This window comes from Pezoporus wallicus, unplaced genomic scaffold (assembly GCF_028554395.1).
Source record: "Pezoporus wallicus isolate ANWC-B61680 ecotype Strahan unplaced genomic scaffold, APGP_CSIRO_Pwel_v1 contig_6488, whole genome shotgun sequence".
In the NCBI taxonomy this organism is placed as follows: Eukaryota; Metazoa; Chordata; class Aves; order Psittaciformes; family Psittacidae; genus Pezoporus; species Pezoporus wallicus.
Window position 1 is genome coordinate 444,191 of NW_026641738.1, and position 144,179 is coordinate 588,369.

The 144,179-nt window shown below is 40.8% G+C and overlaps 1 protein-coding gene and 1 long non-coding RNA gene across 6 annotated transcripts; one reads left to right on the forward strand and one right to left on the reverse strand.

The window, feature by feature from the left end:
• Positions 1-1,576: 1,576 nt before the first annotated feature.
• Positions 1,577-45,625, reverse strand: RNASEH2B (ribonuclease H2 subunit B). Of its 5 annotated transcripts, XR_008974317.1 has the most exons (12): positions 45,540-45,625; positions 32,313-32,384; positions 29,271-29,378; positions 26,984-27,060; positions 24,230-24,350; positions 18,486-18,550; positions 17,168-17,273; positions 14,089-14,167; positions 13,119-13,161; positions 9,321-9,433; positions 8,043-8,123; positions 6,002-6,125 (listed from the first exon to the last, which is right to left on the reverse strand). XR_008974317.1 is itself a non-coding variant. In XM_057425067.1 (11 exons), the coding sequence occupies exons 1-11, from the start codon at positions 45,601-45,603 to the stop codon at positions 6,018-6,020; spliced, it is 924 nt and encodes a 307-aa protein (XP_057281050.1). In that variant the 5' UTR covers positions 45,604-45,625; the 3' UTR covers positions 5,392-6,017. The 5 variants fall into 5 exon arrangements, 4 of the variants coding, with proteins under 4 accessions (XP_057281053.1, XP_057281054.1, XP_057281050.1 ...); XM_057425067.1 differs by lacking the exon at positions 9,321-9,433 and having other exon boundaries at positions 5,392-6,125; XM_057425071.1 differs by lacking the exons at positions 6,002-6,125; positions 8,043-8,123; positions 9,321-9,433 and adding an exon at positions 1,578-2,147.
• Positions 45,626-46,529: 904 nt separating this feature from the next.
• LOC130607716 (uncharacterized) lies at positions 46,530-55,942 on the forward strand. The gene is made up of 3 exons (XR_008974314.1): positions 46,530-46,667; positions 47,115-47,246; positions 55,786-55,942. It is a non-coding gene; the product is annotated as an uncharacterized LOC130607716 (long non-coding RNA).
• The last annotated feature ends 88,237 nt before the right edge of the window (positions 55,943-144,179 follow it).

Sequence of the window (144,179 nt, forward strand, 5' to 3'; positions counted from 1 at the left end):
AGGTCCTCAAGGATTAGCCTAATTGCTTCACTGAATCTGTCTTAACGAACTTTCACATTTGTATCTATCTCAGAATTCATTATTTCCTTCAATTCAGTCTATGAATAACTGACTACCTTGTGGAGGCTAACAGCATTAGTAATCTGATTGCACTACATTTTGATTTGTATTTCTCTGAGAAATTAACAAAGTAATAATCAACAGATTATTCCAAAGGTATTTATTTATTTCTTGTACACAAATTAAAGTTCTTAGAAAAAATAGAACCACGCTTTACTGAAATATATTACCTTATACATCAAGGTTTTTTTAAAATGTAAGATAGAAAAATAGAAATTTCATCTTGGACCCATATAATATTCTTGCAGTATTGCCTAGAAAACTATTACATATTTTTTCCTTGAAAAGCGATATCACACACTGCTTAACCAGACAAGCATGAAATTAGCAAAAAGAATTCAGTGCAAGTGTCTAAAATAAGCATTCAGAATATATTTCCCTTTATACGTGATTTCTGAAGGGTTAACAGTTCAGGTTTTTCCTATTCTGAAACTGAGTTGCTCAGAATCAGACAAAAAGAAAGCTGAATAAGCTATTGCCTCTTTGTCTTGGAATTTAGCTTTCAGCAATGCTCTTCTTGGAGCTCTTGTTTGACTTGAATTTAGGCAGAATTTGCCAGAGTGGAAGTAAAATTGTTTTTTTTTTCTTTTCCTTCTTATGCTTCAAATATATTCAAGCTCTACAGAACATTCTGGCTATTTGCTGTAGGTGTCTGCAAACTGGGGTCATAGTTAAAACTTACAGAAATAAACACTCGTTATGTTAAAAATCCTGCCAATTACTACTTTTTAAAAGTATTGCAGCAAAGAGGTAATATTAATGGTAGTTTGATAAACAGGTATCTAACTTAAAAACATCAGACTGCATCTGATACAGATCACATGAGGGTTCATTAGCATCATTTTCTGTACGTCAGCTCAGGTTGGCAATTTGGTTGAAATCGCTCCACAGGAAGTGTCTCTTACATGAGTAGAGAAAATAATAATTTGGTCTATTTTTTTTTTTACCTAGAGGATTACCCAGGTTTTGGTTTAGTTCTTAACACAAGATGTAAATGTTATTTTATACATGGTTTTAAGGTTTCAATCTGTTAGAACAAAAGAAGTAAAATAAGAATGCGGCTTCTCCATCTGTACTTCTGAACACACATGCTGCCTCAAGCTTTATAAGAGTCAGACTGTCCACTCAACCACAGCTAGGTAGCATCTTTTGGACAGTAAGTCAGACTTGACCTACTGTTTGGACAAAACCATGTAAATCAAGCTCAGTGAAATTATTTCAAAAAATGTAAATGTCCTAAAAATTAGAGTTAACTTTTTAAATTTTGGATGATTCTATGTCTGAACATTGGACTTCTTCTGAATTTATTAGATTTTGGGAAAGAAAGGAGAAAATTGCATACAACTGCGTATTTTGCTATGCAGCTTCTAAAACTTACGGCCACTAAAATCATATGCTCTGACAAAAAAAAAAAGAATACAAAAAAAAAAAATATCATACAAAATCGAGTAAATATTTAAGACTTGCTCAAGGATGCTGTTGTCTGACCTTGAAAATTCTTAGGCAGGTGCTTAATTTTAAGCATGTGAGTCATTGTGCCAAGAGAGGTTTTATGGTGAACACTAATGCACAAATATTAGACTGGCTCTTCCACTTCAAGATAAGCACGGACGTAAGTGCTTTGCTGGATATGGATCAGGATGCTCAGCACCTAACAGGACTTTAGGCGCTGATCCAGCAAAGCACTTATCCACACGAACAACACTGCGGACTTTAACATCACTGCTCATGTGCTTAACATTAGGCATGCTCCTAAGTGCTTTCCTGGAAGGGCCCAATAGACCAATAGTGTATAAGCTATAAAATCTGAAGCAGTGTATGTTTAACACACCGCATATTTAACAATGTTAATCTGCTGAGATTTGCTTTTTCTTGGAACAGGGCTTGTCTAACTTCAAGCATTTATTTTCAGAAAGTGTGTAAAAAATGCTTTAAAAGCTGCTCTGAGATTATGGCAAGTTAAAATAATATTAGCGAGTCTCCTTATGCTCCTTTCATTTCTTCTTTGCATGTCTTCGCCCAGGCATCTAAAAAGGGAAGAGAAAACCCTAGTCATAAACATTAATCTATTCAAATGAGCATCCATGCATTTAGTTTCCCTGTAAAAAACAGAAGGTCAGATGCAACTGAACACCTAAAAACAAGCAGCTCTTCCAGGTTTCAGATCTGAATGCAAATTCTGCCAAGTGTGTCACCTTTTCCACTGAAAATATTAAAATCACCAATCGTCACTTCTACAAATAGAACTAAGTTTATTACTTAAGACTGAAAATGATGTGCAAGTTCAACCCTTACATATCCCTAAGTCAGTGCTGGTATTTCCATATGAAGTTTTCCATGCCCACTGGTGTCAATCCATTTGCAGTGTGAAGTCTAAAAAGTGGAAATGTAAGAGCTGCTTAATCCCAAACCAACAATTATAAAAGCATCATAACTCATCAGATATTTACATGAACATGGAGAGATATCATGTAAATCCAGAAAAAGAAATAAAGTAAGACCACATTTCTATAATGGTGCTGGCATATTGTTTCATACTAAGCTAACCAAGGAAGAAACAGCAAAGCAGCACTTCTTAATGACCTACTGCTACTGCTGGCCAGGCACAATAACTGTATTTAAATCCTTGTGGTAGGAAATATTGCTTTATGTATTTGGCACCATATGCTCTTCATAACTTCTTACTGCTACATGTTGAGGAAGTTTCGAAGTTACTAAATGTATTTCATTCTTTCCTAAAGGGAAAAGAGTTTTTGTTTTCATCTGAAAGCTCTAATGGCTTTTGGAAATGGCTTATTTTTTTTGTCATACACAAATTCCCGGTCAACCAAAAGCACAGTCACTAATAAAATTACAGTTGTTGTAAGTTACAGCATAGCTGACAGCTGAAGTCAAGATGTGACACACTAAAGCATAACGCACCTATGCACAGAGAAAGAACTCTAGACTTAGTCCCTGAGCGCAGCGGCAGATGTGAAAGCCATGTACAGAGAAAGAAAAAAAAGAATTGGTACCCCAGATAGAAGTCAGCACAAAGGCCTCCCATCCCTATCAGAACTGTCTTCCTGTCCTACATTCTGACTAGAGAATGAGTCAATTCTGACTAGTCAATGAGAAGATGCATTTCCAAAGTATGTTTCACGAAACTTTTCAACTATTATAAACCCAACCCCTAAAACTAGCAGATTTAAACATCCAGAAGAGATTCTATCATATACACATCCTACTCACAGTTCCTGTTTCTAGTGTAATTCTCTCCCACTCTTGGTTTTCCACTCAAACATCCATCCCATGCCTGCCTGCTTTCTCAACGTCTTCTAGTGCCCAGAATTGGCCTGCCATTAACAGATACGTAATTCCTTTCCTCTCATTTATCAAAATGCTCCTAGGATGCTGTTTACTACAAAAAGCTTCACACAGTATGCACCTGGTTGTCTTCTTTTTCCCCTCCATAACATTATCCTGCACTTCTGAGTGGTGGTTTTCAAAAGTTGTCATCATTGGTGTATCCCTTCTCCTACTGATATGAAGTTGGGACAGTTTCTTTGACTGTCAAATAAATTGCTGGGTTAAGCTGAATGTTTTTCAAAATCTAACCCTTCCAGTTCATGACTGCAATTGCTCGTTCTGGGCTCACCAAATGCTAGTTCTTTCTAATCATAGCAAAGACCCATCAGATAAACCAGTATGTGCGGCTACAGGGCGGGTCTTCTCTTACAGCCTAGACCAATTCCAAAGGCGGTGCACATAGAAATTGTCAAATGCAGTGACACCTACTATTAACTTTTAAAATTGTCTGACAGTTAAAGGAGAAAAGGGGGAAACTTTACCGATAGAGCTGGTGAAATTCTGCTGAAGACAGCTGAACAACAAGGCAGCGTGGAGTAGCAGGAATTTCTCTATGGCTTCACACAGCAATTCCTGGGGGTTTTGTGTTCCTTACCTCTTCCCACACCCTAATATTGTTTCAGAAAGTTGACATTCATGACTTTTATTAAATAAATTTTATTAAAGCACCAAATGACTTAGGAGAATGATTCTAACTGAAAAAATCAATAAAGTCTCTGCATCTCACTCACACACTTCTCAAACTACATTCAAATGCTAATACTACAGGCTGATTTCCAGAGGTAAGGAAGACTTACAATACCTCAAAATGCCTGAAAAGCTTCCCCCCCCCCCCCCAAAGAACTTCATTTTGGGTCTAGATAACCCACTTCAGACAAACACTTTTAAAACTAGGAACATTAACTCTATGCTTTTGGGAGGCCATCCACATCTGTCAGATAAATCTCTGTAATTTGAGATAATAATTCCATAGACTTCCAAATATTTTCTTTTATCTGGAATTCCAACCATACTGACTTCATTTACAAGCTATATCCAAAACTGAAATAGCCACTGGTCTGAAAAGCACACAAACTCCAACAATGGCAAAACTGCACAGAATATCCAGCAAGGCTTCTCATTCTTTTCTGGTTGAAAGAAAATGCCATAGTGCTCTTTAACCTAACAGACAACACTGCAAACCTATAGTTGTGAATGCAGCAAGTAATCTGAAGTGGAAAAGCAGTGCAGTTACTAAAGAACTAAAGAAACTATTAGCTACTCTGAAACTCCCTATTATCAAGGGAAACAGGCAGATGCTCTACTGAGCTGATGTAGTAAAGAATGAAATAGTTTGTCTTTTTAAAACACACGCTGTAATTGACCCACAGTAATGACTCAGTGCAACAACTGGTGGACGAAACGATGAGTTTTCTGCAGAACTGGCTAGACCTATACTAACAATCCCAGTGATTCCATACTCTTCGATTCTGTGAATCAGAGAACTTGCAAATTAGCAGACAGCTATCCTTCTGAATATATAAGAAAAAATCTGCAATGTGGAAAGAATACACTCAAAAGTGAGTAGTGTGTTTTAAGTACAAGTCCTACCTTGTGCAAAACTTCATAAAACTAAACCTTATCTAAGGCACTCATACTTAAGCTTTAGAATCCAGATCCAAATAAGCTTGTTTAAGAAAACAAGTTTTGTCTTTAAATACATCTTTTCTTAATTATTTTTGTAAGAACCTACTGATCTTGGAACTGAACATAAAAATACCCCTGTATTGCTATGTGTTAAGAGATTTATCATGTAAGCCCAAAGTGATGCTGTAATTCTTTAAGGATTAAAATTTATACACAGGAAAATACCAAAACCCCTTAATAAATGTCTGGAAGCACAATCTAAATCTCAAAATGTACATCAAATACAACAAGCACAAATTTGTTACACAAAGCACTTTATTGCATTACACGTTGATTGACATTTATTGCAATTTGGTTTTAGCATATTCAAACCACCCAGAATCCCAATACAGACACTGTTTTTGCCTCCATAAATTGCCACCAATGACAATGCTTACATCAGCACTTAGATCTGGGTCAACATAAAAATCTAATGATGACATCCTACTCTGGTGCTATACTAGGTAAAAATCTCTATAAAATCCCCAAAAATAATGTTCCTTATGAATGAATAAAACTCCTTAAAAACTCAAAGGAGGGCATGTTTCCAGCCTGGAATGGAGTGCAATGGAGAAAACTCTGTGGTAGCCTTGACTGAGCTTGCTCTAGAACAAGCTGCAGTACAGTATCCTTAAACCTTGCTTCGTGGTTCACAGGACCATGCTGCAAATGCAGCAAGTCTATCTTCCTGACTCAAGTTAGAATATCTGCATGGCACTGCTTTGCACAGCTGAGGCATAACAGCTCTGTCCCACGCTCTCTCACAAACTCCACCATGTACACAGACATGCCCTGCACATACTATACTAACAAAAAACCCAAGGAGACATCTTTAGCTTAACATAAAAATAAGCACTGTAAAAAACTCTTTCAAGAACAAGCCCTTATTTTGATGCTTTAGGTTTGGAGCTGAAGAAAGCAGAAATTGATTTCATTCCAGTCTTATCAACTTTGGCCAAAGCCTTCTGTGCTGCAGACATCTTGTTGTTTGCCTGTTAGTGAAATGATAAACAGAAAGAGTTAAGCAGCATTTCCATAGGAAAGTTATAAACCCCTAAATACAGAAGTCACCCAAGAAGTTGAATTGCTTTTTCAGTATACAGCAGTAAATATAATGTTGTGCAGGCTTTAAATTGTAAGAAAAAAACCCTTACAAAACAAATTTGAGATTATTCAAACAGAAAAATACTTGTCACAAATTACTTAACCTCAGACAAACACAGAGAATCAACTACAAGGACAAGGAGGTGAAACGTATTTTCTTTCTGCAAAATGAGGTATCCCAACTCAAACGTTTACTTTGCGATAATCCTTGAGTGTACATTAAGAGGAATAATGCATGCAATATAACAGATGCATACTGTACCCTCCGACTCAATCTCATGATTATGCTGTCAGCAGGCTGAATTACACCCTTGCATTACAGATGATGAATAATTCACACTGATTTATTATCAAAGACTCTAAGCACAGTGAAATAAAGGGAAAAGAGATGGAAGAAAAGAATGAAGAAGGTAACTAACATTTGCAAAGCACTTTGAGGCCACTGGGACAACTTCCCAGACTTTTACACCTAAAACACATTTTATGAGCACATTTTACAGAGCTGACCTCTTTTCTTTCTTGCATTTTAAAACGTTATGGTTTAAATCTCTAGCTGTTTTCCCTGTTAAGAAAACTTTGCATTGACCTTTCTTTATAATACTCCTCAGTCTGCAGGACTTCACAATTACAATACTTGGGATCAGCTAGAAGATTATGGATAGGATGGAGATACGCAACAGTATGATCATCTGCGTTACTATACAAACAAAACCACTGCCAAAGTATTCTTAAAAAAGTAGTACAATGTACGGACTCCAAGAGCTATCTTTTCTTTCCCAGATTCTCTCATCAATGTGCTTCATTACTTCAGAAGTAAATCATACTTAATGTTACAATGAATTATCTCTCCTCAGCTTATTTCTATCTTTATGCTCAGTTCAAAAGCTATAGGTACATAATGGGGAAAGAGGGGAAACATGCACATTTTAGACTATTTATCACCTTCACTTAGAGAGCAATCCTCCTCTTACTTCAAAACTAGCATGCGCCCTGAGTACAAAAAATTCTGGGGTTGTTGGGGGGAAGGAAGGAATGTATCTGTCACCAGCTGCTTCTCTTCGCAGAGGGATAAAGAGTAGTCGGCATTAGTCTGAAGGTCACAAGACCAGCACAGAGGGCCTTTTTGGTTCCCAATGGATTGGAAAAGGATTCATTTTCTTTCAATAGTCAGAGAAATAAGCCAGTGCAAGCCTCACAACCTTGGCACACACAGAGAGAATCTTTCTTTTCGCATCTCTGTTGCTCTCCTAGGAATAATACGGTGGCAGGCACCACTGGACTCAGATCTGAATTGGCCTACAAACCTGTGCTGGAGCTGACAATCAGCAAGCTCTGTGTTGATTTAACTTCATTAAGTTGACATAAGTAAGTGCGCACGCAATATTTCTAGGTAAAAATAAAGCCTGTTTTAGCATCCTTTGGAATTTAAGCGAATGCTCCCATCTTCGTTTCTTTTTCAAATTACTGAAATTTAACAGCTGCTATCACTAAGCCACAAGATTTCTCATTTCAAGTTCTCAAAGAGCTTTGCAAACATTAACATGTGTCCAAGTCTGTGAGGTCCACTGGAATGTTCACTGATAAAGTACAGTCAAACCGTAACAGTATAAAAGAGTTCAGAAAGGGACATGAAGACTATCAAAGTAAAATTAAACCTGAATGAAAAGTTTCAAGGAGATATAATTACAAACACCTGTACTTTGTTTTTCTGAAGTGTTTTGGAGGAGAAAAATAGGCATTCTATGCCAGTGTTGGAAGTTAATCTATGCTTTAGCAAAACATGCATGAATGCAAGGCTTGCTTACCTTTTTGGTTTTCAGATTGCTGCTGTTAAACTTAGTATAGTCTTCTTCTGCTTCCACAGGGGCATCTGTTAATTTCCTTTTCTGAAATGTTAGAGTGAGGAAGTTGCTGTGTCAACTACTTTTATGATGTACACACATGGAAGTTTAAATTTTTTGGCTTTATAATGTAATCATAGCACCAAAACAGGACTAGCAATCAACTGAAGAATCTTCAGTAATAGTGGAAGATTTCTCTTTGCAGTTGTCTTCTTTACATGTGAATATACACCACCTCTACAGTATTCAGAAGATATCGTTCAATGTCGCGGGAAGCATTTTCTTCTTCCTAGACTTCTGAAGACAGACTTCTAGAAATCACTTGAATCCCATTTTTTACTTCCATGATTGTGATTTTGGTGTCAGAATCTATTTAGACAACATTTAGGAAGCAGCTGTTGGAAGTTCATGCCTAACAGCCAGGGAACCTAGGCTCCAGTCCCCATGGTCTGACGGAACTGTGCAGCAGCTCCAGTGTTACTGCTATCTGCCAGCACAGGTGGATCATTATCTAGTCTATTATCTGCTTGTGCACAACCTTTAGAAGTCATTAGTTTCTGCAGTTTGGCAGCAGTGAAACACTGACATAGTTCTGCTGACTGCTTCATCACTTGAATCCAACAGTATATTAAGAAGCTTGACTGCATGTGCTGGGTGACTTATAACTTCAAAAATAATGGAAGTGAACGGTTCTCGGCACTTCACATAATCAGGCAGTAAGAATGAGTATTTCTTTCCATAAACTGTGAGCATGTGTTTAGTTTAAAGGTGAAAACTTCCTGGTATGTTTCCAAAAGGGAAAAAAAGTATATAGTATTTTACAACACTATTTTCATTATTATTATATATCTGATATTACTACCATGTCCTTAATATCCTGTGAAATCTAAACTGTGGCCTTCCTAGTTCTTTTGCCAAAAAGAGTGATTTTGCAAGCAACTTGGACAGTACCATACATTTTAAGATGCTGTTTTATTCATTTTGTTTATGGTGCTTGCAATCTCTCTCCCTCTCTCCCCCTCCCTCTCTCCCTTTGGCACAGAAGCCAGGTCTGCAGCTTAGATTTCTCAGCTGTTAGAACCACATCCAACAGCAGCCTTTTCTTTTGATTTCAATGGGATCTGGATCAGACTCTCTAGGGGGCTGTTTACTGTGCTGCGATTACATTTTCAAATGACAATCTAATGAATAATTACTATTCTTCCCTTTTTGGAATCTGATAAACAAGTTTTTAAAACTTACAACAAAATGTTTGTGTTCCAGCAAAATGTTTGCTGTTTAGTTGTAGCAGAGCCTACATACTCTTTGTAGATGTCTCTCATCATCTGCCAATGGCCAGACTCCATGTGCTGACACTGGACAGTATGACAATGACAATTAGAACACAAGATCGATGACTTACAATTAATACACAGAACATGTAATTTTAGTTTCATCATTAGATCACAGAATCTAGGCTGTACCCAATTTACTATTACCCAGTACAAGAGAATCTCTTGTAGCTTTTCTGTTAACCACTGAAGTTTCTAAACCTCTCCTCCCTTAAGAATTTATTTTAACATAATTTCTAAACATGCAATTACTTTACCATAACAGGAAATATATGTTAGACCCTTCTTTACCTACATTAATCCTATACTAGGTCTATCAATACACCTTACTTTCATGAAGAGAAATATCAATGCAAGTGAATAAAAATGGTCTGAAGGAGACTATAGGTTCCAGTGTACAAGCCTGCCTTGCTCCTTTGAGACTCTGAAATAAACGGGAGTTTTAATCTCTGAAGTTGCAAAGACTTAAAACACAGAAGCATCACGCACACCCTGGTCAGTGCTCTGGATATTAATCAGATCCTCAGCAAGATTTCACTGTCCAACAACCGAACAGTTCTAAGCCTCATTTCCTCTGTAACCAAGCTGCTGAAATAAAACTAATTTTAAAAATAGATTCTCAGAACTATCCCAATGGTATAAAAGCGATTCATACATAATATGTAATGTACATCACATGTAGTTTAATATAGTTGTTGTAACATGCTTATATGGCTAATGAATATCAGCTGGCTCCTGATGCGCATTTAATATTTCTTACAATGCATAAAGATAATTCTTAACTGAATCAAAGGGCCAAGTAACTGTGCAGCCAGGACAACTGTCCAACCACATGGAAATAACTTATATCCATCGATATACATTGGAGAACAAATGCTATTAATAACAGTAGGGCCCAATTATTCCTGCATGTGCTAGCTGACATACTGCTTAGCAGAACAGTCACTGAACCAGCCAGAAATTTTAGACTTTGTTTCGGTAAGTAGCAGGGACATTGCAGGAAAAGTCGGTATAGTAAGTAATCTAGTTTCAGTAGACATAGGGTGCCTCAGTTTAAATTAAAGAGAAAGGATAATAAAAAATGGGATTTTTGATTCTAAAGGGGAAAACTTCACAAACCATAAAAAAAAAAAAGGAAGTGATTTTGACTCTTTTACTTCAGGTGAAAAATCCTGGAAAACCTTCTCAGACTAAACTATATCATAGAATACCACATTGGAGGGACTTCAAGGATCATCTGGTCAAACTCTTCTAGGCAAAACATGAACTAGACTAGATACAGAGGCACACTGTCCTACTGAATCTTAGAAATATCCAACATTGAAGAATCCATCACTTCCCATTCCAGTGGCTGATTGCTCTCACTATGAAAAACTTTCCTCTTGTGTCCAGTCAGATAAGTAACTTGTGCCCATTACCCCCCATCTTTTCCATGTGACTCCTTGTAAAAAGGGAGTCTCCATCTTCTTTGTAGCCACCCTTTATATATTGGAACATGGCCTTCTATTCTCTAGAAGGCTCTCAGCTCTCTCAGCCTTTCCTCATACATCAAGCTTCCTAGTCCTTTGATCATATGAATGTTCCCCCTTGCTCATACAGATGCACACATATACCCACTCACCCCACCCCCCCAGAAAAAAAAAAAAAAGCATTTTAGGAGTAAGCAGAATTCTACAATGAATGAAAAAAAAGACTGCCAAAAAACAAAATCTGTTTTACGGGTCAGGTAATATTGGGATTAAGTGAGAACTGCCAAAAAGTCAAGTTGAGTTAGACCTTGGCAAGGAAATTAAAACAAATAGTAGAAGGTTGTTTAGCCACAGAGGCAAAAAGGGAAACAAAAAAGAAAAAGTGAAGCTGCCACACAGTAAGGATTGGACAGATTTTTAAAGCTAATCTATGCGTAGCACCAAAATGGAATAAATCCTTTGCCTCAGTAAATTGTTTTCAGTAGAGATGAAGAGGTTAAACACAAGGGCAGAAAAGAGAATAGAAATCTCTATTCAAGACAGAAGTAAAACTCAATATGCTGACACTGTTGGGAGACTGCCTCAGAAATCACAAGTCCAGAGCAAAACCTGGCAACTGTTCTAGCAAGCAGGGACCGTAACGTGGCAGAATAGCCAAACACCCAACTGTACATAAGGAGGAGGAAAAAGTGGTAGTAGGCCTCAGCAGAACGGAGAGAGGGAGAAAAAGTTAAAGAAGGAAGAATAACTGAAGATATAGAGTAAATGAAAACTAAACATAGGTAATGGCTACTAATATTTTGTTTCCTTAAAGATAACATGTTTCCTGGTGACAGAAACATGACGGATTGCCAGAGGACTCGACATGGTGGCACTTAAGCAACTGAAATTATAGAAAACAAGGACTGCGTAAGAATTTTAAGATAGGTAAGAAACTGGGTAAAAGGGAAACAAAGGCAAATAATGCAGAAAAAGATGGCACTGGATTGGATGGAGATTACTAGCGGAGTGCCACAAACAGTATCTATTCAAAATCCTCATTAATTGTTAAAGATAACAGCATGATTACATTTACTGAATGTACACTATGAGTGCCTAAAGAGCTTTTAACACCGTGAAGGAAAAACCAGAGAACTTTAATGACTAGAAACATTAAAAACAGGTGAAATGCACAGAAGTACAAAGGTCACGTACACAGCAGCTAATGGCATGATTATCTTGTAAATCTGAATGCTGACCAACTGAAAATTGCAGTGGAGAAAAAAACCCCACCTGTGTACCTTAACCATTCGCAGCAGGATTGTGTCTGGTACATCACACAATAATAGAGCAAATGGGACTCCAAGACGTAATGAGATGAAGTACTTCCAGTTAAGACAAGAAGGGAAGAATGCCATCATATCATATCAGTAAAGTTTTTATCACGAATAATTACATATGATTCTAGTCACCTGCTTTGAAACTATTGATTACACCTTGGAATAAGAGTAAAGAAATGTTCCTGCAATGATGAGGGAATGAAGAACCTATCTCACACAATCAAGTTTGGCTTCACAAAACGAAACTGAAGGGATATATGTTTTCCTTTTACGCATCGAGAAAAGTATGTTAGGGAGGGGAAAACAGCCGTTTGAATTTAAAAATTAAAAGAAAATGCTAGCATGAAAGCGCAAGGGAATAAACTGGCCATGAATAAATTCAAGGTGGAATTTATAGAAAGGTTTCTAAGAATCAGAGGAATGAGGTTATAGAACAGTCTTCCAAGAGAAGTAAGGGAAATAAAAAAGTCCTAATGAAACTTAGACTGAAGAATGGTCAGTGTAGGAGAGATTATCCAACATGGTTTTCTGGAAATCCATGACCCAAGAAATCCCTTTCAGGGTCCTCATAAATTATGTATGAAAGAAAGCTATGAGGTCATATTGTCACATTAACCTTAGTAAAACTGAATAAGCAAAACATGTATGAAAAGACCGCTGACCAAAACAAAAAGGAGAGACATAAAATATGTCTCTTTCTTTCCCTCCCCTTTTTTAAACAGGAAAACCAAACAAAATATTTCTTGTTAAAAAAAAATTAAATACATGGTAAATTTCTCATGTTATTTCAGACCAGCTTTTCGCAAGGCCAACCTGCTTATTGTATTGTACCCAGTGCTTGGCCTAGTGTAGTTCTAATAATAATTCAGAGAAATTAGCTTACAACACAACATATCTGTCAAAAACTTAATATTCTCCTACCTTAAAAGGTGGCTCCACTGCTGGGCTTTTAAGTTCTGGGAGCCTATAGAACAAAAGATTTTAAGTTATAAATTAAGACAGCTGGACTGAACAACCTAAAGCTTATAATTCCTTCCCCATAAAGTCTGCTTTGGTTATCAACTACTCACACATGGCATGCATTTGCAAAAAACAGAGCTCATGGACTCTATATTAAACAACTAAAACAGAGCCAGGCACCATAACAGAAACATAGGCTCTTTTAAAAGTTCTTAGATCTGGCAAACAAAACAGAACTCCACCTTACTTTTGAAACCCCTGCCTATTAGTAAGATGGTATTATAAAGAACATAATATCTCTTCCATGAAACAGTTAAGCTATGGGACTTCAAGCTGCAAATTGCACATTTTTCCAGAGGCCACTATAACACAATCCTTTGAACAGAGCTGAACTGAAGGACAGGTGCAGGGTCCCAGTGATGGTCCAAGCAAAGGCTGCTGCTGGCAGGGGACACCAGGGTAAGGATGCTGGCTCACCTTCCAGATTTAAATATAAACTAACACGGGTTAGATATATGAAGTCAAACCCCAGCAGCACTGAGCAAACAGGGAAAAGAAGACTGGGGATGAGGATTCTACTCTTGGCTCTGCTGCTTGTACTTGACAGCTCTGGACAAACTGCTGTAAGTCTTTGGATTTCCTACCCACTTTGTTTAAAATGAGATACACCGCTCAGGGTTTCATGATACAACTGTAGTAACAGACATATCAGACTTTTATATCACAACTTTCTTACAGCCCATCATAGGCACAACAGAAAGGCATAATCGACATTTGAAAAAAAAAAACCCATATTTAAAGTGTGGCAAACACAAGCTCATAGTGTTATTCATTGCAACCGTGATGAACAAACCCCAGTATTCAACAGCACTGACCAAATGACATTAATGCATTGCTTATAAAACTAGCAGCTAGCTGGAACAATACTTACCCTAAGTATTTTAACAACTCTTTACTCAGATCTTCAGGAATATATTCTGATATTAACCCATGGGCATAGCGTACGTAGTCTTCAGGAACAGGGCAGGGAGTGAAAAGTAGAAAAAAAAGAACATTCACATTATATAGTCACGTTGCCTTCACCATGTTGCATGTGCTACCATAAATCATAAGGTTGAATTAATAGTAAGAGACTTCTAATGGATACACTGTGATGGTTCTCTGTGTCGAGTAGTTTATGTTATATGACACTTGTAGGTTTATTTAAAAAGTAAAGACATACTACACTCACTTTGTCAGCACATGTTATTAATATCTGCTGTATGTACTTTACAAAAGCTGTTCACTTACTGAGCATACTAGATATCATGTATTTTTCTGAAGAAATTCAATTTTAAAAACCTGCAAAAGTAAAAGCTGACTCAACAGAACACACAATCATTAATTTTAAAGCATCTGGATCTTACAATTATTTGGCAAGGGCTTCAGTACTAAAGTACATTTTCTGGCTTCAACTGAAAACAATTAGATGAGACAATGAGTCTATTTCAAAGTCTTGTACTTAATTTCAGTACTTCACAGAAAATGCCAAGGACTATCTAAACATCACTGGCAAGACGGGATAATTATCTGTGGAAATATGAACTACTAGAAGCTGTTTTCAGTACAGGGCACTCCTGCTACAAACGTTTTTCTGAGCAACTGGGAAAAAAAGTGACCCTTTTAAAACATAAAGTCCTAAACCGGATCTTTTATGGTCACGTTCTATACAAGTACTTACTGATCACAGGCTGAATCTTTTAAACTTGCTGTTACTGGGCTGCTAGGGAGTAACGGGACCCATGCATAGGAAGTATTTGCCAGACAGACATTCAGCCAAAAGCTCACCTCTGAATTTCACCTACAATAGGACAGCTCTATCTGTTCATATGCCTACACACTTGAAGAGTTCAGAAGCACGTGGTAAACTAGCCTCAGGGTGATGAAAAACTGTTTCTTCTGTGCCAGACAGTTTCCTTTTCTTTTCTTTTTTCTAAAAAACCTAAAAAGCCCAATGCAAACTGGCATTGAAGCAGAAAGAATTAACAAACTGACATCAGTACATGCATTTCAACTACACTGACATTAAAATCTTAGTATCTCCTATCTGCACTTCTACTTCCTCCACTGCTTAGATTCATCAAGGATTTACCACTCCCTACACCCACTCTGGGGTCAGGAGAGAACAAGAAATAATTCCAATCCAAGAGAGAATTTCACCTCAGCATTTAATATGTCCAATTTATTGCTTAAGAAAAATATTCCCATCATTTCACTCTTTACATCATGACACTGAATGGGGAGTCCAAGTCAACTGCTATTATTTTGTACTAAATAAAGAATCCATTCTCTTTACATTCCTCCCTTGAACCAATATTCACTGACTTCCTCTACCAATTAAAAAATACCACTGTTTGCCTTCTAGGGAGTTTGTGTTCTCACCCTAGTCTTGTTTTGTTATTAACCTCCTGTCAAACATCAGGAATACTTGTGTACCTCCCTTCTTTGTCTTCTGAATGAAATATTCAGGTCTCATGTTAAACCTCCCCTCCTTCCCCATTAGCACTCATTATATTCTCCAAGATTTTTGCCCTACAACGACTGCAGATGCTAACTACATACACCCATCTATTTATAAGGTACTGAAATTTTGTGAAAGCAATCTCTACAGAAATAAATTGCACTGTCATGGCAGCGAAAGGATCAGACAAGAAAATGAGTCTGACTAAAAACAAGTGTTGTGTAAGGTCCATTTGACTTCCTGTCATTCACCTTGCCATATACAGAGGGGCTGCCCCCAAAACTTAGCTACTTTTAACTGCTAATATTCACTATTTCAGTGCTGCTCTTTAGATTTAAAATCTGAAAAAGGCTTTTAAGAAGACTCTTATATCCAGGGATGGAAAAAACACTGCAGATAAGCTAATTACAAATTTCAGAGATAAAGTAATTTAAGCATAGTCAAGATGGCTGCTGTTAGGGTGATTTTCCCTTTCTTTAAAAAAATGGGGGTGGGGAAAGGATGAAAAGCTACTGTAAAGTTAAAGTCACTTACAAGTTTTGTAGCTTTGCCCCTTTTTAAAAGCCATATATTACAATCTCTGTTCTATAAAACTGTCTAGTTGCCTCTTAAATCCCATTTATGTTGTTTCCTTTGATATCTTTACTTGGTAACTCATTTTCCACTTCGTCAGCAAGTTGCTTTGTTTCTACTTATTTTTCAACAGCATGCAGACTTCTGAATGTCTCTGTAATAAGAAACAACTTTATTTTGTTCATCTTACTCTAAACTTTTCTCATTTTTCATCAACATTCAAAGATCTTATTCTATTTTCAGGTTTTTCTACACTCATATCCCAGTAACATTCAGTACACTGCCCTTCCCAGGGAAAAGGTGACTAGAAGCAAACAGGATCACTACAGACTTGTGGGTACCAGGATTGTCAACATCAGGGCAATTTAATACACATATTATTAAAAGGTTTTGCCCTCTATAAGCACACACTTGTGTATTCTATACATTTGTCACATAAAGTAATGTTCAGAGCAGGAGTTTTTCCTTTGTGACTATGACTTCCTAAGAACCCTTCTCTTTTTGGAGAATCCTATGAAGAGTATTTGAATGCTAATAAAAATAACAACAAAAAAGAACTCTGTTCCAATACAGAGAAACTTACAGGATAGACATATTATTATAAGCATCTGTCCTACTGTTCAAGACAGTCTCAGTTTAGTGAAACACTTCAGCACATTTCATTGAGCAGAAAGTCTTCTCCTTGAACTTAGAAGCTAAACAAACGCTGGCTGAGACCTACCACTAATTACAATGTCCCCCAATGAAGACACCAAAGAACTCAGAAAAGTCAACAATTGTTGACACACTTGACACAGTCACAACATATATGGAATTTTCTGCACAAGGAATAAATTTACTGCAAAGGCCCATTTCAATACATTTGACTAATCATGTTTTATCTCCACCTATGGGACTTCACAAAAATGGAATTCATTACAATGTTTAGTTTTCTTACCTTCTTCAGTATCTGTGATCTGTTTACTGCTGATAAATGTAGCTGCATATACCCTTTCTCCTACGGTTATATTGTTGCTTTTAAGTGCTTTCACTGTTTGATTGACCTATAGGAAACCACAGAATGAAATGTCTGTATCAGTGTTGTTATGCACATGTTAATGCAGTGACAAAGCTCTTGTAATTTTGTTTCAAGCATATAAAACATTCAAGTTATGGGCTGTGGTGAAATTTAATATACATTTGTAATAACTAGCATATGAGCTCAAAGAACTCAAAAAAACTAGCATGTCTTTGAAGATGTTGCCTTGGCAACACAGCACCAGTTTTGGAACACCCTAAGATGAGCCGAGCTACTCAGAGGCAACAGCCATGACTACACAGGTGAGAAATACACCTGGTTGGAGAACAGAGAATGGCTGAGCTCAGTTGGATTGCAAAGGCAGTCCTGGAGGAAATCAAAGATTAAGGACTTTATCAGGCACTGGATCTAAGACAGAGGTAACTGGCAGAAGAAATTTTCAACAACACAAACAGGTATCTGCTTAAATGCAAATATTCAGATACTCATTTTAAAGATATCCCCATTCCTCATCATTGCAGAAAGTAGACCAGATTTTGTGCTTGCATTAACTAATTTAAGTGAGGTTTCCTTGTATCATGTGATGCATACAATCTTTTTTACAAAGTGGCATCATAATAGGGGCACAAGCATGCGTGTAAAAGGAGATTTACCTTCTTTATATGAAGATACAGACCACAATCAAGCTTTGCTATAACACTAGCTTATTTTCTGCATACTGTACAGACCTCTTGGATCAGGGTAAAAGCAACCATACCAGGACCATCCTGAGAGACTTTGCCAAAACTTCATGAGGAAACCCATTTGCAGAACTAAAACCAAGGCATTTCTGTCCAGCTTTAATGCATGGCAGAATTTAAAAGCTGCAGCAGTCAAAGCTCTCCTCTAGCTCATCTGTGAAGTGGACAAAGCGAAAGACAAAGCCTCTCACCTTATGCAAAGCCTAACAAATATAGCAATAAGCTGAATTTCAGCTGCTTCTTGTGCCTCCCTCCACTCCATGAATCCCTTTTATGCCAGCATGTCAGAAAGAGAAATGTAACAAACTTTCCATTTCTCTAATATCTCATCACATTCACAAGTGCAACAACTTCACTGTTATGGCTCTCCTTCCTGCACAGGAAACAAACCTTGAACTTAGGCACACCACATGGCTCAAAAGCAGATATGGACAAGTTAACAAGCATTTTCATTTGAAACATAAAGCAATTTTTAAACCAAAAGAGATACAGAATACCTTTTTCTTTAGCCACTTCAGTGTCTTCTCTTGGCTGTATTTGTGGAATTTCTGGCTGGCAATCTCTGAGAAAACACAAGTAAGGGTAAGAAAGTCATAACTGGTTTGAACTGCATTTTCAACACATTTAAAATCTTTTAAGTTGTAGATACAGCATGGAAGTTAATTTGCAGCTTGCACATGTTTGATATCAGGGCAGTAAGTTTCAAAAATATTGGGAATGTGGAAAAATAAACAGTCTGGGCTGATATGCACAAGTCTGAACACTTTGACAATTCTTTAATTAGGCCGCAACCAAGCCTAGCAGATGTTTTATTTATTTATGTGCAATCTTGGGCTGCCTGAATTCACTAAGACTCTTCTCGTAGTTTGCCAAACCTTCACTGCTATGTGTCTCCAAACTGGTCATTTTAAGTGCACAGTTCACAATATAAAATGTTGGTTCCACAACAGCTTTAAAAAAAAAAACAAAAGCCCACAAACCCAAACCCCCCACAACATATTCTCTTAAATCTTCACTTACTGAATTCCAGCACCTAGTAAGGGGCCAGGACAGAGAGCTGGTTAGTGAAGATAAACTACTCACACTTCCAGAGAACTCTTTTCCTATCAGTTCTCCCCTCTCATTTCACAGTGTGACAAAAGCACAAGTTTTACTTCTATTTCCCTTTTACATAGTTTAATATCATGTCAAAAGAAAATAAAGAATCCAAAAATAGTGAAACACTCCTTGTGAGAAGAAGTACACGATTCATTTATGATTTACTGAGCAATATAAATTAACTCAACGATATAAGAAGAACTTAAGAAAGTGTTTCCCCTGTGATTAACTAGGGTATCATAAACACTTCCTAGTCACATGTGATCAGCTATCTGGAGATATGCGAGTTCCTGATTCTGAGGTAAAGAAAAAATTACAAAGGCTGATAGAAATTTAAGTATAAAAAATTAGTATTAATTCACAGAAAGTTATATTTTAGAAATGGAATGAAATGCCTAATAAGATTTCACAGGAAAGACTCCATTTCTGTTTTTAATAGGTATTTCAGTAAGTTTTAATCTCCTGTATACCGTTCCCATAAATACTTAGATCTGTTCCAATGCTCAGTTCATGAAGTTTCCTTCTGCCCTTGCAAACAACAAGGTATTATTTATGATTACTTCAGCATTTCTTTCTTTGGGTTTATCTTGGCTCTTTCAAATGGCATTCAAATAGCCAACTATTATGCACTCTTTGTGTATGCATGGTAGGGAGTACAGAGAGGTTGAGGAAAGCTGTTTACAAGATAAAGTTTAAAAATATGTCAACAGTTGAAGATCACAATGCAAAAATTCTTCAGAGCAAAAAGAAAAAGACCACCAATATAAATTCTGATTCATGAAGATGATGAGCTGCAGGTAATTAGCTGTGACATTGCTGGCTGCAGCTTTTAGGATTTAGAAGCTTCTAAACAGCTCTAAAGCAGAAAATGGGGGAGACACTCTGGATATCTGAACCTGCTTCTCAAAGAGCTAACACGGTTTGGGTCCAAGTACAGTGAGTCTGATTCATGGATTCCTCTCCTACCTACGAAAGTTTGAGGAAGGGACATTGCTCCAGCCATCATCCCCCAAAACTCATGCTGAAAAGTAATTCCAGTCCAGATTCCCAGGCAGACTCCCCCACAACAGCATGATTCAGAGTGACTCAGTTAGGGAAAGGAAACATAGAACTGTGAAACCATTTTCATTAAAACATGTGAAAAATAATTACATTGAACCCTTCAGAGATCACTTTGTTTGAAAATATTTTGTGTGCTTGACAGTTTCGACTATTAAACTCTAGGAACTGACAATATTTGAGACCTCTGAAGAATTAAAGTGAGTTATGAAAGTCACAAACTGCTGACAAAAGGATTCAATATTGGAACGTGGATTTAACATGTGATGCACATTTGGTATTGGTGAGAGTTAGCGACTATGTTTGATAATGTGAGTATATATTGGAAAGCCTTTTGTTCCCTAATGTGTCTGGTGCCTATAAAACTGGTCTGAGACATCTGGAAAGATTGGGTTTGAGAAATACAGATGGAATATAAGTGGTTCTACAATTAAATAATATGTTCGTGATCGGGTAATCACTATGTAGACTTGGAAGTTTCCCTGATGTATTGTTGAGCAAACTGCCTAAAGCACATTTTAACATCCATTTTCTCAGTGTTTTCCATAACGCTGAAACTCATATGGCCCCTTTTTCCCTACCTTCTGGGAATAAAAACTTGGCAATATTACTTAGTTATTCTAATCAGGTAACTTTTTTTGGCTCTTCATGTTAATCACATCAGACAAGATCACAGTACAGTTTTTGCCTTGCAAAATGAAACAAAGAGTAACAGTCTAGAACTGGAATTCATAACCTTTTCTTCAACCTTCTCAACTGCATGTCACACTCGATGTTCAAATTTATTAGCAAACAACCTGCCTCACCCAGATTTAATGAGCTGTAACACACCCTTTCCCCAGCTACTAAACAGGTAACTAGGAATTTAATCCAGCAAAACGAATTTTCAGTGCCCTTCAACACTGAGGCCAGGGAAGGTGGACTCTGCTAATTCAGTAAGTGCAAACTGCAAGCGCGCTCTAGGGTAAGAATTTGTTAGACAGCTGTTACGTGCCTTAAGATTTAATTAAAAGTGAAATAAATACATTGTTAAGTTCTGCCAAACAGCAGAAAGGGGCAGAAAACTCAACACAAAAGATACTTTTTGCCCTAAAACCTTAATCCTTAAACAAGAAAGGCTACAAAGTGGATAACAGGTCCCAGAGCTAGAAAAGAGTACCTTAGTCATAGTGGTACTTTTTACAGGCAATAAAAGACATAAGAATATGAAACACATAGAAGTGGATTGAACAGAAAGGTGACCAAATTTTACCTTACATTTCAAAACAAAAAAAAAAAACAGGAAGTGAACATAACTTCTTTAACAGTTAATATAATTTGCTGGGAAAATGACACAAACTTGTAGGTATATATAATACATTATTAAAAATACTAATGCAAAAAACAAGCATTAAAGCATTTTTACTACTGTCTAACAAAATACTGTTTTTCAGGAAATGCTCTGATGGATAACAACTGCAAATACAGTTTCAGAATGAATACAGAGGTTAGGCCAAGATACAAGACCTTGTCTACAGCACATATATATATATATATTTTTTTTTACTTTGCTGTTATGAAGGGAACATAAATAAAGCCCAAAGGGAGCAGTGCTGTTTGGACGAAGTGCCCCTTCAGAAAAATAATCCAGACCTTGTCCTACATTCCCGTAGTATTCTTAGTTTGACAGACAAGAGGATCTGGCATAATTTTTCACCTTCTCAGATGGGTGCACAGAAGATTAGTACTCTTTCTCTCACCCCTAGCTCCTTACGCAGTGTTAGACAAGTTGTAGGGGACAGCAATTGCCTAAAAGCTTAATAATAGTTATTACTGGAAACACTTATCACTTCATGAGAAGGCAAAAGCAGTTTTGCAGTTCAGATGCATCTGTTTCAAGGAAGTCTTCTCTAAAGTCAGACCTTAACCAAAGAAAAAGGTTCCTCGCCCCAGTGATACTGAATGTAACTGTTTTCTGAAGGTTCTTCTGGAAATACAGGAGTATCGGGATAGCACATAATTCTGACTGCCACAGTACCAGCAAGAATGTAACAAGAGTCTTGCTGCCCAGATTTCTTGCTTTCTTGTTAAAGTGATCATTTTTCATGGAAACATGTCATGTCCTAAAGTTCAAACTGATTTTCTGGGGGAGGCAACTGCCCTACATTACATTATGATATGCACCATATCATACTGGAAATTAAACTTGTGCATCTAAATCTTTCAAGAAAAAAACATAGCACCCCCCTTATCAATGATGTAGCTAGAAATAAAGAGGTCTGGTGTTTTACTTCTCAGCAAGGTTTTCATTCTTCCACCACCTTTCTTAGCCACTTCACAATTATCTGCATATTACCTAAATATTTCTTCTTACATATATATGGAGGGCAGAGTGCTTCATGAAAACAAATTCCTAATGTTTCTGGCTTCCATTCTGTGTACTTCCAACTCCCTGGAGGTATTCTACATGCATAAGGGTCAGGCACTTTAGTTGTTTTGCACCTGGTGGTAAATTCCATGTTTTTAGACTCCTGTGTTTCCTTCTGTAGACTTCCCATCTGTGCATAGGGAAATTTTCATTCCCTATCAGGAAGTCAGCAAGTGTAAGGAGAATGGTCATTAAAGGACTGAATATAAAAACTGAGATCTTATATCTTCCACAGGTCTGCCAAGCTGCAAAAATTATGCAGTGCTACTTCCTCTTCCCTAGAAAGCATAAATTATCCTCAAACACAATTAAAAGCCCCCATACCAAAGTGTATTCTGGGCAAAGGTTTAGGAATCTATGCATAGAATACATACTTAGCTGATTTTTTCCATTTAGATTTTCTCTCTCACACACGCATTCCAGTCAAGTTCTCTTTTTCATAGAATCATAGAATAGTTAGGGTTGGAAAGGACCTTAAGATCATCAAGTTCCAATCCCCCTGCCATGGGCAGAAACACCTCACACTAAACCATCTCACCCAAGGCTCTGTCTAACCTGGTCTTGAACACCGCCAGGGATGGAGCATTCACAACCTCCCTGGGCAACCCATTCAAGTGCCTCACCTCCCTAACAGTAAAGAACTTCTTCCTTATATCCAGTCTAAACTTCCCCTGTTTAAGTTTGAACCTGTTACCCCTTGTCCTGTCACTACAGTCCCTAATGAAGAGTCCCTCCCCAGCATCCCTGTAGCCCTCCTTCAGATACTGGAAGGCTGCTATGAGGTCTCCATGCAGCCTTCTCTTCTCCAGGCTGAACAGCCCCAACTTTCTCAGCCTGTCTTCATACGGGAGGTGCTCCAGTCCCCTGATCATCCTCGTGGCCCTCCTCTGGACTTGATCCAACAGTTCCATGTCGTTTTTATGTTGAGGACACCAGAACTGCACACACTCCAAGTGAGGTCTCACGAGAGCAGAGGGGCAGGATAACCTCCTCCAACCTGCTGGTCAGGCTCCTTTTGACGTAGCCCAGGATACAGGCTACATCTGGGCTTTCTGGGATGCGAGTGCACACTGCCGGCTCATGTTCATTTTCTCATTGACCAAAACCCCCAAGTCCTTCAAGTCCTTCTCCACAGGGCAGAGGACTAAAAAATTATTATTTTTTTAACTTTTAAAAAATTAAGTCTCCCTTCTCAGCAGCATGTTCCTTCTTTTTTAACTTCTTCCTACTCATCATTTTAATGCCTTGCAAGAAAGGGAGAAGAAAGCTAACTGGACAATGGTTAACTTCTTCCACACCAGACCATCCAACACTTTGTAAAGAATTGAGAGAGCTGTAAAACTTTCATCAAAAGGCAAAAAAACTTCACAACACATATGGTACGTCAAGAAGAGAACTCTGATCAGTTTATCATTTTTATGACATGAATTGCACAGGTACTGTGCAACAAGACTGCATAAAGTATTTTAGTTACATCAGATAATCTGAGATCCACACATTACTATTCATAATACTGCAATGACAATTTCTAAACTGAAACGACTGTTCTTAAAGTACAGCTGCATTCAGCACTCTGGGTGTTTGGTAAAGCAAAATCGAGTATTTAAATCTATCTTGTAATGAAGTGACACTAACAAATCCAGTCTTTTTTAATTTTCCCCAGCCCCTTTTTTTCACCTTTTACTTCTGTTATATGATGTATGTACTGTTTAACATCTGCACACTTCAGCAGCAATGGGCAGTTAGGATAGTCTGCGTCTAGCACAACTTGATCAAGTGGCTGAAACTTTCCTTGTTGCTGAAAATACATCAAAGGGATTAGAAAGCGTTACTATAATGTTAAGACACATATACACACCACACTTATATAAAAATACATATGCATGCAATGGCCATGGCATTAAAAAGGATTTAAAGAAGATCGTATTTTGAATGGTAACACATGACACAGTCAGAAACTGATTACAAAGCAAGCTATAAATATTTATTTCAAACTAGTAAATACCTGCAAAATGCTGAACTCTTCAATTGCTGCACTTAAAAGACCAAATTTAAAACAACACAGGGAGAAACTAATGTGAAGTACAGTGGGATTTTTTGGAAGATGACACAAGACACAGTAGTCAGTGTGTGCCAATAGCATTTTAGATCAAAACCTGCTGGATTAAATCCAGTGTCATAACTTCCATTCAAATTTTGCTTTTCCTTCCATAAAGATAATTCTCAAAGGAGCAGGGCAGCTTCTGGAACACAGTATTAACCTTTCACCTCTGCAAAGTCAATTCCAGTTTGGCCCAAGTATGTATATAAAGTGATTTTGGCACAACTTAAATAGCCCCACACATGACAGAATCATCAAACAAATTTTGCTGTTGCCAAACAATGCATAATCATTCAGCACTGTTTGGCACAACTGGCAGCCTTCCCTTTGGAAAGATCCTTTAGTGCATCAGTACAAAGACTCAGTGAGCTCTCCATCCTTAGAGAGTGCATGGTCTCAGGAGCCATTGCTGAAGTCATTGTACTGGTCAGCATGAAAAAACAACACTTGGGTATACTGCTTTCACTATTAATTAATCCTCTTGCTGGACAGTCAGAGGCTTAATAAAAGTAACCATCCATTGTTAAATTACAATAAAAACAAGCAAAAAACCCCAAACAAACTAACAACAACAAAAAAGAAACAAAAACCAAAACACAACAGAAAGTATTAAGTTTTTTTTCTCCTGGAAAATAAAAGGCAAAATAACAATGATAAAAAGAATTTTGTAAGATGCCGAAATAAAGCTGGAATAGACTGTTTCCTATATATAACTTACCTACACAAACCTGCTCGTGTCCCAAAACAAGACAGCCACATTTATATTGTGCAGTAGAAGAGATACTAAGCCAAGAAAACCTGCTGGATAGGAGACGGCTCTGCTCAAAAGACACATTAAGCAACCCTTCATCACACTATTAAAACCAAAGAATGGTGCAAAGGATGATCCTAACACACCCAGTGGGTACTTTGATACCCACTAGTTCAAGCCAAGTGACTGTGCTGCATTCAAGTTGGTCCTGCACAAAGTATCTGCAACACAATCCTCAAGACTTCCCTTTACTAAAAATCTAACAGGCTAACTTAGGCAGGGCTCTGCAGGAATGCACTTGACCTGATTTAGGACTCAGAACACCTCTATGGCACTTATCTGGCATCGTGCCCAGCCTAGAAAACCAGAAAACCTAGAAAACAATGTACCAAGAAAGTAAAGGGCGGTACACAATGCTTCTCAGGTACAGAAACAGTGGCAGTTGCTCTTTTCTCAGGCTACCTCAACACCTTACCATACAGCCAGAGGACATTTACTGTTTCCCTAATTTAGGGTTTGGTATAAAGCTTTAAATGGATTCTGAATTCGAAGACAGCAGAGTGCCTAGAGAATGAGCCAAACTATTCCTTGTGAAATGACTTCTGATGAGCCATCCTGAAGAAGGAACAGACCACAAAAAAGCAGAATATATTTGCACATCCTATACCATAAATAATTTTAAAGCAATGACAGAACAATAGGTTACTATTACAAATGTGCAGTAGGACTTCATTTCTTCACCATATAAAAATTTTCTCTTGCATTCTCCACTTGCAGTCTAAAGCACAAAACAACAAACAACCTAATAGGAAATGCTATTAGAGCAAAAAACTCTTAGGATGCATAGACCGAATTTACTGCCTCTATGAAGAAGAAAAAACCCAAGGATCAACCTGTACATTTTATTTTATGTCCTTTTTACCACCCACAGATTATAAGCAATAAATCAATAATTTTGCCTATGCCTTTTGATAAATTTCAGAAACTTAAGGAGGTTTTGCCATACCCATGATAAATACAATTAAGCCATTTATCAATTATACAACTTTCGGACACTTGAGCACCCTGTTGCTGATACAGCATCTCTACAAATACTGCTTCTGAGAAAGCAGTGTTTCCTTTTAAGTTCAAACGGCCACAGAAATGTTTCTTCTTTTTGTCCATAGCATCCAAATTCTTCTTTCTTTTTCCCTTCTTTCCCAAAATGACTCATCTACTGATGCCTAAGAAAGGGCACTGGTTTGTTTGACTCTGATGACATCTCATAATTTAAAATTCAGTAGTTCTGGGATGGGCTCTCACAGAAGGGCAAAAGAGATTCTCTGTTTTCTTAAAAAGGAGATGATCAGAACTTGCTGATATTGGAAGCTGACTCCTGGAATATACTTTACTGTCAAAAAAACCCTTCATGCAAATAAAAAAAAATATTCTAGGGTGGGTATCTCTGCTTTAAATGCAAATTAAATTTCCATTATTATGGAAACCCCTCTTTGTAAAATTAACACAACTTCTGCAGAAGATGAAGACAGAAATAATGTTTTCTCCTAAGAATTCCAGTGAAAAAATCAAGCAGGCTTACCTCCTTGTCTGCCCTGATGAGGTAGTAAAGTATCAGAAATAAGGGGTCCATCGGTGTAACAAACAGAAGGCGTCCATCTAAGTGACAGATATGTAAGAGTAAACTTAGTACCAAAAAGCTTAATATATTAACTTCTTTTTTTTTTTAAATGCTTTTCAGGAGTGTGGACAAGAAGAAAATATTTTGTTGGGTTTTTTTAGTATTCCAGTATTTTAATAAATGGGCAGGAAAACAGTCTTTGTGATTTTACACTAAAAATACAGAGATAACTCAATTCTCAACCCTGCCAAACCAAAGCACAAGCTACACTATAGGTCTGCTGGCTTCAAGCACTCTTAATTTTGCCTTTTTCTTGACTATATTAAAACCAGCAAAATTGAAGCTGCCCTCTATTGGGAGACTTGGGTGTAACAGAAACTTGGTTTTAGATACCAGATACATACAGTATACTACACCTCAAACCCTGGGCAAGGCAACACTGTGCTGGCTGAAAAGGTAGGCAGGGCAAGAAAGAATTTCAAGAGCTAGTTAAGTTAGATATGCCTCTCATCTGTATGGGGAGAATCTGCATGCAATCTCCTAACAGAACAAAATAAATAAATCAGAAAATATGGCTCAGTATGTCGTATTCAAAGTTAAACACAAAGGAAGAAGTTGGTTTCCCACTGAAACAGACACCTCGGCCCATCTGGACCTCACTGTAGGACAACGGCTTAGCCAGGCTTTTTGTATAATTGTAGATAATTGGAAACAATGTAACATCAAGGAAATTCACCAGTAAGACCAAATAATTGATGACAATTTGACACTAATTAGCAAACCAAAAGCAAGTAAATGTAATTTTTCTTTTGTTTTAAATCACATGATTAAGATAATTAAAGTAAATTCTCTTGCAATAGCCCTAAAACTAACAAAAGATGGGGTAGGAAGAACATGGTCTGGACAAAGCTAACACCTGCATTGCTAATATGATGCATTGCATGAGGCAAAGTAAGCATTAGGCAAAGCAAGCATCAGGACTACTTATAGAAACACCAGTCACTTTCTCAAAGCTTTCATTTAAATGCTTTCCACTGTACCTTTAGGAAGAGGTATTTTTATTTGTTCTAAAGAGTTCGGATTCACTATAGGTGTACAAAGACCTCTGGCCTTCTCTGCACATAAGACAATCTGCAAACACAGTTTTGTGTAGTTCTTCCCTTGACTGTTTCAGAGATGCAGCAGCCTGACATTCATGAACAATTTCCCCCTCCCTGTATCTTTTAAAGAAAACTGTGGTGATGATTCCTTAAGGCAACTGTTTCCCAAGGGCCAAAACCAAAGGGAGGGGGAGAATATAATGTGGACATAACTGGGAGCAGGGAGCAGACCCAGTCTTTTGGCTCACACCCAGATGGAGCAACGAAAAGCTCACAGACATACCGCTTGCATTGCTATATGCGCCTGCAGAGGATGTTTAAAAGTTAACACACGCTTTGGGATATTACAGTTAAAGAAGGCTTATGTCTGGTGGGGTTGCTTTTATTTATTACTAAAAATGGTTCTAGTTAAAAAGGATAAAATAAATATACTTTCATCTCCTGAATTAATATTTATTGCTTGGTCTATGGACGTGCCATCAGGGAAAAACACTGCTGCAATGGCATCCTTACTGATAAAGGATTGTTAAAGCTGTCACAAACAGTTACACAAGTTTCCTCCACATTTTCAGAAAGGCAAGGTAGGATCAGAGAATGACTAGGATGTTTTAAAAGAGCTCACTTCAGACCAAACACCGAAATGGCACCTTTAAACAGCAAACCTATCTTGAGATACCAGCACTCACACAGGGGACTACAGAGGTAACTAAAAGAAAGCAAGACCATACATTCCAATGACTGGAGCTCTAACACACCACTCAGAGCTAAGGCACTCCAGCCCTTTTTCCCCCTTGTAGGATAACACATATTTTACTTACAGAGAGGACTTTCTGGTGTGATTGACAAGGCAAGCTAAGTATTTTATGGCACTTCAGTTTAAATATAATTGAATGACCTCCCCTCCGCCCCAAAGACAAATGAACATCTGTCTAATTGAGGCTGCCAAAGGCAGCCTTTAAAAGAGAGACCACAAAGCTCTCAGCCCTGGTTAAATCCAGATGGCAAATGAGTGTGTCAGAAGGTGGGGATGTGATGCAACATGCCCCAAACAACTCAGAAAAACACCTGTAAATTTACTAGAAGAGAGAGGAAAGGCCTTTGTATGAACATTAGTTACAGTTGGGAGAAGGATACATTATATTTCTCACCTTGTTGAACAGTCTGACCTATAAACCAGGAACGATTTTCCTCATGAAAAGCTTTTACTTCAAACAGCTGCTGTGCACCACTATTGAATAAATAAAGGGTTGCTTCCCCTGTTGAAAAGAAATCTGGTTTGTGTTTGTAAGCTTTCACAAAAATCAAAAGAATACCCAGTATGTCTGAAGAATGTGCCTTATACATACAGACACTCAAACATACACACATTCTATATAAACTCACTATAAAGAAAGCTCAGACAAAGAAAACTATTATATACAGATGTTCATTTACTAGCTTTATAAACCAAACTGAATTTGAATCAATAAATAAGATGTGCAAATAGTTCATCTTGCAACACAAGGCCTTTGATCCAAACACAAATCAAAATCACTCAAGAAATCAGCTTTTGTCTCTGTACTGAAGGGGAAAGGTGGAAAACAAGAAAATACTCGCTCCCTCCATTATGTTTGTCTTCAAGATATCAGGCTCTGGGTTAGGGGAACAAAAGCCTCAAACATTAAATTGGCAATTTTAAATATTTTTTGTGTGCATTAAAATGGACTGCAAATGGCTCAGTATAGGCAGACAAATAAGGTGAACTAGGAAGCAAAAAAGTTGCTTCGAAATGCCCATCAGAATCTTGATATTTTGCAAAGCAAAACTTTATTTTAGGCCACCCTATAGCACAGCTCTGCCATTTCACATTAGGTCTGGGTTATAATAAAAACGGTGACAAATATGTTGTGAACGGGATTGTATTTTCCATATTTAAACCAGAAAGCTGCCAGAACTACAGAAGGGGTCACTGAAATTTGGTCAGTTAAGTCTGTGGCTGGACTGGTCCTGCCTTGATTGCCAATCCAACTTCAAGAACAACTACAACATGGCGGTCCTGCTCAAAACACATAAATTGCAAAGCTGCACTGACTTGCTGGCTCTAAAATGTCTCAGTGTAAGCCCCTGCAAGCTGACACTAGCACTGCTGTTCTCAGTCTGCAGAGATCCCTAAGGGTAGAGGGATGTCAGCTAAATTGGGCAAACGCATTTCTTTCCCAAAATGACTGATAATGCTTTTTTCCCCTTTATCCGAAAGACTGACCAGATGTTTAACCTCACCTGAGGAGATAATTTTAGTTCTCTTTTTCTTTTAGTTCCCTCTTTCTTTCAGTTCTATTTTTTCTTTTGGGGAGGACAGAAGTGAAAACTAGATAAGAGGGGGAGCACAGATTTCAATCATTACCACATGCTTCTCAGCAAGAGTCTACACCATAGTTTCATCAGTACCAGACATCAAACTATTCACAGAACAACTTAAAGACTCCTACCAGTGAGCACACTAGCCAAATTCAGTGATGAGCTACAAAATTTTATGAAAGGGACTAATATTACCTAACTCCAGCTTCTTAATTTACTTTCTTTTGTTAAAAGGAAAGTCACCACAAGTTCCCAGCAGCGTCATTAGACAGAAACTCCAGGGGATGGAGAGAAAACCTAGGCAGCTTTACTCAGAACTTCACCACTTCAGTGAGCTGCCTAAGTTTTGTGGTATTGTTATTTCCTTTCTTTTAGTTCAGCACTTTTAAAAATGCATCTTGTGGTACTTCTGAACTGCAAGCTAAACCCTAGTTTATAGTCTTTGTAAGGGATAAAAATTTAGTCCTTTTCACCTGTCAAAAAAAAGGACCATGCATACTTTTATTTAATAAAGTGGTTCACATGAATTCTACTGTGCTGAGTCCTTCAGTGCGCATTTATACAGTATCTGGCATCAACAATTCATCTGTTAGACCCAAATGTAAGGAAAATACATTAATAGGGTGTTCCCAGTCCTTCCATTTTCAGACCCTATACTTATAATGGCCTACATAACTGAAAGTTTTTGCAGGTCTATAAATAAGCTCCTGCAAATTCTAAAGGAACACACCCAGACAATTATACTTTAGGTTTTCCCCAGAAACCTTTCCCAAGATCTCTGATTCCACAAAGTAAATAGATTTCCTCTTCCACAGAGAAAAGCAAATTAATATCCACGCTTTTAAAAACACAGCAGATTAGAAAGCCAATATAACACAGCAGGTGGAAAATATCTGTGGCTATATATTCCCACTGCAAATCTAAGTATTCAAAAAGCAGGTATCAAGATGAATAAGTGAGTTCACATTTTGTATCTATTGTTTTTAATTATTTTCCCCTTTCAAGAACAAGTAGCAGTTACTATACTGAAACATTAAAATGTACCTGAAGACTTCAGTTAAACATATATAAATGGAAGCAGTTAATTTCAAAACAAAACCATACAACTTACGGCTACAGAAAACAAATGAGCTTATGAAAAGGAAAAAAAAAAAAAAGAAATGTGGTTTTCAAAAAAAATATTTTAACCCTAACAAAGGCTTACTGCAAGTTTCTGTTGAATGCCTCGGACTCCAATTATTACATTACTCAGTAATAACAAATCCTCGACAAAAAGAACAATTTGTCTAGCAGAAAATAGCTGAGGGATGGTAGTGTCATTATATTGTCTGTATTTGCTGTTTTTTTTCCAATGTATTTTGAATTCAGTGTCTCATCATCTATTAACAAAAAAAGAGACACCATCACTTGGACCAGAGCAAGAAGAAAATTTGATTTTAAAATGAAAAGACACAAAAAACTTGGTAAGTATAACTGAATCAGATCTTGTAACTCTGCCTATTTATTTTATAGCATAAGATGAATGCTATGAAGCCTAGATTTGAATTAAAAAAAAGCCTAGGCTTAACACCCAACACTGTAAGCTCCCCAAAACTAATGCACTTAAAAACACAACTTACATTACACCTCTTTCTTTGTGCTGCCAATATTCCTGATGAATAAACAGTTCAACCAATTGAAATTACAAAAGAAATGTTTGCATAGCATTAACTATCTGGCATCACCAGCAGTGGTTTTTTGCGCGTAACACTTATACTATCATCATTATTTCAGCTTGCAAAATATGAACGTTTTGGTGGTGGAGGGAATCAACCAGAACATTAATGGGCTCACGAAACAATTGCAAAACTTGCCTGTGCTTGGATTGCGCAGCTTTGTAAACAAAGGTTCGCTGTCAGGTGTCTCCGGAAAATCAGTAGCAGCCTCTGTAGGGGGAGAGGAAAAAGTTATGACCTCGTAAATGAAGAAGTATTTCACGGTCTGTCATGCTTCTCCCAGGCATTCAGAATCAACTGGACTGACACTTTTTGAAAACTCATGTATTTTCTGCCTGAAAGTTATAAGCTTCAGCCCAAATTCATCCTACCTGATCAAGACACCTAAATTATGATTCCAGACTTCCTGGCTCTATCTGCCACAGGAAAGATATGCACCTGGGGATGATTTAGATTTTGAAAACCATTTCTCCCTAGAGAGCCTCAGGCAAGAGAGGCCCTAAGTTTGACATCTCAGTTAAGTGAGATGAACTGATATGTTGCCCTGTTTAGTCACAAAGACAGTGGGAATGCTTTGGTAAGTTAGGCCAAGTACAGCATGTACTAAAAAGTGCAAAAGGTAAAATATTCATGGGAAGAAACGGTGGTCCTCTAAAGCTTTCAAGAAGCCAAATTATGCAGGACTATGGGTCAGGAATTGTCTGAGTGGTTGTTACTAAATATGCACACTTGTTTATCTGTTATATATAATCTTGAAAAATAAAGAGTGCATTTAACTCCCTCCAGAGGAAAAAGAAGCTGAGGGAATACAACACCTCTGGCTTAAGCCTCTGACAGTTGCTCTCCTTTCTGTGTCTTTAACCAAAAAAAAAAAAAAAAACCAAAAAAAAAACCAGACAAAAAATCAGAACCACAAAGTACTATTTCCCTGTGAAAATTAAAAAAAAAAAAAAAAAATCTAAAAAGAAAACAGCTCCCACAAGGATGCTGAGTCAAGTCTGAGAAAACATCTATAAGGATCCCCAGTTAATTATATTCTGTCCAAATTTTCTTTTAGGGGAATGCTAACTTATATTTATGAAAACAACTTCCCGCATCTGAATGAAGAGCAATATGACAGCAGCATCCTTCTTCGCTTGCACAGTGCCAGTTCTGTCCCAGTTCCTTTCATACAGGCATTCATCAGAGCAAGGAAAATTACTAAAGCATTTCACATACATAACCAGTATCCAGACCCCAGAGAATGGACTGACAGAGATCAGACTGATATTCGCTACCGAGGAAAGCAGAGAGGGGCGGCTGAGGCGAGCTGCACAGCTATTCACAAGGGAGGCCACTGGAAGGAACAGAAGTGCCACATCGTCATCCTTCACCTTTCAATAGCATCCAGTAGGTTTGTGGAGAGGGAGATAGCACAGTTCTTCTCTATGGAAAACACGGAAGTAGGAACTTCAAGTACACCAAAAATAGGTGTCCTCCACTCTGGCTGAAAGCCTTTCCCCAGCACACCTGGAAAGGGCAGGTGGACTTCTCACAGGCTGTTCACTGGCACCTCAGTGGAAAAAAAAAAAGGCCTAACTAACCCCCCATCTTTCACATCCACTCCTGGTTATTCAGTTGTGCCACAAACAGAAATTGCCCAGATAAAAACATAAGCAGGGCTTAAAAAGCAAGTGTGCTTTGTGATAAAGTGTTGGAGGACAATAGTTCTCAGAGAGATTTGGATAATTTGCTGTCATTTTCTTCCCCCAAATTTTTAGCAGAGTTTTCAGGTGGCTTGAAAAAGTGTTTTAAAAAGTTTCGATATAAGTTGAGGGGTTTTAATGGAAAAAGTCCGTATTTGCTAACCAGACTTGCTTCATATGCTGATACATAAACACACACGGTTGTCAAGCTACATTTGCTCTGGCAAAGGCAAACTTCAAATTTCTAGAGCCGTGTATATTTCAATTCTTGACCACAGTTTAACATTAGTTTATTTTTTGTTACATTTTAAAACACTACATTGATTAATGACATTGAAAGAAACACACTGCATGTGCTTACTTTGATGTGTTTCACATGAACACGTTAAAATATACACACTAAATGTGAGTTTCAAAATTTAAAACAAAACGCAAAACAAAAAAAAACCCAAAGGAACTTTTAATGCTCACTTGCTTTGCTTTCTTCATGCACAGATTTATGAACACTGGGAATGAGTCCAGCTGAGTCCTAAGCTGCATCTTGTATAACGCGAACAATTAAGTAGACAATCCTTCCTAATGTAGCTGTTTTTAATGAAGTTCACATCTTTATTTAGCTGATCTGTTCTTTTCCTAACTTTCTAGTAACACACTGGATTCATCCATCCCCACTAAGCCTGGGAGACACCTCCACACAGGGAGCACTCAGTGTAACAAACCCAATGGATACAGCGCCCCATCTCTTCCTCATCAATCCTCTTGTCTTCCCAGCCCAGATAACCACCCTCCAGCACCACGGCCTGCCCCATACTAGCCCAGCCTCAGTACCTTCTTGCTCTGCCCCTTTGTATACGCAGCCTGGCCCTGCAGCTGCCTTGGCTCGGCCAGTAGCAATTCCTCACATGAAGAGGAACACAGCTCTGCCCATTTAGTTCTTTGGTCCTCCCCAAGCTCCATGGGGCTCATCACTGCACAAAGGACAGCAGTGACCATACCTTAATGAACAGTCTGAGTTGCAGCCTTCAGTCTCAGTATCTCTTGCTGACAGGATCATAGTGTATGTCACATTCTCTACACAGCCACCACAAAACATGGTTTACCAGAAGGGGCACACACACAAGAAGTGGACAAAGGCAAAAGTGGTCTCTTTGAGTTTCTTTCACCTTCACTTTCCTAAAAATATAGGCAATACCTCACCACATTTCCAGGAGCATCTGAAGTATATTTTTATTACAGATTGGCTCTACTAGATGTCAAGCTGGCAGATAGAGAGGAAACGGGGAGAATACCTGCTTGGAAAACTGCATGCAGTATTAACACGGCCTTAAGGGCAAAAAAGGCCCTAATTATCTGAATTTAAACACTTCATGACTAGGAAAAAGCTGCACAAGGGATTTTTGGAGTTAGGTGTCCGCAACTAACTTGTGTGTGCTCTGGCCTTTAGCCAGGAAAGGTAACTGGATTTCTTTAATATCATTACATTTATCAGTCCCTGTATTCGGGCAACGATTTCTCCTAGCTAAGTAAATACAGACTTCTTAAAAAGCAGTACTGTAGCAGTTTTCTAGCAAAACTAAGAGTTAAACTACCAAAAGTCTTGCAGCTTACAGCTGCAAGTTACATACAGTGAGTACAGGTCAGCTTACTAACAGATGTGCCAGTATGGTATGCTATTATCCTAGGAAAACATTCACTACAAGGATACAAAAACTGACACGGGGTACAGAGAAGCTCAATTAATTCTGTCCCAAGGAGGCATCTCAATTTGCAAGCCACCCTCTAAACTGCCAGGGAAGACAGCTGACAGGCACTTCCAGGGGGCACCCGAACCCACCTAAATCCTAAGCCCACCTGTATCATCCCCTGCAAGTACATGCCTCTATCGCCATTGAATTTACACACACCTCCAGCAAGACAGAATGAATCCAGATATAGTACCACTGCAGCTGTACCAGAAGAGGAAGTTCTGAGGACAATTAAATGCCAACACTGGCCTGATAAGTATGTCTACTTGCTCAAGTCTACGGTTCATTTACTGTTAACCGAATCATACAAAGTCCATCTAAAAATGTAGGTGATACATCCATCAGTTGTATTGGACTCTACAGACAGAAATTCAGAATCCTGAAGCTGAGCAAAAGAGACTATAAAAGCTTAAACGGAGCTTTCCATTACAGAAAACGAGAAAAGCCTATCGTATTTCTTGGAGGTCAGACATACAACCAGGCAAATTCTATAAAATATATAAACAGAACAAAGTGAAAACGAACCAGCTGTCAAAGGATTTCTGGCAATAATTACTTCCACAAAGGATAGATATGAGGCACTAATGAATCTGGCTATTTAAAAAAAAATGTACAGCAATATGAATAAATTGGAAAAGAACATTAAAACTCCCACTAAGATCTATGAAACTGTTACGGATGATGCAAAGACTATTCATGTGTTTTGGTGGGTTTTTTGGGGGGGGGGGTGGTTTGGGTTTTTTTAATAGCTTACAGAATACTATATATAACAAACTAATATCAAGTTATATGGAATTCCCATGCAAAAAGGGGCCAGCCAAGCAAGCAAAAAGGCTGTAAATATCTGTCAATTGCGTAAGAGGAAAAAACCCTCTGAGAGCACAAATTTCCCCACCACCATCGCCCTGCAAAAAACAGGATTATTTAAAAGTCTGGAAATATAAAGTTAAGATTTCATTTAAAAACAGATATTAAACCATACGACACCTACACAAGTCTTTTCCATTCCCTTCTTAACTTCCAACCATGCACAAAAGGTGTGTCAGACAGAGACATTATGATGGAGCCCACTAAATGGACATTTTATGGAAGACTTAAACTCTACAGCCTAAGGGTAAGACATGCTAAATCAAATAATCATTTTATTTAGGTCAGTCAACCCTGAAGTAAATGGTTTTAACACAGTGCATGTGTCCTCTGTCCTGCAGCATGCCCTGAAAAAAGTCCAGTGAAAATTAATAAATCCAGTACTTTGTAGCACCCAAACTTTTGAAAACTTTTGTAAGCTAAAAGGTTAACTATAGGCATAATGAATGAATTCAGGTATGCATAGACTGAGGGTACTGTTTTATGAATGGCTTCAAATGACCAAAGATCACAGGTCATTGAAAAGCTCAGTCCAGAGATCCCAACCTCTGTTCACTCTCCTGTTGTACATCCCTGCTCCTTTGTTTCCACTAAAACTAGCAATCTCATGGCCACATAGCAAGTCAGCTCAGTTCATTGATCCAGCTGAGAAATAACCAGTCACAGAAAAAGAAAAAAAGTATGGATTTTCACCCAGATCAGTAAGCTCTTCTCACTTACCACAGGGCTACATGACAAGTGCAAGGTCCCACACCTGGGTCAGAGCAATCCCAGGCACGCCTATGGGTTGGATAGAGAACAGATTCAGAGCAGCCCTGTGGAGAAGGACTTGGGGGTGTTGGTTAATGAGAAAATGAACATGAGCCAGCTTCAGTGTGTGCTCGCAGCCCAGAAAGCCAACCCTATCCTGGGCTGCATCAAAAGGAGCGTGACCAGCAGGTCGAAGGAGATGATCCTGCCCCTCTACTCTGCTCTTCTGAGACCTCACTTGGAGTACTGTGTGCAGTTCTGGTGTCCTCAACATAAAAAGGACATGGAACTGCTGGAACAAGTCCAGAGGAGGGCCACGAGGATGATCAGGGGACTGGAGCACCTCCTGTATGAGGACAGGCTGAGAAAGTTGGGGATGCTCAGCCTGGAGAAGAGAAGGCTGCGTGGAGACCTCATAGAAGCCTTCCAGTATCTGAAGGGGGCCTATAGGGATGCTGGGGAGGGACTCTTCATTAGGGACTGTAGTGACAGGACAAGGGGTAACAGGTTAAAACTTAAACAGGGGAAGTTTGCATTAGATATAAGGAAGAAATTTTTTACTGTTAGCATGGTGAGGCACTGTAATGGGTTGCCCAGGGAGGTTGTGAATGCTCCATCCCTGGTGGTGTTCAAGGCCAGGTTAGACAGAGCCTTGGGTGAGATGGTTTAGTGTGAGGTGTCCCTGCCCATGGCAGGGGGGATGGAACTTGATGATCTTAAGGTCCTTTCCAACCCTAACTATTCTACGATTCTATGATCATTGGAACAAAGCGACAGAACCCATAGCAGAAGCAGATGGCACAGAATGTAACCCACTCTGTATGTGACACTGGGGTCTTTGACCAGTGTAAGCTAGCTAGAAAAATAGACTGTACGAGACTTCACAGAGGTAAGAAATCAACAGATGAACCACAAGACTACATTGTTACTTCCTTGGCTCACAATATTCTCGGGGGGGGGGTACTCTCAGGCACACTGCTCGATTTACCTCTGCAAACAGCCTCTTTTGCAGATGCTTACATGTAAGACATGGCTTTGCACTTGCAAACACTTGATTTTTGGAAATCTTCTTAGGTGTTACTCAGCTATGCTAACTTGATGTTACCTGACCACCTTATCCTCTCCTTGACCATACATATTACTAGCTTCAGTAACACAACTTTTGCCATGCCTGCTGTAAAAGATAGACTGGTTATCAGATACATATGGTAATCCCAGCATTTAGTATCTGGTACCCTAAGGAAGTAACATGTAATGTGACACACCTTATACCCCTAAAAGTCTTTCTGGCTCCCATTTCACCTGAAAATCCTATAATCCTATAATAAAACATAATGATATGTTAGTGCTGAAAATGACATTGTTTTCTATCTTGAGCAAAACTTCACATGGAAATGCTACTAAATGGTTTAAAAGGTCCTTTGCTCCAGTAACTGCTATACAATACAGCTAAATATTAAGGATTCTGCCTGAAAGCATCTTTTGGCTTCCCCTTATGCTGGCATAGTCCACTCCTTAGGCCAAGAAAACATGTTCATGGACTCACTGGCAACAATGGACCATACCAATTCATCTGTTACTGCAATCTCGATGCTAGGTAGAACATTTAGGACTTTGAGCTTAATAAAGGAGAGATCAATCTTGAGAAGTTCAAGAACAGGTTATCACTTGAAAGGATAAAAACTTCAGACTTCCCTTCTCAATATTTATATGGTCAACACTGGTGCAGATGTATTACTGCCTGAATCAGCCCTATTCCCATGTGCAGAGAGGCCTAAATTGGCATAAATTGGTCTCTTCCAAGCCAGATGGCAGAAAGCAGAAGTAGGAGATGGTGTTACACATTAAAACATCTCTTTTCAGTTATTTTATTTGCTATGCTTCCTTCTGGCTCCTTAGTTTGCCAGTTATATCTGCTTTATACACAGCTGAGCTCAGTATGCCTTTTAAGAGATGACATACAAGAAATTGTGCAAACTACCTGCAGGCAAAAGGCTTGGTTCAGGAGATGCAAATGCCAATTTAGGGGGAGGTTAAGCAAAATATGCCCACAGAGTTCTAACTTCTGAAAGAAGCATATTCACACTCACCTTATTAAAAAGATATAAAAATGTGCACATATTTTATATAGTATTTCTAATATTTTAAGTTAGCTATTAAAAAAATACATATTTGTTTATTGTAAACATTATTCCAAGTTCTTTTTCTGATTTATTCTGGAAGTATTAATGTTCAAGTATCCTGCTCAATTCTGACATTCTTACAACTCTGAATCAAGCTCCCTAAGAGTCCAGTAGTGTGGTCTCTTTTGTAGCAGATAAACTGAAATGGCTTTTAAACGCTAAATAAAAGCATGTACCAAAACTTTAAGGCCAAGGTATGAGAATAGAAAGAAATACATATAAAACCTGCATAATTTTAAAGCAAAAAATACTTTCACGCATTAGGTGTTCCACTACTTCTTTTGCTATGACATCTTCTCTCAATATGACCCAAAATTTTCAAGTCAAATGTTTCCACTGTTGTTCCACAAAGACAAAAGTTCCTTAATCTCATCTGAAAGAACGAAGGATTAATTTAATATGTGCTGATGCCCTATGGTTTGGCATCACAGTCCATTTATTTCTGCCTCCATCTGACTTTTGGCACACATGAGATTTGTTCAAACAACTTGCCAAGTCTAATGTGAAACTGCTCCTTTTATTTTTAAATAAGTAATTCCTAAAAATAATAGGATTGTTAATTTCCTTCCCCCCTTGCAACCCTTCCAGTGGTACTCATATGGCAGTTCCCATAAAACAATAAAAAAGCTAATCAATTTACTGTTGAAGAAAACAGCAGACTGAAAATATGTAGTAAACTAAACTTGCCCAGTTCACAAAAATAAAGGTTGAAAATAATTTTCAGCTTGAAGCTAACCTCTACTTCTTTTCCTAATAAAGACAAACTCCAAACAAATTAAACACAGCAGTCTTAACTTCAGGTGTAGAGTGAAACACCAGGCTTAAAAAAGTGCCTTCAATTCCTGACCTCTTTGCTAAAACCAGTGAAGGACATAAATATTTTCAGTTCTGACATAACACCTATCCCTGAGAAAGTGTACTGAAAAGAGACTGCCCTTCACACCCATCCTGCTAAGCAGCTACTGTCATTTTGGTTGCTATTCACAAGACCAGTCTGAAACCACTACGTAAGAATGTGTATTTATTATACAGATCCCAGGCAAGATCTAAGTCACACAGAGCAACTTTATCTAAGCATTCGAGGGTCTTTCAGAGCCCTGCCTTTAGAACCCTACAATTAAGTGGGGTATTTCTATCTAGAAAATAATTTCAAGTGTTTGTGATTTTCAGAGAAAATATTAAAAATGGTAGTTCCATGGGCCCAGCTCACAAAGTAAGTAGACATTTCCTATACGAACATAAAAAAAATAAACCTCATTGGTTCAGGTAGCAGGATTTTTAAAAAAACGTACATGAATACTCCAGAAACACAGACAGAATCTCCTCTAGTAAAGCACAAAGCACACCATCAGCATCTTTCTAGCTGTGAGATAGCCAGGTTTTAATCCTCAGGAGCTACCTTGCTTCCCCTGTACCTGTTCAGTAGCCAGACCAATACAACAGGAAGCCTGTACAGGAAGCTCTACATCCTCAAGGATAAAGGGGGCTTGGATACATGGGTAATAAAACATTCCTGATTATCCAACTACTATAAGAAATGCAGAAAAGCACAGTCTGGAAAATCAGTTGTCCACCAATGAAGTCAATGTGGGTCCTTCAGGACTTGTTAGCACTTCGGTGTCTCTGCACCATGATTCCTCCAGAACTCCAGATTCGGGAGGTCTTCTTAACCATCGACGTCAACTACCCTGCACAAAGCAAGTTCAGATCCAGGTTCCCAGCCAAGATAATAAAATCCCCTGGAACGTGAAACACAGCACAGAAACACCCAAGTGGGTCTGCACAGAGCCAGCTTGGGTCCATCAGGACTTATTAGTTCAGACACTGTCTGAAAGCAGCTGCACTGCAAAGCTGGTCCTGGAAATAGCAGAGATGTGTTAACATGGCACACCACTTGAACTAACAAACTGTTAGTGCTGAGCCGAGTCTGCTCTAGGCCAAATCTCATGCCTGTATATCCACAGCATAGTTAATCTTTAACTGGAGAAACTGCCCAAAGAATTGACTCTGTTTCGAGCCCAGCACGCACAGCTCTACTCCTACCCATACATCCAAGTTTTTAGTCCTCATCACCTCCCTCCGTATGACCAATTGCTCCATCTACCCTCTTCCTGTTTGTTCATCATTTTCTCTTTTGATTACTCACATTCATTTCTCAACCTTCCTCTAAATGTCTATGATAAGGCTGAACAATCCTGCCTCCATGGAAAAAAATAAGTAACAGCAGAAACACCATCACAAGAGCTCTCATCAGGACAAGGGCAGGCTATTATTCCTAAAGATAAAAAATGCTACCTCACCTAGACACTGTTTACCAGCCAGCCCAGATGATTGTCGGAGGCTCTCCTTTCCTCTTCCTACTCAGACTTCCCTTGTGTGACTCTCACATGCCAAATAGCCTGGGTGCTTCAGTGTGATGAAGGGCTGGGGGGAGCAAAGGCTGTCACCGGGCTGCTGGTAAGAATGGTGACTAAGGAAAGAATGCCACAGCGCAGAATGCAAGGAGTGATGGAAATGAAGCACAGGGTGATTGGCCTGCTGACTGAACATCAACTCTGCCCCTCAGCTCAGGTAACTCTACTTGCCCTTCCCACCTTCACCTACCTACATAATCCACGAAAAATACCTATGGATCTGTGTTGTGTGTAGCTCTGTCCTATGATGTGTAGGCATGAGATAGACACTAACAAAGTTTTACAGTACCAGAAATGTAATGACAGAGTTAATCACTTGCAACGGAAAATGACAGTCTGAATCTCCAGAACAGTTCAAGAGGGCTGAGATAACATATATAATTCATAAAACCACTCCAGCTGCACTACTCCTCTAGCCATAATCATGTCTTCCACAAAGAAGAAGGCAGTTCTACCTGATTGAGGAGATTCCTTGTTTCTAAGCTGTTTCCAGAACACTAAAATAAATATAAGAATTACAAAATCAGAAACAAAATTGAAATTTAACTCCTCTGTCATCACATGTGCTCTAAACAGCAAGCAGCAATTTACTGACTATGCAATGTAACAAAGTGTATAAATGTATACTGAAACAAGGAAATGAGTAATAATTTTATAACCTTCAATACTAAATTAGAAAAGCATACTCTGCTCACTTTCTATGGCAATTAGAAAATGAAATCTGCCTCATTTTTAGCTGTTGTGTTTCAGACATCAATCCCATGTCAGTTGCTGAAGTCCAAAAAAGAATCTCATCCTTCTCTTGCATGTGCTTTTTATAGTTCTGTTTCTACATTCACATAACCAACAAAACCACAGTCAAGAGACTTATGCAAAATCAGCAAAAACCAACATAATAACTAGGGAATCAGAGAAACACATGCATCACGGTTCATAAGACCAGCCATAATTCTGCCTTGTTCTAGGAAGCTCCTGTTAAACCTGTAACAGCCTTAATGATTGAAAACTACTGATACTTCAGAAAGCAAGTTGCAGTTCTCATTGTTTCACTTCTATACTTGTAACAGATCGCATTCTTTTTCAGACGAAGACATTGAGTGTCTTTGTATAAGTAGTCACCTATAAGGGCATGCAGTGACATGACAAGGGGGAATGGCTTTAAACTGCAAGAGGGTAAATTACAGATTAGGTATCAGGAAAAAAATTCTTCACTATGAGGGTGGTGAAATACTGGAACTGGTTGCCCAAAGAAGCTGTGGATGCTCCATCCCTGAAAGTGCTCAAGGCCAGGTTGGATGGGGCTTTGAGCAACCTGGTCTAGTGGATGGTATCCCTGCCCATTCTATGATCTCCACCTACACAGAAACTTTTAAGATACCACATGCAAAGAGAGATGAATGGCAATATCCAAGTGGAGATGCTATTAGGTTGTGCAGGATGGTACCAGTTATTAACCTTAAAAGCTGTTCTAGGAGGCAGACTACTCAGGTGAGTAGTTAAAACAAACCTAAGCTCTTGAAACCAAGACCTTAAAACGTGTCTTTATTACAAGAAAGGTTTTGGAGCTTCTTGCATACCATTAAAATACACCTTGCTCCTTCTTCCCACTATGCACAGGGTAAGGGCCACAGGTACAAGAAGATAAATAGGCCACTGACACCTAGAAAGTGTTGGTAGACTTATTAACAAATGGTATTAAGCTCACATGCAGAACCAGATCTTGCAATTATTTACACCAGATATTTTTATGTATGTACATGGCATAATGCTATGCAGTTTTATGAATATATGGATTGCCATATGAATAAAATTTAACATAGTCAAAGAGCATTTTTTATTATAAATCCAACTGCATCCATCTTCATTCACAAAAGTAATCAGATCTTCCTACCACAAATTTTGTTACATGGCCAATGAAGAACTTCTGTGATCCACTCAACAAAGCAAAGAAATGCAAACTTCTGGAAAGTGTCAGACATGAACTTTTAAAAAAAAATCTCTTTTCTGGAAAAAGTTAAACCCAAACAAAAATCATTAAATCTATTTCATTCCAGCAGTCCTATTTATACGACTGGCAAGCTTCATCAGCCTTGGAGTTCTGAAATTACCAGCCACAGATTTTTTTTAAAATCACTACATGCTCAGAGGTTCTACTAAGGCTTAATAAACTTTCTTACAGGTCTGGAGTACTATATAAATTTTGTGAGAGCTGTGCTGGCATAATTCGTAATACAAACTGTCTGGCTTCATGAAAGTTACAAGCTCTGGCTCCAGTCCTGCAAACACTTACTGAAGAATTTAACTTACTGCACAGAACTGACTACTCATGCATAAGTTAAGCGTATTTGTAAATATTTGTACAGTATGGACATCTGTTGGCACAGCCAGTCATCTGATACAAGATTCGCCTTTAAATCCTAGTCTGCAGAGAGTCAATATTTAAAAAAGGAATCCCTCATGTATAAATTCCGTCTTAGGCATTGAGCATATCAGACTCCAAAGGGTGGACTGAAAAGTTAAAACCAGAGGAAGGGTGGAATCACTGAAACATAACAATTGGTTCTGTTTATCATGTAACTAGAGAAGCCTAATTTATTATGGATACATGTCTCAAGACTGAGCTCTTGCCTTGTTTTCAAACTTTGCTGAACTAAGCTTTCGCTATACCTTTCCTTGAGAGGTGCCATTTATAACACTTCTCACATCATCACAGACATTTTCATAAAGCTCATAAAATTACTCCAAAGAGCTCCTCCTTTTTATCAGGTTTGGTTGAAATTAACACTCAAACGTTTTGGGTGAGGTAAGAAACAGGCACAATACAGAGATGACCCACAGATAATTGGAAGTTGCACTTCCTTCAGAAACGAAACTGAAAAAAAGTCCTCATGAAATGCCTCCTAGTGCCTTGGAGCTTGAGCACATCCTGTTTCACTCATTCTCTTCAACACAAAAACCTTGTGATCTGTGAACTGAAATTTTCAACGTGAAAAAAAGGCACAAATAAAAGGGAAAAGGCATCTTCCTAGTTATTCAGCACAAAGTGAGGGCAAGTAAGCCTACATCGTGTTTAAGGCCTTGTGTATACCGCATCTGCAGAACTGCCATGTGGAGGTCTCCTTCTTTAGACTATACAGAGGAAGAGCTTAGGAGTGCTCACTCTAGCTTAGGGCTTACAGTTTCCAAGGAACTTGTTTTAAAGCGGAGGCTTAGGGCATTAAACCATTTCCCCCCCCCCCCCGCAAAGTAGGAACAGGCAAACGGGAAGGACGCAAAGTGGGCTACCACAGCAGCGAGATGATGGTGAGGCTCCCTCAGGGACCTCAGCAACGAGGCCTCTCTTCTGCAGCTCCTCTCCTCGGGGCTCACAACACTGTTTGCGAACTAGGAGCGAGCTGGCCTGTGGAAATAACTAATGACACACAAAAATAAGCCGCAGAGATGCACTGGGGGAAGCAGGGTCCAGAGAGAGAACAAGGCAGGTATACTCTGCAGGGCCTTGTGCAAGGGCTGTGTCTCGAAACGTCCTTACCACTGTAGGGCTGGGGCTGGCTGCACGCAGCAGCTCAAGAGACCTGCCCCATCCCTCGGAGAGACGCATCCGTCTCCTGGCCGAGAGACCGCCCGGCCCCGCCGCGATGCGATATAGACGAGCACAGCCAGGGCCGGTCAGCGGGCGCTGCGGCAGAGCCTGTCCCTCCTCGGGGCCGCGCTGGGTTACCTGGTGCAATGACCACCCACTGGCCAGGGTGCGCGCCCGCGGGACGCTGCTTCGCGCCGTGCATGTTCCGTAAACGCCACCCGTCATCCGCAACCGCGCCGCCGCTCGCGCCCCAACATGGCGGCCGGGGCGGGGCCACATGGGGCGTGAGGGGAGAGGCGGGGAGAGAAGAAACTCCACGAGCCACCATTTCCTCAGCGGCTGCGCTTCCCGCGGCCTCTTGCGTGGCGGCGGACGGCACCACGCGGCGGGCGGGAGAGATGTGCGGGCAGCAGCAGGGCACTGAGATGCGGGCGATGCACTCTTTCGTCCTTTGTCGTCTCCCCCTCCCAAGTGGAGAGAATGGTACAAGCCATTGCGGGCAGTACAGAGAGCGACAAAGCTTCTCCTCATCAGCGGGGCTGTAGGGGAGCTGAGTGGGAGACGGGGGGGGTTGCGGACGGGTAACGCCGCGGAACGGTTTTCCGCCCCTCTCGGCCTAGGAGCGTACAGGCAGTGGGGCTGCTTTCCCACACGTCTTCCCCCTCACTCTGAGGGCTGGCAGGCAAAGGCTTTCTTTTAACCCTGACCCATCACAGTCTTGGGGGTGACCGTTTTGCAGTGGTCTGTGGAAGACGCTTGGGTGGCCATAGCTGAGCTGTGCCTGCCGCTGTTCCACCGCTGCCAACCCCTGGTAGGGAGCAGCATCTCTGCCGAAAGCTTTGTATAGAGGGGGTGTACCTTCGATGAAATGTGATGAGTTTGGACGTAAGGGCTGAAATGCAGGGTCACGGAGGTGGTGAATGGATTCCAACATCAGATGTGAGGGAGGACCGAAAGCTGGAGCTGTTCAGCCTGCAGAAGACTTGGGGGATCTTAATCCATGTACATAAATATCTCACAGGGGGCCTAAAGAGGATGGAGCCAAGCTCATAGTGGTTGTCCTGAATGATCACAGAGTCTCCATTAGTGGAGATAATAAAAACCTTACAGGACATCACCGTGAGCTCCCACTGTAGCTGGCACAGCCCTGAGCAGGGTCCTAGACTAGACTCTCTCCAAGGGTGCCTGCCAGCCTCTGCCATTCTGTGGAACTTCGTCCTCCAAGGCCGGACGTGGGCAGTCCTCTCATGACACTCATCCTCCCCAGTACATATAATCTGATCCTGCTATAGTCTGGTCCTGTATCTTCAGCTTGCACCATGGAGCCATAGTCAAAATAGGATCCACACTTACATGTATTTTCATACACATGTACATATGTACATGCACTTCGTTTTATCAACAGAAGAATGAGTTGATGGCCACTGTCCCAGAGATTTAGGAGACAAATATCATATGTTATCAAAGGTATTAAAGTATATCTATCAGTTGTAAATCTCAGAGATATGAAACAAATATTAAAAACATACTAACATCTATGCCCCAAACCAGAGCAGAACTATCCAAGGCCAACATATGCAAAACAGCTGAGTTGCTCTAAGGCTGAAAGAAATAATTTCCTGAAGTTTGAGCATATACATTCATAACTGAGATTACATTAATCTAAATTTGTTTTCTTTTAATTTAACTGATTTTTTCCCCTGCTTGAAGTAGGGCAATATCCAAGTGCCACAGACCACACCACACCATGTATTTTGAAGAAGTCCATGCTGAAATCACTTGCTTTCAAAGTGATTGCAGTTTCCATTGCATATGCCTGGGTTGCAACATTCACTGATGAGTCTTGTAAAACCCTTCTTAGTACTTTTGTTAGCAAAGAGAGAAAGAGGCTCCCAACTGTTCCACTGTAATCGTACAAGAGCACTGGAGGAGCAGAATAGAGCTGGTTGCTGTTGAAACCTTCCTAGAAGGAAAGCCTTCCATGTGGAGAAAAGGTTCTCCATAAATAACATTGATTTGGCCTTCAGTTCTGAAAATGACAATGAGATGCAGGCTGTTGTACACCACTGAGCTTAACAAAGCTCTGGAAAAGCTGGGAATCCAACTGTGCAAGCCTCCAGGTACAGTGTCTGTCACGGTCAAGTCTAGAGGCAAAATCTGCAGTTGTTCCAGACATCCATTTCCTACCTGACTGTGGTGAGTGATGGAAATGTTCTAGCAAACATTGCTGTACATATACAAAACTGACTTATTTAGCTCACATTTCTCAAAGCACCAATCTGGCCTTATTTAAGCACCTGATAAGCTAATTTTCAGAGGTACCAAGTACTTCTGACACCAGTTGAACTGAATGGACATTCCAGCTGTTTTTTTCTTTTAATTTATGAGCATCTCTCACAATCTCCAGATGCATATTGGCCCTGGGATCTATAATGTCCCTTTCCAGGGACATTCCCAAAGAGAAATTCTCAAATGGGCCCGAATAAGGATTTAGAATGACATCAGTTTTGGAATAAAAATAGTGCAGTAATTTATACATATTAAATATTTAAAGCTTTCTGTTGTTACTCATGCACATTTGAGATATACTATCTGTCTTTATAAACAGAGGACATACTGTATCATTATAAACAGAAGATACACTAATTAGGGATTTCTGTCAGGAGCTGATGATGCTAAAACATTATTTGCTGAAGAATTAAATAGTTTCCCTTCAGGCTTGCCAACACTTTTAAACCTTAGTGATATCTCCCAGAAGGAAAATGCTGACTTTTAAAACACTAGACTGATCTGAACTGCTGTGGTGATATCATTGTAAATACTCAAATCTTAATTTTACACACCATGGGTATTGTCATTTGGGTACATATGACTCATCCAGAAAGCTAAATGCATGCAATATGGGACTGCATCCTATCTTAGGACAATCAGTTTACACATTTCGGAGCCATGTGATGTGCACTCAGACTTCACCTGCATGCTGTCCATTCATTCATTTCTTCTGGGGCTGCTTCTCATAATCCAAATGGCTGTACAAATGCAAGCATCCCTTTTTGCCAAGCAAAAATTACTGGCTTTCTGCTGCCAAAGAAACACTACCTTTGTCTACCTTCAGCTGTGGAATTTACCGTTTCCTCCTCCCCAGCACAAGTAGGGATGTACTTAAATGCACAAGTTGCATTTAAGTGAAGTAACTCTTTAATCTTGCTTGGAGCAAGAAATGGAACAATGTTTAGAAAGAAGTGTGGTTCATTGTTAAGTCAAGGTTGAAATTTGAAAGACAAAAATGTTTCCACTTACAATTATGTTTCATTTTACACTGTTTCAACAAACATATTTATGGGCCAAGTTTATCTATTTTATGCTTCAGTGGTTAAAACATTTACATGCATAACATTAAATCCATTGATCTGCACATTTAAGGGTCAGCTGTATGTATGCAAGTGTTAAATTTCATCCCAGGCTTATTGATACATGTAACTTTAGCTGACGTTCAAGGATAATTATGATTCATTTAAAGTGATTTAGCTTCAAATACTGCTCTCTGTTCATCACAGGTCAAGTTATTGTTTTGTTTGGTTTTATTCAAAATAAAAGCTGTATGGCATTGAAACAAATCACAAATATTTTCTTCAGTCTTTCTTTTCCACTTATTTTTCTTCTCGTTAGACAAGAATCACATCCTTATGATTAATGGTGGATACACAGAAATAAAGGAAAATAAGATAAACATGAAAACTGGAAAGCCTAATAAAAATGTATAAGGAAACATGAATCATGCTTCATTATATATTAAAATAAGCTCATTTAAATGACAAATAGTGTATTCTTAGTATACTTTAACCAAACATAAACCGATGATGAAGTATCTGTACTCTGACCCACCGAAGCAAATCATAGTTCTTCTTCATTGTGTGACCAAAAATACTCCATGAATGAAATGCAACATCACTTCAAGTAACTGGATAATCTTGTCACACGAGCCTTGGTACTGTCTTATTCTATGGCAGGAAAGATTCCATTTTGTTACATGAAACACAAGTGCTGGCACATAAGAGGGAATAGGTCCACATGAGCAGTCATCTTGTTCTCCAGAACAGGTTTGCTTGCCTCACAAAGTGGTTTCCCAATCTCACTTTTTTCAATTCACAAATACCTAACAACTGGTTAATCCCTATATTTAAATCATAGTGACCTTAAAAGTTCTGCTGTGACTCAAAAGGACACATGGAGGCCTAATATGGAGATAGCATTGACCAGAAAGAACACATACAGGCAAACATACAAACCCACATACAAACTTATAAAAGAACTCTCAAAACCATGTTTGAATTTCTAACTGTAATTCCAAGTCAATTTTTCAAGCAGAAAAATAATTATTTGAAATAGTTCTTCATTGCAGTATTCCATTTTAAGGAAAATAACAGTATTCATTTAAAAACATTCAAGCAATGATGAAAAAGACTCTGAACAGAAATCACTTTGTCCTTTGAACTCTAACAAAGTTGTATCACACCTATTGGTGACAATTATCAGGTTTTGCCTTAACAGAAATAACCTACTGGGTTCCAAAGTTTGCCTGTGTGTCAGGTCAAATAGGAGTAAGACAAAGAAAAGGAAAGAAAACAGAATTAGATGGGGAAATGTGGGTACGCCCACAGAAACCAAGAGATTCATACTGTGTATTTTTGTATTTTATCTAGCTTCAAGCTGATTGTTTAGGGTCAATGGAGAGAAACAGAGTAATAGTTGTCTGACCTGCTTTGTAAGTTTATCTCAAGAGTTAGCCCATCTATCTAGATGTAGATAGCCAAACTGCAGATCCCTTTTTTCTGTACAGGGACAGGCCTCAGTTTTCATACAGCTGTTATCATTACCTCTTACTTTTTCACCCCATCTTTCATGCATCCATCACACCCAAAGGATAGATGAAGACTTTATTGTGGGGTTAGCACAAGCGGGTATTTATTGACCCAAGTATGCTGGATCTCCTACTTTTCTTTCAGAGCACCTAAGAACTATTATTTTTCCTCTGTTTAATCAACCAGAAAATTTGCTATTTGGAGGTGTGTTGCTATAGCAAGCAGAACTTGGTCTGTTTATAGAAGCTGCTGAGAATGATGTATACTGTTTGGAGAAAAGAGTTGAATGAGTACACGGATTGTGAGCTGGCTTGAAGTGAACAGTAGCAACACTTGTTTAATGTGCATGATACATTCATCCACAGCAATAAGTTACTGCAAAATACCCTCCAGATTATGACTCAGAAACTGGCAAAAAAAAAAAAAAAAAAAGCGTTAACATATTAAAAAGCCCACCAAATATATGGAGACTTTTCTGAACATTTTCAGTTTAGAAGCTCTTGCATCAGAAGTATTATAGTGGCCATATTAACCCTGCCTGCCTGTACTGTGGATTTCAATGAACTTCCCAGCCCTATCAGGACATTCTCAGAAAATAAGTGTTCACTTGAAAAGCAGAGCATGGAAAAAAACCCCTCTGCAAACAAAATGTCCAGGTTGGTGAGAATCATAAAATCAGCTAGGTTGGAAAAGACCTTTAAGATCATCAAGTCCACCCTTTACCCTAGTTCTGCCAAATCCACCACTAAACTATGTCACTGAGGGCCTCATCTACATGGTTTTTGAACACTTTCACGGATGGTGATTCCACCACTTTCCTAGGCAGCCTGTTCCAATGCCTGCCACCCTCTCAGTGAAGAAATTTTCCCTAATATTCAGTCTAAACCTTCGCTGAAGCAGCTTGAGGCCGTTACCTCTTGTCCTATCACTTGTTACTTGGGAAAAGAGATCAGCCACGTCCTCTCTCCATTCTCCTTTCAGATATTTGTAAAGAGTGTAAGGTCCAAGAAAGAAGACAGCACTTGAGTTTGAACACTACAGTGAATCTCATAAGTGCCATGTGATGGTATTATTACTATAATAATCCAATAGTACTTTGGTAGTCTTGATGCTGCATTTTCCTTCCACATTATCAATAGTTAGAAATGTAGTATCCATATGATAAAAAAACAATAAACAATACCCTTTTATCACAGTTAATACATGTGGATACATATACATAAATATCTATGTACACAGACACAACTCTTTAAAATATATATATAAAAATTTTTCATATAAAATATGTACGTCTGGTTCTGTGTGTCCTTGTCTGTTTGTGTATATGTATATCTATATGTGTATATGTATATAGGTATTATTCTGTGCACCAAAATGTTACAGAATGTGTCATTTTACTGTATCTGAGGCTTTGTCCCTATGATATTGAGGAATAGAAGCCTAGATTTCTCAGACAAATCAGTACTATTTATCCTAGAATGCTATCTATATAGTTGAGAAAATGTCTCTTCTTCTCCCCATTCATCTTTAAACAGCTATAATTCCCTTTGATGTTCTATGTTCCCATTTTTCCTCTTTTAGGAATTCTCTCTGAAAAAACGCTATGTGTTTAATGGTTTCATTTTTGCCTATTTTTTTTCTCCCTGCTTTTTACTAACAGCAGTCTGTTACTAAAGCAACGTGCATAATCTGAATATCCAGCAATAACTAAGACAATGTTCCATGAACAAAAATCGTTACAAAAGTCCATCATGGTTAATTCTGAAACTTAAAAAGTTAACATCTGCTTTCAGTCATCCAAGCGTAAACCAACAGACTTATCCTCTTGCAGAAAACCCTCCAGGTGGGATCTCAAAGAACAGAACTGTTTATAGTGCTGTCTGGGTTCAGAAACTGGGCTCAGTTTCTTTCCTAGCAAATACTGCGTGCCAAGATGCCAAGACTGTTGCCAAAGATAGTCATTCATATGCTTCAAACTCAGACTTGGTCCCTACCAGACCCATTGAATTTCTGTCACTGGAGGTGGCATAACAGTCCTTTAAATCAGGTAGAATGTCCTCTACCATGTATAGAATGGGATAGGGAACTAACAGCAACATAAAAACAATTTTAGAACTTCTGAGTGGTGTTTTTAGACCAATCTCCTGAGGAAATAGGTCTTGGGGGAGCATATTATGTGGATGTATGCATGTCTGTGTCCTCCCTCAATAAGAGGGCACTGACTTCAGCCACCTTTGATGCAAATTCATGTTTTTGCCCAACAGCTCTCTAAAATCCATGGCATTTGTTTACTGCAGGCTTGGCTTTGTGGCAGTGGGAACACCTGACCACCCACTTCTGGTCCAGCAGGGCACTCATCTCCCTTACATTTTTTGTCGTACCTTCTAGCCCCGTATGCATGTGTCAGATATCTTAAGGTATCTTAGATGGCATTAGTGATCTTTCTGGGGGAGAAGAGGATTGTGAGATGAAGAAACATAAATTCTAAATGACTTAGCCATGAGTATTTTGACGGTCAGGCCCCAAAAGTCAGTGGAATATCAACATTATAGACAAGATTTCTCTCACCTAAGACTTCTATCAAACTGAGTGTGAATATTCCTGAAAGCTTCCCTGCTATGAATGATAGCATTCATAAAATGGCTAGCATGTGCATGGATTAGCTGATGTCTAATAAGATATGACTGTTCCCAGTATGAACAGGGCCACCCTGTTTTGGGGAAAGAGTAGTGTCAGCATCATGCTTCTTTCCTGGGCACCATGAAAGGCAGCCTGGTCTGATTTATCTACTGGTACAGACACAGCCATGCTCCAGTATATCTCACAATGTGGCGAGAATTTTTGCCAAATAGGTCTACTGCAAGCAAACACAAGAGGTCAATATTTAAATAAATCTTATAATGCATTCTTATTTCTAGGAGTTGTGGGTAAAGATTGCACAGAGATGACCAGTTCAGGCACTGTGAGCCTGACATTTCTGGAAGTATATGGCTTATTGCACCTGCAGAAAAACTGTACTGTATGTTTGCATCTGTAATGTGTGCAAATAGACTAACAACTGCAGGGGAGTGCAGGTACTGGTTAATGCATGCTGGCTATGTAACCAAAACTGACAGCCCAGGCAGAACAATTGCCATAGCTCTAAACGGACATCCAGACATGCAGAAATCCTTGAAAATTGAACATGTTTATCTTTTTCTGGCAACACAAAATTTTGAGGTGGAAAAAGAAGCCTCTTCTGTGGAAATATGCAGATATACTTAACTCTTTTTATACCTAGGACTTTTTTACACCTAAGACTAAGATTTTCAGTTGCTTCTGAGTTAATGCATTCAGCTCCCATACCATATAAAGCTTTTTATTTCACAACGGTTTTTCATTTATCTTTTAAAAGTCTTCTGAATTCATATGCAAAATGAATCTTGCTGGGAATTAGGTATTTGGTGAATTCTTAGCTTGTTGCACATCTTAATCATGTTGAAACTAGATGTATTCTAGGGTTACTTTTAAATCAGACTGAAAATCAGAATTCTCAATTGAATTGTATATTGGCTTATGAAGTGTTGTGTCTTCACTAATGCAAGTAACTCCATTATTCTGTGAGCACTGCAAGGAGATTATATTATTAATGTACATAAAAATTGATTTCAGCCAAGAATGTTCTCAAGGGAAATTCTAGAAGGCAAAGGGTCCTTCTTATCTGGAACATCATTAGCAGTATTTTGTGACCTTCAAAGCAGATCATTAGAAAAATGACTTGTTAAGGTATATGTACCATTCATAGCTTTATTGAAACAAAGGGCCTGTGTGAGATGCTATATCAAAGATTCTGTACAGACCAGGAAGTGCTGTCTTTGACATAACCCTTATCAAGAACGTCATACCAGAAATGAAGAATTGGCAATAAAATATCCCCTGTACTAGATTTGGGAAGCAACCAAACTGATTACAGAGAAAGACTGTAAATTGATTTAAAATGTGAAAGGGTAGCATCAAACTTAAAGACTGCTGTACTTATTCCATATCTTTAGAAGTGACTGGCTGAAGAATGACTTGCCTATAGTCTGAAACAGACTTTTTATCATCTGTCTGCTGGATGGAACAATACAAGCATGTTTCATTTATTTAGGAAATGGCCAGAGTCCAAAGAAAGATTAAAAATGTAAGCAAGAGTCAGTGCAATGGTTGTTCCTGTAATAGTTAGGCATTTGGACTGCAATACCAGCAAATACTGCCACAAAAGATATATTCCTACAACACAGAATTTTCATTTGATTCCTTGAAAAGCAATCGGTGTGTTAAGGACAGGCTTACCCGTTACTCCAGCAGTTGAATTTGGAATGCATTTGGCAAGAGTAAACAAAAGCAATCAGCATACTTGAATAAGTTGTTTTGTGAGCAGCAGAACTAATGAATGCAAACAAATTCTAAAAGGGACAAATTGTTTCTTATTGATTTCTATCTTTGTTCTTCAGCCTCCCGAATCATAACTCCAGCTCCCCTGCCCAGGTCCTCCGCACCATTTCAACCAGCTGAGATTCATTGTATACTGTAGCATATGTAGAGCTGTGGGTTTACTGGTTGGGCCCCTAGCCACAGCCAGACAGACCATGCAATAGCTGAGCTCCATGTGTCTCTCAGTGAGGACAAATTGTCCGAGGACCTCTATCCTCCAGAAGATCTTCGTTGATGTATACATGCCTAAGATGGGATCAAGCCTGCCTAAGTGAGGGACCTAGCTTGATCTTAAATTCAAGAAAGCTACAGAGCCAGGCTTTTTTCAGTGTTTCTGCCCCTACCAAAAGCAACAGAAGATCATCACTGCCTTTCTGTAACTAGGCATCTGAATTTCACAGACAAGGTCTGCCTTCAGAGATATGCAAAGGCATTTACCTGTCTCCACTGACTGTGGAGGGAAACTTTTCTCTAGGAGGACTACTTCTCCAGTTCCCTGAAACATTTGTTCAAGTTAAGAACCTTAGACAAGATTCCAGTCTGAGCCCTACTCTTTCTAATCTGATTGAAACTGGCCATGGAAGTTAGGAGAGGAGGACAGACAGATTGCCCCATTGCAGGAATTATGGGAAACCAGGCTAAAAGCAATAGCAATTAGGAAACGTGTATTTAATATAGTGATTTATCTGCTTTAATATTGCTATAGATAATGTAGAAAAATACGGCAAAGAATACAACTTTTCATTTAGTACCATTAAAATGTTTTATGGATAGATGAACACCAGTCCAAAACTTGTGTATACTTGGAACAATTTAATTCAAGAAACATAGGAGAGTTCAGTCTAGGATTTAAGGTCAGGGAATTGATTCTTCTATGTACATCATAAATGAGTTGAACGGAAGACTAAAACCTTTCGAACACAAACTTCTGTAGAAAAGCCATATCTTTACCAGTCAAACTCAGGTTTAATAATATTTCTGAGTCTTCTGAATGTACCCAGACTCATGTGTAATACGATTCCTTAAACTCATGTTTTAAATTTTTCCTTGAAATGCAGGTTCAGCAGAGACCCATTGTTTTGTGATTTAACTTCACTCAACTGTTTTGAAACACATACAGCTCATTGCACAAAGAGAGAAGGAAGACAGCTAGTTCAAAAGGACAGTAACAGAACTTGAAATAAGTCAGTTTGAATAAAATAAGAAACAGGCTGAGCCTGTGTCATAATCTGACTGATTGCAAGCTGAAATCTTTTCATATTTGGGTAACAAAGAATACACTATGAAATTTAGTTTTGTGCCTTCCTGCTCTGTTGGGGTGACACTGGAATAAGGATGCACTCTGATAGCACTTCCACTTGTGTGCTAATCCAATGACCAAAAAGCAGTGAATGTGACTGGGTAGTGGATGAAGTCTCACAGGATGCCCATTTTGAGAACAGTTGCAGAGGAAAAAGTGAGCTGTTTGGGAGTGAGTGTACCTAGTTTTCTTCTGTGAATGTCTGAAGGCTTTACTGTATGACCCAGAAATTCACAATATGCACTGCTTGTCTGCTTGTCCACCCTTGCTCAGGTTGGTTTGTTTGTTTTAGTTTGGGTTTGTTTGTTTTTGCTAGGATATGCATTTGTGAAAAGTGCTAATGAAATCTCTAATCACAGAGGCTGGCTTTGTCTCCAAGACAGCATGTGAAGCAGTGACATTGGCACAACGAATAGCAGCTCTCCCTGCTACAAAGAACCAACCTCCTTTCAGATGGCAAGTTGCGGATTTCCTTTATAAAATCACAGAATCATTAGATTTGGAAGTGACCTCTAGAGATCAGCGAGTGCAACCTCCCTGCCAATGCAGTGCCACCTAGGGCAGGTGACACAGGAGTGGTACAGGAGCACCACATCCAGGCAGGTTTCTAATGTCTCCAGAGAGCGAGACTCCACAACCCCCTGGGGAGCTCTGTCACTCTCAATGTAAAGAAGTTCTTCCTCATGTTCATGCCATTCCTTCAGCTTCTTCCAGTCACATGCAGTGAGACTGCTTCTTCTCTTCTCCAGTGTACAAATACAGAGTCTTCCATGGTCTGGCTGTAGACCCATCTTCAGTCACATTTCTCTTCACAGAGATGAAATAAGACTTTCCAAGTCAGTTTAGCTTAAGCAGCAGAATGCTTAGGGAACTATCCTGGACCCAGAGAGAGGTATTTCCACTGAGATAGTAGAGATACTGAAGTACTAAACCCATTATCTGAATGTTGCTGAAAAGGAAGAAAACCTAAGTAATATGGAAAACATCCTTGGTTTATTTGTGCAATGTATCATTTGTGAATTATTTAGATCACATCAACAGCAGTATCCATCCTAAGGAGGATGTCTTAGTTCTGCCTCACAGGATTTCCACATTCAGTGCACCTAGCAGTGGAGTGGTAAACAAAAGTTAACACCTTTTTCCTTGTTAAACTAAGACTTTTATGCGCTACTTTTAAGTGGTTTAATGTGGAAATCCTGAGGGGCACAGTTCAAAAGAAGGAAAAAGCAATTGGAAATTAAACCGCAAGAAGCAAGGGGGACATAGGCAAAGTAGGCTAAAAAGATATAGAAAGAAAAAGAGAAGTGAAGTATGTCTAGTGAGGGAGAAAGTTACTGCAAAGAACACTAAAAAATTCCTATCTGTGGGACTGTCTCAGTGGCTCAGAAGGAAGCAGCTGTACCCAGCAGAGACCCAGATTTGTCAGACACCCTGGGGGTCTCTTGCCAGAAACTGGACCCAACTTTCAAATGCCAAGGAGAACAGGGTTAGAAGCAAAGAGACCTTTTTGCCTTAAATAAAAGCCTTCAAAGGACTGTCCTCCTTTCTCCTTCTTACTGTATGAAAAATAACAAACTTTAGCAATGGCTGTTAGTCCCCATTGTCAAGGACTTGGTTATAATGCAGCTTGGACAGCCAGAGTGGATGAGGCCAAAGGGTGATACAAATGGAATGACTTGTTTTGGGTTGTGTTTTGGTTTTCAGTTTTTATTAGAAAATAACTCTTTATTTTAGGTCTCTACTTAAGCTTTTTGCTTAGCCTAGATATAAAACAGTTTGGCTCCATCCTAACTGGCCAGCCATACTGTGTTATAAGGTCAGGCCATAAACATATTTAACAACTGTTGTTAATTAAATAGTTATTGTAGTATAGATGGGGTCAAACAAAGGGTATGGGTGGGAGGGGACGGGAAGAGAGGGCCTAAGTGGCAAAAGGTGGGGGGAATCTTGGCTTCTGACTTAGAAGGCGTGAACAAGCAAGAACTCTGTGGAAAAGACCTCTGGGACATGAAAATAACAGTTAACATTTCAAATTTTGGTGCAAATATGAAGCGATTAATAGCAAAAGACAGCTTGTGTTCCCTCACTCATACTTTGCTATGCTCTGAAACCATCATGGTAAGCAAGACTTGGCTTTCCTCAAGAAGAAATCCTCTATCTGCCTCCATCAGTGGTATCGTTTTAACAGCAGCACTTCATTGACATATTAATGACTCCCTATGCCAGGATGTTGTACAAATTCCAGCTAGTTAAAAGAGTTGCTGGAGATTTACAGAAGAGCAACAGAGAAAAAAAAAAAAAATTGATTACATTTAATTTCAATACTCAGAAATGTGCTTTCCTTGTCATAAAAGTGGAACCCTCCCTGTGTGCCTGCAGCCTGCCTTGCATACTGATTTTGTGTGTGCCTAGCTAAACCAATGCCTGTGATATGATCTGATTTTGACTCTACAGAGAAAGGCAGGAGGAGCAAAATTTATGTTTCAGGTCTGTAAGGCATTTTAAAGTTAATCGGGTCCTTTGGGTCTGATATAATTTGCGTAAGATTGCTGTTGATGATTAGAATAGCTATTTAAGATTTTTGTTAATACTCTGTTACATGGACCCAGTGGAAAAATTCCAATAGCAGTCTGTTAGTTTTTCCCTGTCACATTCAGGTTACAGGCCCTTCACAGATGTTGTAAGTAGACATCAATACTAAAAGGGAATATTACACAAATTAAAATCATAAGTGTGCTCAAACTGCCAACACAGACGTTTTGTTAAAAACATCTGTCACACAAAAGCAAACATTTAAGGCCATTACATTTATAACAATTGTTTTCATTTTTAATATGTACTACATATTTTTCTTTTCTTCTGTTACTCTGAATATTTTTTCTTAGACTTTAATACTTATTTTTCCCAACACTGCTTATGTTCTTGACCATATAAACAATAATGTGGACTTTTAATGAAAATAAACAAGTCTCAGTGGTTGGAAATCTAGTAGATACTTGCACAATGAATGAGTCAACTGAGAATCCAACACTGTGTTCTCAAAAAATATAGAGGTATCAGATATTATAAAGACAAGTATTAAGCTGGATGTCTGTTCAATTATATCCAGTTATTTAATTCTGTTTTGAAATAAATTTCTCAGGTAGAAAGGATAAATCACATGTAAATGTCCTGTTCTGGGCCTCTTTGTTGCATACTGCTGATGCAGCTGTTTTAGTCATTCTAGTATTCACCATGGCACCCCCAAAGAGAGCATTAGCGCCCTCCAAAACTAGAAACCTCTAGGGTGCTTTCTTCCTGGCACACCTACTGCACTGATACAATCCATCTCTTCCTTCTCCCCTTCCACTGCTGTTTCAGGGTACAGAGGTATCCCTCTGATATTTCTTAGCCCAAGGAGCTCTAGGCTTTTTACCAGTGTTGACCTCTTAGGCTGTTTCTATCACAAAGTAAAAGAGAGTTAGGAACCACCAATGCCACCGTTTTCCCTCCTTACAGCTCTTCTCTCTCAGAGGTTTTCTTTGGGGAGAGCTGTTTGGAGCTAAGGCAGGAATGGAGCTAACAGTGAAGAAATGGGGACAACTGCTCAAGCTCACATCCTTCCCTCCTGCCATTAGTAGCAACCCATATTAACACTTCCTAACAGCTCAAATATGTCATAAGATTATATAAATTCAATGAATTGTCACAATCAGAAAGGCTTTGCTGCTCATAAATCAACAGTCTTGGTCTGGTTGAAAGCAATGCTTGCTGTTTTCTGTAATATCTGTTTTCTGAAAACCACTTAAATATATGATCAGCTGTAATATATGATTAGCTTTTCCATAAGTCAATGAGATATTTATGTAAGGCTTCCACATAATCAGACACAGTTGAAGAACAGTGGCAGTATCTTGAGATGTCGGCATGGAGGATGTGCTGGACCCTTTATGAATATAAATAGAGACACAGCCTGTGGCCTGGAGAATTGTTGAACCAAGTCAGACTCCCACAGAAAACCAATGAAAAACATAAATACTGGCTTCTGGTTAAACTCAAGAATGGAGCACACCTCATGAAGAGATTAAAAAGATGCTCTGTTGTGTAGGACTGAATAAGCAAGGCCCATAATATCATAGAAAAATCACTTGGAAGAAATGCCTGGAAGTCACCTGGTCATCCAGTCCAACCTCTCCCTCAAATCAGGTGTGCCACCAGTGCTAGAGCAACCTTCAGTCTGAAGGAATACTGTGATTTTTTTTTCATTGCTATGCATGACAGGGTATCTGTATTAAAATCTTATGTACAGCTTCTCCAGAATTATCCTGCATGTCAGGATAAGGCCCAGGTGACTCAAGCAAGGTACTATACTTTGAAAAACGTGATTATTAGGATCAGAGTAAAGCCAAAACCAGAAGTCACTGGGCTTCACTAAGTTGCTGAAACACAGTCAAGTGTCATTTTAGACATTAAAGGGCATCCCTGTAGCATCCCATAGCTGCTGCAGCAGGGTTCTGGTTTGCCGTAAGTCCCATCATAACTGTCATATCTGCCAGCCCTGTATAGATGCCTCGTTATGGTAGCAGAGATTTCAACTAGATACCTATGTTTGGGCACCTGAATGAGCTCCATTGACTGTACTAAAGAAGTTTCAGCTGATTACAACAGGAGCTTATACAGCATGGTCACAGTTAAATACCTGCATACAGACACCCATAGGAGCCAAATCCTACCTTAAGTGTCAAGATAAGAGGTTTCCAGAAGAAAATTAGTTTTGAACACTATTTTAAAGAACAATATGCCTATCTTTACGGCAGAGATACATATCCCATACCCTTAATGTTTCAAGCAAAACAGTAAGGAGGCCATGCTGTATAAGCCTGGGCTCTTCATCTATGCAGTAAACCAGCCTTACTCAGGCTAAAGCTTCATAATTTAAGTTTCTCTCATATATTCTTCAGGAATTCTGTGCTACCTAACACTTAACTGTATAATAATAGTATTTTTTTTATTTGAGCATTTAATAATATTTATTCAATTGTATTCTGTTATTTTTCATTTAACAGAAGAGACCTGAGAGAAAACAATAAGAAAAGGTAGTGAATGTGCATAAAAAGGATGAGCTATTGCAACTTCTCCCATAAAAAATGACATATTGTATTTTTAGACTTTCTCAGTGGGAAAATGGGAACACAATGGGTCACAAGTAAAGTGTTGCTCTCAGCATTACTGCTTTTATGAACTGCAAACCAGAACCACCAGGAATTCTGGCAGTGTGTAGATAAGAACCATCAGCGTCAAGGCACTAACCCGACAGATTCCTGTAAAGCATGTAGCCCCTAGGTACGTGACCTGCATGGGATCCTGCACTGAAAAACATACAATTTCTTCAGTATGTCAGTTCCTCTGTTTTCTGCTCATCTTAATTTTTGTGTGTATCTTACTTCAAGGTGCCTTATTTGCTGTGCTCTGCATTAGTATAGAAAATGCTTTCTCAGTCTGCGTGTGTGCATAGTTCCCTAATTTCCGTTATGTTTCTGTGAGCATAGTTACTGCTGTTTGTGGTATGAGTTCTGGTAGCATTGTTTGTCCCTGTTCTTTATGAGGTTAAAAGTGCATGAATTCAGGCATTTCTCTAACTGTCTTTCTAATTTAATGCCAAATTAGATTTTTACTGGGTACACTGGTAGAGATTTCAGAGAACTGATTTAGGGTGCATGTACACCCAAAATATCTATTTACAGCTAAAGGAAATGAGCTTTCCTGGGGTAAATGAATTAGAAGTTTTAGGAGGAAACAAAAAGTGAGCATCAAACAGCTAGGGTTTGGCTGGGTTTTTTTGTTTGCTTTGTTGGGGTTTGGTTTTTTTTTAAACAAGAATGAAGCAGTAGTCTAAGTTGAGAGGTAGCTGAGGGACAGTGTAACATGTAGGGGTTTGGGAGGGACTTTTCCTCTAAGTGATTTTATGTTTAATTTCCTTGCAGCTTTGTATTGCAACTAGGCTCTGCTGAGGCTGAGGTAAACTACATCGGGAAGAGCCAGTATGCAAATATTAGCTGCAAATCCACTGACAAACCATCGTTTAGTACCTTCCTGTGCTCTCTTGCCTCGAAGGGCAGAAAAGTGGCCCTTTGAAATCTCTTGTCTCTTAGTCACAGACAGGTTGACAGGTCAGCAGTCTGCTGGTACCAGAGGGGAAAGGCTGTGCTGGGTCAGCAGACTGGCAAATCACACATAGTAACTGTGCAACACCTGACGGGCTGGGAGAACATAAGCTCTAGTCTTTGGGGCTTGTTCTAGGTCCTTCCAAAGCTCAGTAGGAACTTCGATTGCTTTTTCTGAGTGCTGGTTGGGATCATCAATGCACAGATTTACTCAATAGTGAGTTCAGATCCTACTTCATGTACTCCCTGATTAATGCAGTTTCATAAACACTTTGTAGAAATGCTGCCTTTGAGCTTAACTGTTGCATTATAGCTGTTCTCTTCCTTTGTGCATGCAGCTGTACAGGAACCTGTATTTATCCTCATATTTGTTGTGCTTTCAACTGTGTTCAGCTCTTATGAGTGTCTTCTATTTATTATTTTTTTTGTTGAAGCCTTTGTTCACTTAAATCTTTGATCTCATGCATTCAAATATAAATATTCTCTCAAACACTGTACTCAGATGGCCAGAGGAAGGAACAGTCTTTGCAAATACGCATTGTGTCAGTATCTCAAAAATCAGGGAAAGTCACATTCATAAGGCCAAGCTTTATCCTCTGTTTATAAGACAGTAAAAAGTAGGGAAGCTTCTTATCACTGCACAGAGCAGCTCTGCATGGGAGGGGAGAGGCCCCAGAGAGGGTCAGTCCTGTGCTGTTGCTGTACTGTGGTAATACAGAGGGGACAAATGTACTGAGAGGGTAAGAATATCATGCAACCCTTCTCTGTTCCTGTTTCTTTCCCAGCAGAAGACTGAGGCTCTTTATAATTCACATACTGTGGCCTTGGGATGAGAGTGGAGGGTGGGCTAAGGCTAGTCAGGTGTGTCTGTGGAGCGCTGTGTCTTCCACGTACTCTTCATGGCTCCTACAAGAGAGGCTCTTAGAGCCAGCAACGTCTTTGATCTGCCCCACAGGACAGCTTCCATGTGAAGTGGGAAGGTAGAGATACAGCTAGTGCCACTTTTATGCTGTAAACTCTCTTGAGTGAGAGAAAGACTTGCAACGTGTCTTTAAAATGCCTGGACACCCTGGGAGCTATGTAAATGGTATGATTGAACAGGCATTTCATAGGGGATATTCAGAGAATGGCCTGTTCCAGCCTCATGAATTCTGCTGTGGCTCATTTATGCTTTCCAGTAGAGTGTCTCCTACAAAGATGACCTCCCAGTTTCTTGGGAATAAACAGAACATCAAATGTGACTAAAAGCCCACCCCCACAAAATGTTATCTGATTATTTGATATGATAGTAAATTAAATGTTTAACAAAATGAATGTTTAAAGTTTCATGTATTTGTTTTTTTTCATGCCCAGAAGCATAAGATGAGATCTGTTTTGTTAAGGATCTCTTTAAAACAACTCATACCCAAGACCCAGTCCCTCCTCTGGCATGGTTCCCCACGAATGCTTATGCAAGCATGTCTGCTTCCATAAATTTTGGATCTGGCCCTGGTGTTTTAAAATATAAATTTTAATTGTGGAGCAATTAGAATATCTGTCCTCTCTGGGGAGATCCTAAGTCCCTGGGTTTTATATGTTTTCAGCCCCTGCAGATTCTTTGTTATTCATGCCCCCGTAAAAGGGAAGGGGCCTTAGTGGCTGTGGTCAGAAAGCAGTGTTTGCAATAAGGAGATTCTAGTGTTTTTATTTTAGTAAAAAAAAAACAAACAAACACCACAAACACTTAAATGTGATTATAACTTGGTTGGCAATGACAGTGCCAAAGGGCGCTGGAGAAAAAGGACTCTGGTGACTTTCAAGACTTACAGTTGCGGAGGGCATTCGCAAGTCTGCATGCTTTTCTCTCACGCGGTTATAGCGCCCTCACAGGGACTCCCTCACAGAGTGTCTTCCGCAGCCATGACGAAGCATGCATGACATACTGGGCAGTACTACTGCACCAGCCTTGAGGAAACCAGTTGTTAAAGAGAAGACAAGCATACAAGTGTTCTAAGTATGACTGTCATCTGCCTCAGATGTTTGTCATGCAAAGTGGTTAAGAAGTTCAATCTTTATTTTCTGTCAGTGTCCTGAATGCCTTTCTACCATTACATATGGGATCCATAGGGGAGTATGTTAGGCATCTGCATTGCCTGACCATGGTGCCTCAACTCCCTTAGAGAATAATCTAATCTCTGTTCTGCCCTTATTCACGTGCTGCCATTCAGGCTTTCCCTGAGTACTTTGTCGATGCAGAGTAAGTGCAGAGCAGGATTTGGTTCTTTCACTTCAATTTTTATGGTTTGTTCTTATATAAATACATTTCAAGGAGTTTTTCAAAAGCTGCATAATTCAAGACAGCTTTTGGCAGGATGAAAAGAACTGAAAAGAGGGCAGAAAAGATCCTTTCACTCTGATTTCAAAATGAAGGAGTAAAAAGTGTCCCAGACATCTGAGATGGGAAGGTCCAGAAAAGACTTCTTAGCAGCCCCCTATCTACATAAACAGTGACAGAAATGAGCAAGTATGCAATGCTGTGAAAAGCCACAGTAGCTCCAGCCTGTACTGTTTGGGGTCTCAGAGGCTGAAAAAAACCATCAGGTTTTAAACCTAGAGGTTGGGAATTTTTGCTTGGGCTGACTTGTCAGACAAGAAAGAATACAGTGCAAAGCCAACACTGGAAAGCACTGATTTTGTTTAAAATAATAATAATAAAAAAAGACAACTTCTGTTTGGGAAATTCTAGTTAAATATTTCATTTGAGGTTATTTGTTTAGCCTAGGTTAGGAGTTATTTAAACTCACTTGGAAAATGTAATTACAAGTCACTGGAGTAAGGAGTCCACATTGTTGCTTAAATGTAGCCATGCCATGTTGTCTGCAATATGCTGCTGTATCTCACCTGGTTTCCAGCTGCTGCCCCAGACAGGAACTGGTCTGCCATAGCCCTATGTCTCATCTGTCAGCCCTTTGTGGATGTCTTTGATACTTTACAACACACCGTCCTCCTTGGAGGCTGCAGCTGACCCAGGCCATTTCTTCCTTGACACCTTTTTGAGGCCGAAAACTGAAACTCAATTCACCAGTGTACATTCTGTGAAAGCCAAAGGTTGAAGGCAGAGAAATCTGTCATCCGTCTGGTTGTTCTGTCTGGTTTCCCATTTACCTGCTGAGCTGACTGCCCAGTCTTGGTTTGGGAGCCCTGTGTAACTAGCACTAGCTCTGCCATGAGTAAGACCTACAGAACAAGCTTTACATATATTTCACAAGCTCTGGATGGAAAATTCAGAGGAAAATCAGACAGATACCTGGACAGAGTCCCAGATCTTTGGAAGGGGGCAAAGGTGAAAGATTTCTGCAAGTTTTTTCTACTCTGGAAGAGATAAGATTGGGTATTGTATCCGGTACATGTCTTTTTTACAAATGTTCTTGCATTAAGTATAACCATCAATAATATAAACTCTAAATAACCTGCCACATAGTCTGAATCTATAGGTAAGTAAAATTAGAAATGGTTCAAATGAAGTCTGCCTGGACCAAAAGTTTCCTTCTTTTTTTTTCCTGTAATGGAAAGTAGAAAATTACACCCCTGGACTTTTTACTTCTTCCAGCTAACTTTCAGTTTGACTATGGGGCATTCAGGTGAGTGAAGATACAGAAGATTCATTGTAAAAGGCCCAGTAGCCCATTACAACTTCAAACATGTGTGAATGAAGATCTACACAGGAAAATTAACCACTTCCTTCAACTATTTAAGAAAATTATAATCTTGCCTATGTGAACCAGACCAAAACATGCATATGTATTTTACAACCCCATTACCACATCTAATAGAACCTGGTTCTTTTTAGGCACATTGCCTTAATAGAATCAGAATAATAATGAGACATTGTGTTTTGTCTAAATTTCTGCACTAAGGGACACAATGCTGTTTGGTCAGGGACTTAACTGTGGCAGCTTAGTTGAATTACATTTTTTAAATACTTACCTGACCAAACCAACTTACATTAAATTAACACAGCAGCAAAAACAAAATTAAATTTGGGTTAATTTTCATATTATAGTAATGGGATGTTAATTTATAATGACATTAAAAAGGAAATCACCTACAGCAAGCACCAGGAAGTTGTCAGTAATTGAGATTTTTTTTTTCCATTTCATTGTGAGGTGCTTTCAGGGTCAGATATAGCTCAGATCTGGGTGGGGGCCAACAATCTAGCTACACAAATACTCCCATGTCATGCTGCTCGTCTGGCGACTGTTAATGACAACAGGACAGCCATATCATCTTTAGTCTTCCTTGGAAGCACATGCCTGACTTCTGCCATCAAACAGTTCAATAGCTTTGGGCTTGGTTTTGCAGTTGGTTTGTTAGGTTTGTTTTTTTTTTTCGGGGGGGGGGGGGGTTGTATCCACGTGTCTTCAATTTGTGACATATTTAATTGTCACACATTTGATTGAAAAATGCTGTGTGAGAACAGGTAAAGTTAGATATGGGCAAGGGCTTGCATGCATTTCCATGCATCTGTGCTGGCAAACTGCAGGCTCTTTCCTGAAGACTTAAAGCCACACTGAACTTTACAGTAGTCCATGAGAATATTTGCAAGATAAGACCATGAACAGAGAGAAATTAGCTTTGTATTTATGGCCTTTGCAAAAGAGCTGTAGTCTTCATTTTTACCTTTGGAAGAAAAAACAAAACCTGATCTTCAATATTACACAGTAAATCTCCCAGGAAACCCCCATCCGAATTATGCAAACTATCAAGTTTATGGCTATGACTGTTAAACTGAGTTGCTGTCTAATTGTATTCATGCTTCAGCTTGAGCTGTAGGAAAGGGACTGAGCCATATTATAATTGGATTAAAAATATAGTATGCCCCATGTAGAGACCCTGGTCCTCTCCCAGGACTAGATGACAGAGGGATTTGGATTGAAGCAAATAGGCTGTCATCACTTCTTCCTGTACTGAAAAACTAACTGTGAATATAAAACTTTTCTCCGAGGCTGACCCTATTTTTGCCTCGCATTTTCATCCTGGATTCTTCCAGCCATTTGTAAAAGATACAGATTTCCTTCCTTCTTTTCAGATTAAGTAGTTGTGAGACCCTGCAATTCAGGGTCTGTCTTTTCTGGAGCTCCCCCACCGTGGGCTGGTCAACCTCCATAGCCCTATCTGTAGTCACCAGCATTGCCCTACCTGTAGGGTCTGGGATGCACCCCCAGCGATGACACCAAGCCAATGCCAAGAAAAGCTGGGGTTCACTTGAAAAGCACCCTAGGCTAAAGGGAAGTCAGGGCATCATCTGAAAGTTGGAACAGATATAATTTTTCCAGTTACACTCAATATGGACCCCATTACAAGGTCTAACTGGATTAATAGTGCCCATTTAGCAGGCACTACCTGGCTTTTCATTGAAGTTACATTGAAGCTAAATTGAAGTTACACTGCGTATACGTGAAGATATGAATAGAGCTTATACTGCTGGCTACGTCCCCTGTGCTGCCTTCCCAGCTCAGAGAAGTTCTCCAGCCGCAGAAGCAGGGGTAGAGGGGGACACTAAATTTAGCACTTCCATCTGCCTGAAACTGCAATTGCAAGTAGCAGCTGTGAGTTACCAACAGGATCCCACCAGTCCATGTTCCCGCGGGCCACATTCAAGCCTGTGCCCACCTTCATGCTGCTAAGTCTCCCACTTCCCCAAGATGTGCCTGCTGTGAGTCCAGACCCCCTCTTTCTGGCACAAGGGCTCAGCAGCAAGTGTGATATAACCCACATGTATTTGGCTGAGCACCTGATTAGCTGTTGGTGGGTTTGGTTTCACCTCTGGTAAGGGCAGTGCTAGGGTCGGAGGGAAGGGCATGACAGAATTCAGAAGCTCAATGTGTATGTATATGGAGCTATAATCTTCCTTGAATCCATTTCTGTGGGTTCAAGCAAACAGCATTTGTGCGCTCTCTGCCAACAGCATCACTTTTCTACTGTCTTCCATTTCTTTCATGCATGGCTTTCTGAAATGGCTGAATAAAATGAATTATATTACAGTTTTATTAAATAACTTTGGTTTATGTTAGTGTATGGCTCAGGACTGCCAGCATATGTCCCATTTCTGGGTATTTTTAAGCTGAAGTGGTGAGGCCTTATAAAACACACATGGCAAACCAGCATTGTTGGCAGAAGAGATGTCTTCCTGTGAAAAATGGTGACAACTGAGTGCTATCAAAGCCAGTCTAAAACCACTTTCAAAAGGATTTTACCTCAATGGTTAAAGAAACCTTTCCCATTTAAATGTTCTCTGATTCTGTAAATTAGCAATGTTATTCATCTTAGTCTGTCACAGAAAGAAAAAAATGTACATATGAGTTTAATCCCTTCGTTGGTTTATAACCTTAGAACTCAGGCAGGAGAGTCACAAATCCATGTAGACATCCCGAGTGCTGACTTTTGCATTTGGATTTCTGATTTAGTTGAAAAATATATAAAAAACTTGTGTAGCCAGACAGCTCCCTTTTGGCTACACATCTGTATGGGCTCAAGAGCATTGTATGCTCTGCAAAGATCTGGAATAAATTGTGCTCAGTGAGTTGGCCCCTCATATGCTTTTTTCAAACAGCAGACTTGGATGAACTCATGTACCATGGGAGCATCAATGGTAAAATAATACCTCTTTGGTCAAATCTAGCGGGAGCTGCCATCATAAATGTGGAAGATGGGTAGAGGCGGAAATAAATAACTTTAGGGAGGTGGGAATGTACTTAAAGATCAATATCAGTGACTGCAAGCTACAGGCATTAGTTTTGCATTTTGAAAACTCTACAATAACTCTGAAGATGAGTATTTTCTATGGTTGGGATTCACCTACCTGATGTATGCCATCTAGAAAAGAGGTACTTGGCCTAAGTGATCCAACTAGAAACATCATTTATAGGGAGCTTCATGGCAGTTTGACAATGGAATACCATTGTTGTCCTGTGAGGTTGCTTCTTTTTCCTTTAATAAAAGGGAAGATATAGAGGATTCCATTTAGATTGGTAACCTTGAGTTTCATCCTGCTAAAATTAGGAATCTCCTACTAATTGCATACTCAGTAGACCCTTACCCAGCCCACATGCATAAACAGCAAGCAAGTACACAATCCTAACCACAGATTTATTAGTTTTTGTTGATGTAACTTCATCCACACCCTACCCTGAAGGGCTGATTCAGCCTCTTTTGGTAGATGAACAATCCATCTTATTCACCTGACCCAACCTTGTTTCTTTAACAGCATGGTGTTTGTGAGTGATTTTTCTCCTGTGAATGTAAACAGCTCTCAGTTTGCTATCACTAACTCCTAACCAGTGTGAAAGTTTGGTTTTGTTTCATGACTGGGATTCTGCAAGAGTGGGTAAAAACTGCACACAGATTTATGAATCCTGCTCTTCACCCAGCCTAATTTTTGGCTTTGCTTCAATCTCTTTCTCTTCCTGTTTTCCCAAGAATGTCTCCCTTTGGAAGCCAGCTTCATTAATGCAAAGTTCAAAATTACCCAGAGACTCCCTCCCACCTTCCTAGCCAGCTCACATCCTCACTAGGAGCCTTGCAGGTCTGTCCCTAGCAAGCTGGGCTCCTTTCCAGGCCCCTCCAGTCAGAGCTGGTTCCTCCTCCTGCCACCTGACATCCTCTGTGCAGCACAAGCTCAAGTCCCTCAGCTCTTTTAAGCTTGATTTCCTCTCTGAACTCCTTGCAGAATTTAGGTGACCCATAATGCTTCCCAGAAGGTCCAATTATGAGTCACTTGCTCTTAACGCATGAACCATCCTTCAGCACATCTGCAAAGTGAACTGTAGCTAGCACAGGTGAGACAGAGCCTGTAGCAGCTCCCTTCCATGCCAAATAATGTGTATTTAGGCTTTCAGAAAAAATGCAAACCATTCTCCTATCTGTGCTTCTAAGGACACAGGACTGTATTTATGTGTGGGGTTTAATAAATAAATAACTAGTCCCGCTTATCCCTGGCTAATATTAATATTGCTGCTGTTAGGTTAGCTATGGTAGCAGCCTAATCAACACTGTAAAATGGCAAAAGTATCTCTAAAGAAAAATAGTCCCCAATCTCCCATGGAATCATAGAATCACTTGTTCCTGCCTCACAGCTTCCCTCCCTGTGTGAGCACAGATGCCTGCATGCCTGCATATCTGCAAAACAAGCTTCTCTGGGGAGGGAATCCAAAACAATCTTGTTTTATTGCTGGGTAAGTTTAAACCCAGATCAGCTTCTCACTTTAGTTCTCTGCACAACTGCAAAGGAGGAGATAGGGAGAGATGGGGACGGTGTCTTTCAGCACCAATGCCACTTTATAGTGACTTTCAGCATCCATTGAACTGTAGCTTCAATTAGTTTACCTAACATTGCCCCTAAGGAAATGCAAATTTTATCTCTTTCAGAGACAGAAAGAGACAGAAAATTGAAAAAAAAAAAAAAAGAAAAAATTGAAAATAATGCCCTTCTATGGTGGAAACTGTTCTGAGAGCAAAACTGTCACTTCAGGTAATTATATTTGCTTCAATTCCTGTCAGATTTTACTCCCCAGATTTTACATGGAGCTCTGAGTAGTTTCAGAATTTTTTAAAAAAGAAGCTTTTGTCACTTATAAACCATCAGAACACAGTTAGTAGGTAAAAAAAGTGTATACAGCATCTGAAATAGTTAATGCAGAATGATAAAGCTGTACTTCACTCATCCAAGAAAAATACCAGCCCTTTCTTTACTCCAACATCAACATGTTTACCACTGGGCTGGAGGGAAGACAACACCCTAGGTATACTCTTAAGAATAAAGTTATTTTGACCTGCAGGAATTTTCACTGCTTTTACTCTCACAAATACAGTACAGATGTGGACATTAGGAGAAAGCATTTGAGAAGCCATAAAACTGCTAATCATTTTATCATTTACTCATAGTATCTATATGATTACCCTGTCTTTAGCTACAGCAGTGCATTAGTCAGCTGTGCTCAGCACTGCCACATCACAGATGAACCAATCTGTGCACTGCTCCTGTGGTGCTCTAAAGTTGATAAAACTCAGCAGCTTTTATTTTCACTGGCTTATGTAGCACATAGTGGGTGTTCTGGTCACTTTATAAATATCACCTTTACACTTCCAAATGCTTATAAGCACATTTATTTCTATCAGAGTATCTCCACTTAGGTGCAATGTGTATTTAGTTGGTGTTATATAAAAGGTTGGTTCTCAGGGTAGAATGTCTCCCCAGAATGACACATATGAGAGAGAAAATATTTTTGTATTTGTATCCTAGGAACATACACCTAAGTCTGGTGAAGTGTTCACCACAGGAAGAACCACACTGGTGGAAGAAGCTGCAGCGCTCAACTGCTGTGCCTGGCACTTGGCTACAGAGTCCTGACCCCAGAGCTGAGCCAGCAGGACCGGCCACATGGGCTGTCTCGATAGCCCAGATGCTAAGCCACCCATACTAATTCAGTTGTTCATCATTTGATAAGTGAAATGGACTGACTCTGCTTTCAGGACAAGGGACAACCCCAGCTGGCCCTCCGTGGGGACACTAACCTGTAGCAGGACAATGGGAAGAAGCCAGAAAGGAGCAGTAGGGAAAATATGATAGAGGTCTGCAAAATGCTGGCTGCCTTGGAGAAGGATTGACTGTCACTCATCCATTTCAGTACACGACCTATGGGCTATAAGGGAGTCAGGTTGAAAACAAATGTTAGGAAGTGATGTTTCAGGCAGCAAGTAGGCATGGACTTTGTTGTCAGAAGACACTCTGGCTTCATGGATGTAAAGGGAGGGTGAACAAGCACCTGGAGAGGGACCCACTATGGGACACTAAACATAAAATGTCACAGGCAAAAAAATGCCTCTAGTTGAGAAGGGTCAGAGGCTGCAGAAACAGTTTACAGCTTACTTGCCTATTCTCATTCATCAACAGGCATCCCACTATTGTCAGTTTTCTTTTTCCCCAGGGAAGACCATGAATGTGTCCCTCCATTGCCATAGTTCAGGCAGAGGAGCTGCCTGTTTTGCAGACAGATGCAAGGTGAATACACCCAAAATGCTGGATGTGAGCTTCATTCAGGGCAAACACTGGGGAAGAAGAAGAGAAGAGGAAAGGAGAGGAGAAGATGTAATTAGGACAACCTAATCAAGTTCAAATTAGATCAACACATTCTAGGAAAATATGTAGCACTTTTCTGGACTTGCAGTCTCTCCTGAACCTGAGCGTTCCCTAAGATCCTGCTTCACCAGGGCCATCCCACTAGCACTGTAACGTGTAAACAGCAACATCAGCAGCAACAGCAGTGCAGAACCCAGCCTTTCCTGGTAATCACACTATCACCAGCAGGGGACAAAGGCTTATGGACTCACAGACACCCAGGCTTGTTAAAAGTTGCTGTCGGGTTTGATTAGGCTTTAGAGTTAACTGCCTTGAGATCTTGGTCTCTCTTTCCCCCTCACAGTCCAGGCACTCAAATGCAGCAAGATCATCCCAAATCTGCATTACTGAACACTCCAGCACTATGTCAGCAAGGCCTCACAGTCTTGATACCATCAGTGGGTGCCAACTCAAACAAGAAGTGAGCATGGTGCAGATGGGGGAAATGGACTTCTGCTCATGCGCAGATGGAGACAGAGCAGCACATGGCACCAGCCCGACAGCCCCTCCTTACCCTAGAGCCACAGAGCAGGGACAGCAGACTGCTGCAGGTGCAGAAAAGCCACGGAGCTCCAGTCTCCCCACAGATTTCCTCTATTCCTTCCAAAGTCACAATACTTTAATTGATATTTCTTGTGAGAATTCAACAGGTGCAACATAAATCCCATGGATTGTGCTGAATCTCACAAAATTTTGACTTTCATTTTTGAAGTGGGGGGAGAGAGGAATTTTCTTCCTCTTTGGGTTTTTAGCCTTGAGCTACGTGAGACAGAAAAAATGCTGTATTTTCTCAAAGTGCTGCCAGATTAAAATAAGCAGCTATTCATCTTTTCTTTTTTTTTTCTTTTTCTTTTTTTTTATTCCCTGAAAGGATGGTTAACTCATTGAGAAAAACTCACTGACTGTAAATACATTCAGTTATAGCAAAAGTAGGGTAAGGACAAAATCTGCTTTTTCTTCTACATCCTGGACTGGGGGGCAGAAGCTTCTGCATCCATTCTGCCCCTTCAGACATACTTGGCAAAGCAGATGGGACAGCAGCAGTGTCAGGAAGAGAACCTCTGGATTTGTGGATACACACTAGAACCCTGTTAAAAACAATTAACAGACCCATTCTGCCATGGTTTAAGTTATTAGGTGAAAGGTACTCGCTCTAGCAAAGGTAGATGTCACAACATACGATTTTCTTTTAGCATGAAGTCATGATATATCTCCTCTTAGAATCATAGAATCATAGAATAGCTAGGGTTGGAAAGGACCTTAAGATCGTCAAGTTCCAACCCCCCTGCCATAGGCAAGGACACCTCACACTAAACCAGGTCACCCAAGGCTTCGTCCAGCTTGGCCTTGAACACCACCAGGGATGAAGCATTTACAAGCTTCCTGGGCAACCCATTCCAGTGCCTCAACACCCTAACAGGATTCCTCCTTATATCCAATCTAAACTTCCCCTGTTTAAGTTTTAACCTGTTACCCCTTGTCCTGTCACTACAGTCCCTAATGAAGAGTCCCTTTTCCAGCATCCCTATAGGCCCCCTTCAAATACTGCAAGGCTGCTATGAGGTCTCCACACAGCCTTCTCTTCTCCAGGCTGAACAGCTCCAACTTTCTCAGCCTGTCTTCATACGAGTGGTGCTCCAGTCCCCTGATCATCCTCGTGGCCCTTCTCTGGACTTGTTCCAACAGTTCCATGTCATTTTTATGTTGAGGACACCAGAACTGCACACAGTACTCCAGGTGAGGTCTCACGAGAGCAGAGTAGAGGGGCAGGATCACCTCCTTTGACCTGCTGGTCCGCTCCTTTTGATGCATCCCAGGATACGGTTGGCTTTCTGGGCTGCAAGCACACACTGAAGCTGGCTCATGTTCATTTTCTCATTAACCAACACCCCCAAGTCCTTCTCCACAGGGCTGCTCTGAATCTCTTCTCTGCCCAACCTGTAGCTGTGCCTGGGATTGCTCCAACCCAGGTGTAGGACCTTGCACTTGGCATGGTTAAACTTCATGAGGTTGGCATCAGCCCACCTCACAAGTGTGTTGAGGTCCCTCTGGATGGCATTCCTTCCCTCCAGCGTATCAATCAAACCACACAGCTTGGTGCCATCGGCAAACTTGCTGGGGGCGCACTCAATCCCCCTGTTCATGTCACTGAAAAAGATGTTGAACAAGGCCGGTCCCAACACCGATCCCTGAGGGACACCACTCGTTACTGGTCTCCACCCGGACATTGAGCCATCGAACACAAATCTTTGCATGCGGCCATCCAGCCAGTTCTTTATCCACCGAGTGGTCCATCCATCAAATTGATGACTCTCCAATTTAGAGACAAGGATGTCGTGTGGGACAGTGTCGAGTGCTTTACAGAAGTCCAGGTAGATGACATCAACTGCTCTATCCCTGTCCATCAGTTCTGTAGCCCCATCATAGAAGGCCACCAAATTGGTCAGGCAGGATTTCCCCTTAGTGAAGCCATGCTGGCTGTCACCAAGCACCTTGTTGTTTTTCGTGGGCCTTAGCACACCTTCCAGGAGAATCTGCTCCAAGATTTTGCCAGGCACAGAGGTGAGACTGAGTGGTCTGTAATCCCCGGGTCATCCATTTTTCCCTTCTGGAAAATGGGGGTTATATTTCCCTTTTTCCAGTCATCAGGAACTTCACCTGACTGCCATGATTTCTCAAATATGATGGCCAGTGGCTTAGCAACTTCATTCACCAGCTCCTTCAGGACCCGCGGATGGATTTCATCAGGTCCCATGGACTTGTGCACGTTCAGATTTTTAAGATGGTCTCGAACCAGATCTTCTCCTACAGTGGGCACAAGGTCTTCATTCACACAGTCCCTGCGTCTGCCTTCCAAGACTTGGGTGGTGTGGTCAGAGCCTTTGCCAGTGAAGACCGAGGCAAAGAAGTCATTCAGAACCACAGCCTTCTCCAAATCCCATGTAGCCAGTTCTCCCAATAGCTTCCTGAGGGGGCCTACGTTCTCCCTAGTCTGTCTTTTATTCACTACATACCTATAGAAACCCTTCCTGTTATCCTTAACACCCCCAGCCAAGTTTAATTCTAACTGGGCCTTAGCTTTCCTAACCTAGTCCCTAGCTTCCCGGACAACATCCCTGTACTCTTCCCAGGCCACCTGTCCTTGCTTCCACTTTTATAAGCCTCTTTTTTCCTTTGAATTTTCCTCAGGAGCTCCTTATCCATCCATGGAGGTCTCCTGGCCCTCCTGCTGCACTTCCTTCTAGTTGGGATGCAACACTCCTGAGCTTGTAGCAGGTGATCCTTCTTTTACTCTTTACTTGTCCAACGACTCAATATCTTCAGGGCTTCACATGGTGCACACATAAACAATGAGCAGGTAGGGAGACAGATGTTGGAAACAAAAACAGACTTCCACTTCTCGTTTTTGCAATTGTCCATGGATAACATTTTTCTAAGAAAATTCCTGATAAAGGTTTGCTAGTGGTTTTGGAGGTTTTTATGTTTTTGCATAGAAGAATTTTTATAAAATGTTAATCCACCCCAAAATTTCAGACCACCTAAGAAGATCATATTTCTAGCATTTAAAAAGTGAGCAAGCTGATAAACTGCAAATCTGTATGTTCTCCAAATTCTTGTACCCACTTCTCTGCAATTTTAACTCATTTGCCATCTGGTTTGAGCGTCTAGCATGGGTCCTGCACTGATGCCAGGTTAGTCTGGTCATCCACTATAGGAAGAACATTCTGTTGATGGATGTCCATCAACTGATGGATTAGGTTTACACCTTTGTGAAAAAAAAGGCTGTTTTCTTTTCAATTCAATGCTAGTGCTCAGCACCACAAAACCAGCAGCAATAAAACTGCTGGTAGTAGTAATATAATGCTAAAATCGCTACTAATAGCAAAAAAAGAGCTTTACTGAGAACATACTGAAGATCTTCAAACCCTATAATACTAGTAATTTCTCTTAGCACAGTGAGAGATGTGTCTTTTAAAGAAGAAATAACAAACTAGGTAGAAGGGACAATCTCTTCATTCTTTTCATTATATGTACCAAAGGGGAAGAAATGGTGGTATGTTTTGTTTTTCTACAGAAAATCTGAAATTTTTCACTGAGAATGAAAATTTGAAATTTCACTAGATTTTTGTAAATTAAAATCTAAAGCAAGCCGAAACACAAAATGTGGATCAACACAAGAAAAACACTTATCTTACTCTTCTTTGGTGTCTTTTCTCTATCCCTTGAATTAAAAGCAAACTGGAGAACATTGCACTAAAAAAATCAAACTTTAAAATTTGTGCCTGGGTGTTTGAATGCATAATTCTGTCTTTCAAAACATTTTTTTCCCAATTTTTTAAACAAAAAGTTATGAAAATGAGCATTCTCCAATAGTGTATGCTCATGAATCCAGATTTTTTGACAAAGACAATTTGGGGAAAATTTGTGCTTGATTCCATGTCCTCTTTGCCTTCCTTTGAAAGCCTGAAGAACTCTAATACCCAGCTTTTTTACTGTACGGGTCTGAAAACACAGTACCGTGGGAGTCAGCCTCATTATCTTAATTTCCCACAGTGGCAGAGTGAGGAACTTGTCCCAGGTTAAGTATAACACCAGACATGGAACTGAAAGGAGAGGTTTCCCCTTCTAGTCTCAGCTTAGTACTCTTTTGTCTTTGCTGTGTGACCAAGAAACGGGTCTTTGAGTTCATAGTTTATCTCTAGCAGTGAGAAGGGATTGATACATTTGATTTTGGAAGAGATTGCGATGGTAAATCCCTGCTTTGAGGAGCAGGAGAAAGACCAGCATTTCTCCACAGGGACTTGCTGTGAGATGTTCTGCCCAATGACTGAGGCAACATAGAGGGGTTCAAAGAGACCAGGCATGTGCCTCCTCATTTCCCCCTAAGAAAGCAGATTTATCTGCATTTATAAAGAACACAATGATGAGAGAATGCTACCTAAAGTTTAACTAAGGAGCAAATGGAAAGTTTAGTTAAAAGTCTTTCAAGGAGAAATAGTGAGCAGAATTACGGTAGAAACAGCTGCTATATGGATAAGGCAAAATACTTGACAAGGAAAACATCTCTGAGAAGAAAGCACAAGGGTAGAGCTATTACAGCTTCTGAGGACTTTTCCCTCAGACTTCTTATTTTATAACATATTTCTAAGACACAACACCCACAACTGTTTTTCTTCATCTATCAAAGCATTAAATTGCCAGTCCTTTGACCTAACTTAAATGAAGGAAGTAGCAATGTTAGGTTTAATTAAAAACAGCAAATATTTGTACAGCTGTCCCTCGTTTCACAGCACAGAAATAGGTTTAGCATCAAATCTTACAGTTTTAAATCCTTTGGGAACCATATTCAAAAACATATAGGATCCTTCTGGCTGACTTGCCAAAGCCAGAAATGCCTTTTTTTGGAGTTATTTCAGGTGGGGCTCATTCAGCCTTCCCGTTTCCAACACACTGTTTTCCTAGTTGAGAATTTTTTTTAATTCTTTCCGTGCTCCAAATGCAGTGCTATCAGCTTGGCAGGTCTAGATGCATTTGATGCATTTTGGAGTTGTGAATAATAATAATAATAGTAATAAAACTGAGGGTAGGCTGAGAAGTTTTAACTTAGCAGTAGCCATAGCTTTTTGGTGAAAATCCTGATGGCCAGACCTGGCTGGATGTTTCCAGAGGCCTCTGCCTCTTGGTGTGGGTGTCACTGGGAGGCACCTGGCATGGGATGCAGGAACATCAACCAGATCTGCACCAGACACCCCTGGAAACAGGAGGGGTCTGGAATGAAAAGTTTCACTCCTGGCCATTGCTCTCCTTTTAAATTACACACAGAAACATGTTATAAATTCCTTCAGCACTGACCTGCATAAGGCAGCCTCCAGAGGGCTGACTCCATGCACACCCCACTCCCTTGAACGGACAAACCTGCTCCCAGCAGGGATCACGGGAGGATTTACGCTGCTTGGTGCAAAAGGCTTGGCATCCCCAAGCTCTGCACTCACCCACCCATCCGAGCAAAGCCAGCACTGATGGGGTGGAAAGGCAGGTGGGGCAGATGGCCACCCAATGGAGGTCAGAGATAAGAGGGAAGAGGGAGGGAAGGGGCCAATCCAGGTTTTAAAAGCTGCACCCAAGTCTGTAGCGGGAAGAGAGGTGGGAAGCCTGATGGCCGGGGCATCTGCTCTGCTTGTGTCCATCAGGCACCAGGCAGAGGCTCTCTGCACTCTCCAGGCTGCTGCAGCACCCCATCCTCCCTACAGGCCCCCACAATCTTCCCACACCCAAACCTTCAGTGCCAGCAGGTCTGGCACAGCTTGGCACAGCCCGGGAGCAGTGATGGAGTTGTCAGAGCCTGATGGGGCTCAGGAGCTGGAGGAGGAGAGAAAAGCTCCAGGAAAATGCCCTGAGGAAGAAGGGAGTGGAGACCTAACTTCTTGGAGGCCAGGTGAGCCCAGGCCAGAGAGGCTGGCCTGGCCAAGGCTGGCAAGGTGTGAGACACTTCAAGAGAAGGCTCTGTGCAGCAAGATGTCCCGAATAGTAGAAGCGACTTTCCGGCTTGTGCAAGTAGAGCAGTCTCTCCTGCTCCCTCTCCTACAGCAGCATCCTCTTCCTCTTCACCCAAAAGTAAGTAAGAGAGAGACAGAATTTCACTTGTCTTGGGCTTTGGGCAGAAGGGCAGTGGCCTGCATCCCGTAACTGCATGTGCTGGGTCTTGCCATGCAGACTGGAAGAGTTTCATCTGCATTAATTTTCAGTTAAGTAATTTAAGCCTACAAACCAGAAAGCTACTGACAGTTCAGTGTAGTTGCATCACAGGGGTTCAGGGGATAAAAACACTTTCTGGCACAGTGAGGTCTTACTGACTCGCTGACTAGCCTGGAAAGATTATTTAGAGCTTTTTCAGAAGCCAGTTTTATATGCCTAAATTTCTATAAATGCACAGAAAGTCTTAAGCTGTAAAGCTGTTCTCCAGTTCTGAAAGAACCAAAAACCAACAAGAAATGCAAAGATGACTGGTAACTTCCAATGAAACATGATCGATCTGCAGAGCCCATGGCTGTTCCAGGTTGGCACACATTTATCCAGCATATGAGACACAATGAACATAAAGCTGAAAAAATCCTCAATTTTCTGAAAAATACAATGGCTATGCATATTAACCCAGGAGTAAGTCTAAGGAAAAGTTTAGATACTTTGTAATTCATGGATTTAGTTGTTGGAGTCCAAATATGTCTTGTTCCAAGTCGGTTTATTTTGGCATTGCCCAAAAGGTCTTTACCCCTTATGATGAGACAAGTCTTGGGTGTATGCTATGTAGAACAAGATGGCAGTTCTTACCCAAGGTGCATGACACAAAATCCCCGTTATCATAGTAGACACTGATTGCTGGGCTGGCTGAGCTGAAAAACTGCTCTTTCACCTTTATGTCAACCTTCCCATCATAGACCAGCACAATGTGAGGTGTACTGAAGCAGCAAAGATGGAAACACTTAAAGTCTCATCTGGTGATAAATATTTGTGAACAAAATTTTGCTATGACTTCTGGTGTCTTAGTATCTTGGTGATGAATGTGAGATTTTGCAGGATACTGTTTTCACATGTGCTAGATCAATGTGCTGAGTCCAGCTGGCTTTGTGATGTTTTTCACAACTTGTTAAAAATCAAATCCAAACTATTTCAAGTCAAGATAAAACTCAGTCACCAAGATTCAGAAGCAATCTTTAAATATTTGGGTCCAAAATATGTTCAGTCCCCAGGAATATCCATCTAAAAGTCCACTAGGAATAAATACACCTAGAGATGGAAGGGTCAGTCCTGGAAGCTGTGCATGACATAAAAAGAGTGTGTTAAAAATCAACTTAAATTGTTAGACATTATTCTTCAAAAGGAGAGTGACAGGGTGGACTTCTGCAATGATAATTTTCCAGTAAGTCTTCTTCACTGCACTTAATTTTAAATAAACAAAGCTAATGACTTTTCTTTCTTCTTTTGGACAAACAAATGCAGACTTGATGAAATACAGCCACCTCAGAGAAATTCTGTTTTCTTCCTCTTCTTTCCCAGAACTACTTTAATATCTACTTTTAGGAAAGCACATGTTTAGATACCACTGGGAATAGAGTTTACTTTGCATTCTGATTTTCCTATTCTACTTGAACTAAGTTAGGTTCTTTTTTCACTGAAAACCCATTATCATGACCCACTGAGCTCTGGGACTCTCCCCACTTCCCTTCTACAATGAGGTTACATAAATTCTGCACTGGGTTTCCTCAGACCCTGCATCATGAATAACCAACCTCTTTAATTGCGAGTAGTTTCACTGCTGAAGATTTTATTTTGAAGTAAATTGGATTCCAATGGGTACATTTATATTATAACCTGTCCATAAATTCAGATGAACAAACCCATAAAAATAATCTCTAAGCCAATGAGTTGGTTAAAATCCCTTCAGAATAGCAGCCTTTGGTAGGATGTCCTTATACTCACTGTTTCTGAGGGAAAGCTCTGGGTTTATGACTCAGGGACACTTACTGATTCTAGTAGTCAGAGCTTGATACTTCTGATTTTTTGCTATGGTTATGTCTCTTTCAGTTCCTTCTTGACAATCTTGACCTTCCTGTTTTACATTTGTTATGTGGTTGTTCTTTTTTCCCTTTTATTGGCTTATGGTATCAGTATTGGTTTATCAGCTGAACTAGTTGAAAAGTTCACCCCATAAAATGGTCCCAAAAGTGATAGACATAGTTTTGAAGACAAAACAGATTCCAGGAATGGAAAGGACAACACTGAAATAGCCCATCCCCTGTAGGTACCAGGAACAACACTTTCTTCTGAGCCCCAGTGCCCGTTAGACAGCACTAGTCCTCAGCTATTACAAGGTAGGTGTTAATTTCTGATGAAAACTGATACCCTTTCAAGAACTGGGAGCAAATCCTTTGCTAACGACAGCAAGTGCTTTGTTACTGATTTTGAGTGCAGTACAACTGCAAAGAGACTGCTTAGCCAGCGAGTCTGTGTAAAGGTGGAGAAGGGTGAGGGACCTCTTTCTCCCAGGTGACCGCACTGCCCCACTGCCTAACCAGCAGTTTACTGGCATCGCACCAACAAGCAAACTCCTCTCATCTTCTGCCTCCACAAAGACTCCCTGTGATAATGTCCACGTTTTCCCTCCTCCATAATTACACTGCCAAGGCTAACAGAACAGTCTTTTTTTTTTTTTTTAAGAGATTCTGTATTTTAAGCAGCAATATGAGTGGATTTGAAAAGGAAAAATACAAGGTATAAGAGCTTCCCAAAATAGCAGCGTGTGGCTCGCCCTGGCTGTGCTCAGGTGCAGCTATGCATTACTCCAGCTTTCTGATAACATCCTGCCTCCTGTGCTGGAGTTACTGAGGGGTCATGAGGACGGTACTAAATCAGAAATGTGTAGCGGATTGGACCGGGCCAATCTCGACAGCAGCCAGCGGGGAATGGAATATAAATCACGCTAAGAAGTTAAAATAGCCATCCCATTTGCAAAACAGTCATGGTATTTTCCTTAAGGGGGAAAAGAAAATAGTGTCCTTGGAAAGTGCCATATTGGCAAGGTGGGATAATAAAAAAACTTCTGACTGTGCAAGTTTCTCCTGCCCATGTGTATGGTGCCTCTGAACTGCCTGGTGTGGAAGAAGAAGGTTGGGGTGGCAACTCGGCTCTCGTAGATGCAAAGAGCAGCATCAGCAGACCTGCATGTTCACCTGTAGTCCTTTTGCTGTGGATCTCCTGTCAGGGTGAAACAGTGCAGTTGCTGTGAAATCAGCCCAGTGGCACTTCATTTGTACCAAGAGGGAGTCACATCACCAGGATTCAAGTGATGGCATGAAGGTAGCCCTGCTCTTTTTCCCACAGGCAGGCAGGGGGATGGTGCATTGCCTCTGCTAAATCTGCTCACAGTGATGTCAGCCACAGCCTTTGTTTTCCTGATATACTGAGACCCATCCCTAGGGAAAAAAAAAAAAACAAACAAACCAGGAACCACAAGCTCATTGCAGGCCAAAAAACAATACAGAATTGGGCACCACTGAATTGGCACAGGTGAACTGAAGACCTGGTGATGTCCAGTTCTTTAGTAGGAGAGCAGCAATGGCTGGTGGAACCAGGCATCTCTGCCAGCTGCTCAGCCCAGGGCTCTTCACCCAGGGGATTTGCACATTTTGGGAGAGGAGTATGGAATGGGTGGCTGTGGCTAGATGATATTTCTAATGGTTGTTAATAAGCTTGTTTTCTGGTTGCTGATTTCCTGACACAAATCAGAGATCGGTTCTCAGTACCTACGTGACTTGTTCTTCTTTATGTGTGAGATCCGAAGACCGATTCATAAATGATGGCTCAGGGGTGATGGAAGCAAGGTAAATTGCTTTCATCAGAATTCACATAAAACAGCAGTGGAGTTCCTGCTTGCCACCATGGATTGAACAAATGTGCCAGCCTGCACGTTTTTCATTTTGCAGCCACTGATATTATGAAGTTGTTCCTGGACCTAATAACTTTGAATGTTCATTTTTCTTAAGTAATTAATATGAAGAGTGATCCTGGAAAAAATTGCCTCAGCCTCCATAAAGTTATTTGCAAGCTGTAGGCATCATACTCACTTCTGTGTATATTTTTTGAAATACTGACAAATGGACAATTTGAGGTTGTTCAAGAGAGGAATTGCTTTTGAGATCTTTCTGGAAGCTTGGAGGAAATATGCTTGGGCAGTTCCATTTTATTAATATGATAGTGCTGCACTCCACATTCATGGGCACCTGCTATGTTAGAAAGAGGCTTTGCAGCAGTAAACCACAGAATGAACTACAGTAGGGGCTTGGAGGATTATTTTGAGGTTTTTCCACAGAAATAATAACTTTACGAGAAATTATTAGACATGCCACCATTCTTGATGGTATATATCTTAGTATATACCTTCCAAATGCAACTGGTTTAGAAAACAGAAGGTGAGAGATGGCTACAGACTTGAGGTGGAGCTTGTCTGACCCATGGAGGTTTCCCAAAGGCTGAGCTACTCAAGGCATGTTCCCTTTAGGGTCTTGAGAAAGAAAGAGGCACTCCAGATTCAGTTCACCCTATAACAGCCATCTAAGATGGGTCAGAGAAACCTTTATTATCGCTCCCCACTGACCACAGGCAGAGCCTCTAGGAAAAAGCTCTGGGTTAGACTTTCATGTGCCCAAGGAATGCCACAGAAATCACTTTCTAAAATGACCACTTTATTCCTCCAGAAGCTGAGCTATCCTGAGAATTTATATACTGGAAAAACATAAAATAGGTCAGTGGGGGTGGAGGCACTGAGTTACCAGGAATTGATATTAGGAGCTCTGGCACTCCAGGCCTGACTCCTGGATTTGGTCCGCTGATCATGGAGAGCATCCAGCACCTGGACCAGGGCACCACCACTGCCACTCTGCCTTCAGTGGAAATTCTGTCTACCAGGGCGCATGGAGATTAAGGAAAAATGTTGAGGGTTGGCAGCAGACCAGGGTCTAAATTCAAGCATGCTGAAGAAAAAGGCAGCTGTCTGTAAAAGGCAGCTGTAGGAATCTGTTTGATGGGTCAGGTTGGCATCTCTGAGTAAAATAAAAGGTGGAAGCAAATAGTTTGTATCTACTCTAAGGAAGCCTTTATAAAAGTGGCCTCTTCATAAATGCAAAGCAACTTGGTGCATAGTAACAATTTTATGTTAAGGTTCAAAAATAAAAGCTGGGCCATCAGAAACATCCTGAAACTTCAGACTACCACTGAGTGACAGCTGCATGAAACAGACCCAGGGCAGTGGAAAATTTTAAGCCATAAATTAGAGTTCCTTGAAACTAGTAGGCCATGCTGTTTTATATTTTGCGGGAGGTTCTTTATTAACTCATCCATTTAAACATACGGATCTTGACAAAGGAAAGCTGCAGGGAGGATCCTACTCCTGTCCTGCAATTGAAAACACTTAAAATCAAATCACTGCAAATATTCCTGTTACCTTCTCTTAAATGGGAAAGTACTGCAGGAACAGTTGCTCTTTATCAGTTCAGCTCACAAGGGCCATATTTCCTGAAGTTAAAATGGAAAAAATTCTGGTCTGAAACTTTTTCTTTTCCTTCAGTTAGTTACTGCACACTTTTACTGAAAGGAGAGAGATAAGTCAAGTTTTTGTTCTCTGTCATGTATCCTAAAGTTCCCATGTGCTGGACACCTGCAAAAGCTAGCAAAGCTAGCTTGTTTACTTAGTGCAATTTATTTGACCTTTTAATATATTTGAGTAAGGATTTTATACCTAAGACAACTTTACAGAACAGATTTGAAAGGTGACCTTCAAAGGAAACATCAAAATCTTTCTGAAAAAGGAAACTTTGGAAATATATGTGAAAAAGGCTGCTTTTCAGCTAACCTCCTGACTCAGGACTCACTGGCTTTTTGGCACAGGAGTGTACCAGAGCAGTGAGTTCACCTTGCCCACAGCAAACCCACAACTGCTATCATACAATACCTAAAGGCCCAGGAATGGTGCTGAATGGCTAGTTTCAGTATTTCCGTAATGAATGCCTTTTATTTGCTGGCTGGGGCAGTCATGCAGCACTGGTTTTGGTGTTAACCCACATTTTAAACCTTCAACTGCCAATCCTTTGTTCTGTTCCCATTATGAAGCTGTAATTGTCTTGGTGAAATGGAGTTTTTTTAATTGGTTTCTTTGTTGTTTTTAAAAACAAGGGTAATACCAACAGTAAGTCTGAACCTTCATGCTTTTAGAATAACGTTAAAACTCAGTTTCTTCTTAGCTAAAAGCACAGGCTGCTACTAACTAAAAGAGTAAATGCGTCAAGTGAAGGAGGTAAGAGGTGCCAAAATCTGGCGTGTACCACAAGCTACAGGAGAAGGTTCCCCCATCCCCTACAGCTTGTCCTGGCGTGTCCATTTCTCGTGAGACCTCATGAAGGCATAGGCTGTGACAGAGGCCATATTTGCAGATAAATTTTAGGATGACAGTGGTTGACCCTGCTGATAGAAAGATCCTCAAATTGTCATTCCAAGCACTGAGATGTTCCTTCCTTTATGCTGACACAGCCATTTCTTAGAGAAAACCAGGCTGGGGAGCCATTGCAAGTTAAAGTTCTGCTTCTGCCATCTATTTCCACCCCTCTCTTAGGTTACCCCTGCAACATATGATGTTGGTTTGACTGCATTCGCCCATGGAGAGCATTTCCTTAGCGCAGGCAGGTGTTAAAGCAGCACTTTTCGTTCAGCAAGCCATGCTATATCTGAAGCACTGGGAAGACTTCATAACTTGTTACAGTGTGTGACCAGCAGAGCTGTCAAGGCTACCTGCCTCAGTGGTGATCCCAGTCACATCACAGATGAGGGACGCTGCGTGGAAGTGATGCTTCTTCAAGGGCTGCTGTCACAAAGTCCCCTTGGGAGCCATTGGGAGCTTTCCCTAGACATCTGGATATAGCATTTCCCTGATGTGATACTCTTCCCTGTCAGGGAAGAGGGAGTTTAATTGCTTGAGAACAGCTACAAAAGGCCTCTCTGGTAGAAACAGAATCATAAAAAACAAACATTAATTGCTGATGCCTGTGGAATAAAGTGGCCCTTTAAAGTGAGTAGGTGAAATTGCAACCCAAGGCTAACTGCCAAGACAGCTTGCAGTGGTATTTAATGGTTACACTACATGTATCTCAAAACTGAAGATGTTTCCCGCTACATCAGAGATGGACAGTTACAATTATTAAGAAGTTTCTGCTTAAAAAAATCTAGAAAACTAGAAAACTTGGGGAGCATTATTTTTAACTCACTTCTTTTTGCTTTTGCTTTTAGGGTAGCATTGAATTTAGAAACATCTGTACACATATGGTTTTACAAAGAGAACGACAGCAATTTGACAGAGACTTACGTGAAGCCCACCAGTGTTTGAAGACCATTGTTGAGAAACTCATTTTTTCACTGGCAGCTTTCGCTTCAGATTCTTGCATCCCAGTCCTATCTGCTCTGAGACAAATCCGGCAAGATCTTCTGGCAATGTGAAACAGCAGGCTGCTTGGCTAAGGAAAGAGCAAGGCCTATGAGCTGTAATGGTCCTATAAAAATGATAGCTTGAAAGGTGAATCGTGGAGGTTTTACTGTAGCAAGAGTTCCTGCTGACTTTACATCAAGGAAGACTTCCCAATGGAAATGGTGTTCCTGCAAAGTCCTGAATAGCCTTCTCATACCAAACTCATACCAAAGTCATGTTAATCATAGGTGGGAACTTCTGCAGAAGTTGCTCTGGAGAAACAGGAATTAATTCTTTAATAATAAGAAATACAGAAAAGTGGAGGCTGAGAAGACAAAAATCAGAAATCTACTTTTTCATCACAGCCAAATAAAATGTGTTTTCAAGTAATTCTTTATGGAGTGGACACTTGAGAGAGACAGAGAAAATATAGTGTTCAAGTATAGACTCTTTTGTGAGAAGTTGTACAGCCTGCTTACACTGCGAATGAAGACAGCCTGCTAAATCCTAACTACATCTTATGTAATAAGCCAAGAAACCAATGGAAAGGTGAAGGTGCAGTATCTTCTATTCAGAGAAGCAAAAAAAAGAAAAAAAAAGTAAAAAAGAAGAAAAATATGTGGGACCGGTGGGATCAATCACTTGAAACCAATAAAAGGTCTTGGTAGATGATCCAGTGAAGGTGAATGGAAAGCAAAGCAAAAGAGGCATTAACACGGTGAAGCAGAGGTATTTATAAACTGAGGTGAAACGTTTGTAAAGACTGCTTTGCAGAGCTTTCTCACCCCCTGTGACTGTGCTGCAGACAGCATAAAACTCCACTCTCCTGCTGCCAAATCAGGAGGGTTTATGAAGTCACTTACTTCTGTCAAACAGCTGCAGCTGTAATGCTGAGAAGAGGCATTCTCCCCCTCTTTCTGCAATAAGATTTAATGTCTGTGTGATTGCTGAGCAGGAATAACGGCTTGCAAAACATTTTTTTTTTTCTTCAAAGGGGTAAATTAAGTTCCTTTTAACTGAGATTTGGGTAGTAGGTGAGGGAATTTTGTAGGCTATGAGATAGAAAAGTATCTCTTTCCATTGGCTGGAGGAGTGAATTTCCATATTTGATTTTTTTTCTTCTTTCTTTTCTTTTTTATTTTTATTTTTTTAATGTGTGATCATGAACATCATCAGCTGAATACTTTCCGAGTATGGTTCCATTCTCTGATTGATTTGCCATATTTTATGTTCACACTTTAAATGTTACACTGGTGTCATTCTCACAGCTATAATTAAGGCTACCTCAAACCACTTATTCACTAGTTCTTAGTGTGAAGGCAGACAACTGCCCTGGGTTGAAATTTTGCATGGGATGTCTCAGCTTAGAATTCATTTAGAAATGGGAAATAAAACCATGATGGTCAGGCCAGCACCAGATATCTCCTTTTTTTCTTGTGTGACTCCCTCCCTCAAGGGAAGAGCAAAAAGAACTCCCTTGGGAACAGAACATGGTGGTGTTTGTCAGAATGTTGTGATCTCCAGAGCAACACTGAGCATAACATCAGGCAGCAAACAGACAGAGGAGATGCACACAAACGTTATACACACACCTACACAGGTGTTAGTGTGCATCTACTCTTGTTGCCATCACCCTTCATAGTGATGGGGCGGAGGCTTGAAGAAGTCTTGTGAAACGAGGGTTTTGTCTATTTTCTCAAACATTATCTGCTTGGAGGAGAGATAAACGGGCATCAGAGAGGTCAGGGGAGGAAACCTGGGTGAAGGCAGCTGCAGTTCTGAGGCTCCTTTGCTTTGCAGAGTGCTGAGTGTGCCATCGCTCCCTCTCACCTGCTTTGGTGTGACAGCCACCCACCGAAGCCCAGACCCCTCTCACGCAGGCTGCAAGGGGCTGTTTCTTTATTTCCCAGCATTTAGGGGGGTCATTTCCTGGCTTTCTACACTTGTTTCTATTAGTTTACTCAATCTGCTCTCACAAACAAGCACCCTATTACAGGGTTTGTGCTCCAGTTCCTTCAGCAAAGCATTAGCCCTGAGCACAAATTGATTTATCTCCAGTTCCATTAAAAAGAAGAGCTTCCCCAGGGGCTCTTTATACCTCTCACTTGTATCCAGCTTAATGCACTGAAATCTTGGTCTGAAGATGAATAGCAAAATCCCACTGACTTCACCAGGGCTAGAAACTGAGCTATGCTCTCCAGCTCAAAGCTCACATCATCCGTGTTGCTAACAGGGTTGGCATTGGAAAGTCGCTGAAAAAAAAACAACCCAAGCTGATTTCACCTCTCTTCACCCAGCCTCATGCATGTGCACACAGAATTAATGACCAAGTACAGAGGAACGAAAGCATTTGGCACATAAGTTTCTCTTCAAGCTTCAAGGAAACTAGCAAGTACTATAGATTAAAAGTACATTACATCTAGAAAAGTACTCTGGCCACAGTTCCACCAAATTGGACTAGCTCCCTTCTGGATGGCTCTTACCCTAGCAGGTAAGAAACACTAGGCCCACAGACTTAGGGGAAATTCAGGCCTTCTGAATATAGCCCTTCATGTTCTTTTACAAGAATTAGTGTTTATGTTGAAAATGTCCAGAACTCTTTCTTTCCCAAATATCCCACTTAAAATGAATATTTTGATTCAAGGTCATTTAAAAAGAAAACATCGTTAAATTCTTTGAAATTCTGGGTAGAAATTTAAGAATCCCTTGGGAAACTTCATCTCGCATTGGACTGTACAGGACAGGTTTTCAATCCCTTTCCTTGTCCTTGAGATGATAGTGCAATGGAATGGGAGGGCAGTGGATTCTCAGGCCCTGAGTCTGCAAACACTTTGGGTATGGTTTCATGACTCAAAGCACTCAGATTACTGTGGTTTAATAAGTTACCACCCATCAGCTAAGCCGTGGCAACTGCCTGTACACATACAATTAGCTCAACCTAATTGCAAAATGTGCAACTCACCCCCTTTCAGGAGATCATTGCAGCTGCACATTTGTATCAAGTTACCCCTTGGCGTGTTTGAGGCTTAAGGCCCCGTTTCATCATACCTTAATCGAGATGAAGCATGGTAGAAGATATGAACATCCAACATGCCCCTGGGATGGGGATTAACAGCTCCTCCAGCCTCACGGCCTCAGCAGGCTCTCAGACCATGCTATGGCAAGTAGACCTTGAGCCAGGGTTCAAGCTGCTCTCTGCAGCGTGTTGTGTTTGCTATGCAGCAGATGACAATCAGAGAATCAAAGAGAATGGCCTGAAATGTGCCTTCCTGCCTCTGACAAGGGAAGCAAGTATGGTGCAAGGGAACCTGCCACCCAGAAGTAGCTGCCCTGGCTCAGTGGTGACTGTGTCACCATCTCTTGCATCACACACACTGCTGCTGCGCCTCAGAGAGCTCACTCCTTTTTTAATGTTAAAATACTCCACTTTGGGTTCAGGTGGAGAGCAAACACTATTTGAACCTCTACGATTTCATATACCCACCCCAACATCCTGCCCCAGAGCATCTGTGTTTCCAAGCTCTCCACGTGCATCCTCTCTTTTTGTTCCAAATAACCCCACCCAATTTACCACAACTGCTGTGCATATGATGCACAAAACCAGCCTGTTCTCCTGGGTTATTATGTATTTACATCTTCTGCTACCAGACATCTATGAAACAACTTCCTCCTCTTTCACAGTCCTTCTGGGCTTTAATGACCCAAAGCCTTACTCACTTAAGCAGTCCTTGCTTGAATACGTTCTCTGTTGTTTCAACTGGGTTTTCCTGCAGTAGTATCTTTAAAGGATCAGGATGTTTCCCACCAGCATGCCAGGTTTCAAGCATAAGATACACTTGCTACATCATGAAATTAGTGAATGGGAAGCGGATCCGGCAGAGAAAACGTCATCCTTATTGTACTGATTCTATCTGATTAAAGTATTTTCCTACTATTCAGCATGAGTCTCAGGTTAGCAAATGGAGTGAACTAGTGCAAGAAAATAGAAAACATATATTCTAACGCAATAAAAACATACACACACCACTTTCTATTGCATGGATAGAACTACTTAATTTTATTTCCAAAATCTAAATATTGATGAAATGTCAAGACTAAAAAAAATAAATTAGAAAAGAAAAAAATTTAAGTAAATATTTTTTTACCTAAGTCAGTCTCATGCTAACTGCCCCACATTTTATTTTAGCTGTTTGAAATAGTTTGAGGTTTAAATCGAAACAGAAGTCTGGAATGTGTTTTTTGTTTTTTTTTCCAGAAGGTGTTAGTTTTTGCTTTGACCATTCCTATCATCATGGTGAAGTTTTTATATCCTGTAATAAATTTCCTCTGTCATTCACATTTGAGCAGTGTACCTGCACTAGTGAATATCTATTCAGGGACTGCTTTTGTCTTCCAAGTTGATGACCAGCTTCAAACAAGCACAACTGCTTGTTTGTCAAACATGAAAGAGTGTTTCCTTCACAGCCAGCTCTAAATACTTGGTCCTAGATATATACCAGGATATATGTTCAATACTGATGGACCACCACAGCTAGAAATGGAGTATTTTAAACAATTTTAAGCTGAATATCCCATTGCTTAGAGGCAACTCACTTGGAACCTATGCAGACAGTTGCTAAATTTTTGTTTAGTTATGTGCAAATTTTCATGTGCTACAAATACGTCATGCAAAGGACCCAAAGTTGCTCTAGGTAAAGTTATTTTATCATTTCACCCCATCACAGTGTGCTCTGCTTTCACTCTTTACTGTGTTTGTGGCCATTACTGAAGTGCAAAGAGCACTGTTATGGCAGTGGCATCAAGCAAGCAATGGAAAGGCGAGCCGTCAGAGTTAAGATTTCCTGCTCCTCCTTCAATACACTCCCTTCTGCACAGGCATAATGTGACAGTTCTTCATTCCATGATTACAGACTCTACTGGAAGGCTCCTGCTACACTGCATGCATAGAATGGACAGTGTTCACTGAACGTGACATTTAGTTCAGCACCCCATTTCTTGTTTGCCACCTGCTGCTCTGTGCAAAGGCGGTCAGGATGAGGATAACTCGGGGAGGTGGTGGGAGGTATTGCTGTTGTGCAGAGGAGGAGTTGCGGCACGCAGAGATGACAGCTGAGAGCTGCCATCCTTTCGGAGCCCAGCTGGCGAGCACCTCAGCTGCCAGGGCGCTTTCTGCCTCCTGTGGTCCTCACCGAGCCCCCGGCTCTGCTGGGGTTGACCTGGGTCAGCATCCCTTGTGATGACCCCTCCATGGGCAAAGCAAGAATGGACCTGGGCTCGGCCACCACATGGGGACAACCTGGTAAGGGTCTCAGAACCTGCACATGTGCACCAGCCTGGGATGACCCCTCCGTGAGCAAGGCAAGGATGGACCTGGTCTTGGCCACCAGATATGGACAACCTGGGGAGGGTCTCAGAACCTGCATATGTGCACCAGCCTGGGCTGAAACAGGGTTACCCAGGCTTTTACCAACTTTTAATTTTGCAGCCCAGCTCACAGTACTGTAACATGTGTGCACGGAACTTAAATGTCCAACGTAACCTTGTTTCCCCCCCAGAAGGTAGTCAGCAGGAACTTGTGGTGGAGTCCAACAGCCACTGTTCCCCAGGGCGGCAGGCAAGGGGTGCTCACCCATGTATGTCAGGCTTTATACGCTCGCTACCTCCTCGCCTTTAAACCGGTTCATGCCCTAAAGCCGCCGCAGGCGGGCCGCGGGGGCTGCGAGGGGACTGCGCCGTTTCAACGGTCGCCCAGCGAGTGGCGCTGTCGAGTCGCCTACAGGGTGAGGCACGGGGAGGCGCGGGCGGCGGGGGGATGCGCGGAGGCTCTGCGGGGCTGAGCGGGTGAAACGGAGCCGAGGGGTGGAGGGGTTGTGGCTGGCGGGTGAGAAACGGAGGGGCGAGGCGGTGAAAAAGTGGCAGGGGTTAAAAGCCGAAAAAGGGACGAGGGGCTGGGAGTCTGGTGGGGGACCGGGACCCGGCCGCAGGGGTGTAGAATAAAGTGAGGGAAGGAGAGGAAGGAGACAGGGAAAGAAGGAGAGAAAAAGAAATAAATAAAAGGAATAAACTTCTCTGTACTTTTTTCCACTCAACTTTTTCGAAACATAAAAATATTTAAGTCAACTATTGCTATTTTTTATTCCTGTTTAATTTCCGTCCACCTCCCTGGTATCTGCTGGGATTGAAAGTGGAGGAGCTCAAATACTGCAGGAGGCTATTTTCAGATACAATAGTTGCAAAACTCTGGAAAACTCCAGAAAGGGTTGTCTGAGGCTTTCATCCCAATCTCTGAATATGGCGGCTCTCTATATAGCAATTTTTAATTTTACCTCTATATTATGTCAAGAGACAGGTTTCTTTTCTTAATCACATAGTTAATTTGGTGACACCACAAGTGTAGCTCTGCCTTCATGTTCCAGCTAGCACCTATCTGTCCTGAGAAGGAAAACATTCCTCCAGCGAAGAACAGCCTTACAACTGGTGCAGAACTGTAGGCTTGACAGCAAGATTATGACACTTTACTGTCCCACAGCATCCAACAGATAAGTGTTGTGTTCAGAGTCACACTAAGGGGCTCAGTGCTTACCATCAGTGTGAGACTGCACAAAATGGAGTGATGTTTGGTGTTGCTCATTTTAATGGCAGTTTTGGAAAGTTGAAAGCTTTCTATGTAAAATCACATGACATGGATCTTAGTGCTGCAGTAATTGTCTTTAACCTGAAGACTTCACTTGCTTGAGTTTTTTGTTCTGTTTTTTTTTAATGGAAAATCACATTTTCCAGCTTTTCTTCTCTTTCTTTGCATTGTCCCTTGGAAGGTTGTTAGCGTTGCGATGCCCAAGCCCTGACCATTGGACACCAGTGAGGATCGGCACAGCACTGCCAGGAGACACACCTCAGCACACATGTGCACAGGAAGGAAATCTAGGAGAGCCCACTTTCCATTTGTGTTTTTACTTTTTAAATAGCTGCTGATGAGTCAGGCATGACATGGCTCCTGTAATCTTCACAAATAATTAAGCAATTCATACCCTGTGTCTGTGGGTAGACACTGCTGTCAAAACTTAGGCCCATTCTGGAAGTGGCTGAAATGCTTTCTTTGGGAAAAAAAAAAAAAAACAAACAAAACCTCTTGCTTTCTCCCACCTTTGATTAAATAATCTTAAATACCATGACTGTATAGCAGGGAAATTTGCTTGTGTGGGCCATTGCTTTTGAAGTTGATGCGACAGCTTGTTGCACGACTCTTCTCTGTACACATTCTTTCATTTCTCTGCAAGGAATGCAAGAGATGAGCAGAGCAAGAAGGTTTTGATTCTTGTCACTGCAAGTTGACAAAATACAGCTTTGTCAGTTCTGATGTTACACTGACATCAGTGTTTCACACCTCTGCAGTGTGAAAGTGGCTACAGTGGCACAGACTCAGATGTACAAAAGCCAAAAAGGGTGGAGTCCACTCGAAGCCAAGCTCTTGCTGACACACATCCCGATGCAGCATCTGTGTCAGAGTGAGCAGGGAGAAGTCTTGCTCCCTGCACAGGTTGCCATTTACCTCTGCCAACAGGATATTTTGAGTAATAAATGTGTTGTCTTCAGTTTCCTGAACTTTTTATCATGGACAGGGTTTTCCCAAATACCTGCATCATCAAGGAGCCCTGCAAGGGTCTCAAGATATCTGGACCCCCAGAGAGCAATAAGAAACTTGTGCTAGAGGTGAAACAGGCTGCAGCATCGAACCAGATATTTAAAAGAGATCCAGACTCTGCAACACAAGGACATAAATTAAGCTGGGGAAAAAAAAAGGTTAGATTCATGGAATCCTTAGTTGGAGGTGAAAAACTGCCTTTGTCCTCCTCTTCCCCACAGTGAAATAGGATGTTTTCTTTCATAACTGCACTGTCCAAACCACTTCTTAGATTCATGGCTTATTTCCATTATTTTAGCAAAGGTGTGTGTCAGTCTGCACGTAATATGTGAACTAGGGGGGTGCTTGTTGCACTTTCCAGGTTGGCTGCTCCATAACCACATAGAATATTACCATGGAAGAACAACTCCTCAGTCTCACACAAAGGGAGGAAAAATTGAATGCAGTTAAGAAAATGCAGATGCAACTCAAATACTGGGAGGGTTTTTCCAGTTGCTGGATGTTGCAGATGGTGGAAGAGTCCCTCCAGAAAATACTGGTTCACCCTTCATCCTAGCACTTGCTGAACTCATCTGAGCAAAGCAACAGCAGACAGTAGAATTAGTCAAGGAATCAAGCGCATTTTGACAGAAAACCTCATAGACCATTTCTAGGTATTTCTCCTGTCCTGTCCTGTCCATGTCCGTCCGTCCCCCCCCCCCATTCCCCCCCCCCCCCCCCCCCCCCGCAATGCTTTTTGTTTTAAATGAGAAAAGCAGTTATGTTAAAAACATCATGGGGAGTAATTTTGAACTGGCAGAGAGATGGGATAGATGATTGAATAGATTCTTTCCATCTCTACATTTCGTGATCTATGAACTCACCTTTGGGAAGCTTTTCTCATTTCAGACTGAGTTTCACTCCCCCAGGGTTGTCTGAAGAAGGTGGGATATTTAACCTGAGCTGCATTGACACTACCACTGCACTTTGGCTTTAAGTTAGTAAGATGTTACAGCGCTAAGAAACTTCATCACAGACTGGCTTTTCTCTGATTTGCTTTCTTCTTGAAGGCATCCCCGTATTTTCTGCTGGTGCTTCACACTGCAAGCCCAAGATATTACTGTTAGCTGGACATGCTGGAGACTGAACCTGATCCACAATCAGCTTAATGTTTGCTGCACCATGTCCTTTGTGACTTCCTTTTGCTTCCTCTCCCATTCCTCAGAAGCAGAAAGCTCATATGAGGGGAGCCAATGAAATATGGTGCAATTTCTACCGAAAAGCCCATCTTTTTGGCCCCTGATGGATGTTCCCCTTGCAAAAGGTTTTTGTGTTACTTGGAAGCCCTGGGAAGCCCTGCAGCTCCATGCTGCTGTGAGCATCCCATTAGTACTTAGTGAGTGGCTGTGTCCTCAACCAGTAATCCCACTTAATGGGTCTCACTGTAATGCAGGGTAACTGGGTGGCAAGTGTCCAAGTCATTCTTTTTAATTAAGGAATCGGCAGAGAAGTTCACATGGCATCTAATGGCTCATGACACAGTGTTTGCAGAGGGCAAACAGCAAATTAAGAGACAGCCTTTAAAGCATGAATGGTGTGGAGGAAGGGGATTAGTGCCCCCAAAACAGCCCGAGGCATTTGATTAGGCATCTGGGAAGGAGAATAGTTTGTAGGAGTGACAGTCTGGGGATGTGGCGATGTCCCCAGCCCTGCACAAGGCTCAGGGAGTTCCCCAGCCAGGTTTTCCTCTGGGTTCACTCCCATGCAAGCCACTCCTGGCACAGCACACAAGCGTTGCTTCGTCTGGGTTGGTTTCTCCTGGATGCTTGATTTTTCTCCAAGCAACTGCATTTATAGCCAAAAGTCCAGGACCCAGAACAATGTCTAACTTAGTGTACAGAGCAGAGGATGTAATCAGGAAGTAATGTGGATATCAGTTCAGGAAAAAACAATAACCTGGAAAAAGAGGCAGAAAAGGACGTTCACTCATTTCAGCTAGAACAGGTTGTCATCACATGGTGCTAAGGGGACAACATCAACCAGAGAGTCCAGTAGTCAACAGTTTTTGTTAAACCTTCCAAATTGGAGAGAGGGCAAATTTATGCAAATAACAGTATGTAAAATATAATTCTTCTTGGTGTAAAACCGACTTCTGGGGCCAAGAAACAAGAAACAATTAAAATCGGGGGGGGAGGGGGGAAATCGGAAAAGTCTCATTGCATTTGTGTTTATTTTCAGACTGGAGCTTTGCGGCTCAGGGAATGGATCCACTGACCTTTCACTTGCGTGATCTTCAGCTCCTGCTCTGCCACAGGCAAGTGAGTGCAAGTGAGCTCCCTGGTCCTCCCCAAACCCCAGCACACACAGACTCCAGTGATCAGGAGCCTGTGCTGGTCTTGCCACAGATTTCCTGTGCGGTCTTGGATAGGAAGGTGTCTGTATGCCTCAGTTTTTCCATCTGTAAAATAACAATGATGTTACACTGCTTCACCAGCTAAATTTCTGCTTAAAAAGCAGCCTGTGTCCTTTGGATGAATGGTAGTAATGAGCTGTTCACCTTATTTATAAGTATCATTTGGTGTGATAGAAATATTTTTTTTGCATTGTACACACTGTGTTTATTTTGTGCAAGCAAATGCAGTCCCAATGAAAGTGAGAGACTGAGTATTTTGCTTTCCCACATAACTCAACCAGCGTTCCCAAGTCCTGATCTCTAACACCTCTGCTATTGCAGTCCTGGGCCTCTCTTGAGCAGAAACTGCTGATTGTGCCAAATTCTCTGGTGTTTTGTAATCTGGGCTAACATGCGCCGGGGTTTGGATGAGACCAGTAGGCTCATTTTCACTTAGGGCCTGCAGCAGCACTGGAGCTGGAGAACACAGAAGTGAAAGGTCAGTGTATCCCTTCCCTAAGCCACACAGCTCCTGTTTGAAAGCAAATAAAAATATCATGTGACTGCTATGATTTTTAAAATTCTTTAATAGCTTTATTGAATTTCTTCCTGCAGAAAGTCAACTTTATACCAAAAGGAAAGTGAGATGCTGTTACTTTTCTACATCTGCATTGTTTATTACTTGGATGGCTTGCTTGGAATAAGAAGAAAAACTGTAAACCTATTATTTCCGTCATTTTTCTAATTTTGTGTGTCTCAGTCTATGTGTATAGTGTTAGCCAATATTTAGATAGTTTTCTGGAACAAAACTGGTGAATATGACCATGCACTTTGAGAAATTAAGGTCTGAATAAACACTGACATGTGATTAAGTTACCACAGCCTAATGAGTGTCTCTAGAGGATAATTAAAGGGAGCACTTAACTTGGGTGGGCTGGGGGCATTGTGCATATCAATTACTATAGCTTTGTCTATGATGAATAAATTGTTAAACCCCAATAGAGAGTTCTCCATATCCATACCCTGAAGGGCATGATGGTATCCCCTTTCCACTTCCAAAGGGTAATCTCAGCTGCTTTTCTGTGTTCCCTCTACAGTCAGAGACACAGGCATTCACAAGGGGGTAGATGATCCCACTTACTTTGTGCTTCTGTTTTGGAATGGTAGAAAGCAAACTCTTTGATGGCTGAAGTTGGTGAGATGAATCCCACACAAAATACTTCCAATGGCATTATTACCAGAACTATTCTTGGAGAAGTGGGGGGGGTAGTAGATCTCCCAGATTTGGCTTACCAGTGCTTAAATCTAAACCCAGATGAGGAGATATGGTATTATAAATCTCAGTAGCTACCTCTAGCAATGAGGACAGTGGACATCTCTCTGCTGCTACTAAATAAAATAATATCAAGGATGATCCTAAGTGCCTCCTCAACTTAGACTTCAACAATAACCTCAAGTTGCTTCCCAAACAACTGTAGAACAAGCTATATAACCTGGAATCTCATCCATTGTTGTTCTATTAAAAGAGCCACAAATTAGGTAATCTTGGCAAGCTGATAATCTCTGACGAGGTGATCAGTACTGAAGAATTACCTGCTTCACTAGAATCATCTCCAACACTACTTGTTGACTAAATACGTTCTGGTAATACCTTTCTGAAAAGTTACAACAGACTTCTTCTTAGAATACATAACACAAGCCACCTGCACATCAGTAATTCTCTGGCTATTGGGTATACCACTAGCTTGTAAATCAACAATCCAGATTGTGATAGCATTAAAACTCAAATGTTCTTGAGTGGGACCTATATACGTCTTACTGGCCTGAAGAAAGTAAAGACCTTACTTACTTTATCCTCATTCAAAATTTTACTTTCAATAGTCCACATTTCCTTGGTCAGGGTAAACATCACTTAGCAACAACCGAAATCATCGGCTTCACCAACACTGTTCTCAGGCTGGAAGTCAAAACACAGCACTGCACCAGCTAACACAAAGGAAAAACATGACTGCTACTGCTGAACCCAGGCCATTTTTACATAAGCATGTATATACAAAACCTACAGACCAGCTTAGCAACTCAATACACTCATCAAACATCTAGAAAGCTGGTAATGCAGCCAAGCCCTCATGTACTGTTACCACCACATTTGCTTTGACAAGAACGCTGTTGTGAACAACCTGATGGTCTAAGAAGGTCTGTTTCTCAACACATATACTACTTGAGAAAGCCATGTCATGTTTTTGAAGGAGCCATCCAAGCACCACATAGGGAATTACTTCAGTACAAAAGGCAACCCACAAGAACGTTTCATCTCTTGTTACTACGCACCATCATGCCCTGGAATCTGTGTAGAATAACACTGAGGAATTGCAACTTAAGCTTATCTCTAGCTATAAACTCAGTTCTGCCCTTCAAACTCTTGTCCTAGACCCGATATCAGCTCACTGAAATCTATGCAATATGAAATTGACAAGCCCTGAAGGAGATGCTGTATGGAATGTATCACATGGCACTGCCTCATAGTGCACAAACAAGCAGGCATGGATTTATCTTTGTGAGGGGAGGAAAAAGAAGAGTCAACAGGAAGAAAGAAGAGTCAACAGGAAGAAAGAAGAGGGTAGCATGTGAAAAAGAGAAGTGGCCCTTGTCTGCTGGGACGAAGGTTGTCTTTTCCAACAGATTAAATGAATTGCCTTCTATAATGATATTTGTCTTGAGCAAAATAAAGAGGCAGAACTTACAGAACTTCTTCAGAAGCAGCCTTAATAGGAACTGAAGTGAAATCTCTGTGGGCTGCAACTAGAGTGTCCATCAGAGCCATTGAGAAGAATGAGGAACTGTCAGCAATCCAGGATGCTGAAAGGGAGGAGAGCGTGGGGGGTTGCACTGCCATAGCCATGGCCATGGAGGAAAGTTTGGAAGAAGCAGTCATGAACAGAGCTCAGATCCAGTGACCTGTGTGATCAGGGCATGTATCACAAGTTAAAGCCCATCCATTATCAAAGCTTCATGACTTGTTTGCTAAAACTTTACTCAAAAGTATTTTAAAATTGAGAAGACACTTCTCTGTTATGGGGTCTCCTGCAGATTTTTCTAGGGAGAAAGATTCTCTGCCCCAAGGCTCTCGTCGGTGATATTCAGTGTAGCTCAAAGTATCACAGGAGAGCTCTCTGTGTGTCACCTATGCGTCACTTCAGGTTTTGTCCATTTTGTCTTTGTAAAAATTCAGTATGGTGCTCTCACTGAATCTACTCTTTTCTTATTTTGTCCCTAGAAGAACTGTTACTGGGGTAACAAGTCAGTGAGGAAACATGCCAGTTCCCATACTACTGGAAACAAGTTTTTAGACATGTAGTTTGGGTTAAATTGACTTGGATCAAATTATCTACAAAAACTCTTATCATCAATACAAAGGGAAGGCTAGATAAATTTAATACACATGAACACCTTAATGATTTCAAAGATTCTAGTATGCATTAAACTTTGTATTCTCCACTGTTTCATACCCACATGCTGATTGACACACCTACGTGTTATATTTTAATCTTCTATCACTAGAATCTCTCATACTTATTTTTATTCTCCTTTCCAGAGTTACCTTTGCATAAAACCTAATAAATCCTTAATTTTGGTACCACTAAAATTACTAAAAGTATGCTCATGAGCTGTATCTCATTAAGGGCAAACATAAAAACAAAATGGAAATTTTTTTGTGTAAGCAGTTTTCAACTTCTAAGTGAACAAGGAAAGGTCGGAAAATTTTTAAGAAATAAAATATCTCTATGTTTTCAAAACTCCTTACTTAAAAAAGGCTTATCAGATCAGCCTTAAACTTTCCAAAAATATTCTTCTTTGCCAAGAGACCACACGTGAAGTTTCAGGTGGGAAAAAATTTGGCTTAAAAAAGAAGAAAAAAATATTGGGTTTTAGAATAAAAATCAACATGGAACTGCTACTGTAGTTCCATTATAAAGACTCATAAAAAACATTTCCAGTTGCTCTCCAGTAGGTCTGATTTCCATAAGTAAAGCCCCACTTTATTTCTTCCACAGTTCCTTATAGGTCTTTAAGGAGCTATGAAAACTCTCTTGCCAACAGGGAATTTCTTGCAGAAATAAAGTATCTTAGGAAACATTTTTTTTTTTTAGATTTGGAAACATATTAATGATTAAAGGCCTGATCCTTCAGAGCTGAGTGTCTGCAGTTTCCATTGGCTTCTGTGGGAATGACAGATGCTGGCACCTTTTCATATTAGATATAATATCTGCATACCTCAACTCTGTGATTGCACCAGGCTTGTGAAAAAATTCAGTGCTTGCTCTCCAAACAGCACAAGGCAGGTCCCCATATTCAAGCCCAAGATTTTCAAATTAATGATTCAGGTCCTTAAGATCATGGGAAAGACTTAAAATTAATGAGCTTTTTCAGTTTTTATGTGATTCGTGAGTTTAAACTTTATTTTTTTTTAACATAGGTTTCTTGCCTTTTAGGTTTTCTCTGCAGGAATCTGGGCTCGAAATACACTTTTATTTAGAACTGAGCAAGGTTTTTCCTGCTGCCTCCCGTCGCCTGCAGCTGGGGCTAAAAAGAGATGTCAAACATCACAGGACTTATTATGGGACTATACAACATGGCCATGGTGAGGCTACATGGTGAGACTAACTCATCCTCTCACTTCCAGGTCTGTCACCATGCTCATGGCCATCTCGGCACAGCTCCATGGTGCTGCCTTTGCTTTCTCAGCACTTAGCTGGGGACGCAGGATCAGAGCAGAAAAAAGATCTGTGGGAGGCAGAGCTGCAGCTGCTGGAGGAGCTTATTTTATCTGTCAGCAACTGTATGTGAAACCTCTCTACTGCAGGATAAAATCTGACAGAGAGGCATAAGTCCTGACAGAGAAAGTTTTATGTACTTTAAAGTCCCCATCAACCTGTCAATGCATAAATGGCCATATACAATGTAAGTGATGATTTCAAGTGATCCAAAAGAAAGCATTTAAAAACAGAATGAACCTACCCACTGCATCAGATCTACACCAAAGCTTCTTGATAAGTTAAACTGTTTTTAAGTCACAGAGATCAGCAGCAAAAGCTCTGACTGCCAAAAGTCGTTTTAGACATTCAGCAGATTTCCTATTAAAATGTTAAGATAAGAAACCATCAAAATGTACATAAAAAAGACCCCAGTCAACTGTGTAAATTTTGTTGATTAATCAAGGAAAGCGTGTCCCATTTGTGGGACTGCTTCCAGGCCCTTCTCCCTTTACTTCAGCTTGTGTACTTTTGTGTTTGTGGCAAAAACAGTTTACAGTTGGAACAGCTACATTCAGCCTGCAGCCCAATAGCAGCTCCTTCTCATGGAAAGATATTTGTTATTCCTACTGCCTTTAGTTGCCTGGTTAATCTGTGTAGCCAACAACTGTAATCTGTGTAATCCCATGGCCCTTTCACTTGTCCTTTAATGACCAGGCAGGTATTTGTTATGCTGCTTGTTGTGTTCTTTCCTATAAGGAGGCTGTCAGCTCTTCACACATGAGGATTTACTACTATATTATACGTTTGCACAGTGCTGGCGCAATGGAGTTGCCTGCTTTAAGCTTCCAAGGGCTACTGGATAGAAAAAACCAAATACCCCTGAAATCACCCTAGCAATTTGCTAAGGTCCATTTGCCTATTTATGTCATTAAACTTGGCAGATGGCAGGGGAATGGGGAGAAAAGTTATATTTTGTTAAAAAAAAAAGAGTAGAAAATCAGCCATTATGAGGAACCAGTTTCCATCTTTCTCACAGTGCTTTCTGACCTTTGGGTGGTCGTCTTCTGGGAAAGTACTGGAAATAAACTCTAATTTTTCAAACTTGAAAATCAGCTTTATCAGAGAATCACAGAACGGTTTAGTTTGGAAGGGACCTTAAAGATCATCTTGCTCCAACCCCTCTGCCATGGGCTCTTCCACTAGACCAGGTTGCTCTAAGCCCTGTCCAGCCTGGCCTTGAACACTGCCAGTGATGGGGAAGCCACAGTTTCTCTGTGCCACTGTTTCACCACCCCACAGTAAAGAATTTCTTCCTAATATCTCACCTAAATCTGCCCTCTTTCAGTGTAAAGCCATTACTCCCTGTCCTATTTCCACATGTGCTTGTGAAAATTTTTCCAGGTTTCTTGTAGGCCCCCTTTAGGTACTGGAAGGCTGCTGTAAGGGTATGCTCTCTGTATTCTGTAAGGGAATGACAGTTAATTCAGTGTCTTATATTTCCTCTGAACCTTTTTGTCAATGTAAGACACCTACTTAATTGTGTCACTCAAATCACATTCTGATTGTGAATGCAAAATGTCATTCTTGATTTACCTGCATTTCTATGCCACTGAGGGCATAAGAGGTATCTACTCCAGTGATAGGTCCATACAAATACATGCTCTAGACCTACACAAAGAATAAATGGCTGTGTATATTTGTCAGGCTGCTGCTAGGAGTGGCCTCGTATTATTTCGATTAGCTTCAGATAAAAGTCTAAACATCTGGATACTTATAAAAATCATCCAGAGCTCCTGGATGTAGAGGCTTTTCTCATTCCTTTGGTTGTATATGTGAAATCGTCAGTGGGCACAGAAATGCTGTAGCATGAGGGATAATCAGCCAGTGGACAGAAATAGGAATCAGATGTCTTTCAAATAAAACTTGCCTCTCCACCAGCAATCCTCCAGCGAATCTCCCACACCTGTGGATGAGGGTTTATGCTGCTGTTACTGCCATTCAGAACTCTTTTACTGCTGGATGTATTTTTAAAAGACAGCTCTTGCAGCTTATAAAGCAAGGTTTTGGCTTTGGCTAATGAAAAGCATTAATGTACTGTGGGAGGTGGAGAGAGAGAAAGATTATAATTAAATCTCTACACTCCTCTCCCGTCTCTAAGGGCTTGGATAAGAAACAGTTCTGCTGGGCAGCTGAATTCAAGCTAAATAAGATAGCTGGGGGAGGGAGCCTTCTTGGTGGTTTCATATAAGCTCGCACATGTGGTAGGGCCAGGGAACATTTCTGATGAAAATAAAATTGTTCTGGGCTCAATCCAGCTGAAAATACCGACAGCCTGCCGGGCCCTGCAACTTTCATAAGGTTGCAGATCCTGGCTCCTAGCAGGAAGCTTGGCCCAGCTGCCGTGGAAGGCCCAGCAAGCAAAAGAATAACTTTAAGCCTGAAAGTTGCTCATCCAATTGGGAGAGGCAGGAGGACTTGTGCCAACACGCTCCCTCTCTCTCAATCCTGCCAGAGCTGGACTCCCTCTTGTACCTTCAATCCCCCTGACCCACACCATGCAAGCATGGCCAAGAAGTTGCTTGGGAGCCCAAAGTTGGAGGCAGTTGCTCCTCTGCTCATAAAACAGGGCTGGTAGGTCTTGGTATCTCACGGGCTGGTGGTGATAACTGGTAATGGCCTCCTGGGGGACAAACATGATTCTCCCTTCATCTCCCTGTGGTTTTTTTACTATCAGCCTCTCTTGAGTTTGATTCATCCTCAAAGAGCAAATGTTTTGTTGAAATTATTTATGACTTAATTTATATGGTGCCCTTTATGTACATCACAGGAGGGTTTTTATAACAAGTAGGCTGAAAACAATGTAGGTGCCACATGCCAGAAGAATACAACTATTGAAAACAGAAGACTAAATGACACCAAACAACATTTTAAAACTTCTGAGGGAATTTGATATAAAAACTTTTTCTGGGGTGAAGGGGTTGTTGGAGTCCACAGATTCGGATTGCCAAGAGATGCCTATCATGCACTTTCAGGCTGAGACAGCATACCGGACCTATGGTAGGCAATGAAAAGTAAGCTCATAAGCTTGGTCAGCTGTTAAGAGACATGGACAACAAAACTACTTTAAACTCAGTGCTGCAGAAGCAATTCCTGCAGCTGTCTTGATCTGACTCAGCTCTGCATCTTTTCAGCTTTTTGCATCTCTTCACCATAAAATCACCGGTGAGCCAGAACTTCTCCCATCAGGACAAGGTGGCCTGCTCCAGGAGCAGAAACAGGGGAAAAATGAGCAGAGTCGGTTCACCGTTCTGACACGCAATCAAATCCAGCTCTGTAATTGTGCTCTAAGCTTCTTTTAAAGGGGAAGGAGAAAAGTTCCTACCAACATACAACCCTGATTCTGGCAACTCTCTGCCTTCTTCAGGGTTTTACTGACCTAAAGTGATCCAGGGGAATAAAAAAGCCCAGAGCCACCATTTAGTTTTTGGTTTGGTTTTTTTTTTTGGTTTGGTTTGGTGTTTTTTTTTTTGTTTTGTTTTCTGGGTTTTCTTTGTTTTTGGGGTTTTTTTTGTTTGTTTGTTTTTGTTTGACTTTTTGTTTCAAAAAACTTGGAAAGAGTGATCACAATCACAGAAAACACAGAATATAACAAAAGGAAATATTATGTTGAAGTAAAAGTATCTCCATGGCCATTTCATGTTATTTAAATCAGCAGTAATTAGTTCCCATCCAAAAAGTACTTAAACACATACCTTAATTCTACGTATCTGAAGATCTCTACTGAAGTTGCTGTGGGGGCTGACACCCTGAGATGCTACCTGCACACTTGCACATTACACCAAAGCATTCATTTTCCCTTTCCAGAACTGAAATGGATCTTTTTCCTGTGACTATGGAGTTAACTTGAAAATTCGCACCCACACAGGCAGCCTGACACTCTGGATTTTTTGCTCCAGTGAAGCTTACTCAAATATTTCAGCTGCAGTTGCAGAGCAGGCCTCATTCTGTACTTGGAAAGTCACTAAGAATTTTGCTCTTGATTTTGGTGTATTCCGGATCAGACCTCAGCAAGCACTAGAAGTCAAATAAGTCTGTGTGGCCTGTGTTTTCAGAGATTCTCAGCATCTTGAACTACCAGATAGGTCTCCTTTTAGAAGCATAGTTTTGAAAAGTACATACACTCACTCCATACATAGATACACATACATTAGTACTACTATTTCATCAGAATTGTGCAAACATGTTAGGTGATCAAAGTATGACCCTGTATTATTTTAAAGATGGAAACTTTTACTTTTCTCCACCGTTGTCTTTGTTGAACTAAGCCAAGCCAACATTTGTATCAGGAATATATGTAGACATATAAACCAAATGACACGGAGCCCTGTTAAGCTCAGAGAGGGACTTTACTCTCAGTTATAAAAACATAACTTCTCTTCAAGACAAAAGGCATCCCTCTGATCTTACACCAGGCAGATGTACTTCTTATGAGAAGATAGAAAAGATCTGTCAGATCTTGTGGTCCTCAGTGGGACCTCCATCTCCATAAGTGGGGCTGTTTAAGCTGAAGATGCATGTATCTACCTTCATAGTGCGAGCTATTCTTCTCCCCCTAAGTGCAACATATGGATGTAGACATGACTGCATTACATATAAAAATGTAATAAAATGTTTTGCCTGAGAACATGCAATAAAACACACTTCGTTTTATGGGAGGATATTCGCGCGTAATCTGATTCTTACATTATAACATGTTTCAAACGTAGTATAAATGCTCTCTCACTTTGAAGTGATAGTCTGCTTAGCAGGAAGATTCATGAGATAAGACTAGAGCCCTCTCCTCTTGCAAATATAATCTTAAAACAGGCTTGAGCTCTCCAAATGTGCTCAGACCTGGGGCTCACTGTTTTGCACAGCACTCCACATGATCTAGCTAGCTTCACTTGGGAAAGACCCAGGACCAAGGCACATCCACACCAGGTCTTTGACCTGCTGTCTAGTGAAGTGGTGGCTAACTTTAAACAAACACTATGAGAAAGCCGCATCTCCCTCCAAGTCTCATTCAGCAGCTGTTTTTCTCTGCAGTGGCTGCCTTCATGCATCGTACTGGAAAGCAACGTGTTGTATCCAGATGGTAAAGAGAAGGATCTGAGAGTCCCCCTGCGTTGGGTCAGGGCAGCTGGCAGTATTTCAGAACAAATAAAAGCTGTCACCTGATGGAGTCTGGACCGTTTGTAAAAGCACAGTGCAGCGGGACAGGGGTGCGATATGAGCAGAAAGGAACAATGTGGAAAAGGAGGGGAACAGTGAGAGTGTGAACACCACGTGTCTGGTGTAAATCCTGTGTAGAAGGACACATCTTCATGAGGGACATAAGAGAAAGGACTTAATATTGCAGTGACTCAGGCAGCCTCTCAGAGCAGGCATGGCAGTTTATGCTGTACATATACATAGAAATGCACATGACAGTATTAATGACAGACTTCTACAGAAGAGTAAAAGGGGTTGCTTTTTCCATCTTAAAAATAATATCTTTATTGTTGTGATAGTACACAATGACACTGTTCTCTCAGCATTTAGGTATTGAATTCTCCTTTTTCAGAGGGGTCTTATACTTGAGTGACCTGTGGTCCCACCATCTATGTACTGAGCACTCTTTGTTATTTGTGCTTTTTGGAGAGATTATGCTCCTATGATTTGTATAAATAGTCTGCCTTCTTAGAGGGAATTTCATATGACCCCATGATCCCATCATTTAAGTATTAAGATCTTCCTTGTTAGAGGTTACTTTAACCACCATTTACACACTCAGCCCCACAAAATAGATCTTTCCCTACCAGTGTCAAGAAAGTTAGCTTTTGTTAGAGTGCACTTCTGCTCTGCAGTTAAATCACACTTGAGAGGCAACACTCCTAGTGTTTGTAGCATCCTTCCATGCCACTAGCATGTTAAGCAATACCCAAACCCGAGGGTGGATGTGGCCATGGGTTTTGCACTTCTGTGTGTGGCTGTGAATCCCAGAAGTCAGCATGGGTGCAAGGGGACAGGACTGGGCACAGGACAGCGACGGCATCTAAATTACTGCAATGAGTTCCTTAAATAATACATTCTCAGGCAAAAACCAAATCACCACTGAAAACTGACACGATGAAAAGAATTAACTTTGCAATTAGTATGTCCTTCTCATACCTTGCCTTTTTATCTCCATAATTTCACATTTGTGAAGTCCATGTACTTTGTATGCAGTTATGCTATTAGTATAAGATAAAAAGCTTTTTTTAGGGTGTTCAGGCAAATGAAATTTGCACAGAATAAATACTAGAACAGTTTTAAGCATGTGTGGAGAAAGGTTCTTGCAGACATCACAAGTCAGAAAGAAGAAACAGTAAAAACAATAGTGAGAAAAAAGGGGGTTTAGGAGACGTTTACTGCGTGGACCAAAACACTTCAATTCCACAAAAAAAAAAAAAAAAAAAAGAGTGAGAAAGGCGACTAAGACTAAAACAATAGTAACAGCATATGAGATGTGGCAGGTAAAAGATGATGCAGATTCAATGTAGGAAAGCAATAAGGAAAGTAAAGAAATAAGGAAATAAACAGGCCTATTAAAAACCTGTCTTTCCGTTGAAGAACTGTATAGATACATCGTGAAGATAGAAAGTCCTATGAGTGCTATGGGAATCTCAGTGTTTACAGATGACAAAATTTCTGAGAAAAACATAGCTATTGACGTTTGAAATAAATCATTCAATGAGACACTTCACAAGTAGCAGAAGGAGGCACATGCAGCTCGCAATAGTAATACAGAGCAACTTACCCATGGAGGTTGTTAAAAGTCACCTGCACCAGAGGAGGATGTATTTGAGGTGACCTTTGGCTTTATATTTAAGAGATGCTTAAGAGATTTCAGTATATCAGGATAATTTCAGAAAAATGAGAAGCTGTATTTGGTTTGGGTGGCAAGGGTTTGGTAGCAGGGGGCCCACCAGGGGTGGCTTCTGTGAGAGGCTGCCAGAAGCTTCCACCATATCCAATAAAGGCAATGCCAGTCTGCCCCAACACTGATCCACTGGCCAAGGCTTAGCCCATCAGTGACAGTGGTAGCAACTCAGGGATAATGTACTTAAGAAGAGGGAAAAACACCTGTGCAGCAACCTGCAGTGGGAGAGAGGAGTGAGAATACATGAGAGAAACATCCTGCAGACACCAAGGGCAATGCAGAAGGAGGGCGGGAGGTGCTCCAGGTGCCAGAGCAGAGATTCCCCTGCACCCCGCGGTGCAGCCCATGGTGGGGCAGATATCCTATTGCATCCCATAGAAGACCTCACACCAGAGCAGGGGTATGCCTGAAGAAGGCTGTGAACCTGTGGGAAGCCTGTGCTGGAGCAGGCTTCTGGCAGCACTGATGGGCCCTGTGGAGAGAGGAGCCCACACTGGAGCAGGCTTGCTGCAGGACTTGTGAGCAGACTTCAGGAGCAGTTTGTTCCTGAAGGGCTGCACCCTGTGGGAAGGATTCATGCTGGAGAAGTTCCTGGAGAACTGTCTCCTGTGGGTGGGACTCCACACTGGAGCAGGGGAAGAGTGTGAGGAGTCCTCCATGGAGCAGGAAGGAGCAGCAGAGATAACGTGTGATGAGCTGACTAAAAACCCCATTCTTCATCCCCCTCTGCTGCTGCTGGGGAGAGGAGGTAGAGAAAATCAGGAGTAAAGTTAAGCCTGGGAAGAAAGGAGGGCTGAAGAGAAGTTGTTTTAAGATTTGGTTTTATTTCTCATTATCCTGCTCTGCCTGAATTGATAATAAATCAAACTCATTTCCCCAAGTCGAGTCTGTTTTGTCCTTGACAGTAGCTGGTAAATGATCACTCCCTGTCTTTATCTTGACCCACAAGCCATTCGTTGTATTTTCTCTCCCCTGTCCAGCTGAGTAAGGGGAGTGATAGAGCAGCTTTAATGGGCACCTGTTGCCCAGCCATGGTCATCCCACCACAGGAGATGTTGACATTGTGTGAAGATTCATGAATAATTCATGAACAGGTAATTATAAATGAAAGTAATGAGAGCGTCTCTCATCTGACAGAAATTTTAGGAAAATAAAGGCGAATCTGAAATGGCATTCACCAGGGGGAGAAGCAGATGAGTGAATAAAACTATTTCCTATTCCATTTGCAATTCTAGACTTCAAATTGTTCTAGATTTATGAGATGTTAAAAAACCCCACAACTGATTGGAGAAATTGCTTTATCTAATCCTAAAATTTACATTTTATTTGGTATTCAAATATAATATGTTCTTACAATAGAGCTGAAGCAAATTCTTAGATTAAATGTTGCAGAATGAAAAATTCAAATAATCAGGTTTATGAATGTCAATGCAATACTTTTCAGCTCTTAATTTCACATTCTTCTTGTACCCATAAATATATAGACACACTTCTTTTCAGCTGAAATAATTTGAGAAAATTAACATGATTTCAGAAAATACATCAGTTTATTTCAATTTACATTTTTCAGTGGAATAAAGAAGAAACTTTCCACTGATCTGTAATAAGGAAATAACAGGTGACAAAAAACTGCCAGTCAAGATGGTTTATAGAAAAATAAACTATGTTAAATAAATGTGTCTGATGGTGAAAGGCAGTGTATAGATGTAAACCATTTACTGAATGCTACTTGGTTTAATATCAAACCATGCACCTATGTAGCACTGCTAAATACAGAAGCTGTGAAGCAGTTCTGGAGTAGGTGAAGAACCAAATAATTGGCAGATCCGAAACCAGGACTTTTAGCAGAAAATCACCTGATAATGGACACAAATCTACAGAAATTTATGACAGAAATCTGTGCAAATTAATGCTGGTGATGATGCTACTCTATTTCTATTGGTAATCTGGATAGGAATGTAAATTAGTACTGAAAATGTCTTAATGACATAAAACCTGTTAGAGTGATACAGGACTGTGAGGGCTGGGCAGATGTACAAAATTATATGTGCTCATAATACAAAAAGCATGTGTTTTAATACTGGCAAACCCCCAAAATTGGTGTGTGGCACCAAGGAAGACAAGCATGGGGATAGAGTCTGGGGCTCAGGAAGGCAATGCCTCTGAGAAGGACTTGGGACTCATGAGCAAGGAGTTGCATTAGAGTTTGCACTGCAATGCTGGGGCTAAAACAAGTCCTAAATGTAAAAAGAGAGGAGCAACCAGTGGAAATACAGATATAATTTTACATTTGTACATAGCTGCAGGGACACAGATTTTGGAACATTACAGTTCTGGTCATCCCATATTCATAAAAAGATGTTGAAAAACTGAAGAAGATGCAAAAACATTTGCCAGGAAAAATATTCCAATGCTGGGAAAAAAAAAGTTCTGCACAGCTCAAGACCTGAAGACCTGATAAAAAAAAATGAAGAATAGGTAATCTGAGTATGCCATGAGTACTTTCATCACACTCTTGCGCTAAAGTGGGGAAAGATACTGTTATGAGCAATGGAGAGTAAAAATGAAATGAATTCACAGGAGAAACAAAGCAAATGTTTTGGAAAGCCAAAGTAATTTAAGTTATTGGCCCAGAAGTCTTCACCTTATGACTAGCTGTCTATATGGAAGACTGTGATTTAGGGAAACTCCTGATAGAAAACACTATGTGGAAGTAACTTGATTATAAAAAGCAAAAACCAAAAAAAACAAACCCCCAAAACCCCAAAAGTCCAACAATAAGAAACCCACAAAAAGCCACAAATACAAACCAAGAAACAAAACATGGCCTATTTTGTCCTGGGAAAATCAGTCCTGATGATATAATAGCCTTTCTGGGCACATGTGTATGACCCTCTGACTCTATTTCTACGTCTAACACTTTGTGGAGCAGTCCCAAGTCTTATTGCACATCCAATTTACCTTTCTGGCAGAGAACTGAGAAGAAAGATAGTTGTGTAGCTCTTGCCAAAGCTAATGATAAGTGTATCTTACACAAGACAAAGACCTGCTTGCAGAGAAATTTAAGCCAAAATGATGTCTAAGTGCAAGCAGACAGTGAAGTCATAAACCCCCTGGAGCCTGTTTTACCTTTGGTTCCTCATTGTTGTTGCTTGGTTTTAAATGATGGGACGGTTGAATTTGTTTAGGGCTGCTGTTGCTCTCCATATGCACATGTGTACCTTGGCACTTTCAGTGCTCCATGGTATTGTGAAGATAAAAGTTTGGTGATGTTATTGTCCCCCTTCTGTAAGGAAGCCATTATCCCTAAGAGCTCATTTGAAACTATCTCTGTGGGATCCTCTCCACTGGTTATTAGAGACTTTAGTCAGTGTGTTTCAAAGAGGCACAGCAACAACCTCGCAGAACCTGAATTTGTATCCACAGTGGTTTGCTGTATCCAGAGCTCCCAGCACAATTTGAGTTACTGACTTCAGAGAGGCCAGAGCCTTCAAAAGGTTTTATTTCCTACACCTATACTTCCTAACTTGGAGTCTTGAAAACAATTTATGCAACCCAACAACGCAGAAAAGGATTCAGGGTTCATGTCTAAAATGATTCGGAATTTGACCCTTAAAAATCCTTATTCATTAAAGGGTTGGAATTTTCTTTTTTTTAAGAGAACTGCCTACCCTCATTTCTTTTAAAAAGTCCAAATATCCTGGAAAGCGTCAATTATGTGCTTTCATTACAAAATAATGTTGATTGTGCAGACACCTGTGTGTAGTGCTCCATCCCAGTATTTGGCCAACATGAAAACCCAGATAAACAGGCTTGTTAAAATCAATGGGAAAACTTGCCTGGAGAGGTGCTTCACTAAGTTAAAAAGTGTCATTGTATTTCAAAGTGAAATTTTGCAGGCCATTGATCTAGAATGTGAGCTAGTTCCACTGGGTATTTTGGAAAATCAGAAACAACATGTTTATTTAATTTAGAAAAATTATTTCCATCCAAGACTGTTTCTCAAGAAACAGTTCTGACAGCCTAAAACTTGCAAACTTGCTACATATACATGCCAGGCATAACATAAATAGCTCAATACTTTGTGATATGAAATCTCGCTGAACAAGTATTTTGTATCGGATTGTAGCAGATCTTGAAAGACCTTCTAGTGTCCTGAAAAAATAATCATAATTTTAAAGAGACAGTAAATATATATTACACAGTAATTAGAAAATGTTTCAATAATAAACTGTAAAGATTCTTTCTAACAATTTTCATACCTCATCCTGGAATGATTATTTATGTTGCTTTTTTTAAGGTTTACATTAAAAAAAATACAGTAATAAAGAATAAACTTTCCAAAATAGTAAAACATTGCAGTTCTCACGCCAATTGAAGATCCAAGGACATTAAGAATTAAAGATGACATCGCCAATCTAGATTTTGACCCCAGCTAAATAATTGTCATGATTCTGGCTTCTTTTGGTCCCTGAGGAAAATGGATGAAACCCTTCTCTCAAATGCTGAAAAAGTACACCTGATCTAAATTCTTCCAGAATGCAGACTGAAAAAGAAGAAACCCAGGTCTGTAAACTATCCTCATGTCTGTGTTGTTACATAGGGCAGAGTACACTTTGCAGAAATAGCTAAATGAATTATGGACAGTGTTAGTCTGAAAAATGTTCGGTCCTGTTACTGTCTGCTCTAAAGGAGTTTCATTGAAGTTTCTCCTTTGTGCTTTTTAAGTATATCTTAAACTTGAAATTTAAAATAGGTTATTGTAAGGATAGAACAAATAGGCAGAAAGGACTCAGGTGGAAGCAAAATTTTACTACAAGTCAGAAACCTTAATTCCTACCATCATGGGAACAAATGATCAAAGACGCATTTTGACCTAAACCAGATACCCTGTATGAAACATTAAACAACAAACAAAAAAATTCCAATGATTCTTCATCAGAATATTCTTCGAGGAGTCATGGCTTAGAAACTTTCTGTATTGGGGTTGATGTCTTTATGTCCTTTTCCTTCCTTTCACCTGATGTCTGCTCTGTGCATTTGATGCCCTCTCACTCCTTCAGGTTCTTACCCTGGGTGAGAGTGAAAGAGGGGTTCTTATTCACTTTCTCCACTTCTGTCATTCAGAGATTCAGCATTTTCATTCAAAAGTCAGAGGTTTTAATAGTGTAGACCAGAATGGAATAATTGATGGACAGTTCAGTAGAGCTAAAATTGAATGTTATATTTACAATTAAGTGCCAAGGTTTCAGTAAGATGCTTGTGAAACATTTCTGTTTTGTAAAATCAGATATTTTCTGATAGAAAACGTGTCTTCTGGAAAATTTTCAAGCTTTTCTGAGTTCTATGTTACATTTTTGGCTAGAGAAGCTAAGTCAGAGCTCTTTATTTTAATACAGGGTATCAGAATTTATTATCAGAAATTTCACTGACATAAAGGAAAAACATTTGGGCCAGGGCATTCATTGTTATAAAGACTGTTACCAGAACTTTCACACTGCAGTCATAACCACATATTCATATAGACTAACTAAATGAAATGCAGATTTTGAGTAAACAAGGGTAGAATTTTTGGCTAATACACGCAAGGCAGTATCTGTCTGGAGTTCGACTTTTATCAGTTCAGGTTGTTCAGCTGTGACTAGAGATATTTTGGAAGCAAAAAGAAATGGCAAAGAAGGCAATTTTGTGTTTGGTATCTGTATGTTTCTTAAGCCCTGCTTCAGGTTGCTCAGGCATGTTTTTCATGTCTTTTTTCACCAGCCCTTCTGCCTTACGCAGCAATGAGCCCACATTTTCCCTGCTCTTCCCTTTGCTGCTGATAAATTCTACCTGGGGAAGCCTTTCCTCATCACCTTTCAGGTGGGCTCTGACTTTCCTAACTCTAGTCCTGCATACTCAGACAGTATCTCTGTGTTCTTCCTGGGTTGCCTGTCTTTTCTTCTACTTCTTCAATTAAAGTTCAAAGTTTAAACTTCAGGTTTCTTTTAAACACTATAGGAAAACATTGTAGAGAGGCAAGAATGAGTGACAAGCTCATGGACCACATTTCTTGAGTGCGGATGACTCCTGTCATATACTATGTTGTCCAGGTAAGGAATTTCAAATATCAAAAACTTGGCCCAGAAACACCATTTAAAGCTTCTGTAGAGAGTCTTGGAGACTGCAAGGACTTCACTAAAACTATGGCCTGAGCTAAGAGAATATGTGGATAGGTCAAACACAAGATTATGAAACCTTGGAATATTTTATACAGATATAGACTGGGAAATATGGACTATTCCTAAAAGGTCTGGCATTAAATGTGGCATCTGTTATTGTGACTTTAGCTCATAAATATGGCAAGTATTGTTCATACCACCTTATTATTAGATATGTAAGCTAATCAGGAGTAAAACTGAGCCCTGTATGGGAATACTGAATATTGGTTTATTCTCCTTGAAGCTGATGATTAAAGAAACGAAGTAAAGGGGATAAACAGATAATTTTATTTCACTAGAAAAGTTTGGGGAGTTTGTTGATTTTGGTTTCATTTTTTTTTTAATCCTTATTCCAGTGCATTGCAAAACCAATTTTTTTCAGAAGTATTCAGAGGGAGAGACAGATTTTACAACCTGCTTAAGATACACTGGAACAGCTGATTATACTAGAAGGGTACAGACACCATTTAAGTCTCATTCTCAGAGTTTGGGGGCAGGACTCAAGCCAAGTCTCTGAAACCCCATCTGAGTGGCTGCACCAAGAGATGCCTTCTGAAACAGTTGTCTCCTTTCTTGGGGGGGGAGCTTGGTCAGGAGCTTCTGAACAGCAGTTTTGCTGAAAAAGACTTAGATTTAAGAATTATTTTGGTTTCAGGAAACAGGCATTTTCCAATTTAAAACACATGCTGTGGACAGATGTTTCTGCCTTGATCCAAGGCTGGGTATTTTCAAAGCCTGGAGGTGTTCATGAAGATGGAAGGTGCTCCATGCAGATGGAGAGGGCCCATCATTGCATAGGACTGCATGGCACACACAGGAGATGCAACAACAGAGATGAGCTCAAGCCAGGGCTTTTTTTTGTGGTCATTGAGAATTGCTCAGAGCTGATTTGTGTTTGAACACAGGGGTTAGTTTGGGGGAAGCCTGTTGGTCTCCTGTTGTTGTCCTGTCCTGAATGCTTGAGGAAATGAAGGACAAGAATATAGGAGTGTGGCATGGTGAAACTTCTCCAGAAGAATGGCTACCTATCCAAAGGATTAAGTGAAAGTTAACTTTTATACAGAAGTCCAGGTCTGGAGATGTGCATGCTGATGGAATAGCAAATTCGTATTTTGCAGTTACATTTAGGAAAAGAAATGTCCCATTTTCTGCCTCCACTCCCACTTGCCCAGCCTGGGATAAAGGTCTTGTTCAGTTCAGCCTGAGAGATGAAGGCTTGTGGGGATAATAGGAGCTTCACAGATGAAAAGAAAGAGATGAGGGTGTGAGGAGAAAGGGTAAGGGGGTTGGGGAGAGGTAAGAGTCCTGGCACAAATATTTAAGTATTCAAACTGTTGCAAAACTAGGCCTAGTAGGAATAGAAGTAACAGAAATACAGACCCTATAGTTATTTTTTGTGCTGCTTGTGAAGATAGGAGGTTAAAACAGGGAATGATAAGTGAAGAAGAGTCATGAGCAGTGAAGACAGAGACATCCAGGTGCTGGTACGCACACATGCACCGGGCAGTTGGCCTGGGCCCATTGCTGAACCAGGACCCTGGCCAGCTTTCCTTTTTTTTTTTTCTTTTTTATGTTTTTTTCCCTCTTGGAAGAAAAGGAGTGAGGTTAAGCTGCCCAGGGAAAGCAAAGCTACCAAAGCCTTTTGTGGCCTGTAAGCTGAGTACAGACTGTCATTGTCAGGCTGTGTAACACATTCCACTTTTGTTGTTTACTTGCAGCAGCGGGTGGAAGGAACTGCTCAAAATCATGTTGGGTGACAGGGAGCCAGGAGAAGGGCTCTCATGGGAGGAGGGTCAGCTGTCTTCCTGAACTTTCACTTTTGATTTTCAGCTGAGCTGGAAACACAATTCCTTATTGTTTTGTTTTTTTTTTTTTAATGCCTGGACCTGAGGCCAGATCCTCAGCTGGGATAAATCAGCTCCTCTTCCCTGTAGCCAAGGAAGGTAGGATGATGCACAGCGATTCAGGATGCAACCCTCCTTGTTCAGAGCCCGGAGTGCTTCTTTTCCTTGGTAAAAATCAGACCACCACATTTATGTACTCAATCATCAAGTAGGTGAACATTTTTCAAAAGCACCACTTCCCAATGACCCAGAGTGCCTTTAAATAAAGAAGTGCTATTGGACCTCAGTAGTGTGAAAGGAGCGGTTGAAACCCCTGTCTTGCCCAGCTGTTAAACCTGTATTTGATTTCTGAAAAACCTATAGAGAAAAAAGGTTAAAGGAGACCATACAAGAAGTAGAAGAAATAGATTGAATGCACATGTGCAATCATTATTCATACTAATGTTCCCTGTATGACTTCATAACACAGCTGTATACACAAAAAAACAGTTCAGTTTGGTTTCTTCCTATTCGAATCTTATTAATTTCTGTTTAATGGAACACAAATGTTTGTGCTCTTCATTTTGACGAATGCAGCTTCGTAGTGTATTTGTTAAGCATTAGCTATCGTGGTTGTGACCATCTAATACAAATGTCTCTGGGCCTTTCATGGCTCCTGACAGGACATCTTTTGAGCATGACAGTTGCCATGGGGACGGGTGCAATGCCTATTTGGAAGGAAAATTGGGAGCAATGCTCATTACGTCAAAAACTACATCAGGGAGGGGAGAAGGAGAATGTTTGCTTCTTGTGCTGACACTTAGCTGCTTGTTTTACCCGCCACCCACACACTTCCATCAAACAATACCTCTTTCAAATGCAGAAGTCAAAGTTTGCATCTCCTATTGTTCCAGCTGGAACAGGCAGGGGCTGTATGAAATTAATATCATCACGCGCAGGGCAGGGGTACTGCCTGGCTGACTCTATCTGTCACTTCATAACACAGCAACACTGAGCACTCTCAGTTTTTCCCTCCTCCTTCCCTCAGCCAAAGGCTTCGCTGAGCTACTCAGGGCACCGGGGGGACACCGGGATGGTGAGGGGAGGGTGCAGCTGGGTAAATCTAACCTCTTTACTCAAAACCAGCAGATTATTGTGGGTTGACACTGGTGAAAGTAGGATTGGTGTCTGTGTGATCACAATTTCCACAGACAGCATAAGTGGCAACAACAAGCACAAAGACCACATTCTCCCCATCCCCCAGTACATTGTGAGAAATCAAGGGGAAAAATAACTTTTTTGTAGAAAAGGAGTCCTAGACCCTTCTGTTTTGAGCTGTTTCTTGCCATATGCTCCTCTAAAGTCTGAGCATCCTTCCATTAGAAATTAGCTATCACTATATTTTTCACTGAGTTGTTATGTTGACTTAGGCTTTCAAAAACCCCCCAAACCCACATCGAAAAAAAACCAAACTCTGCAAAAACTGGGTATCAGCCAAACGGTAGAAAGGATAGGTAGCAGACTCACCACCAGGCCTAGGTTTGGGAGTGGGAAGGAGCTGCAAAGCACTCAGCTGGATGCTGGGATAATACACGAAGTCTCACTGCTTGCAACATCTGGCTGATAACCTGTGATGCCCACACTGAATGGTGGGGCTGGCCAGGTGCTTGGTCCCCGAGATACCTGGATCCTGAATGATTGCTCTTACTGTCCTGCTTTGCCTTCTGTGTTTTACAGGGACTGGGTGCCCACAGTAGCATTCAAAGATTTGTATTTCCCCTGCCTTTAGGATCATACAGGTGATCTGGAACCTGTTGAGTCCACATGCTAGATGTCTTGGAAATACAACTTCCCCAGCATCTGAATGAATACAAGTTATCTCATGTATGGAATGGGGACAGGGTGATGGGGTTGGTGAGGGAGATAATGTCCTCTGCTTTGCAGGGGGGTGTGACTTTGGGGTTTCTATGTGCTGTCAGAGTACTTTTTCATTCTCCACACTGCGAGGTTGCAGATGTGAAATGTGGTGCAGAGAAAGAGGCAGCTTTGACACACTTGCAAGTTTCCTGACCACGATCAGTCTCCAGTGTTTCTCACTGAGGCCTCATTGCACAGAAAGGCTCGTTGGCTGGCTCCCTCTAACTCATTGCCCTGACTGCAGGCAGCAATTAATTTCTAAGGTTTTATTTATATTAAAAAGCAACCCTCAAACCCCCCCCCCAAAAAAAAAACAACCACCATTATGTGCAGCTGTAACAATTCTCCCTCTCCCGTCATTCAGTCATGCATCAACAGCTGCCTTTAAACTTGAACTTTCTTTACTCCTGCACAGCCTGCTGCCACTTGAACTGCTTGACTGATACCATCACCTGGCAGCAGCAGTTATCTTGTCTGGAGAGACAGGTTTCCAGGTCTGAACGCCAGAGCTGCACTGGGGGCTCAGACATTTCCCACGGAGTCACAACCCCCAGGAACAATAAAGCTCATTTTGAACAGGGGTGACAATGGGAGTCCCAGGTAGTGCCCAGACCTCAGTGCTCTTCTCTCTCCCTTCTTCTTTTTCCTATTGTGACATTCACCAAAGCCAGGAGACCATGAAAGGTGCAGGAGCTCCACTGGGCTCTCTTGGCTCTCCCTCACCTTGTCCACCACCTTTGCAGGGCTCATTTAGCCCCATCAGATGGTTCTTATTCTTCATTAAAAAGTCCAGCTCCTTCTAGCTTGCACACCAGGGACTACCCTCCTGATCGAGACATTCCAACTTACAAAGTAGGCAATTTTGTCTAAATACTGATCTGTTTTACACTGTTTCATTGTATGCTGCATCAAAATATGTAATAAATCCAATTTTTATGAATATGAAATAATAATGTCAATACATATTTATAAACCAGTTTCTCTTTCACTAGATGTAGCTAAAATAATTCTAACACTTAAAAAATAAAACACTGCAGAAAGTTTCAGAGTTAACTTGTGGTATGTGTTTGCCTATGGCAAACATGAAGCAATTTGAATAAATTTAGCTGTCCCTGTTAAGTCACATCTTCCATCATCATAATTTATCTGGCTATCTGATCATTTTGTTTTGTTCAAACTTTAAGCCTAATTCTTTGTCAAGATTTATGCATGCAATGGCATGTATGTGTCTCTTAGGTTTAGTGAGAATTATGGTTTGTCTCTGAAAGGAGGGCTCTAGACCAGAGGTCTACATGTTTAACAAAATTTATTTGAAAGTGACTTTGTACAAGAGCATTTTCTAATAGACCAGTGTAAATTTATTTCCAGTCCTACTGTCTGCACTATTTGAAAGTGTAATTTTCATAGAAATCGAACTTTGTTGAAAAAAACTAGGTATTTCTGATAGCTGTTATAAAGTTATTGGTTTAGCACTTTTATAAAGAAAAAAATGTTTTCAGAATTTTCAGGATTTCATTATCCAGCTTTGAAGGAATTTAATGTTGAAGTTTTAGTGTTATTATTTTACACAATTTCATGGCATTTATGTCAGCATCAAAAATCACAAGCAGAAGTCACTTTGAAATAGAAAAGAAGATAAAACTATTACATGCTAAATAACACTTGCATCTATGATCTGAAGATAATTAAAATAACAGAATACTTCAATTAAGTAATTAAATGTAATCACTGGTTACATATTATGAAATACTGTAAATAATAAGTATAAAAAGGAAAACCACATTGCATTAAAAGAAAATAATAAAAAAAAAATCTGAAAAGAACTTTTGCAAATTATCAGACTTTCAGTATTTCACCTCATGGAACATTTCATCTGTATCTGGTTATGTTCTAAGTCTCTGACAGTCTTAATAGATGCTAGGGATCTCAGAGCAGGAAAATATATGTCATTTCGAAAGACTGCTGTTACAATTAAGTCTGCTGTCTCACAGAGACTCTATTAGGCAGGGAATAAACACCATCTTAAGTGTTAGGGAGAAACTCTGCTTTCCAGACAGTCAAGATAACTGCTTTTTGTTCTATGGCAACCAGGTTTCAGAAGAAAGATGTTTCATTGTTGCCTGGTGCAAACCTCCCACTTGGTTTTGCTTTCTCCTGCTTGCAATGTTTCACAGAGCCACACTTCACACACAAGGATCCAAAATCAGCCCTGGCACAAATAATGACCCATGCTCAACCTGGCCTACAGGCGTGTTTAAACGTATGTCAGCTTTTCTGCCCAGGGTCCAGTCTTCCACTGAGCTGTCATTTCCAGAGTCCCAAACTAAAAGAGGATTGGAAGATCCGGTAGGACTTTACCTCCCCTGACATGGCATGCTTGTAGAGGAGACCTCTATGTCTGAGTGAGTCACCATCAGCTCCATGATTCTTCTGGACTGTTTTAGACACCTGCTTCCCAGGGAGAAGAGCGTGCAGCAGTGGGGCTTCTCTCCTGTGACCACAGTGGGAGCCTGCAGGACTAAAACTGCAAAGGTCTGCCTATGCTCAGGTCCAGCATGCTCAATGTGCTTAGCAATAATCTGATCTAACAGAGAGGATGGGTGACCAATTCCCTTGGACATTATTGAAAAATTTAAACTAGCCAAAAACTCTCCTTAGACCTCACAGAGTCTTTAATGGTGCTGTGCTGTGAGGTCCTCACTCAAATATCCTCTTTCCTGATCCATAAGGTATTTTACACAGCTAGAGGATGCTCTGAGTGCATCATTTTCCTTGGCACTGGGAGGGCAGGGGTTTCTATACAACCTTAGTGTGGTGCTCAGAGACCAAATTGTTCCCGTCTGTTGGAAACAGCAGTATTTCTACCATTAGAATGATAAGAATAACTTGTAGGGAGTTAGATTTCCTTTTTCTTTATAGACAGGGATTTCTTCCATATTTAAATTTGGTCAGTGGCCATTCTTTATGGGCAGGCAGAGGGATGGAAAACCCCACTGAGGGTCTCAATATCTCAAACAGAAAACAGAAATTTAGAGAAAGTAAAAAGAGATTCAGATCTAAGAAATATTAGAAGACAATAAATGTTTGCTTTTCTTGAATTTCCAGGATCTTGCTGAAGGCAGCCTCCCAATAAAACATATAGTCATCTGGAAGGTTTGCTAGGTAAGTGCAGCAGTTACATTTAGATTTCCTCTCCTTGCTGATGCAGCAATAGACCTGCTTACAAAGAACAAGGATGTTTGGTACAGCTCAAGTGTGTGCCAGAGTTCCTACAATGTGCTCCTGCTACCATGGCCCCTTGCTCATTTAAAATAAAATCACTGGCTGGTGATTAACAACATAAACACATAAAGAGAAAACAGTTATGGTCTGATATGTCTGCTAGGTCTGCATCACTGGTAAATGAAAAAGACCATTGTTTTAGCTGGGAAGATTGCCATCAGAGACTGAAAGCTGGGGTTGCATCCAGACAACACAGTAGAAGTTGTCCAGCTCACCACAAGATACCAGTATCCAGATATTCTTGAAGAAAGAACTGGGAGAAGGTATGTCTGGGGATGACACATCTGTGAAGTTTCCCTTTCCTGAGTCAAATGGCTGAATCCCTTAAGCAGGACGATGCTCTTGGCAAGCCTGTGGAATAGTCTCTCCCTAGGCTGGCCACTTTCCCTTCTCCTGTAGCTGTTTTCCAACACCAGCATCATTAAGTGTAATTATCTACCTTTTCCACAACTGAAGCCTAGATTTATGCAACTTTGTATATTCTGCTACTTCAGTTCATTTTCTGGCTACATGCCACTTGTACCAACATTGGTATTACCAGTTAAAGCTGTTCAATCCCTTAACCCATTGCACACCTAAGGCCAGTGTTCCAGTTACCATTATGGAGATAGCTCAGTGTAAATCAACTCTGGCCCTTCTAGGCAATGGAAGTCTAAATCAAATGAGAGTAACAATGATATCCTCTTTCTTAAAATTCCCTTTTTCTTTTTACTCTAACTAGAGCCCTCCTTTTCTGAGCTGCTGTCTTTTCTCTCCTTTCTCCTTCCTACATGCCTTTCATGAATCCAGAGCCCTCCCTCCTGCCAAAGGTGAGGTTCACATGCATTTCCTTGCAACCACCCAGGGATTCAATTTGCTCCTTTTCAACCCACACCCAAACTCAGGCTCTAACTGGCAAAAGCACTCAAATCAGCAGCAAACAATTTCTGCTTCATGTCTCCTCATGGCTACATCCAGGCTTTGCAACCCCAATACTACAGGAAACCTTCACACAGTATCTTCAGAGAGTTTCACAGGGTTTATGCTTCTTCATTCTTATCAAGGCACATCTGTGTTTCCTCACCCAACATGCATACCCTTTTAGATTTTGTCTTGTCCTCTCTATTGTTAGTTATTTCAGGATCCCTCCACAAATAAAATGGCGTGGAATCTTGTCTTCCTAGTTTCTCCTGACAAAGAAAGTAGAAAAGAAATTATTTTTTAGATACTTTACTCTCCAAAATGTGATGCTATCTTTCAGGAAAAAATAATGAGCAGAAAAAGTGGAGTTTGGACCCCACCTTAGCCCAATATGATGAATTTCTTTTGCATTTGCTCTGGTTGGGCACACAGTTCATGTACTTATCACTGGTATTGCATCCCTGCTCATGCCCTTCTATGAACATGGCCAAAAAACTTTCATCAAAGATGGTACTGATACTCGCAACAATCTCAAGTTTGAATCCCTCTGTGTTCTATATTAAGCAAGTACTTCAAATGCATGGGAAAACATTTCTGTATCATGCTCTATTTCTTCACTCTTGGAAAAGGAATATTCTATAGTTACTGAAGAAACTTATGCCATATGGTACCACCTACATGATCTTCCTTCCTGTTTTCACAGTATGTTTTGCACTATTTAGCCACTTTTTTTTTTGTTTTGCTGTAGATGTACCCTCAGTGATCCAACAACAGCTAGTTTCTTGCTGTTCAGCTGTGTAAGAATTGTGACACTGACCATTCCACGCCTGGTGTGTGCCTGGGTCTAACAGGGGGTTGATCATTTTTCCTTAAATTGTTTTTTCCCAGCTCCATCATCTGTCTCTCCTCCTGTCACTAATATTGTTAACGCTGTTCTTGTAACAACAGCCAGAGGTTTTGGCCTCCACCTACGTGAACCATTGAAATACATTTTTTTTTTCCTTTTCCTTTTCACTATCTATTAAGGTCACAGCAAGATATGCTTCACTTTCTCCTCTCCTTTCCCCCTATATTAAATGCAAATATGTTTTTATGTAGTTAAGTGGGAATGTTGTTAAGTGGGAAAGACAAGCCTCCAAAATTCAGAGTGCCAAATGCCCTGTGTAGAATTAATTTGCCTCCCCACCCCTGTCTGCCAGTGCCCACAATAGATCACTGCATTTTTCCATCATAGTCAGAGGAGGCAGAAACTAAGATAAAGAAAAAAAAACAAGCCCCAAACCAACAAAACCAACAATGCAATGACAGGAAAATATGAAAATTGGATTAAAAAAAATCACAAATGTGGAAAAATAATAGAAGCCATCATCAACACTAGACAAGAGACTCAGTGAGCTACAACTCTGTTATCCAGCTGAGGGCTGTGTCCTGAAATGTCCGAAGAACATCCTGAAAATTTCCTGAGCTATTAGAAACTTAAATTATTTAGTCTTCAGGCCTGATTAAAGAAAAGATTAATCACTCACTGTAGAACATTTCATATTATACCTGCTGTGCAAGGACCTCTCCACGATTTATAAAGGCCAAAGTCACAGCTCTTCTGTGAAGCAAATATTATTCCTGCTGTACAGAAAATGCATTTAGATATACAGAAACTTGGACTATTTTAAAGTAATTTTTATATTGTAAGTTATACCACAATTACCAACGGAAATGCATTTAATTAAAAGGAGATAAGGGATTTCCTATAGTTTCCTGTCCTCAGTTTCTCTTCATTACTTAGTTTGGATTCTGTGTTACTTCGTACATAATACAGATACAAATGCAAACATAGGGAGGAGTCTTGTCACTTACTCCACAGCGTATAAATTCACCCTGTTCAGCTGCACATTAAGGAGGTTGACTGTGAAGTTCTTTCTTATTTCTTTCCCTGTTTTAGATAATCATCTATTAGGTTCTAAGTTTAGAAAACAAAACAAACAAACCACTTCATTCCTGTCCTAAAGCATAGGGCTCTGAAAGACCAGCTCCTAAGACCTTGTTTCCTTACGGTCAAATTCAGCCAGCCTTCTACAGACTGGCACTTGGTATTACACAGTTCAGTTCATCAGGTACTTTGGTGGAAATGAGGGGCTTATCAACCTTGGCTCTGCTGGAACACAGCTACCCCCTAGACAATGGAGGGCCACAGCTATGAGGCCAAATACTTTTAGGGAGTTCTTATGTAACTGGTATGTAAGCATGGGTTGATTATTCTTTCCAAGTTGTTAAATTTTAGCATGATAGTCACTGCTGCCACGTTTTTATGGCACAGAAATTTTTGTCTGCGACTGTGAATAGTGTTACACACTGTACATTTGATTTGTGTTCCAGAATGGCTGGACAACTTGGTATTTTCATGCAGATCTCATAGGTTCAGATAGGTTTATGCTGCTTTTCTATGTTAACTCTAGCTGGGAACTCTACAAGCATTTCAATGCCTGCTATCCAGTAACACTTATTAAAGTAAACTTAAAACCTGTGATGATCTTCTTAACTGGTATGCCAAGTGAATGGAAACCACAAGAAGTGTCTTGACTAGATAGCACATCTTTGCACCTTTTGACAGATGCTCTACGTACACAGAAAACCTAGTGACATTTTTGCAGCCATGAGAGTCTGATCCTCTGCATAAACATCAAAGGGAACATACCTGGAAAATTCACTCTGATGAAGAGTGAATTCATCACAGATTCCTTCTTAGCATCTGCCTAGACTAAAAATAAGCAGACCCAGAGAGATTACCACATCAGACGCAAGGAGGGTATAGCCGAAGGTCAACTTTCCCAAATGCTGCCAAGAGGTGGGGAAGGGAGCTCTAGATTACTTCTGTCATACTTCTGCTTGGCCTTTCAGCTAGTCTTTGACTGGAGTGACCACAAAAGGCTGCTGACTCTCTCACTGGTGACACTAGAAGGTCCTGGCAGAGTGGTACTAACTTTACTATGCCTGTTCCTGCTTTTTGTACAATTAATTTAGGTGAGCACTCCTAGCACTCACATGTGGTGCCTGTAGGGCATCTGTTTTTCACCACTCACATAAAACCTATATATAACTGTTACCTATTATTAACAATTAGTTATGGTACAATGTACATGTGAAACAAGCCCTATTATTGTAGAAAAATATATTAGTGATGCACAGCACTTTTTGAGTACAGGAGACAGCTGGGGTTTGGCTGAAGGCTTAAAGTTAGCGTAAGAGCAGACCAAAAACAGCTGAGGCTGCATGAAAGATGAAAATGTTAAAAGGGGATCAAGGGAACTGCAAGTTTTTCTGCCCTGTGGAAAACAAGAAGCTCGCTGAAGACAATGGAGGGAAAAGCCTCAAGGCCATGGTGTACTCACCTGGTTTGCAAGGAGTGTCCCCAAGCACACTACCTGTCATTTACTTATATGGGATTTGACATATTAGTAATGCTACCCAGGAGCGACAGTCCACAATTCTGTGTGGGGAAGACAGATGTGCAAAAGTTATTATAGCTGTTTGGCAAGTAGGGTGTGGAGAAGGAAATGTATGGCATGGCTGGCACCAGAGCACAGCATTCCTACATTCAGGCTTCATTCTCTCAAAAACCTGTGGCTTCCTTTGCATCCTTATCACTATCCCTGAGGGGTCATAACATGCAGTTAAAGTTCTGAGTCTTCTGTCTCACAGCACAGAAATAGGTTGGTTTGCCCGTTTGAAAATCTAGCAAAAAATGTTACTACAAAAGCAACAACTTTTACTGAGCATGAAACAATGTCACGGACCAGCAGACCTGCATGGCCACTCTGTGGTCACACTTACATACAGAAACCGCAGAAATGTACAGTGAGCAGCTGAATTGCATGCACGTAAGAAAAAGAGAGAAATCTGGCCAGCTCCAAGTGCAGGGATACCTTCTCTCCTTCCCATCCAGATGTATGGGAGAGTGGCAGGTTCCCCAAGGTGTTCACAGTCAGATTGTGAAAGGTTTTTGGGGCAGCAGCATGCTCTGCCTTTCTATTCCTTGTTAGGGAGCTGTTTCTATTTTGACTCCTAAGGAGAAGTACAAAATAAAAGCAACTTTAATTTCTACCACAAGCTGAAAACATTGATTCTAGTAAGCAGTCCCCAGACCTAGACTAATACAAGGCCAATGAAGAAGTTAACTGCAGTGTAGCCTGAGTTTTGACAGTCTCAAGAACTTAAAAATTCTGAGCTCCATTCCCCCAAATGCGACTGGCTAAATACCAAGCTATGTTCTTTTGAAGCACAGTTCAGGCTGCTTTTATGTAAAGTCTGAAGTCAGAGTGCAGTTTCCAGGTCCTGTGTCCATGCACTCCTTTTTCCTTCTCAAGTGCAAAACATGTACTGACATGACTGTATAAACTGAGGGTTCATTAAAAAAAAAGTCTCATTAACATCTAGTAAAATATCAAAAGCTGACCATGTTGTGACAATGGTAAAAAAAACAGATTTTCTGAAAGAGAAGAACCATTTTGCTCAGTAAGGCTTCTTTTCGCTGGCTTTCAGTATCTCAAAGATAGGCACACGGAACAATGCATCAGCCCATTTGAGAAAATAAAGAAGAAGCTAGGAAAAAAAAAGAGTGACATCTTTTTTTTTACACTTTCCCACCATTTAGCGCTAGATATCATCATTACCAGTAAAAAAATTAAGCCCTTCTCCAGAAGGAGAATCAGTGAATATTAAGAAAAGGAAAAGGGGAAAAAAGAAAGATCTAGAAGATTTTTCTTATTATTATATACTTAGAAAGCTTCTATTTCTTGAAAGCAAAATATTTTTTATTTCTATTACCAAGAAATAAGGGCAATTCAAATTGAAACATACCTGAGTTTTGTCACACAAGTGTATACAGTTCCTTGAGCTATTGCACTTCTGAAGAATGGTCCTGGTTTATAAATAAGGTGAGTAGGAACAAGTAATCACAGAATCCCAAGGGTTGGAAGGGACCTCAAAAGATCATCCAGTCCAACCCCCCCTGCAAAGAGCAGGGTAACCTAGAGTACATCACACAGGAACTTGTCCAGGCGGGCCTTGAATAGCTCCAATGTAGGAGACTCCACAACCCCCCTGGGCAACCTGTTCCAGTGCTCTGTCACTCTCACAGTAAAGAAATTTTTCCTGATGTTCACATGGAACCTCCTATGCTCCAGTTTACACCCACTGCCCCTTGTCCTATCACTGGACATCACTGAAAAAAAACTAGCTCCATCATCCCGACACTCATCCTTTACATATTTGTAAACATTGATGAGGTCACCCCTCAGTCTCCTCCAAGCTAAAGAGACCCAGCTCCCTCAGCTTCTCCTCATAAGGGAGATGTTCCACTCCCTTATCATCTTTGTGGCTCTGCTCTGGACTCTTTCAAGCAATTCCCTGTCCTTCTTGAACTGGTCCAGTGAGTGGTATCAGGTCTCAGCTCATCAATGAAACTCATCACATAAAAAATTAAAGGAAAGGACAAGGACATACAAAAGTGTTTATAGGGTTAGAATAAGTGATGAGTGCAATGGAAATCCATAAACCAGAGAGACTGGCTCCACAGCTTTGATCTGTAAATCACAGAGCTTGTTGCACACACTGACTAATGGCCATGCATCGGTCTTGTGTAACAACCATTAGAAATATTTCAGTAGTCCATATTTTACAAGTGGTAAAGATCTGGTGGAAAAGGCAGTAATTATACTGATTTATAACTGGCTCACAGACATGAAGCGGCTGTGTCCACTCCAAGATAAAGAAAGGGTTTGAAAACAAAACCTAAACCATGATGTCCTCCATCACTCCATGCTTCTCATGTAGATAGGAGGTTGACTGTGCCCTGGCAGCAGCCTTCTAACAGCTTGTGCCTATAGTGCAGGTACCTAATGCTAGACATCTAGCCAAGCCTGTTGTCTGGGGTCTCCTTGTACTTGACGGGCAGACAGGCACCAATCTTCTCACTGATCTTGAATACCTACAAAAATTTGGGATGGATGGCAACCTTACAGATGTATATCTCTCTGCATTGATTATATTGAATGACTTGGGCAAGACATTAAATTTATTGTCACTTAAAATCAGGCTAAAAGAGTTCCACTTTATACTAAGAAGACTTGACCTCGAATGCTCCAGCAACCATGAAGCCCTTCAGAGCCTTTGCAGGCATCTCCTGACTAACAGTGCACAGTGAGAAAAAAGCTGCCAGTGCATCAGACCGAAGGCACCCCTCATTTTTCAAGTGCTCTGCTTTCAGGGGGATCCAGAGCTTAAGCACAACCTCTTTTAGCATGGGTTGTATGTCAAAAATGCAGTCCCATGTTAGACGTCTGGCTAATATATGTATATGCTTAATTGAGAGGGTAAACATTCCCCAAAGATCCAGAGTCCTGAGACTGCAACCTTAACTTTAACCATTTGGCTTTCTTCACATGCTAGTAAATGCCATCTATCACACATGTCACATTAGAGTCTACCCCCAAAAAACTAAACCAGATCACTGTTCCATGAAATTGAAAAAAAATAGTTTTGATAAGGTTTAGAAATGCAAGATTACATTGTAATCCTCTCTCCAAAAAGAAAAGGAAAAGAAAGGCTGAGAAAGGGGAAAAAAAAAAAAAAAGGCAAATTATTCCTGCTGTGGCATATGAAAGCTAGAAGAATTTAATTTTCTGGTCTGTTTGTCCTAGCATGCTTCTCTAGGCTTGTCATCAGTTCCACTGGAACACAGGGAATGAAAAAAATATTTTAATACAAATCACTGCATTTGATTCATTCCATTCTCCTTATAAAATTGTCTGCTGTAAAATTTTGTCTAATGTGAAATAGCTATAATTTGCTTGCTACTCACTGTATTAATACCTATTAAAACCAGCCACAGTAGCACACACTTAGTTGTTGCAACATGCAAAAACCCACAAGATTTATTTCAGTGTGTCTAGAGAGTGCCAAAGCATAAAAATATATTGAAATTTAAAAGGTCTAATGTAACTGTTACATCAATCATGGACAAAGCTGTCAGTCAACGTAGAATGGCACAGTCAGCTCTTTCTAAACATTACTCTTATAAACCCATTTCTGCGATGTTTCCTACAGGAGTTCCACCTGTCACAGGATTTTTTGACCTCATTTTCAAGACTTGCAGTGTTCATAGACCTCTTTAAGCTGAAGGCTGAAACAATTTAATTTAAGAAAACATGTCTATAAGCAGTGCTACAGTAACCTCGCAAAAAGCTGTGTGTTTATCATCAGTACTAATTGAAGCCTGGAACCTGACCCCAGAGTTAGAGACTATCCCAGCACTGGCTACAGATCAGCATCTAACAAAAGAAACCCTCCAAACAATACCACAAGGAAGGCTGGTTGTCTCTAGTGGGATTGGCCTACGTGATAAGATCAACGTAGAGGCGAACATGACTGGCAGAATTTCAGTGTTTTGATACTCTGGTGATAGGGACTACAAAAAGCTTTAGAGAGTTTATATCAACCCACGCTCACCAAGAATGGCAAAATGCCAGCTCAACACTTTCTCTTGATGGACAGAAGCAGTGCTGGACACGAGGGTTTCTTCCACAGGCTAGTGAGTGGTGGACAGAGATCCATGGTGGTGAGGTGACAAAGTGACAAGAGCTTTTTCCTCCTGCAGAAAGCGCATGCATCTTCTCACAGGAGGGTAAAAACTGCAGCCATAAAGAAAGAAAACCAGGCAATAAAGATAACTGTGAGCCTACTAGCATGTAGAGTGCTAAAATCTTCAAACTTCAATCCTTCTTTCGTATAACATGTAGCTCAAACTACCTCTTACAGCTTCCAGCTGTGGGAGGCTAAACATATGCAGCAGGAAACCTGCAGCGGCATATAAAGGGAAGGAGGAATCCATATGTTGTGTGCTCAGAGGGAGGATGCCTGTGCTTATGTCACTGCATGTCATGCAGCACTAGATGACTGTCGTGGTTTAAACCCAGTCAGGTAATTCGTTCGCTCACTTCCCCCCCCCTTCTTGCCCTCCCCCTGCTTCCGGAGGGACAGAGAGGAGAATCGAAAAGAATGCAACTCCCACGGGTTGAGATAAGAACAGTTTAGTAACTAAGGTATAACACAAATCACTACTGCTACCACCAATGATAATAATGATAAAGGAAATAACAAGGGAAGAGAATACAACACCTCAGCACCAGCTGACCGATAACTCTCCCCCCAAGCCCGACCAAGCACCAACCGATACCTCCTCCAACCCTGCAGTCTCCCAGCCCTTCCGGCTAACTCCCAGTTACATCCTGGGCATGACGTGCTGTGGTATGGAATACCTCTTTGGTCAGTTTGGGTCAGGTGTCCTGTCTCTGCTTCCTCCTGGCTCCCCCTCCTCCCTGGCAGAGCATAAGGCTCACAAAGTCCTTGGCCAAACCAAAACATTACTATCAGCTCTGTTCCCAGGCCGAAAGTCAAAACACTGCACTGCACCAGCTACCAAGAAGGGGAAAAATGACTGCTACTGCTGAACCCAGGACAATGACATACAGCACAGAGAGCTGCTGGGGAAATAAGGACAGCTGTGTGGGGACACAGTGGTGCCTCCATGCTGTATGAAGTTCATTCAGCCCCCATTTTGATGAATTTTGAGGTATCCTGAACTTTGGCCTTTTGTTCCAGGGGCCCTATGAAGCACTTGTGCAAGGAGCTGTGGTGAGGCACGCAGGGTGGATGAAGCTTAGCCATAGGAAACTGTGTAAATCTCAGCATTGGCTAATTTGTGGCTTCATCCACAACTCATTTAGGCAACCTACTTCCACTGCAAGGTTGTAAACACAGACATGTTTCCTAATCCTTCTGCTCCCCTGTGAACCCAGAAAGCATTCACTAGCCTGCCTGGAAAGCCCTCTGAACCTAATGGCTCCTTAGAAAGTGGTGGTTTAAGAATGTCGATGCAGAAAATGGCAAACAGCGTCCATTTACACTAGAGGGAGCATCAATAGGGACCCAGCTCTGGCATTATGAAGGGGATTCACCCTGCTCTTTAGGACTTTTTCCATTGGCTCTCCTGTGCACATCTCAGCTTGCTGGCTATTGCAGATCCCAGTCTTTGCCCAGCAGATGTAGTGCCTGACTGAGTAAAGGGGGGGGGGGCCCAAACATGGGAAAACACAACACTCTGGACCTTCTCTCAGTGCCGCAGTCTGTAATGCCTTGCCTATGGGAGTGCATAAAGAATGATGTCTATCTTTGCCCAACTTGTTGGCAGCGTGCTCTGTTAACGTAATAAAGCAAATGGGATGACTGATAAGAATAGGAAATGCAGGAATACAAGGAATGGAGATAAGATGTGAGTGTGAGATTGAGAAATTTAACTATAATTACTGGTAAATTAACTGTGTCTGTCACTGCCCTATAGAAATGAGGACACTGAGCAAAGGATAGGCTGCATTGCACTTACACTCTGCAGATCTTCAAAGGAGGGTGACCACATCCAAACTGCTTGGGGGTAATGGTCAGTGCCCCATGCTAACTCCCAAAACGAGTTGTGTTTGACATGCCCATGGTTGGGCTGGGCTGAAAATGTACCTGGAAGGACTATGACACATTAGCAATACAGATGACTGAGTCTCAGCCCAGAAATGTTCTCTGGCATTATTCAACTCATTAGCACACACTTTGCCTTTGGGATCTTATCACCATGGGGATTAGCTGAGGTTTGCACCACTGCAATGTGCTAATTGCTACTTTTAAGAATATGGTCTTCTGAATATTGCTGCAAGAGGCAAAACAAAAGGAGCAGTAACTTTCAGAAGTGTGAGCGCATTAAACACAAAGATACTCATATAATCTGTGGAAGTAAGACATCATCATCTCATTACATATGTTTGGTAGCATCAGAGAAATCATGTTGATTAAATGAGCATTAAAAGAGCAATTTCATTACCTGGCAAATCTAACACTGGATGTAAACCACTTTCATTTGAATGACATTCTTGATATATTCCCATAGCAAGGACGTGAATACACCCTGACAGCCCTGTGAAATTAAAACTAAAAGGGGAGCAGAATATAACCTACAGAGAGATAGGAATTGCCACTGCAATTGTGTTAAATACCTTCCACAATCTGGTATTCTGCCTCTGGCAGTTGTTAGCACAGATACTTTGAAGAAAGGTGCAAACCCCATGCAATGTACCACTACACGGTGACTTGCCCATGGAACAGTTTCTGCTTAACTTTAGGGGAAGCATTATGTCCCAGAGCATGACTACTTATCCCAGCTTGCATGACTCCTGCATTTTTATCCTAGCTTGTATAAGAGTAGACATGATGATTCATGCACATCATTTGGTGCTGCTTTTAGCATTTGGGGAGGAAATGCTAACTGTTCATTCTTATTTGTTTAACTGATTTTCACCACTGGAGTTATCACAGGGCTGGGGACAAAAGAGGCAGAGGCAGGTGCCCTGGCTTGAACTTATAACACATCTAAAATTAGATAATTTCTTCCAGACTTTAAAAATGACAGGAACTGCAAAGAGAACTACATGGCATTAGCAAAGCTGGCCTTGCTTATTAAATATATAACTTCCAGGTTGAGACAGACTTTATTTCTGTTTGCATTGTGGCATGACACCTTGTGACTGATTTAAGTAGGGGAGCAGGTGGGGGCTTTGGTGACTTTCCACTGGCTGGAGATTTCTCATCAGGAACAGAAGTTCACCTGCTGGCATCAGCTGTGAGCCTCCAGACATCTCCAGGCTCCTTGGTTTTGAGGTCTCTTTTGCCCTGAGGGTGGGTTAACTAATGACGTTCCTCTGTTCCTGCCATCTCCTCTTACCTAGAGAGCCGCACAGCTCTCAGGGCTTATTGATGTGGTCCCATCAATCCATCATCACATAAAGTGTTGTGGGCCCTGACACCCCCTCCACCCCTCATGGCAGCTTCCTCACTGGAATTGTAGACCTTGTTTCTATTTGCAAGCTTGGATCTCTGAAGAAGGAAGAAATGCTTTATGAGTCACCATCCTCAAAAGCTTTACACTTCAAGATGAAAATGTAGGAGGATATTGTTCAGAGGTCTTTCAGTTTGCTCTAAAAAGCTGTAAATTCAGGTGCAAAATCCAAAATCTTGAATTTCTTTATTTGGCTATATGGAAATGATTATAGCAAAATGCTGATACCTGCAGAACCTTCCATATAATTTTCACAGTTAGGAAACAGCAAATACAAAGACCCTCAGCTTCAGGCTGGCTTGAGAAATGAGCTTCCATTTACCATTGTGTGCTTTGCTTTGTTGGTGTCAGTAAACCCTAAGCAAGTTGTCTGCAATAGCAAATCCTTACTTTGCTTAAGTGACTTTTTTTTTTTTTTTTTGTGAAGGAATCCAACATTCTGGCTGTATCAGAAGGGGAAATAGGTAGAAAACATGATGAGAGTGTAGTTCTTAAATGCCAAGTAGCAAAGGGAAAGTCCAGCTCCTAATGTACTGTGGAGCTGCCTGGTAAAGATTTATGCATGCTTTTGAGTTCCATTTCATCCACAGATTAGAAGCACTGATGTTGCCACAAGAGAAGCCAGGCACATTAACAAAATAACACAAGTACTCCACCCTTGGAAGAACTGTAAATACAGTACTCCAAAACCATCTGTCAGCACTCCAAAAACACTGCAGGAAAGGTAAATATTAATAATTGCTACTAACATCTAGAAACAGCAACCTGGGATTTCTTCTGTGTGATGGTTAGTACTTAGACTAAGACCATCTTAACAACTCCTTCAGTGACCAGGGTGGAAAATGGGTGGAAAGAGGGGGGGGCTAAAAAATTAGAAAAAACTAAGCCAATTCCAACAGTGCTTGAGAAAGCAGCAGTTAAGGGAGCCGAAGAGGTACTATCAGAAGAATTCAATACAACCTCCTTCATATTGAAGTTCATGGTGGGGGATGGCTATAACAAAAAACAGCACATGGAATATCTTGGTGAAGGAGCCGCACAGTCTTGGGATGCTTGTTCTAGTCAGACTGAGTTAAAGCTAGGTCTCTGACCTTTTCCTACAGAGGTTTTGGTGTTGAAGCCTGCAGTATTTCTGTGAGTTTATCAAGGGGAAAAAAAGGGGAAGCTTGGATCAGTCTCAGCTAGACCAACAGAAGTGCTGGGGCCCATCTTGTATCAGGATAATAGGAACCAGTGTTGAAGGAGAAGCCCATTGGTGCAGGCAATGCTGTTAAAGCATCATCCTTTGTTAGCAGTTGAGGCAACAGGGGGCTGCTGGAGATGGTGGCAAGTTGGAAGAGTGTTTACAGGGCTCCATGCACATTGAATAAGAGACAAAAGGCCTATCAATCGGCATCATACGTTCTTCTTTTCCTCTTTTCATCCACTACACACAGTTCTGCTGCAGTGAGAAGAATGCTAAAGCAGTTTCCCAAACCAGACAAAGCATTCAAGCTTTCAACAAAAGGCCTCAAAGTCCTCTTTGACCTTAACATGGCCAAAGATCTCATTGCTGCCTCTGCCAGATACGACCTAATTTTTGATGAACATATTTTCAAAAAGCCTTAGTGTTGACCATAGAATCATAGAATGGTTTGCGTTGTAATGGGCCTTTAAAGGTCATCTAGTCCAAACCCCCTGCAATGGGCAGAGACATATTCAACTACATCAGGTTGCTCAAAAGCCCTGGCCAACTTGACCTTGAATGTCTCTGGGGATGGGACATTTACCACTTCTCTGGACAACTTATGCCTGTGTTTTACCACCCTCATTGTAAAAGGAAATAAAATATCTTCTTTGTACCTACTCTAAATCTACCCTCCTTTAGATTAAAACCATTACCCTGGTCCTACCACAGCAGGCTCTGCTAAAATATTTGTCCCCATCTTCCTTAAAAGCCCCCTTTAAGTATTGAAAACTGCAATGAGCTCTTCCTGGGGCTTTCTCTCCTCCAGGACTCTCTCAGCCTTTCTTTATAGGAGAGGAGGGGGGGACCCCTGTCATTTTTGTGGCCCTCCTCTAGACATGCCCGAACAGGTCCATGTCCTTCTTATGCTGGGAACCCTAGAGCTGAATGCAGTATGCAAGGTGGGGTTTCATGAGAGCAGAGTAGAGGAGAGTCACCTCCCTCAACCTGCTGGCCATGCTCCTTTTGGTGCAGCCCAGGATATATGGTTGCCTTTCTGGCCTGCAAGCGTACATTACCAGGTCATATCCAGCTTTTTATTCATCTGTACCCACAAGTCCTTCTCCTCAGGGCTGCTCTCAATCCCTTCATACCCCAGCCTGTGTTGATAGCAGGGGTTGCCCCTACCCAGGCGCAGCACCTTGTACTTGGCCTTGTTGAATGTCACAATGTTCACATAGGTGCACTTCTTCAGCTAGTAATAGTCTTGAGTTCAATAGTCTGTATGTATTAGCTGCACTTGTCTGTTATCTGCAAGTGTAATGTTGTGTGATATTTACTTAACTTCCATTGTGTCTGTGAGACACCCTGGGAGCAAATTCCATCACTGAAGTATCTGCAAAGTATGCACTTGGGTGAAATGAATTAAATGTTTTAGATGAGTTGGGACACTTAGGAAATACTATAGGGGTATCCATCCAGGCCTAATGAGAAGAAAATTAACATTCTCCCTTTCTCTCTAAACTCCCTCCTGTTCATTTATGAAATAAAGAAAAACTTCAGGAGAATCGGGAAATGAGCCCTGCTGACCTTAATGGGAATTAAATACTGCAGGCAGATTTGGGAGTGGACTTTCTGTGGCATATGACATGGAAAGTGTCACTGCATGTCCTGATATTTGCTAGACTATAACAGCTAAAGGACTTCCCGTGCCTCAGGAATCTTGACATAATGTAGAATTTTCAGAGGCTAAATTGCAGGAAATTGCACTTTTCTCTTTGTGAGAAGTTACTGACACAGAGATGACTAATGGTGGTCTATGAGCTACAGTGACTTTTTTCTGACTTAAATTTCTCCTGTGGTGCTTCAGAAGTTCGGCTTGCTTTCTTCCCTGCCCTCCACCATGGCTGGGTGCTGAAGCTGCACCACTAGCCACTGCGTTAGTCAGGTGTGATACTCGGAGTCACTGTATTAGTTTCTGTGTTTCAAGGCTTATTTCCAATGACAAGCAGGGGACCCCAATATCCTGATCAGAGAAAACGAAGAGTCCTGACCCAGCTCCTCCCACAGCTGTTGCAGGAGAGCATCAGCCCCACAGACAAGGAGTGAGACCCACGGAGATGGGTCAGCAGGAGAGGATCTCCGGAGCACCTGGCAGGCTGAGGGGGGTTATTGCCTGTAGGGGAATGGCATGCTGGGGAAGGGCGAGGTAGCATGGGACATTTAGGGGAAAAAGGTGGTGGAAAAAGGGAGGTTCCAAGGGCGTCTGAGAAGGAAATAAGCATGTGATAATAAAAGGATGAGGGGATAAAAGGGGCCAATCGTGCAAAAAGGCAGCTGACCAGATCATTTGTCTGGCCACGTCCTATGCCTGATCACGACAGTCTGTCCTGTTTCCTGATTAAATACAATTTCTAACTCTTCTTCTGGGAGAGGGACCCTGTTCAGCATCCCTGGGTGTGTGGGATTTGAGTGCAGCAGCTGGAGCATGAGCCGGGTCAGAGGGATGTGTGACAGGAAATACCAGAGTGCATGTGTATTGTCTAGGTGCATATGTGTGTTCACATATACCAAGCCAGACTAGCTGGAGAGTAGGATAAGAGGCTTCGGAGAGCCAGACATTGAGGTGCCTGTAGGTTGGGCCACATCCTGGAGAGACCTAAGGGGCTGGAGGGACCAAGGGAAATGAGGGACTACTGAGGGACATGTTAGTGTGTGTGCATGCGTGTGTGTGTGTGTGTGTGGGGGGGGGTCTGTATCTCAGGTACCTGGAGTGGGGCCACAGTCCAGAGGTTTGCATGCCCAGGTGCCAGTACCTGGGGAGACTGGGATCCAGAGGCAGCTGCTGGGTAGGCTAACAGTCCCAGCCCAGCTGCTGGAGGAAACTACAGTACGTGTATCGCAGACCTTTATCCTGAACAACCAGAGAGTGGGACAGGATTAGCCCATTTGAGACACCTGTGTCTGCGTATTTCCTTCTGTGCTGATCAGTGAGGTCAGCCATGTGTGTATGTGCATCTTTTTTGGATATGTGTCTCTGGTGAATACGTGCCCAGCCCCTCCACAGGATGGACCTGAGGGCATGGTGCTGTGTCCACCTTGCTTCCACCAGGCTGCTGGGTTGGGCAGCCCCTACAACAGATTGCTTACAGAGGCATGGCTTCTTTTCACTTTACATCAATTTTGCTGAGAAAATATGGAATCAAGTACAGTAAGAGGGAGCATTTGGGCTGATTTAGTTTCCCAGGCAGAGGTGTGACTGGACTGTAGAGCCAGGTTTAAGATCCCAGATCAGCTCTGCCATTAGTGTTGCTGATGTAGCTTGGACTCCAGTGCACTTTAAACACCCAAGTAATTACCCAAGTGGTTCTTGAAAACTGCACTGAAGTTGTCCATGGTCACAGCTACTTGCAGCCCATTGAGGTCTGGCCCAATGGATGACAGGTAAAGAGAGGGAAAAAAGGATCAAGGAAAGGTGTGAGATAAGAGCCTGAGATTAGAGAGCCACCTCACTCCTCCACATGCAAGCTGTTTCAACAGCTCTTTAAGCCCATTTCTCCACTTGAAACTACAAAAGAAATAAGATAAGATAACCCAACAGTAGGGCTCTGTGTGGTTCAAGCCACAATAGTATGTGTGTCACAGAAGAAAAAGCTTTTGTTTCTATTTGTTTGGTATCTAGGAATCATAGTGGCCCCAAAGATTTTCACCAACCTTTGCACCATCTTTGACAGTCCGCAGATGTCCCCTGTTACAGGCTTATTTCAAGTTTGAACTGGTTTTAGTGATGAGACGTTGCAGACAGCAGCTCTGATGGCCTTTCTCTCAACTGTCATTCACCTTACATAGTGCTTCTTGCTTTTCAAAGCATTTTACCTTTTTTTTTAAGATTTGGACAAAAGGGGTAAAATAGTGCCATCAGGAACTGGTGAAACTGCCAACTTGCTTGGCGTTATTTTTACAGCCAGATACAATGACTTGAACAGTAACAAAGAAAAAATATCCTAGTATTTTCTCCTCCACCGTGTTTTCCCAAATGTCTGAATCTAATCTATGCTATAAGGAGTATGTCTTCCAGTCTAAGGAAATACTTGAATGTGATGTGCTAAAGAAGATATTGAAGACAGTGAATAACCACCCTTCTCCAACTGTGCTGTTTACTGATTTTATCATTAGATTACTGCATTGTGTTTTTTTGAATCACCAAGCTGTTACACTAGCCCTAAATGTCTTTCACTCTCTCTAATGAAATGTCACCTCAATTCAGGAATCACTTATTTCACCAGGAGTGGGGCCTCCTCTGTCAGGCATCTGATGTTTAGTGAGTCCCCCAGCAAGCAGCACTGCTTTTATTTCTCTACAGGTAATAGATTTTAAGGACAGGACTCACCATGAACCTTCAAGCCAATGTCCTTTTTCTGTGGACCGCAGGACTTGTTGAGATCAGTTTCTGAGTCAGGTCCAGAGACAATGGTTGGAATAAAACAGATCCTTCTGGAAAAACTTCCAGTATAAACATTTCTTTTAATGCATTGTGACTTTTTCCAATGATGAAGTACTTTTTTTACAGTCAATTACTTTTAATTAAAAATTTATTTCCAACCCCAGCCACTGGATCTTGTTTTGTATCTCTGACTGAAAGTTTCTCCACTCAGCTGTTAACATATAGATGGCTATAGGTTGTAACAAGCCACCTTCTGCTTTGACAGTCCCTTTAAGTCTCTTTCTATCATCAGGTGCATTTTTCAATCCAGCATATTTTTGTGCTTTGTGAATAATTTCAGGAATATCAATGTCACTGTACAATCTCTAACTCCCACCTGCTTCCTTTCACCCCCGCTTTCTCTCCCACTGTACACAGAAAACAAGTATATCAGAAACATCTTTAGACAGTGAACATACCCTTGTGCAAGAGTATTTTGAGACCAGAGGTTTGCCCATCTTCAGTGCATGTGGCATGTGCCGCTTTGATTCTGCATCACCCTTGTTGCCTGATAAAAATGTTAAGCATTACCAACCCAAATGCCCAGGATCAGGCTGACAGGTCTACAAAATATCTGGGTCATGCTGTTTATCGTGCTAGCTTTCTTCCAGGCATCTGGAACTTCCCCAGTGTGTTAAGATTTATTTTCTTTGGCTGACTTGTTTTCTTTCAGACTGCTGGATACAGGTTACTCAGATCTCTATCTGACTTCACTATCTGCTGTTTAACCTTCCCTTTAGTTACAACTAGAATAAAAACCATGTGATCACTGTGGGTTGACATGAATAAATGATTAGAGTGTGTCTCCCGCCCCCTCCCCCCCCAGTATAAGACAAAATATTATAGAATAAGCCTCCTTTTACTTTTTTCTTATTGGCAGTTATACTATTTCCATCTTGTAATGGACTCATATCATTGTTAGTATCCTTTATGATCTGGAAATACTTAAATAAAATCCCAAACATACAACAAAATACTCAACAGGCAGCTTTGCTCAGCTCTGCTTGTCATGGTTCTCATTGTGACCTGTTGCTCCTCTTACCAGTTTTCTCTAAAACCTGTCTTCTAGTTTATATGCATTGTCATTAAGAGCTTTTTGCATTTTCTCTTGGGGTCCAAGTACACATATGCATAAAAGTTTTACTTCCCTTCTGAGGCAGACCATTTAATAACTGTAGATTTCTTTCTCGGGTGTGGCTTTTTCAGGCATCACTTAAGTATTACCCAATGATTCTCAATCATCATTCAGATTTTCCTGTTCATAAAGTCAGTTTAATTTCTCCCATCACAGTTTTCAGCTAAAATGAAATATTCTCTTTAAAGCACAATGAATCCACTTTATTGGATTGAATTTCGTTCTGTTTGGAGATAACAATAAATCTAATCCCCCTGTCATCAGTTATACCCAAGCCATTGCTAATTGCTCATTTTATAATTGGCCTTTCTGACGTAGTACAGACAAAATCTAATCTAGGGTATTTGCTAGTAAAGTGTGGTTCTAAGATGCAGTGCACACAGTTTGCTTTTTACTGTTATCAGTGTAAGAGAGAGGATTAAAAAGGAAGATACACTTGAAGAAAAGGTTTGTAAATACAGCACCTAATAAAAAATCCCCTGGGTCCCTGCATCTGTACAGCACAGAGAGATAAGGTAAACATAACTGCCTCATACAAATGCAGGAAACGCAGGTCCTGGAGCTCATTTTGTAAGGAGGGATTCACTGTTAGCTTTTTCTGGTCAACCAATATTACATGTCATTCTCTCAGTTTCATTTTACAAGTCCAGTTACCCAGCATTACATTAAAAATGGTGGCATTGTTTTTGCCTGAAATTTCCTCATCTCCTGTGTTGTATTCTTTGTGCTGTGGTGGTGAATGATGTATGATATAAGAGGCTATCCTGCTCCATGAAAGTTACATATGAACATGTATCTTGGAAGACTTTTCTGGACAATACAGAAGAATTCTGATTTTGTTGTGCAAGGATTTTTTTCCCTTTTAATTATTTAATCTTTTTTCTTTTTCTTTTTCCCTAAGTGTGCTGACACTTGCAGAATCAGCCTGTATTTGCTCTGTAGGCCACCAGTAGCCGATTCAACAACACAGGAACACAAACGCACATAGACTCACTCACACAAACAAGCACACACACTAACATACAGAGCTTTACAGAAGAGTAATTGATAGCCAGTTTGCATGTCAGAAGTGTGATTTTTCTGGCTGAATAGCTTTTTACGCATTCTTTTTGGTACCAAAGCCGTGATATAAAGATAAGAGGCAGCGCACTTAAGACATGCTTACAAAGATTAAACCACTGACTTGGCTCTAGTTAAAGTAAATTCTCCTGCTTACCACTGTGCAATGAAGGTTTGCAAAGGGAGGACTGGCAAAGATTGCTTCGTCTTCTTTCCTGGCACTCTCTGTTGGCTCCAAAACAAATGCAGGACTTTAACCACATAAAAAGGCAGCATGGTATTAGCTCTTTTGAGGGGTTCAGCAGCTGACACATTCCTAATCTGCCTAGATAAGTAGTAGATCCGAGCAACTTCAGTGCCTTTACAATGACAGGGCATTTTAACCAGCCCAAAATCTGACCTTCCCTCCACAGACTGAGTTACTGAGCCCAGCATTTAACCCCAATTTGCTTCTGTTGTTACCAGGAAGGCTGCCCACTCCTCTGCACTCCCCCAGGGCCAGGTAGGCACAGAGGGGCAAAAATCATATTCCGTTATAGACGAAAATGCTCTCATTTGCCCTAAGGAAAGGAACATAGGAGATTGACCTAAGGAGGGATTTTAGAGGCTGATAAAAGGGGAGAATTGCACAACTGCTGTAATATTGTGGAGTTACTTCGGCATTTCAAACCAGCAAGGTTAATTTGACAGTACTTTTAGAGAAGTGGCAGAAACCGCCAGCACTGAAGACACTGTTACTGAGGGGAAGAACATACCTGCTCAGACATCCCCTGAGAGTGGTAGAACACAAGTCCCAAGAGAAGAGATAAAAAGGAAATAGGTAAGGGTTCCCCAAAAAGGTATTTAAAGTTCTCAAAGACATCTGGAACTTTTATGTGAATGTCTTTGCATTCATGTTAGTGTGATGCACTATTCTGCACCACTTGCAGAAAGTGATTATCTTGGCTATGAGAGGGGAGTAGGAAAGCGCAAACGTCACACCTACCTCCAAATAAATTATACACCCATCAGAATATTCTTCTCAGAATTTGTTACTATAACAAATACTGATTTAATAATAGTAAACAGAAAAAAGGAGTTAAATAACAGCTTTTCACTTTAGTCTGGATTTGTCAACTGCTGCAGTCAACTTTGGGAGGTGTAATCCAAAGGAAGACACAGTGGGGCAGGAAAGGTATATGGACAGAATATGATATTGCTAGTCAAAGTGGAAGGACATATGGGCTGGGTGCAGCACAGCCTCTCCCAGGTTTAGTTGTGTTTGGTATTTTTATTCATGCCCCAGACGATGGAACAGAGAGGATATACAGATGGCAGCCAGCAGGGAGGGACTGTCAGGAGTTTGGAGGACAGGATTAGAATTCAAAATGATTTTGGCAATCCAGTGTATTTAAGGTCTAACAGAAAAATACACTACTCTAGAGACAAGCTTATAGATTCTGCACCTCACCAGGAATAACTGGGTATATACTACAGGACATAGAACAGCCGCCTGGAGAGCAGTTCTGCAGAAAACCGTCTGAAGGCTATAGTGGATCATAAGCTGAACAGTACCTTTGTGTTGTTGCAGAAGATGATAGCCCCAGACTGTCAAGGCACAAGCAGAATTACACTCTGTGAGACACATAATCAATTTTCAGCTCTACATAGTGACTGTGAATATCTGTGTGCAGTCTGGGTCACTATTCTCTATGAAAGATATGAATAAATTACACAACAGAAGAGGTCTTGAAATAGTACAGGAGAAGAAGATTTCTTGAGAAGAGAAGACTTTTTGCCATGAGACATGGGATGACAAGAGACAGGCATAAATTAAAGGGAGGAAGACTGAGGTTAGAGATCAGGAAACACTTTCCTAATGCTAAAGGGGGATCACACAGGAACAACTGAACCATGAAATGTCCACCACTGCAGGCTTTTGAAAGGCTTGAGTATCTGAGCCACGGCTGAGCCCAGCTGACAATGCAGAGATGCTGCCCCCCACCACAGGCTATAAATGGGGTCAGGTGGCTAAGTTCCACCCGACCCCATTTGAGTGGGGGTCCAGGGGACACTCAAACCACAGTTTCTAACTCTCAGAACTGCCTCTCAGCACTTTGGGAAAGGAGAATTCTGCGGTGGAAGGACCCAAAACACAACCTTTTCTTAGACCGTCTCATGATGGACCATCTCCTGCCTCATACTGGCTTCTGGCACTCTTTAACACCCAGCTCCCCCTCTTTGTGATACAGGAAAGTGGGGTCAGTGCTAGAGAGTCTGAGGATGTGCACAGGGACATTGCATGCCTGGGAGGCATATTCAGTGGTTTGCTGTGTCAAGCTGCTGCCATAATCACTGAGCTAAGCTCATTTCATTAGGAATGGGGTGAAATAAGTCTTAACTTGGCAAAAACATTTCCCTGAAATCAACAAGTGAGTCAGAACTAGAATGAAAAAAAAAGATTACCAGTGAGATCTCTCTACTAACCCCTCACACTGTGGCCTCTATTGTAGTGCATATACTGTGCAAACAAGTCTCTGGGAACCTATTTTCTTAAGAAAAAAAAAAAAAAGCTGTGAGTCAAACATGGTTAAAAGCAGTGTTAGGGCACAGATCTAACAACCACCTCCAAAAAAATTAACAAAAGAGAAAATTGTGATTTTAGAAGGATTTTTCCTTGTATTTCAAAGGAAAACAGTGTTTTAAGATCGATTTTCAGCCCATAGTGTTAGCGTAATGCTGGCAACCATCTCAAAAAAAAAAAAAATCCACGTTAAAAAATTGCGGACAATCAGTGGATTTGTGTCTTGGGGATTTAAAATGCATGGTGTGCAACCCAGTTATCAAAATTCATAAGGGAAAGACTGTGCTGTGAGACTTTTCAGGGAAGGTACTTGCTCGCACTCAAGACCACGAGCGTGGCACAGCCAGCTGGGATTTTAAATGTCTACCATTGTGGTTTGCTTCATCCATCAGGCAGTCAGCTCCCAGATAAAGTTTCTTACAGCATTCATTTCTGGGCTTTAATGCTCTTAAGGACCAATGAACTGTTGATTATGGGGGTGCCTCAGTCTGTCAGAGGGTTTCTTTTACCCTCATTACATGGCTTAGATGTTGGGGGGGGGGGGGGGTGGGAATAAGCAGAAAAGACAAACTAAGGAAACATCTAAAGACCATGAAAGGACATATTTTCAACACAGACTCCCACACGGCTCTTTTGCAGAACTTGCAGGCATGTCTATTTGCATTTGGCAAGTGGGAAAATGAA

What these genes read in the sequence shown, in the direction of transcription:
- RNASEH2B (XM_057425067.1), bottom strand. Translation starts at nt 45,603, where the DNA reads ATGCACGGCGCGAAGCAGCGTCCCGCGGGCGCGCACCCTGGCCAGTGG. An exon ending in CAGTGGAGCCACCTTTTAAG is followed by an intron (nt 8,124 to 13,118) that starts GTAGGAGAATAT and finishes CTAACATTTCAG; the next exon opens with AAAAGGAAATTAACAGATGC. An exon ending in GCAATCTGAAAACCAAAAAG is followed by an intron (nt 6,126 to 8,042) that starts GTAAGCAAGCCT and finishes TTTCACTAACAG; the next exon opens with GCAAACAACAAGATGTCTGC.